Source organism: Nyctibius grandis, chromosome 8, assembly GCF_013368605.1.
Source record: "Nyctibius grandis isolate bNycGra1 chromosome 8, bNycGra1.pri, whole genome shotgun sequence".
Classification (NCBI taxonomy): domain Eukaryota; kingdom Metazoa; phylum Chordata; class Aves; order Nyctibiiformes; family Nyctibiidae; genus Nyctibius; species Nyctibius grandis.
Window position 1 is genome coordinate 18,368,088 of NC_090665.1, and position 144,179 is coordinate 18,512,266.

The 144,179-nt window shown below is 42.0% G+C and overlaps 1 protein-coding gene across 2 annotated transcripts; it reads left to right on the forward strand.

The window, feature by feature from the left end:
- The first annotated feature begins 5,321 nt into the window (after positions 1-5,321).
- On the forward strand, positions 5,322-62,036 carry IRS1 (insulin receptor substrate 1). Of its 2 annotated transcripts, XR_011048652.1 has the most exons (3): positions 5,322-10,065; positions 13,317-13,362; positions 60,981-62,036. XR_011048652.1 is itself a non-coding variant. In XM_068406484.1 (2 exons), the coding sequence occupies exon 1, from the start codon at positions 6,437-6,439 to the stop codon at positions 10,040-10,042; it is 3,606 nt and encodes a 1,201-aa protein (XP_068262585.1). In that variant the 5' UTR covers positions 5,322-6,436; the 3' UTR covers positions 10,043-10,065; positions 60,981-62,036. The 2 variants fall into 2 exon arrangements, 1 of the variants encoding a protein (XP_068262585.1); XM_068406484.1 differs by lacking the exon at positions 13,317-13,362.
- Positions 62,037-144,179: the final 82,143 nt, after the last annotated feature.

Sequence of the window (144,179 nt, forward strand, 5' to 3'; positions counted from 1 at the left end):
GTTAGTTTAGTGATACTTCAGTGGGATATCCATATTCCCCAACAGAAAGCATAGGAATTATATTTTATCTTTTCTGGCTTCTTTAGAGATGTACTAAGGTACATAGGGAGGCAGAAAAATATAAAAAAAAAATCTGTATGAATTAATAGTGTGGTTTTTAAGATGAAAGCTGGTTAATTGATCACTAGAACATAACTTAAATATTTCATGTAATTAATATATGTGCTGTGTCTAAATGCTGATATGAGTAAAACTGTTTTACACATGAACTGGAGAAGACACTGTAGAAAAAAATCCTAAGAAGTGAGGTATGGAAACAATGACTTAGACTCTTCTAGTTCTTGTTACTGTGATACAGTGCAATACAGCTGCTAACGATCAGCTATGCTTACTGTTTGTAATGTAATACATTTGAAGATTCTAATTAGTCATTCCATATGTGTCCTTGATTTGCCTCAAAGAGATGACAGTAGAAGTTGGGGATGTAAGATATGTTGTTTTGCATTTCCACTGTAATCATATTACTACCATTCCTTTAACAGAAAAATTAACAACTTGTTTACTTAAGTAATGATTTAACTAGTTTAGAGTCAACCAGACTATTTTCGAAGGAGAGGTTACGCAAGTTTCATCCTTACTGTTGAATGTAGAAGAGTAAATACTACAGAAGAGCTTAAACAAATACAATATGCAATCAAATCAACTTTGGAACAAGGACCAGAACATAACTGCGTCAATGTGATGGGAAGGACAGAGAGCCGGGCTCTTCTCTGTGGTGCCCAGTGTCAGGACAAAAGGCAATGGGCACAAACTGAAATACAGGGAATTCTGTTTCAACATAAGAAAAAAAACTTTCTTGCTGTGAGGGTGGTCAAACGCCAGAGCAAGTTGCCCAGAGAGGCTGAGGGATCTCCATCCTTGGAGATATTTAAAACCTAACTGGACAAGGACCTGAGCAACTTGCCGTACTTTACCCCGCTCAAAACAGGAGCGGGGGGTGGACTAGACAATCTCCAGAGGTCCCTCCCAACCTCACCTATTCTGTGATTCTGGTTTCTGTCACCGACTTGCCCTGCTCACCTTGTCTGGGTGCAATAGGAGTGGACTGCTATTGGGGAGGTCACTGCCCGTTGGCACCTGGCTCCCCTTCCCTTGTGCAGCAACTCATTTTTCTTGCTTCTGAACAACTTGATTCAGAAGGAAATCCTTCCTTTTCTTCAAAAGGAAATGGAAGAAAATAATGTTCAGAAAGTTTTGATTTCCTGACCTCTTATTTTTTGCTGAGGTTCTGCCCAGAACTAGAGGGGTTTTTATAACTGTTTTAACTGAAGAGTTGGATGTGGAAAATGAGATCAAGTGTTTAAGGAGTAGCTGGGAGTGGGGGTTACAGTAAGAAACTTAGTTGGGTCTGGAAGGTGAATTGGCGAAGCTGAAGAACAAGAGTCATGCTGCTTTTCTTACAGGCCTACAGTGATGTATCTTCAATTTTGGGGAATGTTTCTTTTGGTTTTCATCCTTGTGAGTGAGATTTTAAGTGGACCCTAAAAGTCTAGATGAAGGTAATAACAAGACTATAACACCCTTTTAACAGAACAGTCAGGTACATAGAGAAGTGAGCAAAGTGCATAGAGATGTGTCAGAGGAGAGAAAGGTTGGAAAAAAAGAGCAGTAAAAGCAGGTGACAGCAGAGGAAAAAGAGACTGATAGCCTATGACAGTCACCTGAAAAGATAAATGAAAAGTGGGTGTTTTTTCTTACTGCATTAGAGGTGCATGTTTAGTCTTAACTCCTACTTTTCCTCCATTTCTCATTCAAATGTAAAAAAAAAAAGCCACAAGGAGCTAGAAATATAATTTACCCAAACCCTCTTTTTTGCAGCTAGCTGAGAGTCTATATGTGAACAGGTAAAGGTGGCTTCAAGAGAAACTAGTCTTCATTGTAATTTAGAACAGCACTACATCTTTAATTACTTCTAGATGCTCCCAGTGGCCTTCCTGAGATGCCGTTCCACCAAGGCAGCATTACCAAAACAGAAGTTTTGATTATTTCATGGCCCATACCTATCTGCTCCGCCAAGTTCAGCAGTGACACAATAGTAACTAATTGTTTCAAGCACTTTATGCCTCGTGGGATTACCCTATGCTAAATTCATCTTCAACATCTTCATCTTACTAAGGCAGATAAAAAATGGGAACTTTGATCCTTTTCTGTTCTATTATATTCCTTTCCCTTCTCTACATCAAATAATTATATTGTCTCCAAAAGAATGGTTAGTTCCAATATATTCTGAGGTGTGTGATCTGAATGTGGGGTGAAGGGTGCAGCAGAAACTTGGTTATAAGGAAGTTAGGGTTTGGACATGGATACTAAAATAGCAACCTCTATTTCATTCATGTTTACTGAAGCTGAATTTCTCATATACAGACATAGCGATGTAGTGTGATAGCTGTGGGTATTTATACAGGGAATGAAATGTCTTGATTTTCTGCCAGGATATTGTAGTATGTGAACCCCTTTGCAATTAATTGCTTAGCCTGAATTCTCACTGTCAAAGCAGGGGGAGCATTTAAGTAGAAAAAGCAAGGGTACGTTCTTCTCTTCGGTGTGCTGGTGTTCACGCTTACATACCTTACAGAGAAGTGCAGTACTTCAGAGCTTTGGAACTCAAAGAGCAAGAAAACAATTTCAAGATGTGGTCTGGTATGATGCAAACTATCTCTAAAAAAAATAGTTTTCAAAATATGCTGCAAGTATTAGTTATTGCCTGTTACTTCTGCTGGACAAAGGATGTGAATCTGTATATAAAGTTTGAAAACACTTTTGGGACATTTACTGAATCCCCATGAAAACCATGTAAGAACAACCAAATTTCATTGGATCTGCAAAATCAGTTATTATTGAAGAGAATGTTCCCAAGATGAATGCAGCACATTTAAATACACTGCCCACATACAGTGGACAGGACACGGTATGAATGGAATGAAGCTGCATCAGGGGAAGTTCAGATTGGACATCAGGAAAAGATTCTTCACTAAGAGGGTAGCTGGTCACTGGAGCAGGCTCCCCAGGGAAGTAGTCACAACACCAAGCCTGTCAGAGTTCAAGGAGCATCTGGACAATGCTCTTAGTTATATGGTTAGTTTTAGGTAGTCTTGTGAGGAGCAGGTAGTTGGACTTGATGATCCTTATGAGTCTGTTCCAACTCGAGATATTCTGTGATTCTAGGACTATCTCCTGCTTTTACCATCAAATCCATGTTCCCTTGTGCAACACAATGTAAATCAGGTGGTGGTTATCCTACATCAAGGGATCATTCATTCACATTACATGTTCATATCAGTGTATCACTTGCCAAGGGAAAGAATGGGGCAGAACAAATACAAGTTATTATTTAATATTAACATATGTGCAAAATGTTTAATCAAGAAACAGTGCTACATATATTCTGTGCACAAATGTGCATTCCCATGCTTGTGGGGTGACAGGAGGCTTAGGAGCTATCCTCTTGCCACAGGACCCACTGCCTTTTTAGCACGTACAGTGCAACGTGTATGTATGGTGATGGTGCCCTCTGCCCACAAAACATACCTTGTCGTTAATGACAGCCACGATAGCTCATCCTAATATGCCTTGAAGCTGCAATTCTGTCCTGCAGCTCCGTGGCATGGGCTGGGGGAGCAATTTCCTGTCATTCTCCTTGTTGAAGATGGAAATAAGTTTGGTTTGTAGTAAGCTTTATCTCAAGGTATGTGTAACAGATTTATTTTCAATACAAATATTTTTTTTTGTCATGACGAACTACAGTGTGAAGTGGAGGAAAGAATGAGATGATGATATAGGTTATTGTTATAGCGTGAATTATTATTATCTTTCCTTTTCATTCCTCGTGTTTTACCAGCTAGACTCTGCTCCTACATTACAAATTGTCATCCCGTGTTTGCTAAACACCTTTAAACAATGCTGTGTTTTATGGTGTTATCTATAGGATAACGTGAGAGGGTGGCTTGCAGTATTGCCTGTTGCCTTCCCTGGGTTCTCCATGTTTTTCTGTAACAGTTTCAGGGGATTGTTTCACCAGCCCACTTCTTGTCTCAAACAATTGTACAACTGTGATCTCCCTGACAACAAACTTTGGAATGCAGATACATTAGAAAAGCCTCTAACTTATTTGTTCCATGTTTGGGCCTACATAAATCCAAACGAAGGTATTGTTTTGTATTGTATTTCAACCTTAAGAGTAGGTATGAGCATTGCTGTCACCTCTAACCAGCTGGGGCACAGCCTGCTGCGGCAGGGCAGTGCCAGCGAAGGGCGGGTTACAGATCCACTGCCCGGGGTGTCCAGAGTCACCTGTCACGGGAAACGGCGCCAGGGAAAAAAAAGCAAAAACCAGAAGATAAAACCTACAAGCAGGTCCTCTCTCCTGCATGCTGCAGAGGTGAACTGGGACCAGTTTGAACTGCCCTGGAGATGGCAGCATTGAGCAATTTATGTTTTAGGCTTGGCTTGCAACACTTGTTTCCTACTTAAAAGGTGTAAGTTACGTGTACGATACATTTCAGCCCTGTAAACTGCAGATCACGTTGAATACTCAGTTTAATTTAGCATATAACGATTCGGGGAAATACAGTTAACTGCTTGGCACTACACGGGCAAAACGCTTGGGGGGCCCTTTCCTCGGCCACGCCGCGGAGGCAGTGCCAGACCTCCCGCTCCTCCCCGGGTCTTTATTCGGGGAACGACCGCACGGGCAGCGCGGGGCGCGCGCCGCTTCGGGACACGTATTCGCCGGAAGCGGCTCCCGACGAGCGGAGCGAGCCGGGCGGGGAGGGCGCGCAGGGCCCGCCGCCTGCCACCGCGGGAACCACCCCAAGGCCGGCAGCCGCGGCTCCCCCGCTCCCCTCACGGCGGCCCGCTCCGGCGGCTGCCTCGCCCTGAGGGGCGACGGTTGACGGCGGCGGCTCTGCGGCGGGCCTGCCCCGCCGTGCGGGGCTGCGGGAAAGAAGGCGGAAGGAGGCGCTCCGCCTCCCCGGGCCCGCCACGGCGAACGCCGCCACACTGCAGAGGCCGCCGGCGGCGGTTATAAATAACACGCCGCTGAATGGCGTCTACGCCTCCTTACTACGCGCTGCGCCTCAGCCTGCCCGGGCCCCGCCCCCCCGCCGCCGCCGCCGCCGCCGCCGCCCTGACGGACAGGCGGCGGCACCAATGGGGGCGCGGCCCCGGGCGGGCGGTGCGGCGCGGGGCCGGGCCCGGCGGTGGCGGCCCCCGCGGCCGCGCTGAATGAGGGCAGGGAAGGAGGGCGGGGAGCGCCGGGGCGGGCCGCGGGGCCGCGGCGCTGGGCTGGCCGGGAGCCTGGCGGCGGCGGCTCCGGGGATGGTCCACGCACTGGCGCCGTCACGTGTTGTTCTCCTTGGAGTGAGCCTGAGCGGCGGCGGCGGCGGCGCGCGGAGGGGGCTGGACGGGCGAGCGCGGCCCCCGCCGCCTGTTTTGGTGCGGGGCGCCGGGAAACTCCGTGAAGAAGCCGGCGGGGAGGGAGTCGCCGCGGCGGTGCCCGCTCCCACGCCGGCCTGGGGCACGGGAGGGGGCCGCGCCGCCGGCCGCTGAGGCGCTGCCGACTGGAATGAAGAGGAGGAGGAAGAGGGGATGTTCCTTGGGCACTCGGGCCGCCTCCCCTCCCGCCGCTGCCGGGCTGCGCCGTGTGTGGAAACGGCACTTTCTCCGCCTAACGAGATGGGACTGAATGGGGTCGCCAGCCTCCTCCGCACGCACGAGCGGGAGAAGCAGCAGCAACCTCAGCGCTGATATTTGGGGAAGTGGGGGGGTTGTGTTGTGGGCGGCTTTTTTTTTTTTTGTTTTCTCTTTTTTTGGGGAAAGGGGGAGAGGGGGGGAAAGCAGCGTGTATTTTTGGGTGCAAACCCCGGACTTTGTAAAACAATCTCCGCCCCCAAGAGGATATTTAATCTGCAACAGAAATCGCTACTCGCGGAGGCAAACTTGAGACAGGGAAGAGGTGCGGGAGCGGAGGAAGGGGACCCCCGCCCCGCTGCCGGCCCCGGCGGAGCCCGACCCCTGCAAGGGAAGATGCGTTTCTCTTTCCCGGCGGCTGCTCTTGGGACGAGACTTTCGTCTGGACTGATCGGGACTGGACTCTTTAAGGACGCGCTCACCCATCTAAGGGCGATTTGGGCATAAACAGCAACGCAAACTCTGATTTGGTGTTGGAAGCTGCCTCTGCCACTGAACAGCTGCTCTCACCCTGCTTCTGTACCTCCCCCGTCCCATTCTAATCAGAGGATCCTAAGCTATTTTGCCTTTTTTTTTTTAATTGTTGTTGCATGAATTTTATTTTAAGTGGTTGTCTTTTCTGGCTGGCTTAGCTGTTTTGGGGTCTTGCGGACTGCTAGCTGCAGTAACAGCTCCACCGCCTCTCACCATGGCTAGCCCCACAGATAATAACGAGGGATTTTTCTCAGATGTCAGAAAGGTGGGTTACTTGCGCAAACCCAAGAGCATGCATAAACGCTTTTTCGTGCTGAGGGCAGCCAGCGAGTCTGGACCCGCCCGACTGGAGTATTACGAGAATGAGAAGAAATGGAGACACAAGTCAGGGGCCCCCAAGCGCTCCATCCCACTAGAAAGCTGCTTCAACATCAACAAACGGGCTGACTCCAAGAACAAGCACCTGGTGGCCCTCTACACCAAGGACGAGCACTTTGCCATTGCAGCTGACAGCGAGCCTGAACAGGAGAGCTGGTACCAAGCGCTGCTGCAGTTGCACAACAGGGCGAAGGGCCACCACCACCTCCATCACCATCACCACCACCACCACAGCGATGTCACCTTTGGAGGCAGCAATGCAGGACTGGGGGAAGCAGGTGAGGACACCTATGGTGAGATAGCTCCTGGCCCAGCTTTTAAGGAAGTTTGGCAAGTAATTCTGAAGCCTAAGGGCCTAGGCCAGACAAAGAACCTGATTGGCATCTACCGCCTGTGCCTGACTAACAAGACCATCAGCTTTGTGAAGCTGAATTCAGATGCGGCTGCTGTGGTGCTGCAGCTGCTCAATATTCGCCGCTGTGGTCACTCTGAGAACTTCTTCTTCATTGAGGTGGGGCGCTCGGCTGTCACTGGGCCCGGTGAGTTCTGGATGCAGGTGGATGACTCAGTGGTGGCACAGAACATGCATGAAACCATCCTGGAGGCCATGCGAGCCATGAGCGAGGAATTCCGGCCCCGCAGCAAGAGCCAGTCCTCCTCAAACTGTTCCAACCCCATCTCTGTGCCCCTTCGCAGCAGGCACCACGCCAACAACCCTCCACCCAGCCAAGTGGGGCTCAGTCGCCGGTCCAGGACTGAGAGCGTCACAGCCACCTCTCCTGCTGGTGGTGGGGGTGGAGGTACAGGTGGCAAACCCAGCTCTTTCCGGGTTCGAGCATCAAGCGACGGGGAAGGCACGATGTCGAGGCCTGCCTCTGTGGATGGTAGCCCAGTTAGTCCCAGTGCCAACCGGACCCATTCGCATAGACACCGTGGCAACTCCAGGCTCCATCCTCCGCTCAACCACAGCCGGTCCATCCCAATGCCTTCCTCGCGCTGCTCTCCTTCAGCCACCAGTCCAGTCAGCCTGTCATCCAGCAGCACTAGTGGCCATGGCTCCACCTCGGACTGCCTGTTTCCACGAAGGTCTAGTGCTTCGGTTTCTGGCTCCCCTAGTGATGGCGGATTTATTTCTTCTGATGAGTATGGTTCCAGCCCGTGTGACTTTCGCAGCTCTTTCCGCAGTGTGACCCCAGATTCATTGGGACACACCCCACCAGCTCGAGGTGATGAAGAGCTCAACTACATCTGCATGGGGGGGAAGACCACTTCCTCTTGCTGCAGCCTGGCAGCCCCCAATGGCCACTTCATCCCACGCGCCTGCCACCCGCAGCAGCAGCCTCGCTACCCTAGTACACCATGCTGTTCTCGAGGTGGTAGTGAAGAGGTTGCCGACTTGGAGAAGGCATTCAGGAAGCGGACTCACTCTGCAGGCACTTCGCCCACTATCTCCCACCAGAAGACACCCTCACAGTCTTCAGTGGCCTCCATTGAGGAGTACACAGAGATGCTGCCTTCTTACCCCTGTGGCAGCAGCCGGCTGCCCTCCTACCGGCACTCAGCCTTTGTGCCCACTCACTCCTACCCAGAGGAGTGTCTGGAGATGCACCACCTGGACAGCGGCCATCATCGGACCAACTCCGCCCCGCACATGGATGATGGCTACATGCCCATGTCACCTGGTGTAGCCCCTGTGCCCAGCGGTGGGGGGCCCCCCAAGGGTGGTGACTACATGCCCATGAGTCCTAAGAGTGTGTCGGCCCCACAGCAGATCATCAACCCTGGCAGGGGGGGCCGCCACCCTCCAGCCATGGTGGACTCCAACGGCTACATGATGATGTCGCCCAGTGGCAGCTACTCACCCGATAGCGGCTCTGCGGGCTATGGCAAGATCTGGACAAATGGTGCCGGTCACCACCCGAAACTCTCGGTGGAGAGCAACGAAGGGAAGCTCCCCTGTGGCGGCAACGACTACATCAACATGTCACCAGCCAGCGGCTCCACCACCAGCACCCCACCTGACTGCTACTTCGGGGGCACAGGGCAGCCGGGCGTTGAGGAGGCCACCACCGTGGCCCACCACAAACCCATCTACTCCTACTTCTCGCTGCCGCGCTCCTTCAAGCACGTGCACCGGCGGGGCGGCAGCGGGCTGGCGGTGGCGGGTGAGGATGGCAGCCCCCAGCCCCGCATTGCTCTCGGCTCCGGCCGCCTCCTCTACGCCGCCGAGGACTCATCTTCCTCCACCAGCAGCGACAGCCTGGGCAGCGGTGGCACCGAGGGGGGCCCCGCGCCTCAGGCGCAGCCCCCGCGGAAGGTGGACACGGCCGTGCAGACCAAGGGCCGCCTGGCGCGACCCACGCGGCTGTCGCTGGGCGGCCCCAAGGCCAGCACCCTGCCGCGGGCGCGGGAGCAGCCCCCGCTCCTCCTGCCCCCGGAGCCCAAGAGCCCCGGCGAGTACGTCAACATCGAGTTCATCGCCGGCGAGAAGCCGGCCTTCCCCTCGGCCGCCCTGGGGCTGGGCTTGCCGCCGCCGCCGGGCAGCGAGGGCGCCGAGGAGTACATGAACATGGAGCTGGGGCCGCCGCGGGCGCCCTGCCCCGCCGGCTTCGCCGCCGCGCGGGCGGCCCCCGCGGCCCGTCCCGGCCGAGGCGCGGCCCCCGGCGGCCGGGACTACGTGACGATGCAGCTGGGGGGCGCCGCCGGGGGCTCCTGCTCGGACTGCGCCGGCAGCCCTTCTCCCTGCTCGCCCGCCCGCCTGCTCAGCTACGCCGACGTGCGGGCGGGCCGCTCCGCCGCCGAGAAGCCCCCGCCGGCGGCGGCCACGACGACGACGGCTTCCCCGGAGCTGCCGCGGCCGCCGGCCGAGCTGTCGGCGGCGCCGCCGCGCTCCTCCTCCCTTCTCGGGGGCCCCGGCGCGGGCAGCGCCTTCACCCGCGTCAGCCTCAGCCCCGGCCGCAACCAGAGCGCCAAGGTGATCCGCGCCGACCCGCAGGGCGGCCGGCGGCGGCACAGCTCCGAGACCTTCTCGTCCACGCCGAGCGCTGCCCGCGGAGCGGCGGGCGGCGGTGCTGGCGGGCTCGGGGCGCCCTTGCCCTGCGGCGGCGCGGGGGGCGCCGAGGAGGTGAAGCGCCACAGCTCGGCCTCCTTCGAGAACGTCTGGCTGCGGCCCGCCGCGGGGGAGGCGGCCGGCGCCCCCGCTGCCCGCCGGGAGCCGGGCGCCGCGCCCGCCCTGGAGAACGGGCTCAACTACATTGACCTGGACTTGGTGAAGGACTTCAGTCACCGCCGGCACCACCTGCACCCCCCCGCCGAGGGCGCCGCTCTGCCGGGGGGGAAGCAGCCGCCGAAGCCCCCGGGCCAGCCTCGCGGGAGCGGCCACTCCAGCGACGACTTAAGCGCGTACGCCAGCATCAGCTTCCAGAAGCGGGAGGAGATGTAGGAGCCGAGCGTCTGCCGGGGAAGGTGAGCCGGGGGCGGAGCGGGGCGGGGGGAGCCGCGGCTCCGCTCAGGGAATTGAGGGGCCCTGGGCGTCTCTGTGAGGGGAGAGGGCCGAGGTGGGGCCGAGAGGCGGCGGCCCGGGGCTGCTCGTTGTCGTTTGTTCCCCTGGGGACTGCCGGAGCGCGGAGCGGCAGCGCGGGCCGGGGCGGGCGGCACCCTCCCCCGGGGACGCTTCGCGAGGTGCCGCAGCCTGAGCAGCGGTGGCCGTGACACGTTCGGTTGGTCCGTTGTGTGTTCGGGCCTCAGTATCTGCAGGATGTTTTAGTGGAAAAAGCATCCGGGAGCACAGCATCTCTGCGGGGGTCCCGGCTGCGGGCCCTCACCGGCGCGGCCCGGGGCCGGGTTGCTTCCAAAGCACGCTTGGATGCTCCTGTTCAGATGGGGATACGATACTGTGCTTACTGTGTTGCCACATTCCTTTACTTTTCGGAATTAGGTGTGCTTCAAAAGTGTGTGTAGGGGGGAAAAAAAGTGAGTTAGCTACAGCATAGGGCTGGAAACAGGAAACTCCCGCTGTAAGGCTAGTTTGGTCAGTAATCACTCTTGTGGCCAAGGGTAAAGCACTCAGCCGTGCCAGCTCTTGTTGTCCCATCTGCAAAACACGGCTGACGGCATCTACCTCACAGGGCTGTGATGAGTGTTAATTCAGTTTTGTTTGGAAGGTGCTTTGAATTTGAAAACAGACTTCAAAGCCTTAAGAGCATTATATCTGTCACTTGTGTTTCAGCTGATAGTAAGCGTGGCTGTCCCATCCTCGCAACAGTGTTACAAACTGCATAAGAAACTGGCCGTATGAACTGTGTCTTTGGCATTGACTGATGGGTTCTATTTTTTCCTTGAAGCTTTTCATTTTTAATTTGGGAAGAACTTCTGCCAGGCTGTTGCACGTGGATTACAGGTGTGTAAGTTGAGTGAGTAGGAGCATTGTTGAAAGCAATGTGATGTTTCTGCTACGTGGGAACTTCATGTAGCACATAACAAACCTCTTGTTTAGAGCTCGTGAGGTACAGCACACCTGTGTGAGTCCTTCCATGAAAGGGGAAGACGATTTTCATGCAGACAAGCACTAGTAGATAGCAACTCAGTTAATCTTGTTGCAACACTCGATTTTAGCAGTTTTCTACATACTTGAGCAGCCGGAATCACGGTAGTTTAAGTAGTTATCATGAACATGTGCAATGACATTAGGGGCTGAATCTTACACCAATGTTTACATCGTAAGTGTAATAAACTTACAATTTGTATTGCTTGTTCGCTCAGCTCAAGGGAACACTGAGGGCTGGTCTTGGTATGATGCCTGGGATCATATGCTCACCATTTTTATGTTTTCCATCCTTACAACCTGAACAAAAGCCAAGCAATCTCTTTGCATTTGCTACTTAGCACTTGCTGCTGTTGCCTGTTAGAGGAAGGCAATATTAGGTGTTTGTCGTAGTGACTTTTGGATACCAGGTTGGTTTCAAAAGTTCGAGGTAAGGTTTAAGAGCAGTGATATTGCTGGTCTGGTTCAAATGGTAACTGGTAGGAAATGATTATTTTTGTGGGTAACTGACAGGAGCGTGCTGGCTGTCATAAAATGTTGTCTGTGACCAGCCTTACACTGTCACATCCTTTCTCTGTTCTGGGATGTGCTTGCAAGAGCCTGTCTAGACTGTCTTCGAGATGCCTCTCTGTTGCTGTGGGAATCCATATCTGCCTAGGGCAGCGTTGGTGTTATGAACTCTTCAGGAGGGGATTTTTTCCAGAGGATGCAGCATATTGTGCTATAAGTCACGTTGCTAGGAGCATCACTTTCCCCCCACCCCCGCCCCGGTGTGTGCTAAGATTGGGGGAGCAAGTGTGAGAGAAAATCCTCTGTCAGCGTGTGGATAAATAATAAACGTGTGTGAGGATATGAGAATGCAGGTCTGAGGGGGAGCAGCGTCATAACGGTTTACTTACACAAATTTTTTCCAAATGCACAGTTTACTTTTGCTCTAGACAGTTTATTTCATTGATCCTGTCATCTTTAACGTAAAAACTGTGGCAGTGTTCTCCATCATGGTGGTAAGTAGATACCTGCTGTGATTATGCTGTTCAGTGGAGGATCGGGATGTGGAAGACCTGATATAAGAACATGCTGAAAAATAATACACAGATGTTTTTCAGAGCAGCATTGTGAAAGGTAGTGTCTGTTAGCGTAATTGCTGCTTGAGGTAGGTTCTTATTTCCCCAAATTAGGACTGGACTGAGCAAGCACAGCTTCTTCTGGGAGGCAGGGGAAGAAGAGTCAGGCTATAATTATAAGGGGAGTTTGTAGCCATGGCTGTTCCCTTTCCCTTCCCACTATAAAGCTGTGTTAGTTGCTTGTAGCTTTCTCAGATATTAACCCTTTGGACTCTTATTTCCCAGGCTAGATTTCTTGCCATCAGCTGAAACTTTCCTCGCAAAATTCAGTCTGACTAGCTCATCTCTTATTGAGTGTGTTAAGGAAAAAAACCCAATGTTTTGTCCATGTTAACCCATTTTTACAACTGTTTTCTGACACGTCCTCGTACCTTTTTTGCGTTGGAGGTGGAACTTAGATTTGGAAGGGAACTCGGCCCACATAGGTTATACCTTATGCCATTCTTGAGAAAATCTGCCTGGAGGGGAGTGATTTACAGGCCTGCAAACAGTCTGTACATGCCTGAAAAAGTTGTTGAGCACCTTCAGCTAAACCGTTCTGAAAACTCCATGTGCAGTGAGAGTGCTCCAGTTCCCCGAAGCTTTGCATGCCCTTCCCAGCAAGCAGGCGAGTGGACTGTGCTGCCTCAGCCTTGGCCAGCTTTCCCAGAGCTCCTCCTGTCAGGTGAGCCTGGCCAGGCTCTGGATGAGAGCAGGAAGGCCGAGGTCGTAATTTCTCCTGTTGATATCTGAGCAACGTGAAAGAGGAAGGAAAAGCTACTTGGTATGTTTGCAGGTGCAGCAGAGAGGAGATCACATCCAGACCTGGGAAGGGAGAGGTGAAGCTGCAGGTATCAGGACAAGGGATGGGGAAGACTGCATTAAGTACCCTTTCTTTGCTCTCCGTCTCTTTTGTGGGTTATTATTTACACTTTTAATCTCAGAAGTGCAAAGGGACTGCACGTGCTGGTTTTTTTTTTCCCCCTCCTCTCCATAGAGCAGCCTTCCACCCCACTCCAAAGGCCAAAACTCTCTGTGTAACTGTTGTTTTATCCATTCTGTTGTTCCAGACTACAAGACAAGGACCCCAAATGTTGTCCATTCATCCCCTAATGGGTAAAATGATTGTTGCTGCTGTGTTGCAAGCTAGCTAACTCCTCTCCTTGCTCCCCTGTCCTTCCCCCAGCTGCATTACATTCTGAAGTATTTTAACCTCTTTCAAGTGTACTTATTTCTCCTAACATTAAAGATACTGGCTGAAATAATCACATCGTTTTCCAAATTTAATTAAAAAAACACTTCTCTCGCACCCACAGCATTCCTCTGCACTCTCCAATCCCATTGCCTTCCCTGTCTTATATTCTTGGCTGTTTCCTAACAGCTGGCCCTGCCCTGGCCTTTCTAGCTCTCTTCTCTCACCCAGTTAAAAGTGCAGCAGTTTCAATGCAGTCCTGCATGCTCCCCTGCCCAAATGCTTCCCTTTGCTTCAGAGAATTGGGTACTGTTGTGTGTGCCCAGCCTAGCCGGTGACTCTTTGGTGCTTGGATCCTCTGACTTTTATGCTGTAGCTTGGAAGGCCACGTTGCTGCAGTAGCCAAAACATGCTGGGAAATACCACCCTATGACATGGACAAAGTGAGGTGAGAGCTAGGGAGGGGGGAGAGCAGTGTTGCTGTAAGGCATCTTCCTCCTGCTTAGTTTTGCATGCACAGATGAGCGGATGTTGTAGATATGCTGTGGATCCTGCTTTTGGGATTGCTGTGAGAAGAGAAGGCTCCTGGAATGAGCAGGGGTTTTGAAGATGAACCGCTGATAGCTTGTGTTCTGAGTATGTAGTCAAAAAATATTCCAAAAAGGAAACCATTAAGACGTTGGCTCTGGAGAAACAGGAAAGGCTGTAGTAGGATAGTAGCATGAATCCAGGTATGTGGCTTTGATCTCCAAAGCTTCAAAGCAAAGCCATTATTCCCCTGCCTCATTTCCATTTCGTTGGTGAGTCTGAGAACTTGTGAAAGTGAGTGCTAATGACACCGAATAGAATATGTGTAGTGTGAGCAAGTGGTAACTTGGCTCACTTGCAGCTTTAATGATGCCTGTTTTACCCAGCGCATGGGTGGTTTGGGTTTTTTGGTGGTGTAAGAAAACAGAATACAGTACAATGGGAGTACAGGACAATGGCCTCTCTACGGTTGTTGTGCCTTTTGTCTGGTTCCAGTTAAAGCAAAGCACTAAGGGGAAGAGCTAAACATTTGTTTGGGTCTCATGAAAATACACAATGGTAAACAGAAAATGACTCATGTAATTCTTGTATAATATACCTGTTTGTTTTTTTTTTGTTGTGACATTGCTTGCTTATTTATTTTACTTCTTTAATAGTTTTCAGTAGTTGTTTCACCTTAAGTTTTTAACTTGAGGAAACAAACCCAACTGAAATGCAGCAAATGCCAAAACAAGATGTTCACAATTAAATTAAGCTTTTGGGGGGAGGTTGTTTCCAGAACTGAAAGAACAGAAGTTTCTGTAGTTTTGGGTCAGCACCAAGGTAAATACCAGTAAGTTATGAAAATTTTCCTTGCTTTATGGGTATTACTCTAGACAAAACAGTGCATTTCTTACTGTATGCACACACCAGTTTTTCCCCATACCTAACTATTTGCCAAAATTGAACCTGTCTCCACATACTTGTGTATTTTCAGTTCTCCTGTTTAACAAGACCACAAGCTTATAATTAATGTCTTTAGGTTTTTTGAGGATTTTTTTTTTTGTAATTTAGACAATAGATCAGTTCCTTTAATCTAGCTACATTAAATTGTAGTATTGATTATTTCCCCACCCCCACCTTGATTTTAATGACAAGTTTCTTGGGACTTTCCTTTTTTGTTTTCCTGGCTTAAAAATTGGAACTGTATGATTTATAAACCAGTTCAGTCAATTATGAAGTACTATTTGGACTTCTTTAGCATATAGGTTTCATATTTAGTTGATTTTTAAGCTGGTTTCTGAATGTGGTTTAAATTTGAAAATGAAACAGGACGTTGCAGGGCAAGGATGATGCTCATTTTTAACTAGCAACTGTGGAGAGATCGTATGTTTCCTTAGATAACACTCATAGAATTGCAACTCTTAAATAAGATGCAGCAAGCAGCTGTGGAGTGGGAATGTTATTTGACCAATATCTTCAGTATGTTGCATTGTTTCAGGAATGCTTTGTAGGAGCTGAAATGTTGATATTCATTAGGACTATACAGCTTTCATGACACTATGAATACATGAGTGCAAGTACTGAAAGTGAAATGTACTTGAATATTCTTTTGAACAAGATAATCTTTTCCAAATAGATAATTTTTTCCAAAACTAATTTGATAGTAGATTTAACCTCTGTGCCAAGCTTTACTGAAAAGTAATTTTTGCGTTTGATTGACAGAGTTATGAAATACAGTACTCTTAGGAGGAAGAAGAGGGAAATGCTGTTCATGGGACCCGTGCTGTGGCTAGAAGAGAGACTATGGGATGCTGACATAAGATAATGGGAAATTAGAGGTACAGGCTGGGGAATTGTTGTAGAAAATGGTATGGGAGGGAGATGAAAATGAGAGAGAGAAATTACTTAGGGGACACAGAAACTGTGGTATGATGACGTGGGTGGAGAGAATTGCAAGGTGTTTTGTGATCTGAAGGGAACTGGGATGGTGGTATGTGAAAGTTTGAGGATGAGTATAGAGAAATGCAGAGAGCCTGGCAGTGTTCAAGGCCAGGTTGAATGGGGCTTTGAGCAACCTGGTCTGGTGGAAGGTGTCCCTGCCCATGGCAGGGGACTTGGCACTAGATGATCTTTAAGGTCCCTTCCAACCCAAACCATTCTGTGATTCTATGATATACAGAGAGTTTATTCTAGAGGCACTCATTTTGCATGGTACTGCAGTTCTCTGAAGGTGTTTTTACTCCTGTATTTTTCTTTTGATCTTTGTTACTGGGATAGACACTCTGTTTAGAAAGAGCATGTGTTCCTTACTTGTGATTAGATTATTTTTTTTTAAAATATTATTTGGATATTCTGCTGACCTTAACAGGATGATGTGCGTAGTAAGGTAAGCAGAATTTGCCTCTGGCTCTTCTTTCCTGAATTCTTTGTCTTGTAGCATGCCTGTCACAACCACAGCAGTATATCACAGGTAGGAATCTGCATTAAGTACAAGATAAATAAGAATGAGTGAATTTTAACATTTAGAAACTTTGTGTTTATAAAATACGTATAATGAAAGGACAACTATATTCACACAGTTTTTTTAACTGGGGTGTTTTGTTCTTTACATTCTACTACTTGGACAGTTATAAATCTGATTAAAAATGAGGTTCATTAATTTCATAATTTGTCTTATGTATTAGTAAGTACAGATTCCCTTTAAATTCTTTAATTTAAAGAATATCTTATAAAAGAAAATTTCAAATGGCAAAATTGTTGTGGCTTGTTATAGCAGATCTTATGTTTTTCATTTTGGGGTAAGAGCTACAACACAAATATTAATATCAACAATTACATATGAATTCCCAATTTGTCAGAATGCTAAAAGCTGGCTTTTGGTCATCTGTACGTAATCTGATATGTTAGAGTACCTATTCATAAAAGTGAATAGCATTATTCTATTTTTATGTCATTCTGGCTTTTTGATAAATGGTGATCATGATGATTATTTTTTTGAATACATGAGATAGAGGTGGTAAAGGAGAGACATCAGTAACTTAAAGTTTCTCAAGTTTTACAGCTTTACTCTCCACTTACAGAAATGATGGGAAATATAACAAAAGCCAAGGTGTGAACAGATAAAGGAGATTTAAATAAGCCTGGCACTCTTAACTAACTAAAAGATGTCTTGATATATATCTCTCTGATCATGTTTGACATATCTAGGTCGTGTTCTCTGAAGACTATTATTAGAGATTTAACCTTGTGTAATTGCAAAGTGTATTTTCTTCGGAGTAGTTTTTGATCAGGTAGGTGAGACAGTGAAAGTTTGTGTGTGTTCAACTGCCTGTAATAATTTGTGAGTCTAGTTAGAAGATCTGGTGTCAGCCACCTGAGCTGTAAGGTGAAACGTACCGTTCCCGTGGTGTATCACAGAAGATTGGCCTGTGTACATTTTATCAACTGTTGTAAAATTCTTTTTTTTTTTTTTGGAAGCTGGGGATGTGGAAGAAATGACCTGTTAAATTCTCAAGTAAGATACGCTTCAGGAAGAATGGAATTACATTGTACACTTTACTGCTAGTAGAGCTGTTGAAGTGTACATTTGAACTGTCTGATGATACATGTTGTAAAATGCAGGAAGGTAGCAGTGTGGGAACATCTACAGCTTTAATTGACTGTGTTTCTTCTCCCCCCACCCCGGTCTGTGTAGGTCGGATATTTGTAACCAACTAGGGCACCTAAGCCTTGGACAAGCTTTCTTTGAAACACAGAATCTGTGTGAATAGAAAAAATGTGAATTATCTACCAGCCTTGGTTCTTCTCCAGTTTCGGCAGTCTGGCTTTCAGTGTGGTGCACAAATATTTGTTAAGACATAACTATGGGTCAGGAACTCTATAAGCTGGCTTTGCCAGTCAGTAAAGTGCATAACTCGTCTGTGCATGGGAGCTTTCCTTCAATGGCACAGTTCCCTGATGGAGTAAAAAGCTCAGACATGTGGAGTGTGGGAGACTAAGGCAGTGATTGCATGTGTTCCTTCTGCCCTTACTTCACTGAATCGTAGGCTTAAAGAAAAAACCCAAACCCAACTCAAGACCCCGTTTCATTCTCCTCACAAGATACTGAGCATCTGTACGTCACTAGTAACATCCATGTTTGAATGCTGTGCTCAGAGCTGTGGAGAAGACATGTGTCTTGATCGAGAGAGTAAAAGAACCTCAGGAAGTGTGGATGGGAGGTAGAAGATTGAGTGCGTTGCTCCTCTTACAGCGTATCTCAGCTGGGGTCTCGCTGTTTATCTGTTTGCAAGTGACAGCAGAGGAGTGGGAGGGAGGTGGGGAGCTCGAAATGCCATGGCTGAAGCTGTGACTTGCTTGCTTCAGTTCTGACTCGAGCTTCCTGTGCTCTGCGCTGTGTACGAGAGATGCAAAAAGACATCTATAGCGACAGCTGATGTGCATCAGTGAGGGAATCTTTTAGATTAAAACACTGGATGGTAATTCATCTTCAGCATAGCTGGCCTTCATTTTGAAGAGAAGATTGCTGTGTTAGAAAAGGAAGCTTTAACCCCTAGAGAACAGGGAACATGCATCAGGACAGACCTCGGCTTCAGAGCAAACTGAGGGCTTTGGAAGTCCTCTGCGCGCTGCACACCAGCGGACTGCTGGTGCCTGAGCATCAGTAACGTTTAGTCACTTTGCTGAAATACTTTGAAAATTATTAGAGCAAGGAAGCTGTGGTCTTCCAGTAACTTCCCAGTTTAGTTTGATGATTCCTGTGCAAGTGATCGACAAGGTGTTCGGGAGTCAGTGTCAGCAGTGATACATGTGGTATGCAAGAGCCTTCATACCGATATTAAATAAAGGTTCTCTCTTTCCTGGAGAAGATCCAGGTGCAACACAATGTCTTTTGCTGTGCCTGCGCCTACCATGTAATAGGGCTGGTAAAGTCTGCCGCCTTCCCTGGCATGGTACAATGTGCTTTTTCGTGGTACTTGTTCTCTAATGATGATACTCAGAGAAATAAAGTTTGGGCACTTCTGCTGAAATGATGGCTGTCGGTCTGTTTCTGACTCTTGTAGGCACTGTAGGTAAATGATGGAGACATTGGCTGAATGGTCTCTGAAGGATGGGATTAATTTTCATTTCCTCAGAAAAGTTTGTGCTGTCATAATTACTGATTCCTCTCCCATAATTCCTGATCACAAATTCTGAATTAGTTGTTATTTCAAAATACCAAAATGTAGCATTTATGGAGCAGAATGTTATGGAATAACGAGGAAATAAACTAACAAGTTGTTTAGTCACTTGAGGCTAAGACAATGTTCTCTTATTTTTTTTTTCTACTTTGGAATATATCCTTGAGGGTTTTCCTTTCATAGTACAGTTGTATTTCATGGAAGTGACCAACAGCAGGTAGCCCAGCTGCATAGTCCTTGAAAGAGGTAGGACAGCTCAGCTTGCCCGAAGGGTTTGAAATGACTCACGGTTGTCAGTAAGGTAACGTATGGCTTGTTTTGGTGGGAACGAAGATGTGTACGATGGCTGCATGAAGGGAAAAATGAGCAATACTCACCTTTTTTCAGTGATGGTAAATTAAAACTGAATGATTTTCATCGTGTGAAAACGAAAGCGACTGATTGAAATCCTTAGGAGGATTAAAATATATTTTGGACAGGAACTGCTTTGTTAGAAGTGAAAAAATGGCCTCTCTTTAACCTGCTACATTTACCCTAGTTCTCTTTTTGACGACTTTGTTTGCAAAGCGCAGGCACAGTGTACCAGCCCGTCATGCTTTGCTGTGCTATGGTAGTTTTAGCACTTGGTCCACTTTTGATTTTCTATATTGCAAAACACAGTTGATTGTTTAATATTTTTTTTTTTGACTAGTGGCAGCTAAAGTGCAGAATAATAAATAGCTGTTGCCCTTTGAAAAACAAAGAGAAGTGCACGAGTACTAAATAGTTAATTGCTTGATGACATACATAAAATGAAATACAGGTAAGGAAACCTTAGCAGTTCTAAAGCTTAGGTGTGCTGAAAACCATTACAAACAAAGGAAACTTGCTATCTACTGTATGTCATTCAGGAATCTCAAAAAGCAGGCTGGCTGGCAGGCACATCTGGGGTGTGGTCCTGCGAGGTGTTTGGGCAGATTTAAACAGCTAGCTTTACTGAAAGGGTGGTCTGGCCTCCGCTGCTTTTACTCACATCTGTGTGCTCCCACTGTTTCTCTGCTGGTTCCATACAAGTAAATGGCAACTATAGTTAGGCTCACGTATTATTTGGTAGCTGTTTATATGTCCTCATTTTGCACATAATGGCATTCAGATTTCTGAGAAACAGCAAAATAAAATGTAGAAAGAGGAATTTAGTTTGCTTAGGAAGCTGTAGGTTGAAAACCGTAAATATTTTTCTCATTGAAAGTTAATATTTGTACTAGTGTCAGTATTTTGGAAATAATCTTGTATTTTGTTGACTTTATCATCATCTGGTGAACATGATGCAGAATGTTCTTGAATTTCTTGGATATCTTGATATGGGTGGCTAGCCATGTGTGATTTACATCTATGTTACCAGTTTGAGATGAAAACAGAGGCAGATGAAACTAAATAGAAGAGCAGTGATGGAAACCAAACAGCTCCAAATAATCCCTTTTCCTTTTCCAACTGCTGTGCGCACTCCTTCCTCCCACGGCTGCTTCTTGGGAGCAAAAGTTAAAGAACTGATATCTGCTAGCATTGGTGCATTGTATGAACGCTGTCGTTTAAACATGTAAATGGTGAAACTTTATTCTTAAATGGGTTAACATAGCTGATCAATTTATATGCAAGACAGTCGTGAATGCTTTAAACAATTTAAGGGTTCTTAAAAATGAAACAAAACTCTCAAATACATTTAATTATTTTCTGTATGAAACTTCTTTCCGTAGCAAGATCTGATACAAGGGAAAAGCCCTTCTGAAGGTGTGCAGGCATGTAGCTAGGGCATGTTTTTTCAGGCCTTTGAACTAGGTTAGGAATGTGTCTCAAGATGGAAGAATGAATAGTTACTTGGTGCTTTTAGCCTCCGGGCTTGAAACTCGCAAGAGGAATGTTATTGTGTCTTCAAAGCCTGTTTCACACAAGCCTTTGTTGAGCAGGAACTTGGAGAGTCTTTGTATTATCATGCACATGACAAAAACAGCCAGCCACCCAGTTTGATCTAATTGGGCGGTGGTGGTGAGATGTTTCTTCAATAGGAAGGCTCTGGAAAATGGGGTACATATTTTTAATTAGGAAATACTCTTCAGAGTGAAGGGATTGCCTACGCAGACATTTACCAGCTTGATAAAGCCCTCTAATTATACAGATGCAATTCCCCATATGCCCATCCCCTCTTTTCCCCTCCTCTCTATGTAGTGCTTTCCCAGGAAGAGAGCAAATATTTACATTTCTTTTAAATTCTGTTTTGACCCTGAGGTGGTGGTAGCACATCCCTGGAGAAGGCAAGCTGAGCTTGAGAAAGTGGGGTGGTTCAAGTTGAAGTAATTTTTGTAATGCTTTCTCAAAAGTAAACCTGTATTCGGGATGAAATATGCTGTAATATACTAATATTACCTAAATTAAGACAGATGTTTCAATCAACATAACTATCAAGTGTTTAGAGGATATCAAACCATTGCTCTAGTGAACATGGTTGGTGAAGTATCCAGAATCGGGGTCTGAAGTGCTAAAAACTCATTTTTGAGAACAGTAGTTGTTTCAGTAGATATCCAGAGGAATTTATTTTCATTTTAGTATATGACTAGCCTAATTATGTGAGTAGTTTATTCAAAGTTGACTGAGATCAACTGAAACTGAAAAGATAAGAAAATGGGTTTCCTTTCTAAAGCTTTTTAGTTAAAAAAACCCCATGAACTCTACTAAATCCGAAATGTTGAAGTCCATAGTAGCCAAGCCCACTCAATTTCACCTACTAAATAAAGAGGCGGCTTTAAAAAAAAAAAAAGAATTGTCTTTAAATGCAAGGTTTATTTTGTTAAGCAAGTTCCTTATGTGTTCAGTTAACTGATAACTAAATACAGAGCATACTATTTTACTGTTTCATCCCAATTTTCATTCAAACACAGCTTGAAAAGTCATAAATATAAAATTTAACCAGCTAGTAAATAGTGATCTGTATTAGTCATTAATTTGATGTCAAGAATCTGTATAAATATACACTAATGGTATTGTGTAACTAGGGACTATACCAAATGCTGAATTGAAAGGTTATTTGCAGATCAGCATGATTTAGTGGTTATCATGCTTTGAGACTGGCCATTAAGAACATAAAAAGATACGTTTCCTCATTTGCTAATCTAAATTTGATTATTTTAATCACTTTAATTTGAACTAATTCACTGTGAAGCCAAGTGTCAGTACATACGTGGTAATTAAATGTATTTGATCTGAAACGATTGTGCAGAAATAAAGTGTAGGCACTGAAAAGACCTAGTTACAGGACCTCGTCTGATCCAGAGGAGGAGCAGACAATACATGAAATGGTAGGAGGTTGGGAGGAGAAATAGTGGTTAAATGTATTGAAGGATGAGAGTGACAGGCAGGCTGTGTAAATTGGCTGGCCAGTTAGTGGGTCTTCTGTAAGAGAAGTTTCACAGGGTTAGAGAAGGCAAAATTGTGCAGGAAGGGGTACAGGGGCCGAGTGAGCAGAAGGAGAAATTGGAGTGATGCTGGGAAGCTCAGATTTCAGTTGGTGTAATTGGGCTTTAATGGCTTGAATGATTCATAATCTCTTAGCTTGATAGGCTGTTATAAAATTTTAAACGTAGGTATGAATAAAGTTACTTACGCTGATAATGTTGTGGGATTGCAGTGGTGGAAAGCATTGATGTGCCAAGAATTGTTAAAGGAAAAAAAATTGTATAAGATGTTGGTAACATTTGTGTAAACATTTTGGAAGAAGGTTTGAATGATGATCCTTCTGCATGAGTGTGCTATGAAGTATTTCCCTTCTTGGCAGGGAAGGGGAGGAATCTTCAGTTGATGTAAATTGCTGTATCTACTTGAAGTCGATGGCACTAGGGCAACGTGCCTCATTTTAGAATGTGTCCCTTTAACTTTTTTCCTTTTTTTTTTCTGTAAGCTGTTACTACACTGTTCTGTTTGAATTAATAGCAAGCCTCCATTAATTTTAATTAGTTATAGTAATGAGTTAGTTCTAAAGTGCTACAAAATGATCTGTAATTCAATGTCTGATTTATCTCCTACCTTTGGTATTTCATCTTTTCCAAAAATTCTTCTCCTGAAGATTGGTGCGATGTTTGATCTGTCTTGATTCAAGCTTGTTTACTTCTGTGTTTGTTAAAGTAGCTCAGCAGCTTTTATTCCTTTGTCAAATAACTCCTGTGATGTTGATTGTGCTTTATGGATTTCGGTCACATTTCAGCATTTGCATTTAGGTTGAAGGAACAGGTAAAAGCAAAGGATTATTAGCAGCACTGCTGTATGCTTAGAATAAACAGGACTACGGAACACTTAATGATAGCCTTTGCGTTACAGGACTCCTGTTGTTTCTAGAGCTTTACAACCTGTTTGTGTTTTTAACTGATACACTCTTATAGTAGCTTCTTACTGATCTTCACTGTAACTTTTTGAAGGTTTTTGTTTTGTTTTTGTGAAGTCAAGAGAGATACAAATCACTATCTGGAATCTGTTTTCACATCTCTCTCTCTCTGCATATCCTATAGTCATACTTACAACTTCTACCATTGTTGTGACTTTCTCTGCTCTGAGTCTTGAGGCTCGGTTCATGCAGATACGTATGACAGATTTAAGGCCAGAAAGAGCTGTGGTAAGTATGGGTAATCGTCCCAATTTAGAAGCAGAATGCAGGGCACAGCTTTGCCATCAGCTTTAAGCAGTTGAAGGCCACCCTGTTGTTGCTGTCTCCTTGACCAGGTATTCCTCCGGAGAGTTGGGTTTGGCATCACCTGTGGTTGCTCACAGGTGATGGTGCAGGGGAGCACTTGGAAATGTATTGAGGAGGGAATGCTAGACCATTTCTCTAGGCAGCAGTTTGCTCCTAGTTTGGTTAAAACCAAGTGTGAAACCTCATCTGTGGTATTCTTTCAGGCGGCGTTTAAACTTATAACCACCAGTTCCTCAGCCCCAGAAGCCTTCGCAGGTGGGCTGGGTTAGAATGAGGGAGGTTTTATCAAAATAGGTTTGCTTCTTCACTCGCCCTGGAGGTACTACTTTTGAATGTGAATGCAGTATAGGTGTATTTATGCTGTTGAAAAAAACACTTCTCCACTCTGGTTTGTTTGGTTCAGTTAAAAAATAGTAAACCGTACCTGAGAAAAGACATCTTTTACTGGCAAACCTGCACCTGCTGCTTTAGTATTCATACTAGTTTAGCTGTCTATCTTCTCAAACAAACCTTTACCACCAAAATGCACACTGACAAATTAGCCTTTCTAGTTTAGAGAAGGTCATACGTACGTGGAAAACATTTTCAGGTGAAAATGAAAAATATATGTAATGGCTTCAAACAGCTGTCTTTCGGGCCTTCTGATATAGTTACTCAATACGTCATATGAGAAACGGGCAGGGTTCCCACCTTTCTGCCCCCAGTTCTCGTTCAAATTTAGTGAATACATGAGGATTCAATAAGTAACTGACTCTGACAGAAGGAACCATCAGTTTCCCTGAAACATGACCTACTGATCTCGTAGCAACTCATCTGAGTCTGTGGAAGAAAATTTTTGTTCTTTTATTAAAAAATCTTTTGCATGTTGTCCCCTGTGGTGTGATACAAAACTGAATGTGTGTTGTCCAGCAGATGCATGATTGTAAGAACAAAACTTGCTTTTAACTATTTGTTGAACTTCTAACATTATGATCTACAATAGGAAGTAACCTCTTAAAGATTGCTCTGCCTTTCTGCTGCTCCGTGCAATGTTTCCAGATGTATTTGAGTACAGTTGGAGGATTAAAATGCCCTGAGAGCTACTACAGTAATCTGTAGCTTGGCATTTTTTTTTCTTTGCCTCAATTTTCTGTAGCTTTCTGTTTTAAGCCTTATTTATTAAGAAGTGTTAACAGCATTCTGCTTGTTTTTTCAAACTACCATGTCAATTTATTTGGCAGGAGAAGGGGGAAGGTTAAAGTTCCTCCTTACCTCCTCCCCCTCTCTCCAGTGAAATTTTTGATTGTTCTGTTTAATGAGTCATTTTCTCTACAGCTGAAGCTAATTTAGTGGCTCATCCAAACAATGAGTATTTTCTGAGCAAAGTAGTGAGGGAATTTTATTCTTTCCCGCTTTTTTAATATAAAGGTGTGTCTTGGGTGTTTCAAAAAAAACATGGAAGAGAACACAGACACAGGTTTCTTACATCTTTGGAAAAAGAACCTTAAATTTTGTGTTGCATGAGCTTGACATACTGTGTTCAGGTTATGTTTCTCCTTTCCATAGACTCATGGAAATCCACCAATCCACATGGATGAGGAGTTTTCTTCCACCTTAAGTAGCTCTGGCAGTGCAAATATTTGGCATCTTCTAGTGGATATGTTTATCTGTCAATGACAGGATCCCCCCAAGTTAATTCTGCTTCAGCAACTGAAGGTCACACAACACACTCTCTTCAGTTGCCATGTGGAAGTGTTTTATTAGCAATGGTATGGAAACCAGAAATAAGGAAAGTTGGACCAAAACTTTCAATGTATTGTTTCAGATGTTTCGTGCAAGCACAATTCACCTATGCTGTGTGGTGGTGGCACCTCCTTTCCAAGGGCCATCCAGCCCAGACATTTGGCACTAGAAGCAGCTTCACCTTTTGCTTGAGACACAACTCCTCAGGATTTCTTCTTGTGGCCGTAGTTGCCTTTGGATCTGTTGGCAGTTTGAATTGCAGTGCCTTAGAAAAATAGGCTTAGTTTTGATTTCTCTGTATCACAGTTCAATTTTTAAGCCAGGTGGTCCTTTGTACCATTATCCTGAAGGCGGCAGGAAGACATGACTTTGCTAATGTATTTGCACACTGTTGGAGGTATTTTATCATTTAAGAATTGATAACAAAATGTCCATTGATTTCACTGGAGCAGAGTTTCCTCAGTAGTATAGACAGAGTAGAAGGAAGTAAGTAGAGTTTGCAATGCTGTAGTGCTGCTGTATGTTCAGAAATGCTCTTTTCCAAGGGTTCTTTATCACTATTTAAAAGCTGACAGTGAATGCCATTGAACTCTTTATTTTCTCTAGTTCTTTCTTTCCTGCAGAAGTGTATGTGTGCATTAGAGTGAGAGTTGTGTGCATTGTGCTGTTCAAGCCAGTCTACCCAAGAGCATTGTTTTCCAGAGAAAAGGGGTAATCAAAGATTGGAAATTAAAATCACTTGTGAAATATTTCTGTCATGTATGTCATGGATTTGTAAAATCTGTTTTATACTTCTGTGTTGAACAAGGGTGTTCTGATTTGGCTGAGTAATACCAAGTTATTGTGCGTCAGTGTCCTCACACACAAGGCTTTGATTAAGCAAGAAAAAAAATGCTACGATATTAAAGGCTGGCCTATGTACAAAGTTGCACAGAGGAACAAAAAATGTGAGTTAAGGAAGTTAGCATTTTAATACAAGTGTTTTAATACCATGCGTGATAGTGACTGGTCTGGGCAACAGAAAATGATGGCATAAAGTGAAAGATTCATTTAGACCTTTGGGGAAGACACAGAGACATCTCATAGATCAGGGTGGTTTTGTTGTGTGTGTTTGGTTTTTTTTGGTTTGTGTTTTTTTTTTTTTTTACAACTGGGTATAATTTTAACCAGGGTAAGTTCAGTGACTTTGTTTACTTGTGTGGACCTCAGGTATGAACAGCTATTCAAGGTTCAGCCATCAGCTCAAGTTCCATTTGACTAAACCAGATTTCCGCCCCTCCCCATAAGCCCTTCACGGTTTTGATCACAGCGCATGACATTATGTTCCTGTGTTGAATCAGGCTGCTGAGCTGAACATGCTGTCTTAGACCTCCTCTTTCCCAGGAAAAAGAAAGGGTTCCTGTAGCAGGTGCGGTTACAGCCGTGTCTCTGAACAGCCCTTGGACAAGGGAGAGTTTGTGCCCTCTCAGTTCAGAGCATGGATGGGACTTGTACACGAGTACATGCGCGAGGCTTCGGGCGTGCTTCTACACCATCCTTTTGCTGCTACTTCTTAGACTGTCATGTTGAAGAAGTATTCTTACTTCTGCTCCTGTGCTGCCACCTCCTTTGTCCGAGTACAAGCGTTCCTGTAGCTGAGCAGGCAGCGACATCAGGGACCTAATCCAGGCTAAAAGTAACCTGGCTTGGGGAGGGGAGAAATCAATTTTTAATTCGGATCCAATTCATCATGCTGCTACACAGTCTCTTGTGCCTGGACAAAGGAGGGGATGCTGTGGGTGGGGGCTATCTAAAGTAGGTGGGAACACTTAAGGCAACAGCAGAACAGGCTTATACTGGCTTCAGGTGATCATCTTCTCATTGCAACGTTTTTATTCATTTTTTAGAGTGCTTATTTCACTGGGGCAGGACGATAACTGTGCCTTGAAGCATTGTACTGATGGTGTGAACCAGAAGGGGCTTAGTCTTTTCCTGTGTTAGAATCATAGAAGCTTTCTAAGTCTAATGGCTGGAAGTGAGCCTTATGCACAAAGGTTCTTTTGTTTTGTTTTTTTTATAAACCCGCTTGATGTTAAGCAGCCAAATCTCATCCTTTATGGTTAGTCTAGTGCATTTTTTAGGAGCTCCTGGGCTTCCTGTTTAGCTTTCAGCCTTTGCTTCAGAAGGGTATGCATCTCCTTACATGGTCCTGTCCCATACCTGCTAGGTCAGGGATACTGAAATGGCACTGGGCACCTCTGGTTAGAAAGAGGAATTTCTGCTTAGGAGTGTTAACTCCTCTATAGTGATTTTTTGGTCTTTCGTATATGGGGAGTTTTGTGGAGATTTTTTAAGAAGAATTCCAGTTATTAATAGAAACGGGAGTGATTGTGCTGAATCATGTAGTGAGATGAGAGGTTTGTTGTTGTTTTGGTTTGTTTTCTCTTGAATAGCTATCCTGAAAGGATATCTGTTTTCTCTGTGCTTGTGGAAGCATGCGATCTCTTGCTCTTTGGGTGACGTGTCACACTAAACTCTTAACAGTTAGCTAGCAGAACAAACACAATGTAAGCCTGTAATTATCAACAAGTGAACTGTAGTTTACCTTGCCCAACATATGACTTTGACATGGGGGGAATAGATCAGTAATTTCCTTTGCTGTTAAGCACTAGAAGGGGACGCGCTTTTTTGGGCCACAAGGCAGATTCTAGGTTTAGTTTCTCAGATCTACGAGCAGGTATTTTGATTTGGACTTTTTACCATCTTACAACTTATTTCAGAGTTAGGAATGGATGTGTGCTTAATTGTTTTTGTAACGAGGATTAAATGATTAAAACTCGAGGCAGGCTTTCAAAGAAGGAGAAATAAAGATTTTTTCCTCATGTTTTAGGACTAGACAGATAGAGGAGGGGAAAAATAATTAACTTAGAAGAAAAACCTTCTGGATCTTTTCAGGAAATGCCAAATAAAAAGCAGGTCCCAAAGACCAAAATTAGTTAATGAAATTTTTACTTAAAAAGGAAAAACCTAGAAATTCATGTATGGGATACCTGATGGGAGACCTCTGCAGTGGGCTCAGTGGGCTGAGTTTGGAAGCAATAACCACATCATCTAAGGCCTCTGGCCATGAAGGAATTAATAGAAGCCACGCCACTGTAACCTGTTGGTCACCTTCTGACTATCCAAATGCTAATCTGGTGCATCATAATAATGAGGATGTGTTCCTAAAGCTTTAGATGATGGTAACTTTGAAGAGAAGAGGCGGAATGAAAACGCCCAAGCCCAACTCCAAGCATTCTGTCTTTTAATGTTGTGTGTCCTGCACTAGTGTGCTAAGCATAGTTAAAGGTAAGAAGCCTCACTGTTCGGAGGGAAGTTCTCTGATGTGGATGTAGGAAGGTTGTTGAATAGTTACACAGTTGCAACTGTATGTTCATTAATTAATGAGAAATAGCCTGGCTGTGGCCTTTGGTAAGTTGTATATTCGGCTCACGACACATTGAGAAATACTATGCTGTTATTTTCCTGTGCTCTGATGTATCTACTTGTCTCTTTTTTCTTTCCCTATAGGTCTGTTGGGGCAGGGACTGTCATTTCACTTGTTTGTTCAGCGGCCAGTAAAGTGAGGCCTTCAGCTGTGGCCGAGGCTTTTGGGTGCTATTGCCGTGCAAACAATGCGAATAATCGTTATCACTTCAGTTCCTGTACGGCGCTGGCTGGGTGTTGTCCAAATACGTAACATTCTGCCACTGCCGAGATTCAAAGCCTTCATAAACCCCAAATCACAGAATCACAGAATGTTAGGGATTGGAAGGGACCTCGAAAGATCATCTAGTCCAATCCCCCTGCCGGGGCAGGATTGCCTAGACCATATCACACAGGAACGCGTCCAGACGGGTTTTGAATGTCTCCAGAGAAGGAGACTCCACAACCTCTCTGGGCAGCCTGTTCCAGTGTTCAGTCACCCTCACCGTAAAGAAGTTTTTCCTCAAATTTAAGTGGAACCTCCTGTGTTCCAGCTTGCACCCATTGCCCCTTGTCCTGTCAAGGGATGTCACTGAGAAGAGCCTGGCTCCATCCTCTTGACACCTGCCCTTTACATATTTATAAACATTAATGAGCTCACCCCTCAGTCTCCTCTTCTCTAAGCTAAAGAGACCCAGCTCCCTCAGCCTCTCCTCATAAGGGAGATGTTCCACTCCCTTAATCATCTTCGTGGCTCTGCGCTGGACTCTCTCTAGCAGTTCCCTGTCCTTCTTGAACTGAGGAGCCCAGAACTGGACACAATACTCCAGATGCGGCCTCACCAGGGCAGAGTAGAGGGGGAGGAGAACCTCTCTCGACCTGCTGACCACACCCCTTCTAATACACCCCAGGATGCCATTGGCCTTCTTGGCCACAAGGGCACACTGCTGGCTCATGGTCATCCTGTTGTCCACTAGGACCCCCAGGTCCCTTTCCCCTACGCTGGTCTCCAACAGCTCTGTCCCCAACTTGTACTGGTACATGGGGTTGTTCTTGCCCAGATGCAGGACTCTACACTTGCCCTTGTTATATTTCATTAAATTTCTCCCCGCCCAACTCTCCAGCCTGTCCAGGTCTCTCTGAATGGCTGCGCAGCCTTCCGGCATCTCAGCCACTCCTCCCAGTTTTGTGTCATCAGCGAACTTGCTGACACCGCACTCTATTCCCTCATCCAAGTCATTAATGAATATATTGAATAGAACTGGTCCCAGTACCGACCCTTGCGGGACTCCGCTAGACACAGACCTCCAACTGGACTCTGTCCCACTGACCACTACTCTCTGGCTTCTTTCCTTCAGCCAAATCCATAACCCTCACCTTGTTCACAAAACTCAGGTTGTCAAGCATCCTCCCCCTCCTCCATCCTGGTAGCTGTTACTGCCGAAACTTGTCCAGAGGTGTTGGCGGTGGGATTTGTTTCATCATAAAGGTTGTAACCAGGAATATTATGTCTATACCAGCTTCCTTACCACTGTGTTTAACTTTGAATCGCGTGTGTGATTGCTTCTATTGCCTGTAATCTGTTGTGCTGTCTCTACTTGCTGATTAGTATTTAAGAGTAACAGTGGTCTTCTAAAAAGGCACATCTTCCACTACTTAATAAGAATTGTATCCTTTTTGATGTCAAGTGAGTGATACTTTGTTCAAAAGCAAGGGACAGACGATCTTGTGCAGAGCTTGTGTAGTGTGCTCAGTGTACCTTGTGGGAGCTACGCAGGCAGCTGCTTCTCAGTGCAGCAGAGCTGCGACAGCCATGGTCGTTCCCTGTTAAAACAATCTGGAACCGTAGCGTTTTGAAGAGGGGGAAAGAGCTTCTAAGTTTTTAATTTTATGACTGCAGTCATCTAAATTTAAATCTTCAATGATTTCAAGGATGATGAAAGCAGACAGCTTGGGAGGTTCCTCTTTGGGGAGCACTTGGGAGAGAGCACCAGCCAGACAACTGGTACAGGCAGGCAGGAGGCATCGAAACGCGCAGCGCGATCCTCGAGCCGTGCAGGAGGGAGAGCTATATTTAACAGATACAAGTGCTAATAATGAGACTTCAAAGAGAGCACACCCTTTCCTTCCACAGCTGTGTTCTGCCATGCAGAGGAGACAGGGTAGTTTTCCAGTGGAAAGCGTGCTTCGTGTCTTTGCCGTGGGGAAGAAGTTCAGAGAGCTCTGAAATTAGCTTACAATTTCAGAAAGGCGAAAGGGAGAGAGAAGATACGAGGGTAATTACGAATTTTGATGCCAAACCCATCATTCTGAAACAGAAGGTTTTTTTTTATTCCATCTTGTACTTCAGGGGATAAAAAGGTTTGGGTTTTTTTTTCCTTCCCTCTGTGTTTCCTTTTACTTTGAATTTTTACTCTCTTTTTTTACCCACTGCTGGTAACAGATCCCCTCTGTTTCTTGCTGAAAGCTGTTTGCTTAGCTTTGTTGAAGCACAAATAGACAGTTGGGGTATTTTTTTGGACAAAACATTCACAGTCCTTTTATAACTGAAGTCTTTTCCATAAGGTAGGGTATAGCTTTGATTCTGTTTATTTTCGAGTGGTTTCTCCCCTCGCATATGAAGCCATAAACTGTAAAGGGAACTTGATATACTTGTACTGTATTTGCAGTTTAGATTGTAGAGAGTGTTTTGGAGTGCACGCGTTTGGCTGCCACTGAAACCACTGGCTGTGAGTCAGAAGGCATCGAACGTTGTTTTCAAAAGTGACCTTAAGAATGAGGTCACGTAAATGATGGAAAAATATTTCAGAGTGTTCTGAGAGGCAGTAGAAGGCTATTTTGTACCTTGTGAGGAGGTGACCTGCAGGGCTGGAGGGTACGTGTCAGCTTTCCTTACCTATATCATTCTGATAAACCATTTTAGAGGAACTAAAGGGGAACCTAAGCGTTACATTTGTGTGGGGCAGTTTAAGGCTGGGAATTGATGGACACTCAGTTTTCTATGCAGCTTTCCTTTTTCTTTCACTTCAGCTGTGGTTCCATTTCTTGCCTTTCTGAGTTAATTTAAAAATATTTCTAGATCAACCTTTTAACTTTTTTTCGTGGTTTAGAAACCATCAAATATTTACTTTTAGATATATTTTGTTGTTGTGGCGTTAAACACTTAAAAATGCATCAAGTCAAGAACTGTAGGGTCACAGACACCGTAGGAAGCACAGGAAAGCTGTTAAATGAGGTTTATTTGCTGCCCAGCTTTGCTTTTCCTTCACGGATGTGTTTAATGAAAGCACTATGGTGGCTCGCTGAGAGGCAGAACAAAAATCCTCTTTTTAGTGCTACGTACTCCGCTGGTTTGGATCCTAAGCTGGAAACATGTCACTTACAAGCATTAAACGTGACGAAAATACGCCGCTGCCTGTGAGGGCCGGGGCCGCCTTGTTGCGTCCCTCGCCCGAAGCCGCGGTACGTGAGCGCGGTGGAAGGGGCAGAGTTCAGTTCCCGGCGCGGAGCTCTGCGCCTGCCTCCTCCTGACAAACGCGATCCAGCTGCCGCCTCCGCAGAGCTGGGTCGCGATTTCTGCTCCTGAGCCTGCTCAGGAAGGTGTATGCTGTTAATATTCTAAGTTGTTATTTTAAAAAACATTATTGCACACTAAAGCTGGCTGCCAGGACAACTGACAGCTTTGGTTTTGCTGCTGCTGGAGAGGCCAGAAAGAGTTTTGAGCAAGTAGGAGCAATCAGCTGTTGGAGGAAAACCTGTTCCATGGATAAATGGGGGATTGCATTCTCCTGAGTCAGCAGAGACTTGAGTGAACTCGGTGCTCATAAGCACTAAATTAACTTTTCTTTTTAAAAGTGCATGTGCAATATTTTTTTTAATTATCGCTGGCAATATATATACTGTTTCTTTTGCAACTTGGCAATTTGCTTTACATAGTAATTCCTTTTTCTTCAGACTTGTTAATTAGTACTAGAATTCCTATCCCATGCTACGAAATGCCACTTCCTTAGACCATAAAATCTTGTATTTGTTTTGTGCAAATCACATGGCTTATATTTCACTAGAGCAAGCGACAGGGTTATCTGTAGTAGGCAACTTAAGTGCTCCACCGCTGTGAGCATAACTCATGACAGGGGCTGTGCCACTTGCATGTGTAGTCCAAGCTACGCCTGTAATGCTAAGGGTTTGTGTTGTTTCAGTTGAAATAGTGTCTTTTCGGCAACATGTATTGGCACATCTCTTATTATGCAGTCTCCCTAAATGTTTTATAGGTTTGCTGAGGCTTGATAACTAGGATATACTGATCTACCAGCAAAACTCATTATCATTTACCTAAGAGATGCTCTTAAAGGATTGACAGAATAGTGTAGTTTGATCTTGCTGAAAATTGTTGGATGAAACTGTTTTAAGTTTACTCCTCTATGCTGTGTCCATTACCTTGTAGTCAAGCATGACCAATTCATAAAAGATGTAGGATAACAGATAATCATCTTAGATGCACTAACCTGTCATCATGATGTGCCTCATCTCCCTTAATAACTTAATGCCTTAATAGGTGAAAGTCCCAGTCCAGGGAACCTCAAGTGAATAATTGGCTCAAATGGAATAGAACAGATAATAAGTGAAAACATGTAAACACTACTAGTCAGCTGAGGGTAAATACATCTTCTGTTCTGATGTTCAGTCTGTGATTTGGGACTAGACTGACCACTGAAAAGTGACCTCTGAAGATGGTCCGGATGGACTGTGTTCAGCTCAAACGTTCCTGGGGCAGCCTTTCAGAGCCTTTGAAATGACTGTGTATGTTTCTTTGCCACTGTGGGTAGAACTATGAAACAAGAAGTATTGAAGTAGTAAGCACAGCTTTAAGGCAGTATCTTAATTTCATCTGTCATCTCCTCAGTTTTCTCTTACTGAGTACTGTATGTTTTAAAGGGAGTTTAAATCTAATGTTTATAATGGCAAATGCAGATTAGAGAAACCAAAAGATTTGATCTAACGAATAGAGCAGAGAATTGGAAAGAGAGAGATGACCTGTAATGTCTGACACATAGCCTTTGCCTGTCTTAAACAGATTATAAATGATGTTATTTATTGCCTCTGATTTACGTGGGGCGGATTGCTTTTTAGGGGAGGACTAGATACACGTGCCAAGGTAAATGTGATAGTAGTAGTCTTTTTCTGCTTTACTAAGTTAAACAGACTCAGGTTGTGCAGGGTGAAGAACCAAAAACCTGAGTTAGCATGTGCTAGTATCACAAATGTGTCTATACTGGCAACTTACTCGCTAACAAGTTGTTGTTGCATATACAGGTTTCAAAATGTTTTGAAAATAGTTTCTCCGTGAGGAAAATAAAACTTGAAGAACTGAAATAGAAGCTCTGTTAAGGTTTCAAAGTAAGAGGCTTGTTTCTTAAGACTTAAACTGTTCATAAAGAAATGACAGCAGACATAATGTGAAGTTAGCAGTGGAATTTTAGTGTTTTCTTCAGTTTATGAAAGTTTATGAAGGTTTTCTGATGTCTTGCGTGATCAAAGTGCGCAGAACATCTGGAGTTGGACAAGGTAGGAAAGAATTTGTAGGATGAAGGGAACAGTGTTTGAGAATGACTTCGTTTTAGTGAACTATTTGCACCTGTTGTTTAAAAATGAAAACAGACTTGTTCTGAGTGCAAACCTCATTTAAATTAGACAGAAAATGGAAGATAGAAATTCATCTAAGGTAGGAATGTTTGGGTTTTTCCCCAAGAGAACTGTATCCTTTAATAATGTTAAAAATTGTTTTTACTTAAGTGTTGAGGCAAACACTGTTCCCTGTTAGAATTGGAAAATAAAAGCACATTATGTGAAAAAACAGTGATCATAGAATGGTTTTCGGTTGGTGATGCAGCTGAATTGCTCTTTGCCGATACTCACCAGTGGAATTTGGAGCTGCTGATTCTATAGTCAAGATCGAGAGGCTGCACCACGTAGCACCATGCAGCTTAATGCTTCAAGCTATTCTTCCTTAAGTAAGCACTGCAACAGCATTAAAATCTACTTTGTAAAATTCTTGATTACACAAATCCTTCCTTTTTTTTCTTCTTCTCTAAACTTACTGATGCTTTCCATGTTTGATAGCCTTTAATTTGCTCCTGTTCTGAACTCTCCCGTGCCTTCCACAGGCTGGTTTGCCTTTTTCATCTGCTTGGGAAACTGAAAGGCAGCTCTGACTCCTTCAGAAAAACCCTCTGGCCACTAATGCTGGTGAAGGAAGAGGAGAGAAGCTGAAACCTAACTCCCACTTCAGCTTTCGGGCAGTAAAGAGATTTCTTTCTTGTTCTGTGGAAGTGGGTTACTAATAGCAAAGACACTTAATACTTTTATTTCCATTTAAGAGTGGAAGCGTTTTTTGGTTTTGTTTGTTTCTTCTGGAGTGTTTTTTGGCTTCCAGCTATTTGGTGACAGATACATGGAGAATATGCTGGTAGTTTATTCAGCAGAGCAGCAGGTGCCTGATTGAGAAGAGCAGAGAAGAGGAGTGACGTGGCTTTGCATAGCTGTATGCGTGCTCACAACTTCCATACTCTGCACTGGACAGTCTTGGTGTTGAATGGAGGCCTTGCTGTGGTCATTGCTAACCAGGTTCAGAAGCTTATGTGCATTTAGCGTGACTTTGCCGTACCCATTATTGGGCATGTTTTGTTACTTCTGACTGGCTGACTTGTAGGAAAACAAAATAAAAAACTTCTATTTAAGAGTGCACAAGAGTTTACAAGGTTTTTTATTTGAGAACCTAAAGTAGGTTTTATTCTTTTATAGGTTTTCTCTATTTTTTATTCATTATGTCCTACTTTACATTCATACTGCGAAAACAGAGTTAAGATGATGGAAACTACTCTAGAGGACAAGTGGCAGACTAGGTTTCAGCAGCCTTGACCAAAGTTCCGTGCTTTCAGCTGCAGAAGATAACACCCCATTGGTACCAGGTACTCCAGAAGCACTTGTTCTGGGCTGCTACAAGGTTTCTTAGCATTCAGAATTTCAAGAAAAGAAAAGCAGTACCTATCCATCACCTGATCCCAAATGGAAGATTCTTAGAGAATAGGGGTTTCCGAAAACAGATCTGCTGAGCAAAACATTCAAAAAATCCCAACACACACATTAGGGGGAAGAGGGAAAAAGTAGATTTCAGACCTAAATCTGTTGGAATCAGAAATTCACTTGCACTCTGGGATCTGGAAGTTAGTGGGATTCTTTTGTTTGGCTGGGGCGGGGGGGGTAGGGCATTTTTTCACTAAGTACAGTATATGCTAATTGTTACGTGCAATGTATAAGCATCCTTGAAGACAAAAAAAACCCAAAATGAATGCGATATTTATATTTGTTAGGAAGCAATCTGTGCCAACAAACCTGAAACAGGCTCCCAGGTCTACTAGGTATGGCTCAAAAACCAGCTTTGTCTTGTAAAATTACTGTTTAGTCGAGAAAATCTGATCAAAATAATTTTTTAAATTGGGGATTTTTTTGTCTGAAATTATTTGGATCTCGAGAGAACAGCCATAAAATTGTCTTTTAGTCCCTTGGGTGAGAAGAGAGGGAATGCAATTTTGATAGTTAATTTAAATTAACTTTTGAGTCTGAATGAAGGTGTTGTGGGTTTTTTTTTCTTTCACAGAGCAAACCGCAGTCATATCCAGAAGTGGAAATTACCAGTACTTTTTTAACTTTAGAGCTGCTACTTCTACCACATGATGTTTCTGTGATAACGGTTTAGGGGACAGCCCTTGGCAATGCTGTACATGATAGGTGATAATTCCTATGGTGGTAGGTATGACAGTGCTCAGGATGCAGTTGAGCCAAAATGCTGACTTTCTTAAGATCTTACGTTAGTCACAGAAGTTCTTAAGGCTTTTGTTTACAGTTGCTGGTTAATTTTCTTGTGTGATAAGCTATTGTGGCCCTCTTAATTTGCGGACATTTTTGTTTAATTTCTGTTAGTGTTGTGGTGATTCAGCTTTGCCCAAATACAGAATTATTTCGCAGAAGAATCCTGCTTCAGCCTTCACCGTGATTTTTAATTAGAATAATTTTTTTATTCTCCAATGTTACTTGGATTTTTCCATTAACTTTTTAAAAGGTAGTTTTGAAGATCTCCTTGACAGTCATTCTTCATTGTAAGGTAAAAGTGAGGACTGATAGCTGACAGATACAAAACGACATTAGGAACCCTGCTGTCTGGCTGTCATGCTAGAGAATCACCAGAGCTGATGTTACAAGAGATCTAATTTCCTCTGTAATAGTGGTCAAATAGCTATATCCATGAACAGTCTACAATTCTATGAACAATCCATTGCAGATTTTGTACTGTTCTCCATCATCAGTCATGGAGGTGTGATGTGTGTGAGGGGTTTTTTTGTTTTGGTTAAATTTTGCACCTGATTTCTGTCCTGCTTAATAAATCTCCTGTCTCTGGTAATTTTCCCACAATGATAAAACTGGCTCTAGTGGTCTTGATTGATCTTGGTTGACTTCCCTGTGGCTTCTAGGCATTGCTCAAACCAACAGCTCGATTTGTTAACTTGCAGCAGCCTCAAAATACTTCCAGTTCTGATGAAAAATGGTATTACTGTTACTTCTGGGCACTTAGATGCTGTGTCAGTGCTGAGGAATTCCAGAAGGCCATCACGTAACTAAGTGGGCAAAAGCGCGGTAGACAAATGTCAGCATAGGTAAACATAGGTTTTTAAACATAAGTTTTTTCCAGTAAGGAAAAAATTATACTAAACCGTGCTTGTGTGATGCTGACCTCCGAACTGAGGGCTGCAACTTGGAAAAGAGGCCTTGTGGTTGTTGGGAGTTCTCCAGAGTCATTGTCTGCAATGTGGAGCAGCAGTAGCCAAAAAAAAGCCAGAAAGCCATGGGCAGTGCCTTTTGGCATCATCAGAAAAAGGTACTGAGGACAAGAAAAAAGTGTCGTTTTGTTGGTATTTAAAACACTGGTGTGCCCACCACATTTGGAGCGCTGGGCTCAGTTTTTGTGTCCACATCTTAAGGAGGTACAGTTAGTACCCTTAGTTTAGGGAAGGTACAGAGCAGGGCAGCCCTCAATCCAAGGGGATGGTATCACTGCTTTGTGTGGAGTTGTGCCATTTAAAAGGCTTGATTTAGAAGATGAGAGGCTGAGAGGGGCAATATGATCAAGGTTTACGAAATCATGAAGTTGGTGGGTAAGGTGAACGCAGAACTCTTGTTGACAGAAATCCTGCAGTACCAGAATTACAGGACTCTTGATGAAACTGGTTGGGAATCAGTTTAAGACAGATTAAAGAAAGTCTTTGTTTACACAGCAGGTAGTGAATTTATGCAATGTGTAGCCAGAGGATGTTTTGAAAACAGGCTGTGTAGGCAGGTTCAAAACAGGGTTAGGAGAGTTTGTGGTCAGCAGGTAGAGTGTGAGAGGAGTAGGAGTGGACCACAGAACATGCGGTTTATGGGTTCTCTCTAAATAGCGCCTTTTCTGCACTGTTGGAGACATGTTCTGGACTAGATGAACCATCGGTCTGGCCTAGCTGGGCATTCCTGAGCTCTCAGGCTTAGTGGGATCTTTTTGTCATTCACTCAAAATTATATTCTCATTCACGGCAGGGTTAGATGGGAGGCATGAAGCTTCTCTCTTTTTTCCCGTGTTCAGTAAGCTGCACCTCCAAGGGAGACTCTTGGATCTACTTGCTTAAATTCATCGGTACTGCAGGCTGAGATGGTGATTGCTTCATAGTAAGCTGGAAAAAATTTCCTCCTTTCTAGCCAGGAAAAAAATACTGGGAAGTCCATCTGGGAATGTGATTCATCTGGGTCACACTCATAATTTTCCTTTCAGATTACAAGGAGAGTTTTGGGATAGTGCTCAGCTACTAGTGATAAGATTTTATTTAGGCTTAGCTGCCTTCACTTTGTGGTGGTAAGCAGGCACACTGCTGTTTATGCAACAAGACTCCAAACACACTTTTCAATCACTTCATCAGTGTGACATATTCCTTGGTATTCGGTTGTGTCCCAGTGTGCTGTGAGAAATGTGAGTTCTTCATCCCCTGCCTCAGCTCAAAGTTACCAACGCTGCATATTGATGCAAATGAGTGGGTGGACCTTGCTTGTGAGCGAGAGTAAAACCCACAGCTAGGAGGCATTGAGTTATAGTCTGAAGAATGTGAGTAGTTCTTTTGTTAGGGTCTAGGATAATACATTACACTATTTTCAAGTAAATGTGTTTTTTTTAAAATCCTCACAAAGTTAAGTTCAGTGTAGCAGTGGCTTGTAGGGTGGTAACCACTGGTAACTGGAAGACAGGGAGCCTAGTGCTGTTAGTGGTTTTCTTTGTTATATTTTTAGAATTAATTTGGGTGGAAGTCATCTAAAAGACAGATTAATAAAGTGAACTTGGAGTTTTTGCATAATTTTAAGACTGGGGAGACTGCAAGGCTGAAAAATAGCAATTTGAACAAATGCTAAAAATGGCATAATAAGAAAAATAGAAAAAATGGTGAGGGCATTCCTTTCAAAAGTGGTGGGGTTTTTGGCTTTTTTTTAACTTCAGTTTCTTACAACAGAGAAATAAATGTCCCATTTTTAATGTAATATTCTACAACATATTTTATCCTGCAGGAAAACTTCATTAATGAAAAGAGCTAGGTTATATCTAAATCTGGCCACAATCGAGCTTCATCTTAGTCTAGTGTCAAGCTGCTCTCACTAAGAAGGCTATGCTAGCAATAGTTATTATTCATGTGGATGTATCTATCTGAATTTTTCTTGCTTGGGCATAGTTGTCTTAGAAGACCACTGAGTATGAGCCCTGTGAGAGCTTGTCCTGCTTTCTTCCTGCCTTCCCTGTCCTCTCTTTCTCTTTCCGTAACTCTGCAGTGAAATTTGATAGCTCTAAGTGAAAATTAATCCTAAGTTATATGAAAGTCTTTCCTTGAAAGAGACCATAAATCTCAGCAATACACTTCTACTTAGAATACAGAAGAAGAGCCTCTGTTTGGGGAAGAGGGGGTGGGATGGGTTGATTTTTTTTTTTTTTATTTTTTTTTTTAAATACTGAAGAGAAGTGTATGAAGTAAAGCTTGCTCAATAACTTCAGAACCATCCAACCAAAAAAAGAGGAAAAAAAAAACCCCTAGCTTTTCTTCTTTGGCCAAGAGAATACTTTCTTATTAAATTATGAAATACTTACATCAAAAATGTCAGAATTTACTATTCTGTGAACAGTCTTTAATATTTACTGTTTGAGCAACTTCTGTACCTTTTTTCATTCATTTTTGAGAGTGTCTAGTGTTTCCACCCAATGCAATGAAAATACTCTTAAATGTCAGTACTGTATTTGGTGATCAAAATAATATTTTAATTTGCATTTAACAAGTTTGATGAGGTGATCTAAAAGCTGTTCTTGATGGGTGGAAAAAAAAGCACTAGAAGAATACAAACAGAGTGGTTAGTACCACGATGAGCACTGACACTGGTGATGTGAGCTTAGAAGTATTAGGATTTTGGTTGGTTTGGTTCCAGTCACGTCATGCAACAGAGAAAAACAAATGTATCAAGAAAACCTCCTTTGCTTTTTGTCCCTTTGTAGTATGCACCTGCCTGAGCCACTCTGGAGAAATTGACTTTCCCCACTCACTTACCATGTTATTGCTCTAGTGATGGGGAAGGAGGATGGTGGTGATATAGATTGTTTTGTGACTTCTTTTGCTCTCTAGCAATTATCAGCTGTAAAGAGTGAAGGAAGGGGAGGGGAATGAAGTCTTCCTCAAACCTGTTTGTTTTTTTGTGAAAGGCCACAGTATAAAGCTCCTTAAATTGCTTTGCTGGTCCATCGGTAGCCCTACCACTCCTTGAAATACTATATTGCTACAGTTTGGTCTACACAGGGACAGGGTCCTGGTGATGGCTGGTCACCCTCTGAGGGTAATTTGGAGCCCACCTCTGTGGCACAGGGCAGTGTGCAGAGGCCCACCTGATCCTGTGTATCGCATACAAGTGCTCAGGGATAAGTGTCAACACCTTTTGATCAAGGGAAGCTGAAAGTACGTGTCTGAGTATGCTGAGAGAGCATTTAATAAATGCAGCGTAAGCAGAGGTGCAAGATGCTGAGATGCTCTGTGTGGCTGAGTAAAGCTGTAAACTGCGTACCAGCAGTGGTGAATTCAGTGCTCTCAATATCCAGTCAAGTGGCCTTGCTACTTAAAGCGTTGGTATTACTCTTCTGTGGATGGATGCTTACAGATAATGCTACAGCCTGATCACTACTGAAGGAAGAGAGCTAGAGCTCACAGCCTAGAAAACTGTAGCAACTGTGTTCAGTTTCTCTGTTTCTATGGAAGTTGCTGGTTTTTGCAACTGTATTTGTAGAGCAGAAACTGAAATCCAGCTTCCTAATATATATGTATTCCTGTTGGCAGCTGGATTTGAAGCTTTGCTTGGTTATTTAGCTGTGAGAGGTTGGCAAAAGCTGTCCAAAATACTCTGCTCTAATAATGAGGTACCTGACCGTAACGTAGCATGTCGGGAAGGCTTCTTGGGCATCTAGAAGCATAGGAGAGGCAGTGGAAAACCTGCAGCTCCAAACCAGGCAGAAAGAGGGGATGGACAGATCTACCGTCCCCAGCTGCTGCTGCGGGCTACAGTACGTTACCACGGACAGAAAAGATGGAGCTTGGTTGTATAGAATGTAGAAGCAGCCTGTTAGAAAGGGAGAAAACCATCTGATAAGCTGTCAAATAAGCTATATTCTGAGTTCTGGCTGGTGTGGGGATGGCAGCCTATCTGTTGCATTTGAGGTTAGAGTGGAGGAATTATTTTAATAAAAAGCTGAAGTGCTGAAGGCTACAAGCCTCTGTCTGCAGGCTGGATCCCTGTCCTCTCCCTGTTGCAGCTTCCTGGTGCTGCAGAACGTCAAACATCGTGGTATTCCCATGGCAGCCTTCCTAATCAGCTGCCACAGTTAGGAGTGACCGTAGCCCGGTCACATGCAGAGATTACTGAAGCGACAAGCTAAAGTCTTGCCGTTGATATTTTGCACAGTCAAGCTCTCATCCCCAAAGTTCTGTGAGCAGAAAATTCCTTCTGTTACTCTTGGAGAAATATGTGAAGTATCCACATAATCTCTTCAGCCTCTCTGTTCCCACGAATCATAGGGTGTTCTGGCGAGCATGGTTGTCCTTTGCTGGGTGCTCTGCAATGATGTATTCATTATGAGAAGGCTGAAGTCTTGTTGTATAGTTTCAAAGTTAACTTTAACACCTCCTTGGAAGTTATCTCAGACTGTGAGATTTGTGGCTTTTTATATTTAGCTCAAATTGTCTGCTATAATTGGCATTTAGAGTAGTTACAGAAAGGTAGCTGGCTCCCTGTGAAATGTGCTTGTATTTCACGTTACTTTAAAATGTGCATCTGTCTTTTTGTCATCTCAAAATCTGCTTTGCAGGGTAAGATTCATTGGTGTAACTCTTTAATTTACCTCCATTATTTCCTTACTTGAGTGAGAACAAGATCAGGCTCCCCCTGCATATTCTTACTTGGCTACACGCTTGTCTTGACACCCCTCCCCACCCCGATGGTGCTCAGCTTGGCTTGTAACTTTAGTTTCACGTAAACAGCCAGCAGTGGAACCTAGAGGTATTGGTTTTCATCAAAGCTCTGCTGAAAGAGGCACACACAGCTGCGCTGCAGAGTACACCCTTACGCTGTGCTGTGGCGGCATGTTGACTTGATGTAGTCTTTTCCCCAACATACTGTATCTTCTAATTATAGAAGAAAGCAATGTAATTACATAGTTGCTTGACTTTTTAAGAAAAATGAAAATACCCATATGGCAATGATGTTTTATATTGATAGCTTTTCTCCATACCTTGTTAGGGCCTTTGAGTGATAGGGAAAGAAAAATTAAGTTGAATTCCTTCAAAATATTCTGTGAATGGTGTGAAAACAAAATACAGTGAAAGTCAGAAGTTACCATCTTTTTTTCCCCCAACAAACGTTTTTTATTAACTTGCAGTTAAGTTGCACTAGCTCAAAGTTAGTTGTAGTCTTTCCAAAATTACAGAAATAGATACATCTAGAATGATGGTTTCCAACTGATGTGCAGGGACATGCAGAAGAGCCAGCAGGCTGTTAGATATGCTTTGAAATCTGAAGTAATTGTAGCTGTCTCTCTGAAGTTTGCATTCAGTTTATAAGCACGCTTATGGAAGGATACTGGCAAATGCGTGTAGGTATATCATGGAACAGTTAATGAACAGTTAATGGATGGAGGAGAATGCTGGGAAGAATCATAGAATTGCGTTGGTTGGAGAGTAAAGAAGCACTGCTCAGGAAAGTTAAGATACATGGGTGTCAGGTACTTGCCTGATGTGAAGCTTATTTGATGCTTTGTTTTCTAGTGATGTGAACTCATGTTGTTTTTTCTTAGGATAACTTAGAGTTCTTATCTTACTTCATGCAAATGTTTGCATGTTTGTGGTAACTAGAAAAATTGCAGCATAATGATCATATTAGTGACATGTACGATACTCTTGCTTGTTCTTTATTATATGTGGTTACTATAAATATCTTGCGTACATGAAACAAAGCTAACACAATCTTTTCGCTTTTTAAAAAAAAACTCCCTCGTTTGATGATTATGCACCATATTAGAAAACCCAGCGCTATGGGTTTCTAGTATTAATGTAATTGTTCCTTTGGAAGAGCTATCTGGCTTAGTTACACTCTGTTCATATGGTCTTTGTTCAGTTGTAGTGTAGAAATAACTGTTAGTGCATACCAAAACATATCGGAGGTGCAGCAGGGTTTCTGGATGTGATTTGCCCCAGCTGCTGTGCAGCGGTTGATCTGTCGGGATGTTTACCAGCTGCTGAAGTGTGCACGCAGGCACATGCGCACACGCACCCCAGTTTCACTTGGTATTGCAGCCTGGGGCTTGGTGCTTGTCTTGTGGTTTGAACCCGAGTATCTGCTTTTTCCAAAAGAAACGTATACATGAAATGATGGAAGAAAAATGTGAAGCGGAGGACTTGTTAGAGTAGTTGTTCTGCGCTGTGAATAGAACATGTTTAGTAATGGCTGTTCAAAATTATAATCCGCATTTTTCACAAATGATAATGTAATTAAAAACTAAGTAATCCATTCCAATATTTTTTACTTCCCGCCACCCAGCTGATAAGTTTAAAACTAAAGTAGCTGCTGCACAAGGGGCTGCGCGTCGTGGAGCAGCTAGTACAGTTAGTTTCCTGAGCTGGAAAGGGGCCAAGTCCACTGAAGGTGCAGAGGGGCTGACGGGGCCTCTCTGCTGTAACTTTAGCTGAAGAACAGATAAATTCTTTTTGAAGTCAAAGCAAGTAATGAGTTCCCTCCTGTATACCAGTGTTATACCAGTTTATAAATAGCTGCTGTTTTCATGTCATCTTTACAGCCTGTAACATGGAGGAGCTTAATTTTTTTTTTTCACGTGTGTAGACACTAGATTAATTTTTTGTATTTTATTTTATGCTGGCATATATGGGTACTAACACTTTATTTGGTCTTCAGAGAAGCAATCACCACCAACTGCAGAGAATGGTTAAAAACTATCGGAGGGCCAAATAACATAACAGAGTTTGATTTTAGTATTGTTTGTACCGGGGCCTCTTTAAGCTTTTTTTTGTGATAAAGGTTAAAATAATGGAAAGTAAAAGTCAAGTTATTTTCTCACAAGAGACCTGAGCCTCTACAGAAGCTATCTTTTTATTAAATTAAAATAAAAACTATGCTGAGTAATTAAAATCGACAAAACTACTAGAAACATTGTTTGCAAGTGAGCTGCCAACTCAATTAGTTGCTAGCAGCAGCTTATTTTGTAAGGTAGTAGCTGAGATACCATTTGGCAACTACAGGTAATTTTGGGATACATGGGAAAGAAAAATCATCAATTCCTGTTGACTTCAGGTAGGCTTGCAAACAGTGAATGGATATTATTTATGAAATGTCTGAAATCCCAGCTGCAAGGTCTGTGTGGATTTATTTATGAGTGTCTGCAGATGTACAGAAGATGGTATCTGTGGGTTTGTAACCACGTCTGCTTTCCCCTTTTGGGGAAACCTAGCTTCTTGCCTAACCTGGCTGCTTTTGGATACTGCTATAGTGCAGGTTATGGAATTATATTTGAACACTTTTATGGCAGATGAAGGCAAAAGGTCAGCTAGCTCAAAGTGCTTAATACATTTTGAAGCACTGTTGATCACACAAAGACTGTCCCTCAACTGTTAAGTGATTTTAGTGTTTCTGTTTTATCTCTCAAAAGGTTAGCCTGTAAGCTGCTTTGGGACAAGAGTGATGAGAGCTTTGAAAGCTTCTGGATTATCTGTTTTGAGTGCATTATTTTCTAATGATTGCTAAATCTGTGCACATAATTTTTACCTGTAGTTGGTACTGAGTTGGAAGATGGCATGTACTGTAGGTGTTTGAAGGAAATGCTGAAATAAATCTTGCTTTATGCTAACCTATATCAACAAAGTAAGAGTGCTTGGATATGTTGAGTTGTGTGTGTATATGTATATACTTATATGTATCAGTCTGTGTGTGTGTGTGTGTGTGTGTGCGTACCTATGTGTGTATAGAGAGAGTGGGAGAGAGATTAAAACAGTTTTGTGGCAAATGAAGGCAAAAAGTGGGCTAGCTCACATAAACCCACACATGTATAAATGATTGCAATATCAAGGTTGCTTGGGTGGTGGTATGGGTAATCTGTGCAGTAGAGTGAAGCATCCCTTTTGCTCCCTGCCGCCTGTCAGCAGTAACCTTTCTCATTGCTACACCCTTTGAAGTAGCCTGTCTACTCAGACTGAAGTTTAATTTGCATAATATTGCTGGAAATGCAATATTTAATTTATTTAATAATACTGTTATTGTTTTGTCCTTCAGTCAGGCACAACATGTTTTGGTTTGTATGGAGAATATTGTAAAGAGTGGATGCTTTAGAAATAGAAACAGTTGGAAAAGGAAAATGCAGCTGTTTTCTATTACTGTTTAATATTATGCTCATCTGTGGCCTCTAAGTAATGGGTACTTGTTTACATATTACAGAATATGGATTATAATTTTATAAACATATTGTTTATAGTTGCATGTTGGTTTCCTAAGTAAAAGAAAGAAAAGCAATATTGGCTTATAGAAATACTTGCACTAAGACAGTCATTGAGGTCAGAAGCAGCAGCTGGTGTACAAGGGCGGGAGCAGGAGGAGTCTGTGCTTTACGTACTGCCCTTCCCGTAGCGTGGGTACCGGCTCTCTTCATGCTCAAATCTGTTTGTTACTACTAATGGCTTTTGCTTAATAAATTTAGGATTTGTTGTAAATGGAGACTGCAACATTGTTTTCCTGTAACTGAATATGATTTGTAAACACTTAAGGGGAAAGTCTTCTTTAAGCCTTTTAAAGCAAAATGTCAGTAGACATCTGCATCCTTCCCTGGTTTAATCGCTACATCTAAAATTGCAACTGTGGGATGTTTCCAAAACTCTGTTCTCCTTTCTTATATTTCTGTTACTTTTGTGATCTCACTTTCAATGAAGCATGGCTTTGTTTAGTGAAGTGGGTTAATATTTTCTATATTTCACATACATTGTATAACTGAAGTGGCCAGTTCAACATTTAAAATATACAGCTTTTAAATCTTACATGGTCTCAATATATTACTGCTTTTTGTTGTCATGAGATTGCTCTGACTGAAAGAACAGTGCAGAAGAAATTTGATTGTTTACTCCTCTCTTGAATGTTTAAGCTGAGAAATAATATAGCAGCACCAAGGAGGCATCTGAGCACAGAAGAGGAAATAAGAGTATGGAAGCATGTGTGGACGTATTCTTAAGCCCATCTGGAAGATACTTGGCAAGTAAAAATAGTAGCCAAAGAGGGGATTTTGTGTTTTTTTTTTTAATTAAAAGCTGTGTTTACAATTATGCAAAGATTGTGCTAGCAAAAATCTGATTGTCTAAGATGAGCTAGCTTTAAAAAAATCCTTATGTTGTGCCCTATAAGGAAGTTTAGGGTATTTTAGCTGAGTTACTTATTCTTTTGAAAATGTATATTACAAGAAGATTTTCTCTTAAAAAGTCATGTGAATGTCTTATGTATTGTTTATATTTTGCATGGTAAAATAGCAGAAGGTTTAGTTTGCTCATATTTTTGACAACTTTCAGTGCTTAAGGCTGGAATTTCCCATGCTTGTTACCAGTTCCCTCCAGTCAAAATTCGTTGGAAAGCTCTAAAAGAATTTAACCATCCTCAGTGAGATGAGAACGCTGTTCCTTTTTCATCCCTTCCAACCAATACTTCGGACAGCTCTGATGTTCTGCAGATTTTGAAGTGACCTTGAAGTTTGGAAGGAAGTAATTGCTACATTTCAGGTGGTGTATTTTTTTGAAAGCCATGCTTGGTTATGGCAGTGCTGTTAGTAACTGAAAAATGCCAAGTTGCATTTACAATAGGACTTAATACACCTTTCAGTTATTATTTCTACAAGCTGTGGCTCCCACTGTGCTTCCACAGACCCTGATGCATCTTTTCCTAGGAACTAGAACTTGTGGGTAGAAGAGAATCATAGACAAAAAGGAAAGTTTGAAAGGGTGTTTCATGTTACTGAAATACCAGGACTCTGATTTATAGAAAGAAAAGGTTCCTGTGTTTGTATTTCATCATATTGTCTCTGCAGAACAAGATACCAACAGATGCTGCAGAAACTCTCACTTCTAATTGTCAAGATTCTTAATTAAAATTCAACATTGCATTAAGCATTATGCATAGTTGGTAACTAGAAATGAAGTAAGTTTGAAAAGTTGAAAGGAATATTTTTAAAGAGAGATGAGTGTATGCAGTTATTGAGACTGGAGAAAATATAATAGAAGACAATCATTACCAATATAGGATGTGTTTGTTTGTAGAAGATGAGTGTTCTTTGTTTTTCCCTTCTTTTCCTTCCAAGATGATTCTTATTTCTAAGAGTCCTCAGAACTGGAACTTGGAATCATAAATTGTTTCTGACAATATGGTGGTTTCAAGGTGGGTGTTTATTTGTTTTTGTTTTAAGTGAGGCAGGGAGCTGTCCTGATTTTGGAGTTTTTTGCTTTTTTCAGTAATGCAATTGAACTTTTTATTTTCATGCTACTATAGCCTACTTTAGCTCCTTTTTGTATATATGCATACTTAGAGGCAGTGGTGTTTTACGTTTTGTACAATGCATGTGATAAGTAGAAAACTCATGTTGCAGAAAAGTGTGATAAGCAATATACCTTCTGACAAAATTTTAAATTGCAAGATATATATATCCAGTATGTCAACATAGTTGCAAAGTTGTTTTCTTTTGTTCCTTATGTGATTTAAAATGACGAAATGTACCTTCAAAAAAACTTTTTAATGATATGAAAAATCTGCTGTTATTGGAAAACAGATGGACAAAATAACGTAGACTGAGACCTCTTTGGTTGCCATGCTGTGTACATTTTTTTTTCCAGCAAAAGGCCATGGAAATGGAAATTTTATAGCAAAAACACTAGCTTTATCTTAGTTAAAGCCTTCATTTAAGAGAACGGGACCTAAAATTAGACTTAAGAGTATTTTTGGCTCTGGCACAAAGATATGGATGGAAAGTAGAAGTCAAGATACTTTCTGTCATTCTTCATATGTTCTCCTTACTGTAGCAAGGATGTTCAGAGTCCCTACCACTGGAGCTGCAGGGATTTTCCAAACATATACAAGAAGTCAAAAAACAAATGCAATATTCTGTTGGATAAGGGGAGGGATACAGGGAGAATTTCATATAGATAGCTTCTGAAAGCAGAAAAGGTTTTAAAAGGGACCGTGCTGTAGAACTTCCTTACTGTGGAGCGTTGGCTTTGGAAGTAGCTTAGTAGTAGGTGTCATCCATGGCATAGCTGCTTGGTTGCAGTCTTACTGTGGTTTGGGTTACCTTTGTAACAAAGATCAGAATGACGAGAACTTTCTTGAAAATTGCACTGTTGCTTATCACAACCACTGATTTTTTTTTTTTTTTAAATTTTATTTTATTATTTCCCTCTGCTTTTCAAGCTGCCTCCTCCCATCTCAGGCATGTTTGATTGCACTTGAAGTATAGTGCAGGCTTCTGTTTTTTAAGTTATGTCTGTAAGGCTGAATGGAACATTACCCTCCTTATTTGACCTCCCGCACATGACACACAATCCATTAAATCTCATGTAACATTTAAGAATTTAATACATTCTTTGCCTAACACAACAGTAATAGTACTGACAAAACACACTGCTCCAAGCAAAGTTGCTTATACAAACAGATGATCTGTGAGCAGTGGAACTAATGAAGCCCTGTTTTCTATAGATTTGTCTTACATATATGAACTGTCCCTCTTGTGCCCACAGCACACCCTCTGCCACTCTTCCTCTTGAGCATCTGCCGGGCAGTGCTGGGGCTGTTGAGGAGCTGGGTGCGGAGGGCTGATGGTGGGTGCTGACCAGCCTGATCTCCGCTCTTTGTGGAACACGCAGGTTAAAACTGTGACTCGGAAAAGGAATCCTTTACTCAGCCGTGGATTTTTACAAAAAGTATGGCAGCTTAGTGTATCTGAAACTTTATGTCTTTGCCAAACTTAAGCTGAATTTTACATCCTGTCAGAAGGTCTGCTCTCTGTTCTACCAATTACATAAGCTCCATTTCTTCAGGAAACCAAACCAAAGAAACAGCACAAGCTAAGGTTTCTTGAGTATGGCATGATGTATTTTGTCTTCTTGGTGACAGTGTTACTTGTGCCAGCTGTACCCTCCTTTCCTCTCCCGTCACTTCATTGTCTTTGGGTTTTGTGCTGACTGTATTTCTACTTTGTACCAGATGAATGTCTTTGCCCCTTGACTGGCTTATGTTTAGCTGCCAGTTGGGGAATCCACTGAGCAGTCACTCTGAAGGAAAAGAAAATGTTTATGTGCCTAGAATAGTTATTTTCAGGGTATTTTAGTCAATGGCTTTTCTGTGGTATGGCTGAACTATAACATAGACTTCAGTAGTGAGATACACAGTTGTCAAAGACCTGATGGTGAGAGGAAGCAGAAGGTAGTGTCTGTCTCAGTAATTTGTCTTGAGGACCTTTACTTCTGTATGCCATCGCTCATCCTTTTTCCTAATCCTGCTTGCTTTTCCTTCTAGCATGTTTTAGTTTTTGAACTGCTTAATGCCAAAAATATGCCTTGTTTTGGATGCCAAGGAAACTACACTCCACCATCAACTCTAATTTACACAGTTACTGTAGTCAGTAAGGCTAGCAGTTTCCATAACTACTTGTCAGATACTATTTTGTCAAACCATTTCTAAAACCATTACTGGTGCTTAACTAGTATAATATTAAACTTCTTTGTGTTTCAGGAAGTGACTTTGTTCTGTGTAATGTGTATTTTGAGTAGCTTTTTGAATTAAGTTGATATTAAAGGATGATTAATGTAATTTATTTTAGGGAGAGGTTTAAATGTAGCATCAATTACTTTTGTAATCACTGAGACTATCAGGAGTCCAAGATAGTTAAAAATTCTTCTTTTGATTTTAGAAGATTGGGTGGCTGATGGTACAAGTTCATGTCGGAGGCTGTGAGAACGTGGAGAACTTTCCATTTTATGAGATTATATAGTGCGGTCGTACAGTGTAATAAGGCTGAATTTTTATGTATTTTGTCAAGGTTAATGTTTAGTGGATGTTTTCAATCATTGATTAACCAAGACATCTTAATGAGATGTGATATCATGTACAGATCCTTTTGTGTGCATGCTAAGCCTTTAATCTCTATTACTCTATGCTTTTAATTTTCAATTGACTTACACTAATAGCTTCTAAAGGGTTATCCTTAATACTAGATTTGACAATTGATGGAAGATTTATGTGTCACAATAATACAGTATCTATCACCTAGTGAGATTCTTACTGATACTGTTGTGAACAACTTCCATTATATGGGAAAAATTTCCACTTGGCATGGTTTTTTTTTAAAACAATTTAAGTAAGAATTATTGAATTAAAATGTCTAACTACAAATTCTGAGATGAGAAAAACTTTTACCTACTTTGACTTTTGCTTGTGTAATTACACAGTTTCATAATGCTAGATTGGTGTTAAAATTATATCAGATAATTAATGTGACTGTTGATTAGTTTCCCGTTTGAAATTTTGGCAACTGAACAAGCGAAGATTAGTCCATTTAAGCTGTTAGTAACTTTAAAATATAATATTGGCAGTTATTCAGGCTTTTAGGATTTCACTGAATGAAACTCTAAAGAAACAGCTGTAAAAGACTTGGTTTGTCTGATTGGTCTTTATAATTTGGATTTAATTCACAGCTGTATCCAAACAGGGCTCCCTGCTCCTCAACAGCTTGCCAGGTGCTGCTTCCTCTGTCTGTACACTTCAAACTTGAGATAGCTCCATTGTTCTGAACCAGAGTTACATTTCTTTTGTGCCCTTTCATCGCCCTTTATTTACTATTTTCTTGTTACTCTGGTTTCTGGAAAGAAATTGGATGAAAATAGTTTTGAAAACCTAATCTATATACAAACAAGTATTTCAGTGTTTGAATGGTACAATGAATACTTTAGCCATGAACTACCTCAGAGGTCATTAAAGGGCTCAACATTGTTTTTGAGGTTAATCCCATCGCAGTCCAGAGTATCTTGATTGCTAAATCAGTGGGAGTAGAAGGGTAGAGCTCTTGCTCTACCAGTAAAGGCTTATTTTCTTATGTTGGAATTGTTTCTTTTTCCAGCTAAAAATTCTGTTTGCATAAAGAGTTTATTTAATTTTATAAATCTGTTTTAATGTGGAATAATGCTTGGCAATATATACAGCCACAAAATTCTCAAATGTTCTTTATTTTCTTGAGCATTGATACTTTTGCCCCCAGCCTCATGCATATGCATTCTTGTGGTTTAAGACCATGTGGTAAGAAACTAATATTTCCCACAAATAACATATTCTTCTTCAGTTTGTAGGCAGTGTTCAGGGAATGAAGCATTTTTTCAGTTCTTTTTATTCTCATCAGTGTATATCTGGCCTGATGTTTTATTTATAGCACCTTGTCCAGATGCTGCCCTGCATCTGTCGTCATGTGGGCACTGTCAAGACACTTACCACCCTGCTGTCTGGCCCCTGGCACAGTCTGAACTCTTCTGTCAGGTAGCGGTTCTCATCTCACAGTCAAGACACTGACATAACGGGAAGATTAAGGCACGAGCCTAATTCCCTAAGTCCTATACTGACTGCATGTGTTTGAGACACCATGACTTCTTCCTCCTCACAAGAAAATTTCATGTGGAAAATAGATGGATTAGATGTTTTATGTTTTACGTGACACCAAGACAAAGTAACTTGAGTAAAACTACATAGCAAATCAAACCAAGAAGCAGAATTAGATTTCAGGTCTTTCCGCATCCAGTTGTGTGCTTGCCCACCTGCCTCTCGGTTGTATACCCCAACCACAGCACTTCATTGCTGAAGAGCTTCTGATCATGGCTGATGCTTTGCATTTCAGTTGTCAGCTTACCTGTCAAAGGATTCTGAACATCAGGGTTGAAGTGCTGGGAAGAGGAAAATGCCACGCAGTTCCACCTAGAGAAGTTTTGCAATTTACGGCAGAGAGAGAGAAGGTAAAAAAAGTCAGGTCAAATAAGTGCAAATTACGAGAAACTAGAAATAAATCGTGAATGTATGTGGATGTACATGAAAATACATTCTTACTGAAACAAATTTGTGTCAGATGTTGTAGACTTGTAAGATTTGTTATCTTCCTTCTTGGTCTACAAAGGAGAAAACAACAGGTCAAAGCAGTTAATGTAATTCATTTGATGGCAGACTGATGGTGGTATCTTGGTGAAAAGCTAAATCTGTGGGTAAATAATTGTTTTCTAGTCCGGCTTCAAGTTGTAACACGCTTTACTGTTGCTTTTTGCCGTTTACGAAAGGCTGCCTCCTGGTACTTTATTAAAGCACTACCTCTAATTTGTTTTCAGCTGTTATTTCTGCTGTACTGTGCAGTTTTTGTATTAAGGCATAGCAAACAGTGTCAAAATAATGGATGCTTTGCTTCTACCTTGGCTTTCCAAACTTTGTGTTACAATTTTGTCAGCTTTATGACATTTCGTTTGTTCTTATCCCCTCCTCTGTTCTCTTGGCGTGTTTTTCAGAATGTGTTTTCCAGCACCTCCTTATTATCCTTTTTTGATATTTAATGCGCTGTTGTTGGGAATTGAGGAAGTGTTTCATCCAAAATCACTGCACAACTTCCTTCCCACGCTGCTGCCAGAAGTGCTGCAGACTAGCTACTTAATTTGCACTGGCAAAATTTCAAAGGGTAGGTCAGCTGGCCAGGTTATCCCCCTGCGGGGCTTCTGTATGTCTTCCTTTTGAATGCCATTTTTCTTCTGTCTGTTCTGCTTTTTCCCCTTACTTGTCCGTTGGGAGGAAAATTACTCCAGCTAAGCCGAATGGTGTGAATCCTTGCTTTAAGGTGGAACTCTCACAATTTAGCATGTATCACTAGAATAGTTTCAAGGTAGTTCAGACTATTTATGTAGGGTTTTTTAACATGTTGTCAGAGGAGAGTAAATCTGGCAGAAAAGGAGCATTACAAAGTTGGGTCAGAAAAGCACAGGAGAAAGTGTCAATGTTTGGCTGCAGGAGTGGGGAACCAGACCACAATGCCAGAAAGGTATGTGAAATACATTCACAGAAGGATAATGAAAATGAAAATTCAGCAGCTGAGATCTGTTCTGATTATGTGGTAAGTACAGCGGGTGTTATGAATTGCTGAGCTCCACTGCTGATGTAATTTAGTTGATATAATATGAGCACAGCTTCAGGGTACTCAAGTTTGGTCAAATTTAATTGTGTTTGTTTAAATTGCCAACAAGCTGAGGGTGTGTGAGTGCATCTAAAGGCACGCAGGTCATCTGCTTCCGCATAGGGAGAGCAGTTGTAATGATTCCCAGTATTGGTGAGTTTTATTGAATTCCAAACTACCGTAAAAGTAATTTTAAAAAAATTGTGCTGAGAAAACTCCTTTGAGAAACAAATTGCATAATGAAGTTGTGTTTCTGGATTCCCCTTATTAATATGTTTGATATATGTTTGATAAAGATCAGTTCTGAGCAGTGTTTTCCTCTTTCAAGGATACAGCCATACAAAGTGCACTTCACCATTGCTTTCTTGTACTGGGAGTGGGTTATTGGGTCATCAGGGGACGTGTGAATGCCCCAAATTCTTCAGGGTTAGACTCTGAAAACTCAGTGAACCGGACAGTACAAATTCCAAAATAATAAATGACCCTGATTGTTGAATTTGCATGTTTCTTTAAATCTTAAAAACAGAAGCAATGTTGTCCTGTGAAGGCTGAAGCTATTAACTAGGTGATACACATTTAGGTTTTGATATCCCTTCTCATTACTGCAGTCTGAGGGAGGGGAGAAGACCCTGGGCCAGCAGTGAGTTTATCTGAGGGACATCAAACACAAACGGTGATGCCAAGAGTATTAGAGAAGCATTATGGAAGATTTGGCATGAACTTGGAGTATTGATCTCGTGAGATCCTGCATTCCCTGGCTTCATAGTAACATCATTATTTTCAGTCCTGAAACAAAGGGAATTTCTCTTCACGTAAGTTGGACTCAACCTTTAGCTGATTACTCAGCTGGACTATTAGTAAAGGCAGGGGAAAGAACTAGACCTTCAGTCCTTACAAAATTTGAAGAAACAAACATGAGAATCCCACTTATAATGTTGCACTTTTTAATGAGATATACTCTTCCCATATTTTCCATTTCATAAAAAAAAAAAAAAAAAACCAAACAAAAATCTACAGGCTGCATCTTGGTTTTTTGTAACTTGCAACTGTTGGACAGTTGCTTTGCTTTATTGCTTAGCTGTATTCCTGCAAGAAAAGTTGTAGAATTTCTTTACAAACAGACTATTGAATTTAAGGTCTTTCTTTCTAGACTTAGTCATATCTCGTTTATTTTAGTCTTCAAGAAAAACAAAAACTCAGTATTTTTTTCCAAAATGGAAAAGGTGAAATATTTATTCAGAAATTCAGTATTTGGGTCAAGTCAGTTTTGTTAAACCCCTAACTGCTGCTGATTTTGTGTAATAGAGCAGGAGAACCCTTAAATATTTTTTTTCTACATGCAAACTTGGTGAATTCCTTTTTCCAGTATCTTTATGTGGCAGTGTGGAGAGCTGGCTCAGAGAGCTGGCTTGTTTCCTCCTCTTTACAGGTGGCAAATCTGACCTCCAGCAGCATCACTCTCCTGTGCCTAGCTGCTTGGGACAGGCAGCCCTTGGCTCCCTGGCTGTGGCAGCAGCATTTCTTGCTGACCTCAGTGATGGATTTAGTTTTGTCTTGAGTGGGTTTAAATCAGGTTGACGTGCTGTGAAGCTGAAATCAAACATATGAATTCTTTGCTGGGCAGAAGCTCATCCAAAGAATGCGTGTGGTTTAGTTTGTGTTTTCCCACTGTACTTACACCCCAGGAAGCGGGCTCTTAAATATAAGAACCTGGTTCTGCTCATCATCTTATTTTAAAAGTCTCTTATTTTTTTTTGTTTTTCCCACATTCTCTTTCTGGAGAAAAGAGGAAAATCTTCCTCTGTGGTGAGGATGACTTTTTTTCGGTACTATACATGAAGGGAGTGAATTTTGTCTGAACTTGTTGCAGAAAGACTGTACCATCTATTACTGATCCTTAGGTTCCTCCATCAATGAATGATTACCTGTATGAAGAAGAAAAAGGGGATGAAAGCACCAAATCCAGTTGCTCAGCCTGATAGGAAAGGACTTGGTGAAATGGAATTGTCAGTAATTCCCCACTTAGGACAGTCACAAGAAAGCTGAAATAGGCATTTTGGGGTACAATGAAGAAAAGCTTATCTAGGCTTATTAAATGTAGATTATAGCCTGTCAATTTAAATAGCAATGTTGTAATTACTTTGTTTAGTTCTATTTTGAATTCCTTTTGTTAGTACTCAGGCTGCAATTAACATACTAGAGCAGCCATTGTTTTTTCTTGCATTCCTTTACTCTCTCACTGGTCCATGTGAGATTGGGGGAACTGTACCACGTATTTGCATCTCTTTGAAAAGAAGTTATTTGAGCTAATTTAGATTTTGGTTTATGTTTGTAATTTATCCAAATGGGATACTTCCCATATCTGTGCGCACATTAGTAATGCCAAGAAAAATGTAAACAGACGCTGCTTATGATCATCGGTATGGTGAACACAAAAAAGTGTGGATAAATTCAGCTTTTAAGCAGGTGTGCACCGTTTCATTATAATTAGGTGGTGACTCATGCAAATGTCACCAAGACAAGAGATGTGAATGAGCTTTTCAGGACTACTTAATGTGTTTACTTTGTGTCAGATTTCTAAAGACACTTGGTTATACCTGCCCAGACAAAGGGTGCCCAGGCTGCACGCAGACCTTGACTTGTGAAATTCTGCGCGAGTCCGCTGGTGTATTTTCGTAACGGCTATCTTTTTATTTTGAGCTTTTGTTCATGAGCTTTTTATTTTTTACTAGGTAGGTGTGTTCATTATGCAGTAAATCACTGTGTAGTCTACAGAGAATAAGATACTCTGTATGATCCTAAAGTAAACAACAAATGCATTTACTTTTAAAACCTTTTATTTATAACTAGTAACTTTGACAGAGAGTCTTCAACCAGTCCTTGTTGTTCATTGTTTCAAAAGAGGCGCTGAGGGATAGGTACGGTTTCAGAGAATATGTTTGGTTTAGCAAGGTTGATGGCAGAGTTGGGAAATGATCCTCCTTTGGTAGATCTGGAAAATCTGCATTTTCTTCAGTCAGGAGTCTATCTTTTCATTGACCTGGCTCTGTTACCTGTAGAGTTGTACCTACACAAACATCCAGCTAACACTGGAAAGGTGTCACAGTGTACTAAGTAGGTCTGATGTTTGGGAGCTGTGTTTTGCCCTGGCATATTCATCAGTGACAAAGTAGTTGCATTTATTTGCTGAAATGGTTGCAGACCTTCAACAGCAATTCCACATTATTTTACTTGTTTTGAATTGAAACGACCCTTTGGAAGGGCATTTCTATTGATGTTTTTGGAACAAGACACATTATTGGCCCTTAATAGCAAATAGAAGTTTAAATTGGCTACTGGAAAGTCTTTTGCTTGAAAATCGCTTGAGTTTTCACTTCCGTTTCTTTTGATATATTTGTTCCTCCTTGGTTACTTTTGAAAGAGAATGGATTGTAAGGAAGGAGTAAGGATTACACTTTAAGTGTATTTTAACAACACATCTATTTTATGTATGAAAGTTCTGTTAACGTCAGGAAAGATAGATTATTAAATTGTCTAGACGCTCTGCTCTTAGAGAGTTCAAATTTTAAGTACTTGTCTCCTTCTCCAGCTCCCAGATAATGGAAATAAAATGAAGTATCAACTTATTTTTAGTTACTGGATTTAAGAATGGGACTTCAGCTGTAATAGGAACTACAGCTAGCTGTGTCGTAGCCAGCCTGGACTAATAGATTTGAGAAGAAAGCATTGCCAGCTGGAATGTGCGTGAGTGTTATCTCCGTGTGTGTTGTAACAGATGTTGAGCAGAGACTACTTGTCAAAGGTACCTTGTAGTAACTTTTAAAGATGCTTGTTTGTTTCAGTACATTTTTCTTACATCACTAATTCTTTCCATAAAGTCAACCACAAACTGCATTACTGGGGACTCCAGATGAAACTTGTGGTGAATAGGAAATAGATTAAACACAGGTTTTCCCTTTTCTCTGGTTGCCAGCAGTGATGTCAGTAGTTTTAATGATCCTTACCTCAGCTCGCTGCAGTCCTAGTACTGTCTATTAAAACATTTACCTTCTGCACTGTTTTTATGTGTTGTTAAGGAAATGCTGATGGCTGTTGATAAGAAACAATGAGGTATCCAGCCGAATTCCAAGTAAGGTACTTCCACCTTGAAACATACTGTGATAACTCACTGAGGAGAGAGGAGATTCAGATTGTATTGTCAAAAATTTAAGAAATGTTCTTTTAAGTCCAGCAAAGAGCATTTATATGCTAAAATTGAGAATGGGGCTTTTGGCTGTAAGTTACACACAAACAAGAATTCCCTGGATCCAAGGCCTTGTAGATTGACTGTATTTCCAGTGACCTTGGAGAGGTGTGAGCTTTGCTCTCAAAATGGCAGTTTCTTAGGCATCTTTGTGCGTTCAGAGAGAACAGGCACCGCTATCTTGTAACAGTAGCACGGGTTGTCATTCTCAGTTACGCCATTTTTGTTTTGTGGAAAGAGATTTGTCAGAGGAATTGGGGATGTGAAAATTGCAATCAATAATTTCAGACAGTCTGTAGCAAAGAGTCTAAATTTTTTTTCCTTCGCCAAATTACAAGAAAACAAAAGCTACTGATATATTTTTATCAAAGGGCGACAGATAGATTTCGATGTTGTACTGCTGAAGATCCTGACGGGTTATTACAAGCTTGAAAGTGCTCCATGCTCCTGCGTCCTGTCATACCTGCAGCTGAAGTTTGTATGAAATTCAGCGTCTACCAGTTCGTGTCCTACGTGGTCCTGGCTCTTCATCCCAAGTCTCAAACTCTCGGATGTTTCAGCCTGCTGTGTTCTTTCACTCTTTTTACACATGTGCAGGACTGTAATGTGTGAGTGTCTGGGTTTCTGTAACTGTGGGTTTCCTCAGTATTGTTTCCTTAGTGAATTCCTCTAGGAAGTGTTTTGTTTTTCAAATAGACTTCTTACTCTCTTTCTTCCTTTGCTCTTCTGACTTCTGAATCCAGGAATGAATGCCCGCTAGTGGTTGCAATGACTTCTTGGCGACACTGGTTGAATTGGTGAGGAATTGGATTGGACAGGCCATTTTGTTCAATACATGGTGTATTCGAGTTTAGATGCCCTGAATACTAGTGAAGAGGTGTAATACTTGGTCCTGGTACTGCAAAGTATTATTTGTGTACTTAAAATCTCTTAGCAGAATAAGGTCTGGCGACGTAGAGAAGCTGTTACTTGCTTTCCTCCCACTTGCCCTGTACGTGCAGGGCAGGTCGGGCTGTGGGGCCCTGCTGCTGGGCACCCAACTGTTCCTCTGGTCCTGCTGGACAGGAGCTGGGTGTGAAACACCCACCTCAGATATGCAGCATGCAAATCATGCACGCTTTGCTCCTCTGTTTAAATGAAGCCATTTCTCCTTTGTCGCTCATCTTTATTAATAAAGTATGGCATTAATGACTAATTTTAGGTCCAACGTAGTTGAAAGCTGCAAAGCTATGTGAAGCTGTGTGTAGATATTTGGGTAGGAACATTCCAGTAGATCGCAATGTGAGTGCAGAAGAAAGTTGAAAGTAAATAAGAGATCTGTGAGATAATTCTCCGGGGAGTTTTCACAGCATACCACACATCATTTGCAGGGATAGGCTTTCCTTTCACTTGAAGGACCACACAAAGTAAATTCTGTTTCTTGGGCAATTAAAGAATATAGGACAGGAGGTCTTTTCAGTTTGTTTTATTTCAACGTGTCTATGGGAAGCCTTTATTTGTACTGAGGAAAATGCACTGTTTACCTATCTTTTCAGGAGCATAGTTAATATAGAATGTAGAAATAGACACACTTTTATGTAAAATCTAAGTCTTGCTTCATCAGATTTTAGGTGAAACTCCTGAAATGTAAATGATGGTAGTCCTCTAACCCCAGTTAAAACAAAAATAGTATTCATTTCACTGCTGCGTTTTTCAGTCCCAGTGGGTATGGCTTCATGCAACTGTAGCGCGAAGAGAGAAGGACGGGGCTGTGGTCTGGGGTGGCTCGGGGATCGCCTGCTTGTGCGGCCGCCCCGCGGGCAGTGGGGCTGACACCGGCGGCTGGTGGGAGGCACGGGCTGTGCGTGCGGCCAGCCGTTGCAGCAGGGCCTTGGGTGCAGCGGGGAGGCACCCCGTGGCACCCCGTGGCACCCCGGTGTGCGACCTCAACCCTGCCTCCTCCAGCAGGGACGTGGGGCGCCGGGGCATCTGCCGTGGGATTGCCGGCAGGACACAGGGCAGATCGGCACCAAGAGCACCCGCTGTGCACTGCGTCGCTTGTGATCAGAGCCCTTGTACTGGTGACCCCCCTGTGTAAAACCAACTGAAAAGCAGAGCTGAGAGGACCTGGTGACAGAGGCAGTTGCACTGTGTGCTAGATGAGGGAGGCTGGAGCCAAGAGATGAGGAGGACTGGTGGGACAGGGTCAAAGGCAGCTTCTGACATTCATTCCCCAGTAAACCTGTGCTGTGCATTATTAGGGTTGCAGGACCTTATTATTCACCCAGTCCTCTCTCAGAGAGAGAGAAGCAGAATGTAGATAAATTTATGGACTTCAGAAGGATTTTCTGGATACAGTTCTTTTTTCTAACTTGTGTGTCAATAGGGAATGGTAATGCTGCACCCCTAATGCTCCATTCCTTGGCCACCCTTCTCATGCAAGCCATGCCATTTGCAGGTGGCCAGGAAGCCCTACAAAGAGGCCTGATACCAAATGAATCTTTCTTATAATGGGTAGAAATGCCAACAGCAGGCTAATGGTTTGAGCTTTTCTTTCTCTTGTCACAGAAGCTTGTCAGAGTTAATCAGTATGGACACTTAAATTGTTTCTGCTTAGGTGAATCTCTTGCAAGTTTTAAATGTATTTCTGACTGCTTTGAATTTTATTTCCAACATCTGTTTTAAATGCTTTTGAGATTCAGATGTTTGAGTACAGTTCAACTGTGTATGCTATAATTTTTCAAGGTGCTAACATTTTCAGTTTGGATGATAACTCTTTTTTTTTTTAAAAAAAAAAAAAGGAGGGGGAGGGAAATAATTAAAGAAAAGCTTTTAAAGTGCCCACGATGCTAATTTTCTTTCTCTTTCAATTTCAGAATGATGACCTATACAACCTCAGCAAATCCTTCTTTTAACTCATGGGTATCAAGACTATAAATGTTTCATGCTATCACAACTAGGACCTCACCTTCTCCTCCTCCTCCTCCTCTTCCTCTGTAAATGGGTACGATGCATCCAGTTCAGTTTGTTTACTTTACACAAACCTCAGGAGTTAGTTGACTGAGCTGCACATCCTGTGTTGTGCCAAGCAGAAGCACTGTGACACCTGGACAATGAGTCTCTCTTACTTCATCCTCTACCATAAGGACTTAGCTGGCCACAATGAACTGATGTGCCCACCACTATGTCATGGTGAGAATGGGTGTTTTACTAGCACATTTACACAACTTCATTTGCTGCTGAAAACCTGTATGACAAATCATCATTGTAAATTATTACATACAAAACTTAATGTTGGTTGAAGAGTATTAAATATTTAACATAGGTTTTGATTTATACATGTACTTTTTTAATTAAATTGTAACTTTTCCTACAGCACATCTTTTTTGATGTGGAACTGAGGTATACTATATTCTGTTGTAAACAGAGTGGGAAACCTGCTTAAAACAAGGCTTCTAAGAATAGAGTAGGGTACTATTCTTGTTTTAAGATTGTAATTCAGAAAATAATATAATATGAGTCATTGGTCCCTGGGCCTTGATTGTACAGTCATATTTACTGATACTATCAGTTGTAAGATAACCCTGATGTTGAGTTGAGTTCTTTCCAAAAGAAAAATAATTTTGTACTCCTTGTAAAATAATAGTCTGTATTAACTACAATGAAGACAAACATTATTGTACATGGTATTTACAAGTGTCAACTTAAATTCATCAATTGCACAGGAACTGAGAAAAAAAATCAGAAAAAAGAAATCAAAAGTCTTCCATTGTATATATTGTAAAGAAAAACAACCAACAGAAAACCACAAAACAAAACAAAAACAAAAAAGGGTGAACTTTTCAAATTGACTCTTTCCCTGGAATGAAAATGTGGGTGTTTGTAAATTCTGGAAATCTCTTTCTATATGTAATAAACTAGATACTGTTTTATCTGCTGTAGTGTTTTTTTGGGGTTGTTTGTTTTCTTGGTAAGCTGTCTCAAATTTTCCCACCAGGTTTCTTTGATGTTTCCATTGTGTGTAATTGAGAATGGCTGTGGATCACCATAGCATAAGAATAAAGTCAAGTGTAATTAGGCGTAGTAAGGAATATGCTTCCTTGAATTATTTCACTAAAGCTCTTGTTTCAGTTTTCTGGAGAATCTTCAGGATACAGCCCTCCTTCCACTTAAGTCGGTGGAAGAGTTTGCAGCAAGTGAAATCACTGGAAGCCATAGCAAGACTTCAGCATAAAATTTAAAAAGAACGGCCCAGGTGGTTGTCTGGAAAACGGTGCAAGAAGGAGGATGAAGAATTCTTCTGCCAACCTCCTGTGCTCCACTCTGGTTCTATGTAGATGGAAGTTCTTTTGTGCACAGCATTTTCAGAGCCTTAATTCTTTTTGCGACTGAAAAAATACTGAGATCATGGATTTCCAAGTAAAACGCCGTTGAAGTGATAATTGAACTTGAAGCCATGTCAGGTCCCTGTTGGTCCCTCCTCCTGCTTCTGTGACGCAACTCCATGGACCACTGCACATTCGACAGCATTCTTGTTATCAGGAAAAGGCAGGCACTCAAAGCACCAGCTCTCCTTGCAGGAAGGCTGTCAAACCCTCAGAGAAGGGGTTTCTTTCCCTGAGATGTTCATGGTGTCTGGGGTTAGGCTGTGGTTAATGCAATGTCCTCTTCTGACTGCAGTATAGATGAAGGGGCCATTGCACAGCTATTTTTTTACCTCTCCTTTTGCTGGAGGCTTACCGTTCCCTTAGATCTGCTGGCATTATTGCACATATATAACCACTTTGACGCTGTCAAGTTAAAATACTCACTTAAGACAGGACTTGCAGCTTAAGAACACTTAAATCATTCCAGATCACTGGGAACAATTGCATGAGTGGTGATGCTGGCAGATTTGAGGATGTTGCATGGTGAGGCTGCAGCCTCAGAAGGACCTGTGACTGCCCGGGGTGCTGCCCTTAGAAATGTGGGCCTTTGCCGACAGAGCAGTCTCCTCCCGAAGAGGCTGGTACCAATGAGCAAAAGGCACAAGGCTTTGCTGCTTTTTTATGTAGGAAGGACCAAGTCGACCCACAGTAGCTTGCCTGTTACTCTTGATGAGCGTTGGTGTGTATTTTTCCAAAGAACCATTAATACCTAAGGCTGCAGCACTTGCTTTAAAAAGAAAGCCATATGCATCAGACCAGTATTTAAATTTGTAAGTTACCCATTTTCATTTTATCTTGAGAACCATTTTTTTTTTTTTTTTTTTAATGGGGTTTAGTTGAATACTTGCATATGTTCTGAAGTAAAAACATAAAAACAACTCACTCCCAACCCCTTTGCCCACAGCTTTCTCTGGCTTAATGAATTAACATAAATGTTCACTGTGTTGATTTGGCTGCTAAATATTCGCCTGTGTTGATGTTGAAATGCCTTGGATAGAACAGTATTTTATGGCCATTGTGCTTTGCATTGTCTCAGATAATTTGCATGCTCTAGCAATTACTGAAATAATGGGTTTGTAGGTACTGGAAGCTACTGTTAAGTTTTAAAAGGCTTTAGTGAGTACATTTAATCCTGGTAGAAGTATTTCACAGGGCTACATCTATGAGCAAATTTTTTTCATAAAATATGAATTTTAAAAAATGGTAGGAATTGGCAATGGTCATTACGGAAGGGAATGATGGGAGGAGGATAGTGCTGATGTGGTGGGTTTCCATTCATGTTAATAGTAACGTATGGCCAGAGAAACAGCTTGTTAATGATGTTAACATGCATTTTTTTTATGTTAATAGTTATTTTTTTCCTAGTAAAATTAAACATGTCTGTTTAGAAAATGTTTTGAAAAGGCTTTTGAAGCAAAAAGCATTCATAACCAAACCTGAAATCTTGATTCTTTTCTTGCCTAGATTTTTATTCTTATAAATTGCAAACTTTAATAAATAGACGATTATGAATCGAACCCTTTTAAATTAAAGCATAAATGCCTCAAAAGTATGGTACTATACTATCTTATCCTTTTACGAATTCTTTTGTTCTGTCTGCAGCAGAACAGATTATCGTTTCTTTATGTTTGAAAATGAGCAAATGGGATAGTCCTATATCAGCTAGTAAAACTCAGATGCTCAGGAGTTTATTTAGCTTTGAATTTTTTTCAAGTGGAAGTTTCTGGTTATTTTTTTGAGTTCCTTTCTGGCTCCATTACTGGGACAGCTTCAGTTTTCGAAAACTCTGTACTGAATGCATTTATTAGTGCTACTGGTTGAAAATGAATGAGATTGGAGAAACTGTGTGGAGCAATCTCCAGGAGCACGAGCAACGCTTACACACTTGGGTTTTTGCAAGGATTGCTGTGGTCAAGCTCAATTTGATGCTGAGTTGACATGTATGTTGTAGAACTCTAAATAAATTTTCATCCTTCTAGTCTTTGATATTAACCTCTTTAATTAGTATTTAAAATGTCATGTGTCTCCTATAATATTTATTAATTTTTTTTTCCAGCGAAAGTACAAATTCAGAAAGCAAAAAGGAAACTCGGGCCACGTTTGTAAGCATATTCTAGTGCTGTAGCCATACTTTCTGCATATTTAAGAACTAAGCATCCGTGTCCATCTTGCTACCAGCTGACTTTTAGCTGAAGCTATTATTCGTGCCCTCTATTACACTCAAGGGCTGTGTAATGAGTAGTATGTGCTTAAATGGGTCCTATCAACTTAGCGTGTGCCGTATTTCTGTTACATAACTCTACTCTGCAGCAGCAGATTGATGCAGCAATACGAACGGCCTTCACATTTGCTTTTGAAATGATTAGCTGAAGCTAGTACTTGGTAGCAGCTTAAGTGCATGTCAACTGTTAATTGAATCAATCTGGATAGATGTTTGAGTGCTTTGTTCTGCAACTTAATTCACCTAAGCTACTTTAGTGTAAAGAAGCAATACTGAAAATAATGATGTTAGGGTGAATCTTTTGCCCATCTCTTATGTGACCTCCAACCCATCTTTGGGTGCACTTGATGGTTTTTGGTTTTTTTTTTTCAACCTGCAAGCCTTGGGGCTATTTCACTGGTGTAAAGTGACGATATTCACCCTTGTCCAGTTCACCTTGTATTTACCTGCTTACTAGTTATTTCATTAAGCTGTGACTTTGAAGATAGCATAAATAAGTTGTTCGTGAACTTATTGGATGCCTGTATGAAATTCTTCAGGCTGTATGATGGAGAATGGAAAAAAGTGGAGGTGGAAAAAAGATCAGGACTTGCAGTTTGTACAAAAGCTCTTTCTTTTTTGTCTTTGTACCTCTAAGGTGATACTGTTCTCAAAAAAGATGAAATGAGGAATCTGAGATGGGGAGGACCATGATCTGTCATACTCGCTTCTTTCCAAATGTATGTTCTGAAAGACCGTTCATATATAAGAGGAAAAGGTAGAGGCTAATCAATGACTACTTGGGAAAGCACGTGTTATTCTAACTTCTGTATTTAAATACTTTCAGGTTGGAAGTTTTGTATTCTACATTTGGACTAGCAATAATGGGATAATCAAATGTTAGTTTACGCCTGCAGTGGGCAGGCTCGGATGTTAGAGAACAGCAGCCCAAGAACTCTGCATCTGTACTGTAAGAGTAAAGCAAGGCCTCTCGGAGGGAGGGAGGGGGATCTCGAACACCTTGTGCCTCGTGAAGCTCACTGAGACCAGTTTTCTGTAAAAGGTTCTGTGCCATTCTGAACTCCTGATCTGAGTTGGTAGATGGTTTGAAAATTAGTACTTTGCATTACCCAAGGGCATGGAAAAGTAAATGCTGGGAAATCTCCCTAACACTGCACAACCTGTAGAAAGGCTCTGTCTGGTGGGTATCCCTCTGGCTGCGAGGATCCCCAAAACTCCCATTTCTGCTGTATTAGGATACTTGACAGTTATATTTGGAGATGGACAGTGAGAGAATAAAACCTATATGCCTTCTGTAGATTAAACCAATTGAATACATCTCAGAGAAATCAAGTTATCTGTAGGCAGATAAACTATATTGAAATAGAACGACAGGAAGAGGAGTTACTGTGTCATGTCTTGAAAAAGATGGTTACGCTTTTTCAGCTACTCTTAGGCCCTGCTTCTATCTATAGAAATTGAAGCACTGGTTAGTTAGAAGGAAAGAGAGCTGACTGGGGAACTCACCTACTACGTTCATAGAGGGTAAAATGTTGCAAGGAAAAACCATTAAAGCAGCAATGCTGCTACAGAATTGATAAAAAATTTAAAATACCAGATAATGTCTTTGATACTTTTGCCAGTAAATTTTGAAAAGGAAAAGTTCTGCCTTAAGCTCTGTTCCTGTCTGGCTATCCGAAGGCTTGTGGCATTACAGGGTATGTATGTATGAATAAAACGTCAGTTATGCCATGAATTATTTATTGTCGATAAAATACAATAAAGGTGAAACATCAGGGGTTTTCTTCTCAGTTTGTTGTGGTCAGTGGTACTGCCCTGTTAGGTTTGCTCACCGCAGTGGTAGTGCTGGTTTTCCACTTTTTTGAACATTAACTGAAAGAAGAAATGATAATTATAACCATTTATCAATTTACTCTTTTACCTTCAGCTGGTGAATTTAAAACAGCATTTCATTTTTCTTTAAACTGTTGTTTGGAAATTTGATTAAGGCAGGAGTTTGAGAACAACAACAACATTTCTCACATACCCTGATTCTCTCTGCAGTCAGCTGAGGTGGGTGCAAGGCAAACTTGTAATTGGTTTTTTCCTCAGGGCGTATCTTCTGAAATCAACAACAGGTGGTTGGCTTTTGTTTTTAAAAGGCTGATGGAAATAAGGTGACTGAGCAGTCCCTGTGGTCGCAGTCTCAATCCAGAATATGTATTGAGCCCATGAAGGGCCAAAAAGTGGTTATTTGTCCTTTAAATACGGATATGACATAACTTCAGAGAAAAAAGGGTGTCCTCTAACAACCTTTAGATACTCCGGCGGTTTCAATAACTACAACTTTATTATCTTTTCTTCAGAGCACCCTGAAGGCCCAGTGCACTGAATCTGCGTGCTTTTACCTCCTCAGAGGAGGAGGTCATTGCTGTCCTCCCCAGCCTGCCATTTTACCACAACATCTGGCTTTCCTCAGCTACATGGCAGAGTAATCTAGCTCATACTCTCAGTGTGCCTTTATCAGTAGCATATTTTTCATTAATTTCAGCTTCTTCACAGTGTGTCTGTAACTGCCGTAAATGCAGCCTGCTGGTGGAGTTCTTGCCAGCTTCCCTTAGTCATGCAGTCCATCTCCTTCAACCACACCATCGGTGCCACCTCAGCAGGATCCCACAGGAAAAGGTAAGCTGAAATTCTCTTTTCTAAATCTGCCAGGAAACAATTTGCCTGGGCTTTCTCTGTGTGAAGTGGCCTGGTAATCTGTTGGCTCATCACCAGTCTCCCAGTCATGTGGCTAACCCTGAGGGTTGTCATCTGACGTGAAAGACAAAGAGAAGGGTCTGAACATGACACACGTATGTGAAAGATCAAGAGACTTCTGCCTGCTGTGTTATTTTTAAAATTACAGATAACAATGAGACATGAGTGAGCTGTTTGTTCTTACCTCTTCGAAAACATTGTGTGAATGTGGATAAATCATTTAATATTATTGCCTTAGTTTTGTGTATGCAAAATGAGAATGATTTTTACCTTCTTCACTGAGTTGTTAAGAGGATTAAGTAAAGAATAAGAAGGACTCAACTCCTGCAATGTTTGGCAACATAGAAATGCTTGTAATGAAGCTATGTAAACTTTATTGTTGCAGAACAGTAGTACTATCGAAGCCCTTCTTATCTCTCCAGATCTCAGCGTCCACCTCAATGCTTCCTCTGTTCTTTTTAATGTCATCTTGTTCAGTCAGAAAACTTGATTGCTGGATGATTTTGTTCTGTGTTTAGTCCAGCAGTCCCTTCCTCTCTTGAGTTCCATTATAACTATTGCACAATCAAGGTGTTCTCACCAGAAGATAAGTGTTTTTAGCCTGGTCTGCAGTTCTCAAAAAACTTTTTGTAATCTATTAATGGAAGTCACACTTGACCCTGACTCAGTAGACCGCTGCTACAGGACTATGGCTGCTGAAGATTCATTAAAGTGATCTTGACTAAACAAAGACTATAAAGTAGATACAAAAGCTTAAAGCAAGTATACCCTTAAATTCAGAATGACTCTGTACACCTGTGTAAGTGCTCTGGGGCGCCTTTCCAGCAGTTTCACTGTGAGAGCTAGGAGCTCTATGAAATGAAGATCTTCAAAGCTTGCTTGAAGATACGATGCTTTTCTCCACTGTCTTGACTTTGTGCCCTGTCAGAACAGAAGCCTCTTTTAGTCACAGTGAGCTAGTCGTCTTCCTCCTCTTAATACCTCTTCCTATGGACGCTTCAAGGAGGGAGCTTCTTATTGTTGAACTCCTCCTCTCTTCACCTTAGTGGTGAGCTCCTAATGCCTTCCTGAAACCTCTTTTCTTTGCTTTCCTCTTTTCTGTGAATACTTTTAGCACCTGAATGTTCTTTGGCTGCTGTATGTATGCTGACTTTGAGGACAGTGCTGGCTTAGTGAAACCTTGCCCTCTGCACAGCAGCTGCTATTGCACTACCACGCCAGCAAAACTTTCTGGAGACGTACTGTGAGCAGTATCACTGAATTGACTTGGACTTAAACGACCCAAGAATAGGGGAAAGTGTGAAATCCTTGACTTGAAATTGCCACTGAAGGCAGTGGATCCTGAAAATACAGCCTCTCCAATTTTACTGGGTAGATGAACTTGTAGCATTAAATTTTTGGGGGAAATAAGGCTGGTTTTCCACGTTATTTCCGAATTATTTTGGTTTTAAAAGGCTCTGTCCTCTCTGATGTCTTCAGCTGGAAATGATGGCCTGATTACTGGGTGGTTTTACCTGATTGAGTAATTTTGTTCCTGACTAGATATGTGAAGTGATTTCACTTGAAATGAGACCTCCAAAATAAAAAGTGAACTTGCTTTTTTTTTTTTTTAAAAAAACATCATTTAATAAATACAATTTAGAACACGATTACACAGGTAACAACACTACTCAAAAGGCGGAACCTTGCAGCATGAGACATAGCCACCTACTAAACTTATTCTGGCTTTAGAAGAAGAGAAGCAAGAAACTAGAAGACTAATGTCTCAGAGAACATGCTGCTTTCTTTTTGATGGGATCCAAAATGAACTTAGTGTTTGGATCAGAGTCTCTTTCGCACGGTGTGTATGTTACACACCTTGCTGGCTGGCAGTGCAGTGAAATTATTCCCTAATGAAGCTTCCATCACTGCAAAATAATTTCACATCCTTGCTAAGCAACTAACATTGTCATAACTGTGATGTGGGTTTGTCAGTCCATTTTCTTAATGGTGTTGTTATTTAAGCAGAATGTTTGTCATATATAACAGTAATATTAATTGACGCTGAATAGATTAGATCTTTTAAGGAGAGCTGTGATCAACATCTCTAAGAATTTAATGGCTTTTTGGGGTGTCTTTATTTGTTTGCTTGGGGTTTTTTTTGCTGCTTATTATGTTTGTGTGCCTGCAGAGTAGAAACCGCTTTTAGAGGGTTGTCAGTGAAGAATCAATGATTGATCATATCGCAATAGACATTCAGGTAGGTGCTCTCTAATAAATTCATATTTGATCTTTGTGTAGACACTTCAAGTGTCGCTTCTCAGCAGTCAACAGCTCTTCTAGCTCCAGTAGTCACCAGAAGTTATTTTGGGAAATTACAGGAAGTACATGCTTAGTGTGAAAATAGTTAAGGCCAATTCTTAAAAAGAGGAGTTAAGCCATGAAAGACTTAACAATTCACATAGATAACTGTCATTATGTTATAATACTTCCCTAAAAAATATTTCAATAGCTATACTGAGAAGGAAACAAGAAATGAAACGCAAAGGAAATAAATTACAAGGCCAATGTGCTCAAATTCTCCCTTTGTCATCTTTGCATATTTTGTTGTTTTCAGTATTTCTGTATATTCTTTTTCAAAGCAAACTTTACCCAGCAAACAAGAGTCAGATTTCTCATGCCTGTCATTTGCATTCATTGGTTTATTCTCTGCTGTTTTCTAAGGTTGACAAAGATAAATTTAGATTGATTTTCTTTGATGTAACAGCCTTAGTGTTCTAGTCTAATTCCACCTTTAGTATACTTATTTGGTGCTATTGCAGTAGTGTGGTCTCTCTAAGTGTAACACTGTATGCATTTTCATTTATTATGAAGGAAAATAATTCAAAACCAAAATTGTGAGAACTCTTAAGGCTGTGCCTTCAGAAACAGGTTTTACCTCCTGTGTTCCTTCATGGGAAATGAAAGGTCAGGAGAGTTACAACAGGAGTGCTGATTTTGCTGCAGTAAAAGACTATGCTTCTGTATGATCATAATTTTAAATTACTTCAAGTTTGTCACTGACAAAATTAATCAGGGTGATGTATGGCAGAGTGAACTGAAATACACAAGCACAATAAGGTATCCTGACTTCCAAAGACAGGAAGAAAAAAGCATTAATTTCTGAGAGAGCTGAATTAACAGAAGATAATTCTCTACTATATGAAGTAGGACATAAGATATTAGTGTGTTGTTTAGTGTTGCATTTTGTTTAAATAGCGAGGCTTAAAATGAAGCTGCTTAAGGGAAGAGGGAGTTCAATGTCATAAGGATTCTTTGTTTGGGGGTGAGGGGAAAAAATCATGGTTCCCTGCCAGTTTTTTTTTTATATGATAATGGAATCTGTACACGGGTTGGTGTGGGAGTATGCTGTGCACAGACTTCCACAAACCAACGTCATGAGACACACAGCAAATAAAGACATTCCAGATTATAATTACAGTTTAGTTGATCCAGTGTTTTAGAGCCAGTTTAGAGAGCAGCGAATAGAGGTAACCCTTCCTCACACCAGCAAAATTTGAAGGAGCCGAAAGCTAGGTGACGGGCTCAAGCTTGGACAAGTGTTTATGCAGGGAAGCAGTGGGTTAAAAACCACAGCCAACACAGACTGGAAAAAGCCTAACAAAATCCACAATTGTGATCTTTGCCTGGCATGATCACAGTGGAGCTTGGATGCTGAACTTAACCCTGCTCACACCAGAGGGATGATCCTCTCCTGACTGGCCTTACGTGATCTCCCTTCAGCAGAAGTGACCTCAGGAGCCAGGTGCCCCACGGCATCAGAGGGCTCAGCCGGCGGTCACTGCCACCTGTGACCGTGCCGTTGGCCCTCCCCGTGGAGCATGCGTGCTTGCAAGAGTGATGTGATGGGTCTGCTGCCCAGGCCCAGGCTGTGCCTCACCCAGCCCTGCTCTGGTGGGAAACCATGTGAGTGCTATTAATCACTCATCCCTGACGCATGGAGTTAGGGGCCACTGCTCAGGTGTACAGTGGTAACGTATCTGATTAAAACAAATGGGAATTTGGCTGCAAGCTTCTGGATGCCTGCCTCGGTCACAGTAGCAGGCGGAACACGTCATGACTTAAGTAAATTCCTGCAGCCCACAGTCAAAGTGGTCCTCTTTCAGTTTTATAATTTATGAATATATTGCTGGGAATAAACATCGGGCTTGTGTGCTCCAGGCAGTGTTTAAAGCTCTGTCTTGCTCTTGTTTCACTGCATAACAAAATCCCTGTCACAGATGGTAGCCAGGCCAGAGACAAAGCTTACAATGAATTGATGTTAATATTTTTTTTTAACACATACAGTTAGACGTTTGTAAACATTTCTTTGTTCCTACTTTCTTGTGTATAGAGTATCCCCACGTCCTCTGCACCTGCGTGGAAACTCTGCCACGGATCTTAGAGTGACGTGACCTAGATTTTAAAACAAAAACTGAACCCAAGACGTTTTCAGCTGTAGGCTTACATTTTCACTGGAGCTGAACTCTCCCAGAAGTACATTGGCCTTGATCAATTTCTGGAACGGGTGAGTTGAAAAGGGAATTCTTGCAACTCAACCCTGGCTTTCAGATCCAGCTAGCATAATTATAGTTTAGCTACTAGCCAATAGTGCTGCTCTGGATAGCATCAAAGCATTCTTGTAAAACATTTTGAACTACTCCCAATGACCACTTCTGTGGTCGGTATATAGTAACTTCTGAGCACATACTCAACTGTGCCTTGTCCAGAGTTATGCAGTTTCTATGTACAGACACCAGCACAGATCTGTGTGAATTAGCCATCTACCAAAGAGCTCAGTTGTAAAGACCAGATAATTTGACTACCCGGGCATTGTGGTATCCATTGCATAACTGTACTTCAAACGCCGTCTGGCGTCTGTGGCAGCTTCCCAGGCAGGATCTGTCGTATCGGCTAATGCATCCGGAATGGGCTGTATCAAAAGGTTTAGCAAATCAATGCCTACAGAAACATCATTTGACTTTAATCAATTTTATTGTTAGAGAAAAAGAGGAAAACATAGATAAAAGCTTTAAGAGTACAGAAAGGAAAAATTTAATTTGTAGGAAGCTAATTAATTAGTTTTTAAGATGCGTTTTTTCAGTCCTTTGGCGGAGTGTGGCTTGTTTAAAGAAACTGACTTGCTGGAAGGGAAAGACAGTGTCTTTAGCAGTGTTGTTTCTCTATGCAGAGGTTAGTGTAGATTATTTGTATTTATATTCTTCTTTCCCTAAGGACCTCAAATACACTAAGGTTATTCAAAGGAAAATAAAAAGAAGGAAGAGGGGAATTAGGTGGAACTGTAGAAGAGAAGGAAAGAGGAAACAGGAAAAGCATCAGGGAGTGACTGTGTCTAACGAAGTCTGTGTGCGTGCATGAATGTGTGTGTAAAACCAACAAATGCTCCAACAGCACTGACTGCAAGCTAACCAAAAGTCAGAAATCACCCTTGTCTGTTTTTATCCCAGAACAGCCTTAACATCTGTATTTAGTAGGCATTTATTCATTAGTGAATTACATGAAGTGATGTTTTTTGTGTGGGGTTCAAGTTATGGTTTGCTTTCTGTTGTAGTCGTGATGCACATGTTCTATGAGATGTATTTAAAGATGCATACTGTTGGAGGAGTGATGGATTATTTGTATTTCAGAGTATGTTAAATAGTCATGAAGGACTCAGTTTCAGTAACAGAGCTGTTTCTGTGAGGTGGGGTACAGTTCCGCAGTTTCTGTTGAACCAAGGTAAGTTTGGAGTTATTTTCATGCAGGTGAAAGCCATCCTGGATCTCCATCAGTGTAAAAGAGGTCAGTATATGATTCTTGCTTCTCTAGCAGGCTGCTTAGTAAATGAGACAATCCTCTTCTACTGCTGTTTGATTTGAGGGATATCTATTCTGGAAAAGACAAATACAGATAAACCTGCCTCTACCCATTTAGATGATATCTGAAGAATGTCTATGAAATTAAGAGGCCAAATATTTACATTTAACTGTAGTCATTGCATATTAATTCCTGTTCATATTTATACTACCATGTGCAATGAAAGAAACTAAATAATGAAATTTCCTATAGAAGTATGTAAGATTATCATAGCTGTCAGTCAGCCTATTCTGATAACACTGTGAATCTGAGCATTAATTTTCAAATGCTCTCGTTTTCCTAGTTTTGTATCAGCTTGCTGCTGCTATTCTTAACTCCTGAGCAGTCAGCATTTGGGTTGGAGGAAGATGAAAAGTAGGTATTTCACGTCTGTGTTTCTTATTGAGGACAGCTTAAAAGCCAGAGAGGTGCATCTGAACATCTGTGGGAAAAACGATGTGAATACAAATAAGAACTAATCACTATGAATTTTTCATTTATTGTTTTTAAAACAGGTGAGGTTTTTATGAAGTAATGAGGAATTACTTTAATGTGACAGACATAGAAAGTATCTTTATTTTTTATTTCCAGCTTTTAGAATTGGCCTGATTTCCAAGGCAATGACAGATGCTGTCTTTTGCATTGGGCTCTGAGGTTATGGCACATTTCTGAGAACCAAGCCATTTGCTCCTGCTTCTGCAGTCCTGAAACTAACTTCTTAAGGTGTTTAGGACTATAGAAAGTGATTTGCATAATTCCTGGATATTGTGAATTATTTCCAAAAGCCTTGTATTTTCAGGAAAAATACTGCAATTCTTAAAGCATCATGAAAGAGCAACAGACCTAAAAAAAAAAACCAAAACCAACATGTTTGCTTGAGCTATCATGCATCATTTGGGGTTTTAAGTCTTTCTTCTTTTTATTTTATTATGATCTGCAGTGCTTTTTCTGTTTTGTTCTGTTGAAAGAAGATAGTGCTGATAAAGAAAGGGTGCTCTCCTCTTCCTGCTTGGTATGAACTCTTGCCTTTTAGTTAATAATCCACATACTTAAAAGTGTGCGTCTGTGCACATGCATGTACATGCACATAAATAACAATTTTTTAAAAGAGCGAGGGGAACGCTGTGAGAACCACCTCAATAACTTTATGAACTTAAGTGCTGACTGCTCTTAAGAGTTATGATCCTTCTGTCCTATGGTGAGCATTGCTGTAGGGTGATATTACTATTCTTTGTGCTGTATATATTTCCTTGCCTTCTTGCAATAAAAAGAACCTCTGCTTTTATTGTAAGCATTTCCAATTTGTAACAGATCAGCAACCCAGTGTTCTTTCTTTGGCAGGGTGAGGCCATCAAGACCTCTTTTATGGGACTTTACTGGTGATTTACTAGCTGTGACTGTCCCTTCATATCACACTTCAAGTTTCATCAAAATAATTTGGAATGTACTGGGACCAAATAAACGGCATAGGGTGAAGTATCTGTTTGCCAAGATAACCACACTAAAACTTGCCAAACCAAACATTATCATTAGAAACATGGTCTCTACCATAATGCCTGTCTCTGAACTGGAGTAGGAATGGTTTCATGGGGAAAAGTTTGCTCAGCAATATACAGGCTCATAGACCCTACATTTGGAGAAGAGACAGCATACCTGATTTAAGTAAGTTTAAACTGCAGCGAGTGCTGTGGTTTGTGGCTGATCTTTATTACCTGCTGTCTTTTTATTTTTTAAATGTTATCTCAAGGTAATTCCCTTTTATCTTTTTTTTTAAAACATTTATTTCCCCCATTGCTGTTTTTGAGGACTTATTAGAGAAAGCAAACTATATTTCCATCAAAGATTCTTCTTCCATTTTGCCTTTGAATTTTGTGACTCTAGAATGCCTCACAGAACATACAGGTGATTCTCGACCTTGCAGTGTTTGGGGAGTTTAGCTTGAAGCATCACTGCAGCATTTGAAGTTAGGAAAAAATAAAGGTTACGTGATGAGATTAGTGGAGAGGAAGGGGGAAGAAATGGACTGGATGTTGGGCTTATCAGCTTTGCATTCAGTACTGGAGTCAGATTCCCAAATTTAGTAGCATCATCTAAGAACAGCTCATACCTTTAAGTGGCTTAAAGGCTGAGGCTCTGAGAGGCAGTTTCCACACTTTTCATAAATACCTGAAGTTTGTTGGTCATGGGTGGGAATGACAGAGCAGAGTAGGTTCCTCAGCATCCAAACCTTGCCCAGCCCCACAGAGGAAAACCAGCAGAAGTTGATAAATCCAGCTGCTAATTTAGTAGAAAAGTCTTTTAGCTTCATTTTTGTGAATGAAACGCTCAGGTGAGACAAGTGCTGTGAGAAGGGCAGTGGCAGCGGGAAAGCCACGTGAACAGTTTGTCACGCAGGGGCTGGACTGCAGTAGTGCAGATGCAAAGCACCAGATCAACAGGATAAAAGGGGATTAAGAAACCAGGGTAAGTTCCCTTTATTGATAAACTCTGTGGAAACTTCACTCTTGTTTCCCCTTGTTCTTTAGCAAGGAGAGCTATGATTAAAGAGCAATGCTGAGATTGTTTCTCCCCTGTATGGAGTTTGTTCCAGTAGATTCTGAAAAAGGAGAGGGAGTGATGAAGCATTAGACTGCCATGCTCTCAGCTGGCCTTGCCTTTCCCTTTCACTTAAGCTTTTCTATCAAGGATCATCCAAATATGTGCCATCTCGCCACATGAATGTGTCTAGTGTTTCATTTTGTCCTTGGTTCAAATTCTCAAGTGGTTTGTGGTTTTGGTTTTTTTTTCCTCCCAAGCATCAATGCAGCTCATGTTTTGTTCTTCCCATAGTTTCCATTGCACTTTGACAAACTTTGACTATCCTTTCACCAGCTTTAGTGTCACTTGTCTCTGTATTCCTGTTTCTCAGCTTGTCATTTAATAACTGAAATACTAGGACATATAAGAACATGGGAAATGACATATATCACCTAGTTGTCATATTTGGAATTGTAGCAGCTCTGTTGCACATGATACAGTTGTAAATTAAAATTTTCCACTGACCTGGAGCTTAGAAGGGTATTCTCAGTACAGTATTTGCTTAGTCAGTTTTGCTGCTCTTGATATATTTATATCTGTTTTTTTTTTATATTCCTATTTCTTAGTTCATTTTGCTATTCTTAGTAAAAATCCATTTCTCTGGCATGCCTTTGCCTTTATGGGAGGTGGCATTTGCAACCATTCTTGAGATTGGGTGAAAGGTTTTGATTGTAAACTGATTGGCAAAAAATGTACAAAATCCGGTGTGTTTTAGCTGTGCAGGAAGCTATGAAAGTTGACTTTCCTTAATATCAAAGGAGAAAGGAGAAAATGATTACTTTTAAAAATGGCTGTATCTGAAATAATTCAGGATAGGAAGGTTTTATGGGACCTGTCTTTATGAATTCTGGGAGTGATGTATTTGTCTCTTTAAAATTTAACTACAGTCAAGAGAAAAATTAAAGATTATCTGGTTTTGATAATGTAATACAAAGCTATTTTTATTAACTAAAAAAGCTTGTCAAAAGCACTTGCTTTCCACCAGGACTAGCACATTGAAGCAAATATGGGATTTGAATCGAACCCGGTTTTGAGTTGTGACATGCCCAAGATCTCTTTAAAAATTTTGAGATCTCAAACACTTTCTCATTTGCTTCAGACTTTACAGGTAAGTTCTGCCTTGGCATAAGGTCGTGACATTTCAGACATGGTGTTACTTGGCTGAAGCTGTGACTGTATGTGTCAAAATCAGCTTTTAAAGGGAAGGACTGTTTCAGCCTTCACTTCGGAGAGGCTATTGTCTCTGCAGAATAAAGTAAGAGATATTTCAGAAGTGCTTTGAAGCTGTGCCATCCTCCTCACAGAGCTGGGAAATCTGATAGCTCCGCTTTAAGCTGTTTGTGAGAGTACAAACTGTAGTACTTGTGGAATTCATTCACTGACTTCCAAACTGGAGCCTGGCCTGGGAACGGGAAGAAAGAGTTTAAGAAAAAGAGGGGAAAAAAGACTTCAGTAGTATGTGGCAGTTAACTGTCAACTTTGGCATCTTTTCAGATTTGCGGCTTCATGCTTTCTAGAGATAAACTGTGACTTTTCCCTAAGGATTGGCAGCTTTTATTTTCTTTTCCACTGAAGCTCTTAGGATTGTACGACTGTAGGAGCTAAGTGAAGTGCAGAACTACCAGCAAGACGCCTGCCATGCTCTTAGATAGTTAATTTAATGTTGCAGAACATTTCTTGCAACTTGTTCCTATTTACATTAGTTTCTCAATATTTTTCATTTGCAAAACAGATAAATAGGATCCCTCTGTCCATGTTACCATGTTTTGTCCTGTTGCATCTGGGTTTGCCTGAAACCTTTTGTCTCATTAACAGGTGAATTGAAGGTTTTCTGTGGGCTCAGAGCATTCCTGTGCACCCTGTGTGACAGAGGATCTTGTGTAAAAGCAGAGAAGGAGCAAACCTGGGAGCAACTGAATTTTGAAAGAGTCAAACTTTCTTATCCTTTTTGTTCCCATTAGAGCTCAAATATGAGCGGGCAGCGAGGCCACTGTTTCTACTTTGCAGCCTGATGCTTTTCTTTTATTTCAACAGAGTTGAAGGAGAGTATCCACTTAGGTCTCTTCGTAGTGCTCTCTGGGCTTGTCTTGACCAAGCAGTACGTTTGAGTCATAACTCTACTTTCACCCCAGCTCAAAGTAGAAGTAGAAGGAATCGCAGGAAATCATCTAGTCCATATCCCATCTCTGAGGCACAATCAAGTGCCATATATCTACACTGTTTTTGAAAGACTCCAGCAGCAGTCATCATGACCTCCCTGGGCAGTTATAGATTTCATGGACATGTAGGGAATAGTTAGAAAGATCAGGCTAAAACTGAATTGCAACTACCAAGGAAGGAAGAATAGCAAGGAAATACTTGAGTAATCAAGGTGGAGGAAAGTAGAAGTTTATTACTTAATGTGGAAAAGAGCAAGTAATAGGTGATTTATTTGGTGTCTTTCTCCTTTCAACCAGCACAGAAAAGGTGAATTATGACCAGATGCTTAAAACAGTTAATTTTAATAAAAATAGGACTGAAAAGGAACAGGTCAGGTGTACTTGACAGATAAGAGAGATTATGCAAGTCAGCAGGACTTGATACAATAGCTTATAATATGAAAAATTTGCAAATGCTAAGCTATCTGCCATTCTCTTTAAGAAAAGTAGAGTCTCCTGATGATGTCAAGAAGGCAAATGCATTACCTATGTTTTGAAATGCAAGGGCAGCTAAGGGGAAGGAAGCCATGGAGAATTTAGAGAAAGCTAATGCTTATTCAGTATTGAAAATGAATAATGGCATAAATCATTAGATGATACTTTAAAAATCTTTCTTGTCCTTAGAAATATGATAACTATCATGGTGCCACTATGTACTGGTGCTGCTGGTCTAGTAGATTTGGTGGAACCTTTTTTCAGGGGCAAGCTAGGACACAGTCCCACATGACATTCTGGTAAGCAAATTAGAGTGGTTTTATCTATTGTGAAAACATGGTAAGGTGGGCACACAACTGACTGAGACATCCTGGGATGAATGGGCAAATGGGGATTTAGAATTTCTGATCTGAAGACTGCCCAGGGAGGTCATGATGACTGCTGCTGGAGTCTTTCAAAAACAGTGTAGATATATGGCACTTGATTGTGCCTCAGAGGTGGGATATGGACTAGATGATTTCCTGCGATTCCTTCTACTTCTCTGTTCCTGTGACTCTGTGACATGAGGCAAACTGGGGAGATATTAACTAAAGTGCAAATACCTCAGGTTAACTGTGCACTGAAGACACAACCCTCAGCTTAATAGAGGTCATTTTAAAACCTGGCTGGAAAAACGTGGTTTCATATGCGACTATCCAAAGCAGGGATAGCGATGCACTGGAAAAGATTGCTCAGATGATTGTGAAGTCTATGTATGATGATCTTAAAGAGCAGGTTAGAGAAATACCTCTCATTAAAGGACATGGAGATAGTTGTTCCTACTTTGGGACCTGGGATGGACTGGATGTCCTTTCAATATCCCTATCTGATTTCTTTTTCAAAGATCTTTTTTCTTCTGAGGAGGAACGCTTTGCCTTGCTACTTGAGGTACTTGGGGATTAAATTTCTTCATTTACTTTTCAAAGTAGAATTGTTACTGTCTGTTCCTACCAAAATTGTCTGCCTAGAGAGCAGGGAAAGTAGCCAGGACTGTAGCTAAGGTTTTCACCTTTCTGTTCCCCGTTTGTCTGTGACGAGGAATATGTGGAAGCTAATCTGTCCTCCACCCCATTGCAGCCAGCATTGCAGCTTGTGTATGGGAAGCAAGAGATGCTGTTTCTTTGCATGGGATACTATGAGCTGTGAACAGGTAGGCCATCTTGAATATCCAGACATTGCAAATGAAACTGTTTTATGCAGTTGTTGTGTATGTGGATTCCTAATTAGCATCTGCAATAGTTCTTCAAATAACACCTAGACTTGCGTTAATTGCACTTATTTCGATTCTGTGGCAAGTAAAATCCTCCCATAGCTAGAGCTTGTGTCTAAATTTTCTTTGTCTTTTGGGTACTAAGCTGTTGGAGAATGTCATGTAAATCAAAAAAAAACAAACCTGGAGGTAAAATGTAGCTTATATTCAGGCAATGCCAGACAAGTTTTCTGAGGCTAGATCTGTTAAAAACTACAAAATGATCTGTCATTTCTGTTTGGAAGTTCAGAAGGAAGCAGACAGTTTGGATCAGGCAACAGTCTGCAGTGATATGTCCAAAACAAGAGCTTTTGTTCCAAACTGGGCTGATGCATGCCACCAAATATGCAAAGAATGCAGGGCGGTTTGTGGTGCTACTGCAGATACCATCACTGGAAAGCTAAGCACCCAAATTCCTGTTGAAATAACATTGCAGTTAAGATGAAGGCAACCAAAATAAGACAAATCCAAAGCAGAAGGATGCCATTGCCTGCAAGTACACTAATGTTTGGTATAAAATTATCTGTTTTAATTTGAAATCCATCATTTGCAGACCTCTCCCTCAAGCCAGTGCATTGGCTCAGGCAATTAGCTGTGAAGCCTTTCAGGGTTGAAGGGTTGATGTTAGTCACAAGAAGGGGTTTAAGAATTTTTGAATCAGCTAGTGTGATTTCAGTGAAAAATCTATGAAGGCTGCATCCTTTGTGTCAGGAAATGATGTTTTTCCGGTTGACATAATTTCTAAAATCAAACATAACCATATATGTGAAAGCTCTGTGTGTAAATATGTATGAATTGGACGAGGTGTTGCACTGGCTTGTGAAAAGGCTCTACCAATTGCTCTGGGAAATTTTCATACCCATTTTTTAACAATTAAGAGTTACGATTGCATTCATACTTTAAAGTAAAGTGGGGTTTATTTCTTGTTGTTAGGTGTGAAAATAGTGATTGAACATAACCAAAATAAACGCTGTTCTTAGGGAAAAAAATTATCTTTCTGGAAAATTGTATGGATATGTATTCATTCCTTTGGGAATTTAAAGAAGTTAAGAGTAAGTTTCTTTAAGTTTTACAACTGCTGTGTGACACACCAACTGTCAGGACATTTTAGTGCTTGAAGCGTTAGGCAGGTGTAGATTGGAATCCGCTCCAATAGGCTGACTACCTTGAAAATAACTTAAATGAGCAAAATTTCTAACATGACGCTTCATTAGTAGTAGCTAAAGAATTAAAAAAACCCCAAACCCACAGAGCACCAAATCTGCCAAATGGCACATCTGAACTCTGACGCTTGGCAGCGTTGGAGTTAGCTCCTTTGAACAGTTGGTAGAGTTCATCTTCAGTAAAGAAATATTCTGCAGAAGCAAGTTTATCTTTTACCCCGGAATCTGGGGCACAATAAGGAGCTGCGTTTCACAGGACCATGACTCAGGAGGTTGCTAGGAGTCAGGATCACTATCTGCTGATGTTTGTCAGTGTGCTGTAGGGGAGGTATTTTCATCACCCACAGGGGTGAGCTAAAGTACGTATCTTCACCTTGCTGTGGGTAATCTTTGAGAGCTAATGAGCGCATCTGGAGAATAGGTGTTTGTAGCTATTAAACACCATAGTCTTGGCTGGTTACAGGCTTTCCTCCTCCTGGAGGGAGGCTAGAGGGGCCCTTGGCCTGACCCAGGCTGGCACTTCTGATGCTGGAAATCAGAGCGTTAGAAGTCTGTGTGCCTGAAGGTTACCTAAATGGGTGTCACAGCAAAAATGGCCTGGAAAATACTGATTAATATGTAAAAATAGGTGGCTATTGCAGCAGCAGGGGCTGGCACCAGTGATGAAATGGGAAGCAAAGCAGATTAAGCTCCCTCTGGAAAGATCAGTTGGTAAAGGTGATGATTTGGATCCCAACCTCCCTATTAACCCATCTGGAGGAGTCACTGCAGAGGATTCCTCTGGCCTCTGTTTTGATGAAGTAGTTAAGTGGTGTAAAATCACAAATTCAACACAACTGGTATTTTACTGTTTTTCATTCAAACCATTTTTCAATTAAGCTTCTTTTTCTTAAGCTCTTAATACATGTATCAGATTAACAGATTTTCCTGCCTTTTTAGAAGGAAACTGTGTGCTGATACTAAGCAAAAAATTTAGGGAAGAGGGACAATTTATTTCCAATGTCTTTATCTTCCATCAATGACAAGATGGATAGTAAAATCTTCTCTCTCTTTGCAGAACTGAGTTTGTGTTTTAATGGATAGCTCTAGTCAGAGCTAAAAGGAAATTTCACAATATATTTTTTGTAGAGAAGACTCCCAATACTAATGAGCAGCCGAATCTGTCTTGGGGAAACAGTTTGTTACTAAAAATAAATTGCAGCCTAACTGTAACTAAAATCAGATTGCAGAAACGAAGCTACTCTGATTCCTGGTATCTACTGTAGAAGGAGATGAATCTATTACAAACAGCTCTGATTATTACATATTTTAAAATGTGCCAACTGAGCCCTGTTTTGAAATTAATCCACTTGTGAGCTTCTATCAAATAAGCTTACAGCATTCTCTGGAGATTTTCTTCAGACTGCCCAAAGCCAGTGAGGAACCAGTTCATAGTTATGAGGCCTAAAGGAAAAACAGTGAGCTATTTATAGAATATGAAGCAAAACAGTGTGATAAAGGGCAAATGAAAGCTTTCAACGAGAGGCTTCTTTTCATTCCCAGTCACGTGGTCTTTTACATGCAATTTATTTTTTACTGTACAATTTAGCAGGGAAATTAAATCACTTGACAACAGCCTTTTTCTGGTTAGAAAAGAACCTTTCAGTGTTTCTTTACCGTTCATAATATGCTCACTGGCGGTTGTCACGGTTTGAGAGGTTTTGTTTGCAGAAGTTTCTGCAGGGGCCAGTACTTTTCTGGCAGGTGCTGGCAGAAGTGGTGACCAGAGGTTGCCCCAGGGAGTGTTCGGTGTTCGGCATTGAAAACCACTCTGCTGCCCAGGACAAAATGCTGAGTTCTTACTCATGAGCCCCCCAGATATTTGGGACAACAGAACAAGGATCTATCTGCTCTGAAACATTGACATTTAAAGGCAGTAGCAGAAGCAAGTAAAGGGGAAGCCAACTTTTCTAATTGCTGTTGTGTGCCATCACTCACTGAATGTAAATGTCCTTGTTCCCTATTATATCCCTTTTGTTCTCAAAGCAAAGAGCAGAGGACATATCTGTCCTGGGAGTTTATCAACCAAGCCTCATCCAGTTATATTTTGAATATATTTATTTTTATCCTAGTTACTTCAAGTCAAGTATTTGTACTTCATCTCCAGGGGCCCCCTTTGAGCAATTCTGACCTCGAAAAAACAACTTGACCTGGGTGCTAATTTGTGGCTTAGCCCCAACATCGTATTCAACTCTTTTAGAAATGTAGGAGTTGGCAGTTTTTTGACACTCACTTTCATGAGATGCTTTACTACCTAAATGTGATGTTTCCAAGAAGGGGAATGGTGCTGAGGAGAAGTTGCTGAACTATGTCTTGGAGGTCCAGGAAGATAAAAATAAGTGGCTTTTCAGATCGATTTCTTTTTGTTATCTTTCCTTTTTATTTGTGATAAAGTTTGAGGGAGGCTGAAGAAACTGGTTAGTTCATCTCCCAAATATAGAGAATGATGATGTCATTTCAGAGTATCTTCACAGACAAGGTGATTTATGGCAGCAGCCTTTCTTTCTTGGACATTAGCAGCACATTTGTGGGTTCACAGTGTGTGTGCTACCTGAGCTCTCACCACTTCAGTAGATCGGACCATCACCCAAGCTGTCATGTCTCACCTTTGCCAGATTTCTTTTCAGTCCTGGGAGCTCATGTGTTTGCTTAAAAATATTAACACTTCACAGACTCATTCTGCATTGTGACAAGTGAAAGAGTGGGTAAAATATCAAGGCTTTAACACCCAGTGATGCTGTATGGGAGCTAGACGCTGCAGCTAGGAAGCTGGGTAGCAAGGATCAATGAATGTGATGCATCTATCTGTATTCCCATATGTCAGTCTCTCAGAAAACTTCACAGATTTGTTAATGGGAACAAGGCTTTTCAGTAAAGCTTCTTGAGGGCCCTTACAGAGATGTGAATGTACTCCAGAACCTTGATGAGTGATAAGAGGAAACACTGAAAGACAAATTTCCACTGCTGCTTCTCAGACACATGACCTCCTTCATAAGTCAGGAGTCACTCTGAGTTTAAAGAAATCAATGCTGGCTTCCTCCCAGGACACGAACTCTTAAGAACTCTGTTTTATGTGTGTGTATACGTATGTATATACATATATAATGTTATTTTCAAATACCCAGTGGAAATTTAATGGAGTTGCAGGAACAGAAGAGTGGAGAACTAATTCTATATCCAGCGCATAACCCAAACACTGCTGCTGAGTTGATCCCCAAGAGGAAAGCAGGGCAGTAACACAAAACCAGAGTGGAGAGGTTGGACGCTGCCTTACAGAGCTTGGTCCAGTCTAACGGTTAGTAAAAATCTCCACCTTCTCTGCAGCATTCTTACTGCACACTAGAACTGACTTAGTCCAAAAAAAAAACCCCAAAACTGGAAGAAAAAAGAAAATTGAAAGCGTGAAGGAAAGAGAGAACGAGTTAATTTCAGCAATGTATTCTATAGAAGACTTACTTTACTGGGCAAAAATTAAAATGGTGATTTTGAACTTCAGAGGTATGCCACGATGGCTCCTTGTAGTTGTTCAGATACATCGTGCTCCACACGTTGGACTTCCCAGAAGACTAACAACATCTCTGGTGGGACATTGCCTTTCCATCCAATAGCCGCACAGAGACGAAGCAGAGGAGTGAGTAGCTGCTTTTGCGGATGGTTGCAGAGCATGCTCAGCTCTGTTGTGTGAGGTAGGAAGATGTTCCTGCTCCATCGTGCCCCATGCAAGAGCAGCAGGCCCTGGGCACCCTGTCCGTGAGAGGTGGTGGCAGGTGTGCAGAGCGTGGGTCTCTGGAGCTGCCTGAGCTTGGCTTTGCTTCCCTCAGACAGGTGTTTCTGAGCATGTGATGAAGTCTCAGCTCATCTGTTTCTGTCCACTGTGGCATTGCTGATATTTTTTCACTTGTAGTTATTTGTGCATGAAGCCAGTGCAGCTCTCCTCCTAAGTTAGGCTATGACCAGAGCTACAGCCAGTAGGTTATAGGCGGAAAACAAAAACAAACCCCCACATGCTAGTTCCCTTAGCAACAACCTGGAGCAAGGGTGAGCCCAAGAGAAGGGCTTTAAAGCTGTGGTGTTGGAGCACAACTGGACACATATCTGCCTCACCGCACTGCCTGTCTCAGCCCAAGACTCGCCTCTTGCTAGCGTGGAACAGGCTGATCCCATTCATTACTGTCACCTTCAAATATAAACCTGCTGGAACAGATAGCTCTTCACAAAGCCATCCCGTACTCCCACTGTGTGCTAACAAACAAGACTGTGCTTGTAAGAGCACACCATAAAGTGGCAGTGTTGTTTGTTGTGTTTTTTTTTTTTAAAAAAAGATGATCCAAGAGGGACAAGAGACACAGGAGACTGGCTTAAGGATATTCAGATCACAAGATTTTTGATGAAGAGAACGTGCAGCTGACTGCCTATGCTATTCCAGAAAAGTAAACGCCACTTGTAAATATCTCGCCCTCTTGCCATCTCTGAAGAATTTCTGCCAGCTGATGTAGGTATCTGAGGAAGAGTTTGGAAAGCTGTCACCCCTAGGCTGCCACCCTTGTGTGTTGGCAGGACGAAACAGAGCAGCCTGCAAAATCTGGGGCAGGGGAGGATAAGCAGAGGGGACTGTCCTGCTCCCGGTTCTGCTGGATCATGTGTTGTGAGTCACGCGTCCTACTGAAGTACACACAAGAAGTGTATGCACAGGCACACAATTTACTGTAAAGACTTAAAGGATGAACCTTAATGGGCACAGACCTGTTTTAAGAGGTTGCTGAAATTATCTCTTGAATTACGGGACTACATCTCATGCTCTTGTGTGCTCTCAGCTGTCTAAAACTGGCTTTTGTCCTGACACCCCAGATGCAGGGTAATCCTTTGGCACAGAAGGGGATCCCCGGCATAGCCGAGGGGGGCTGAGTACCTGGCAGAGCAGGGGGCTGCCTGGAAGGGCACCCAGTGCACAGATATTTAGCTGAGCTTTCAGCCCTAGGAACTCTGTGGACTTGCTATGAAGTAAAGCAGCCTTTACTCAGACTTCTCTGGCACAAAGGCAGCACTAGGACTGGTAGACTGCCACATCTGCAAGTTTTACTGTTAATAGACATGTTTTGAAGCAAGGATTGATTTGTAAAGTATTATGTAAAGTGATAGGTCTCTTTCCTGAAGAGTGGCTGAGGCTTCAGAACAAAGCATTGTGCCTCTTCTGTATTTCTTTTTCCCTTGCTGTTACCGTTATAAAGACTACTCCAAGAAGAGTTTTAGTTTTGCTGTAAGAATTCATTTACTTCTACCCCTCATTCCTCATCTGAAGTCAGTTAAGTGAAAGTTCAGGTAGTTATCCAGGTGTGCTTACCCAATTTCAGGTCCAAGAATTTCCAAAATATACCAGGATTGCTGGCTTTGGACTCCAGCCCACAGACACATGTGATTCCGACACAATATGTCTGATTCTCTGCCTTGTTACATCCTTCTTCAGTGCTTTGCTTATACTGCAATAAGGTTGAATTAAGCTTAACTATATCATGAGTCATACGTGAGCACACATGCAGGTCTCTATGTACATAGAAACAAGGAGATAGGAAATACACTATGATACTTATAGTGCTTAATATCTATATATTTGCATAAGAAAATCCAGCCTATTCTGTTTCCATTGTTACACAGACTTGTCTGATTACTTAAGCGAAAGCCTCATTCTATGCTCAGTTACTGCCGAGGTGAGCCAGCAGGCAGGAGGTGAGCTGAGTTGTGTTTGGTTAGTCCCCATGGAAGTTGTTCTTTCCTTCTTTTCTTCCTCTGCTCTGCTGTTTGCTTGCTCTTCTTTCTTTTTTTCTGATAGTTTTTTTTTTTGGTCATTTTAGATTATGAGCTTCTTGGGTCAGGAGGTTCTTCACCTACGTATTTACATTGTACCTAGTAGTATTGGGCTCTGATCCCAAATTTGGGCCTGTGTGCTACTGCAATATAAATAGTAATAATAAGCTTTGCTGCTTTGGCTTGCAGTCAGGTTGGAATCACTGCAGCTCTGCTATGCTTGTGGGCACTACCCATTGCAAGAGTGTTTTCTTCATTTTTGCCTGAAAGTTACACTGTGTACAGTACAAATAACCCCCAGCACAGCAAAATAACAAACAGCAACAGCATAGCAAAAGCTTTCAGCTGTGCCAATGGTGAAAGCATTTCCTTGCAAGAGTGCAAATGTGCTGTAAGCACTTCTTGGTTTCTTAGACATCTTGGTATGTAAATATAACTAATCCCATCTAGGTTATCATAAAGGGAGTTTATTGGTGAGTCCGAGGTCAGAAACCCCCTAAGGCTCAAAGGATAAGAGAAACAGGTGCTTTCTCGGAGCCTTAGAAGTTATGCTACAATTAGTTTCTTCCTTTTCTTTGGCCTTAATAATATACTAAAGTTGGTATATTATAGCTATGGTAACATTTATAATAAGAAAATATGCAAATACAGCAGCAACATAATTTTTCCAAGCTGCTTAGCAAGTAAATGGTTGTGTACAGAGTGGCCTTCAATCCTATGAATATCTTTCTGTCAGAGACGGCTCCTGTTATTTACAACAACAATAAAACAACTGATTATTATTGGACAAATTTCTCAGACATGAAAAAAAAACTTCAGACATTTTACTTTAAAATCTTTCAGTATGTAACAAAAGGTTTGGGATTTCAGAAATTTACTCCCTGAGGATAAACAAATAAAGTTGTAAAGAGCACACCTTGCTAATATGATTGCTCCTTATTAGAATAATAGTTTTCAAATAAACAACCTGCTAATATCTCTAATAAGCAATTACTCTATGATGAAAACTGCAAATGGAGCCCACTGGTGGGTAACAGATAACGGTAAAATCTGTCAATAAAACAAATATTGTTCTGCCTGAACAGCTCTGTTCTTTACTCCAAGAGAAGAACAGAGCTGCCTAGGTATTTTTATAGGCTGATATTTGACAGCCAGACATGTTACAGCACTGCTCTTCCGATACGTTGCTCTCATGTTATGTGGAGTCTTTACTCTTTACAACGTTAGTGTTATAACAAAATAAGACAGAGATCTTTACTTAGTTGGAAGCTACCTACTTTGAGTACTTGAGTCAAATGAAACCACAGTAGGATGAGCATTTGCCCAAGAATAGTGATTTGCCAGATTATTAGGGTTTTCTTTCTTTCATAAACTGAAGATGATAATTGGATCTTTGGAGTCCATCCTATCTCTGAAACATGCAAATGAATGGAAATGGTGTCTCAGCATTCTTTTCTTCTTGCTATTCTAAAACATAAAATATCATTTACAGTGGCAAAAAAGTGTTAAATGTATGCAACAATCTCACTTTCCCAAACATTGAAAAGTGTGAAAAAAATCCATAATTTTTCAAGTATAGTTGACAAATTATTTTCAAAACATTTGCAGATGTAGTTTGCATACTTGCCTGGTTGTTTTACCATCGATTAGAAAGCAGCGTTGTGCTTGCTTTGGTCTCTGTAGTTCTGCAGTCATTTTTCCAAAATCATTTTGCATATGTTCTCTCAGTTTTCAGGAAATAAGGATATGAAATATGAGAGGGCCACAAATCCCCAAATCTGGTCCTTTCTGAATTCCATCGTGAGTATTAGGTTTTTATTTTATATATAGCTTTGGAGAAAAGGGATCATTTGAAGGAAAATCTTGAGCCATTCTTATCTTTGTTCCACTTCTGGACTGACATCATGGTACAAAAATGCAAGGAATGTACAGTAAAGCCTGGTGTGGGAAGAAGATCTTGGCAGAGGGATGATTAATGGTGTCTAAAAGAGGGAAAACAGTTATGTAATGAATACAGCCCATGAGATTCAAACTGAAGAAACCATCACAGGTGCAGACTGTAAACAGGCCCCGGAGGAAAGAATATTGCTCTTTTAAAGGTGGACTCTGTAAACAAACAGATGAGGCATAGGAAATATCCTCTCATATAAATTTTTATGGTACAAATTATCAGTACATGGAGTGCATAAGCACCATAAGTGTTTATAAACTCAAAGAACATCCACTGCAGTAAAGCAGTACAAATAGTGCCACGGTGTAAATTTATATAGCATGGGGAGGATGTGTGGTCTGATGGCTCAGTTTGTTTTTTTGACTTTCACAAATGACATGATTTCTGCCTCTCTGGTTTTGTTTTGTTCCATTTAGCTGCTCTCAGCTACATAATTGTTCTTTTAGCTTGTAAATATTATGGTCAACCTCCAGCAAAGTTTAGATGAGGCCAATCCAATGTAAACAAGTGTGTCTGCGCCAATGATGTGAGTAAGCAAAGCCATCTCTTGTGATATTTCCTCCCCCTTTTCCTAACTCCCCTGGGACTGCAAGAGCTTTGCAGAGCCTGCTGTGGTAGCACGCAGCCTGGAGTTCTGTTCAACTGCCTGTCTGGGATTTTTTCTTTTTTTTTTTTTTTTTTTTCCAGTATTTGATGTAGGAATTATCCAGTGAAATGAGAACAATGGACCAGAATAACTTTTGGGGAGTGTCCTTGCGTCTGTCTGTGCTCCTGTCCCTGGTCCAGAGATCACTGTCTGCGAACGCAGCACAAAGTACAGGTGTAACATGCAGTGCCGAGGGGTCCAGAGGGGTTGAGGATGAGCAGCGACTCCTGATTAGCCGTGGCCTTACGCAATGTTGCAATGCTGTGGCACGACACGGTGGTGTTGCAATGATGCTGTGTGACGACCTCGGCCCCTCTGCTTGGCCATGCTGGGACTGCAGCCTTCCAGCGGGGCTCTTGCACCCTGTGTTGCTCAGCACTGCGGCAGGTAGGGAGGCCGGCAGCACCGCGGGTCCTGTGGCTCCACAGCACGCAGAGCTGTTGCGGTGCGAGGGTCGCAAGTGCCCTTAGACTGGAGTCACAGAACCCACTGCTTGAAAGCCTTGGAATTGAAAAGGTTTACATGGCATACTTCTTACCCTTGAATATTAGCTTTGAGTAAAGGGGTTTCACTCCACGGTCCTCTACTGTTTCAGCCCAAATTCAGCCACCCAGATTTAGCAGCACACTAATCCACTGTCACTCTGTACAGCCCCCAACCTATACTACATACTGTCAATACAGTAAATTAATCCCGTAGACTTTCTGCTGTGTAAATGCAAACACAAGCATGCAGGTAGGTTTTCCCTGCATGTGAGCTCCTGCCTGGTGCTTCGGAGGCTGTTGCTGTTGTGCCCTGAACACAGGCACTGCCTGCTCCCCTGCACCCAGACTTTCCCCATCTCCTGGCCTTGCCTTCCTGCCCCGTCTTGGAGTCTTCCAAGTGCCTGGATCCTGCTGCTTTTTGCAGCCGTAGCAGTTCGACACTAGTGGCAACCATATGTCCCACGCCTCATCCTCCCATGAGCAGTGAGCTGTATTTGGTGGCTCTTGGGTCACGATTTGCGATTAGACATAAGCTAACCTTTAAGGAAAAACCCCACCAAAGTAATCATTGCAATGCTATTGATCTCCTGGGAACGGAGGCTGGGAGGTGCCTGACGCTTTGCATTATTATCTATGGGAGAGGAAGGAGCTGGGCTGTTTTTTCCCACAAGAAATGTATCTATTTTTGAGTGCAAAGTACGTTCTTTGCCATGGGACCCAAAACAGTTTTCATTCACTGACTCACGGTCTCTTGAGGCTTTTTCCCTGAGCTCAGGAGGCAAATGCTTTAGTGATTTGCAGCTGGAAAAGTGACAGCCCAATTAGCTAAAACTGTTAATTTAAAGGTAAAGATGTTACCTGTTATCTTGGCTTTGAAGAACCAAACAGTTTCCACCAGCCATGTTCCTCTGTGTTTACATATGGAGTTCCTGTAGATTTGATCATAATAGCTATTGGGTGAGAATCCAAAAGCAATGTATCAACAGCATATGATTTATTCTGTAGTTCTTGTGCAGAAAGCCAAAATATGATTTCATGCTTTCCTGTTTCTCTTTAGGGTGCTTTGTCTTTTTTTTTTTCTTTCTTTTTTTTTCCCCCGTCATCTTGTGGTATAAAAATCATTCAGGAGCTATTTGCTATTTTATTAAACTTGTCCAATAGCCTATTTACTTGATTATGGATAAATGCTTATCGATTAATCTTTCCTTCCCAAGAGACAATCTCGCCACGGTCCAGGCAGAAACTACAGAAAATGTATTTGGAGAGTGTTCAAGTTGCATCTTTCATTGCGGTGTATGGCAGAGCCAGTATGGGTCAGTTTGGCAGCTCATGGCCTTAGATTGATCCATAGGATGCTTTCATGCGCTTTGCCTTTTTTTTTTTGGAAAGATGAGGAATGTCTATAGTCAGCTGAAAACTCTTTTCTGCATCTGTGGAGGTTGGATCCCAGTCTGCCTTGTCCACATGGAAGGAAAGGACTAGGTGGCAAATGTACTCAGGGAGCTGCCAGTGTCCGTGCAGCCTGGGAGTAGTGGCAGGTGTGGGACACTGGCAGTTGGGACCAGACATCTAAGCATGCTTTTCTGTTTCATTCATAGATTACGTGGGGACTGTTTAACCTTTAGACAAAGCCTTTCCAAATAAAATGTTTTAGCAAAGGAACAAAGTACCAAGGAATGGGATATAACAATATTTAGAATTCCTCCGCATTGCAAAATCTGTGCAATAAACTTTGGATGAGTCATTACCAAATGTGCACAGTAGCACTTCTTCATATTTGGAGTTATTCTTAAATCTATATACCTAATCAGTTCTTTAAACTATGCTCCAGGCATAGTGAAGTGGAAAGAAATATTTTAAAAATGCCTGCAGAGATCAAGTCTCTTGGTATTTTTGGTAAATGCACTGCTTTTGCTCTTGTTGGGGGCTTTCATTAGTTTGAATTGTTTGTCTTAATGCAGCTTATTATGCAGTAAAGGAGATCCCAAAATAGCATGTTACTATGGAATATTTTTACTGTTAATACATAATAAAGAGGTAACCCTCATTAATCCAGAAGTCAAAATGCAATTTCAGATTTCTTATTTCGGAGGTGATATCTTAATTGAGCTCCACTTGGGAGGCGACTGCGTAAAGTTCATGTGATGTTTTTGCACAAGGTGTGGCTGTCAGGTTCAGCTGGTTGTTTTGAGGAACATAGCAAAGAGTTTCAGTGCAGTGAAACCATTTTTTCTGCTTGTTCACCAAAGACCAAGTTTTCTGTTGGCTTTCTAGAGCTTGGCTTGACAGAGGCTTTTTGCCACCGCATGGCAGAGGGTCCATGAGCTTATGTACCTCTAGGCACACAGGCAAGCAGATGCACAGGACAGTACACTGGAGTGAGGTCCTAGCTGTAGGTTGTAGTGGATGTTATCAGTCAACTGAGAGCTCCTTGTACCACCTTTTTTATACTGGTGGGCAGGGTATGGGCACACAGTGGTCTGAAACGCTAAGTGTGGACAGAACTGGCAGAGGCAGTACCTTGTGTCTTTAGTGACGGAGCATCTTTGATCCCAGTCTGTTTGTGAAGTAATTACTGTATGCAAAGGACCTAATGTGGCTGATTATGTGTTTTTCTCTCCTATTCTTTTGAATCAGCCTCATGTGCAGAATCTTTGCTCAAAGTCCTTCTTACTGATGTTTCACGCTTTCTGCTTTCAATTATTTGCCAGTTACTGAAAGGAGGTCTCATAACCGATGCAGCATTAAGAGTAGATCTTAGAACAATCAGTAGTTTTAGCAACTCTTTCTATTCTCCCTGCTTTTGTAGCTTATTATAAAAGTGTCAATCTCTCACTGCTATCTAACAAACAAACTTCTGCCCTGGATCCATTTCCTCTTGGGCAGTCTGCCAGGCATAACAAATTTAACTTCAGCTTAAGAAGTTTCACTTCACTGAGTAGAGTTCAAGTACAGTCTATTACCCTAAGTGATAGAGGAGTTCTTTGATGTTTGCTTCTTGAGTGGCTTATACAAGCCAGGGTTTCCTGTAGGAAAAAGAAATGCAGCTGAAGGAAATACTTGATTGATCAGGTAACTTCTTCCTCTCACTCTTATTTGAGAGGGCCTGAGTGCCTAATGACAGAATTATGCAGAGATATAAAGAGAGACTCGGTGTGTGCTCCACCAGCAGAAGTCACGTAAGGTTTGATGATGTTGCTCAGTTTGTCAAGTGAGAGGGAGCAATCCTGCTCTTTCCACCTTCTTGTCCCCCACTGCATTCTCCCGCTGCTTTCCCTGCATCAGCTCTGGTGAACCACCATGACTCAGCGTGCTTAGTTTTTAAGACTTAGCAACTGAAGTTAAGTTTTCTGCCATGCTGATGAGCTGAACTCCACAGAAGGGGATGGGCTGCACAGGTAGCACCTGGAGTGGGAGGTACAGGGGAGAGGGGAATAAGAGCATGGGGGAACAGAAGTCCTCCATCTGCAGCAGCCAGCCAGCAGGTCCGCCTGGCTGCATCACTGACGCATGGACTGGGGAGTGTCCTCGAGAGCCCTTTGACCTTTGTCTGGGTCCCGCTCTGAACTCTTGTTGAAGATACTGGTTTTCTCCTATGATCATCAGGGGCTAAGTTCACTTTATCACATAAACTGTTGCAGTACCATGTTTTGTCTTTCTTTAACAAGGCATAGTGATGCTTCATTCCCAGTGATTCTGATGTGGAAATTGGAGAAAGATGTAGAAGTTGGCTAGAGTATATAGAGGAAAAATTGGGAGTGTGCATTAAAAAGGTGATCAGAGCATAGGGATGGGCTAGGAACAGGGAGAAAAGGGAAGAGGTATCAGCAAAACTTGCATTATGTAAGTTGCTTCAAGATACCTACTGTTCTTTGGTCAATGGTCATGAACTGCTCTGCCTGATCTCCGAGCTTGTGTATTTAAAAGCTCCCTGTGTTAGCTTGTCACTCACAGATGATTGTTTTTTCTGGGCCAATGTATGTTCATGACAACTTTGCCTCACCCCAATCTCTGTAACTGTGGCCACAATGCATGTGGTGAGTGCAGCATTGCTTTCCTGTCCGTGCTGGAGCTCGCGGGCACAACACTGAATCGCAAAACTCTCTCCTTTAACCAAGGGGACAGCTGAGCAGTTTGTGAGTAGCACTGCAGTGTCAGAAGCAGCTGTGCCAATAGCTCAGTATTACTGTCAGGAGAGGTCTTACTCCCCTTAGCTCCTGGCCTTGCAGTTCTGCTGTTTCCCTTGAGTTGGATGTGTTGGGCGCCTGTCAGATGATTACTGAGCTGATTCAACTCACTAACCCAAAAGAAAACTATCCACATGTAACATTGTCACTGTTGGCTGAAAGGAGAGCATGAGGAGGTTTGGAGGAAAACAGCCTTTATTTTGCAATTAGATGTTGCAATACCTGTGGATATTGCGTGTTCCACAGTGTTGCAAGAGAGTCCCTTGGGCAGAACTCATTGAATTTGGTTTGTAAAAGCTCTTAAGTATGGGTATTGGAAGTTGTGAAATTACCCATTATTCAGTGCATGCAAAGTAACAAGATATTTCCTAAACTACTTTATTACAACTTATTCTGGATTGTGTAAAAGTGGCTTTTCCTTCAGCCATATCCATGTCCAAGTTCTGGAATAATTTTAATCCTGAATACTCTGGCTCTCCTGAGCTCCTTTGTTGTATAGTTAAACACTTTAATAAGGTTTAATTATCTGTAGAAATGCACGTGTTGGAGACTTCAGTGTTTTCTCCCTTTGCAGCTCTGATGTAGCAGGCAGTTTCAGAGTACCCTCAGGATGACTGAATAAACCGGGGAATTGTCTTTTTTCCCCAAGTGATCTGCTGTTGAGATCCTGCTTTGAAGATCTAGATTCCCCCCCCCAGAGAACTTCTGAAACCTTTTGCAGTTAGCTCCAAGAGTGTCCCCTGCATAGTGGATACTGACATTTTCCAATCAGCAATGTCATTTTTAAGCTCTGCCATGTCATCAGCTAGTCATGTATCTCATTGCTTTACAGACCTTGTGGCCTGCTTCTGCCTGCAGACAAGGCTAGCCCAGGCTAGGGGGAGGGTAATTCCTCCTTTTCTGCAGGCCCCTTCACCTCTTACATCCCACAGGTCTATTTCTAGCAGGGAATGGGGGCTGATTTTGAAAAGGCAGGTGACTATATATGACCATGCCTTCTTGAATCCAGACATGTCTGCTGGGTCCCTTCCTCTATTACCTGTCTTCTCTGAATCTCTCCTGTAACCCATGGTGCTGCTTCTTCCCCCAGTGGGACTTTCAGTTCTAAAAGTGCTGTCATTTTTCTTGGGCATTATTTCAAACGGAATTATGATTTTCCTGTTGTACACCCAACAGGTGCTTCTTTGAAAACCCCATGCACTATGCATGTGGGCTGCAGAGGTAATTTTTTTGCACTTTGGTACACTTCTACCTTCCCATAGAAATGCTGCTCATCAGCTAGTTCAACATTAGTGCGTTCCTTTTCTTGTCCTAGAGCTAAATGCTACTCGTTTCTCAGTCTGAGGATGGACAAAGTGATGGTCCCTCACTAAATGGAAACATATTTTTCCCCTCAAGAGATTTGCTTTTACCCAACTTGTTTCTTGAAGAAAGACAAAAATGCCAGAAAGAGAGATGTGAGCTGAAGCAATTTGTTTATCTGACTGCAGGCTCTCCCTTACTTCAAAGTACAGTATGGTTGTGTGGTCATGCTGTCAGGTGCATGTCCTGAGTGTGAGGAAATGAAGTTTACAATGACTGCAAATGGATAAGCTTTTAAAAAAGTTGAATTGGCCAAGTCTCAATCATGTTTCTCTTGGCTCCCCTCTTTAAATACGTGTTCTTACTTTCTCATGAACCCTCTTCTGGACGAAACGTTAGAATGAATTCCATTATTCTCATGCTATGCAGGTAACAAATATTGCAGGACCAGTTTCTGACTTGAGGAAGTTTTGGAACAAGGTATTTCAAGTTAACAGTATTTTCTATGGATAAATTCTGACAATTTAAAATGTCTAATACTTCATACTGCTGGTTAATTGGATTTGTTGTGCAAATGAACCAGAGTCTGTCCCAGCTGCCTGGAAACCATGTATTTTCCCTGGGTATGCTCAGGGAGACACAAGAGCAGGCACCTCAGCATCCCCTCTGGAAAGTCACCTCTGCACAGGCACATGGTATCACCCCTTGCAGCTGCAAGGCTGAAAGTGTAGCTTTTGTGGCTGGCTGCAGCTCTGATGGTAAATGTAAAATATACTGACTATTCACACTGAGAAGGAAAGCAGCCCTACAGCAACAGGACACTGAACTGCCAGCATTTCTTAGCTGCTGATTTACTTCTGTAGTAACTGGGATAAGGCCTTAGGGGAAAAAACATGACCAGGAACATAGCAAAATATGAAGCCCATTTTCTTTGGTAGCAACTGCTCTCTTCCTACAGTTGGCAGCGAGGGAGCAGAAGTGAAGAGAGCCTGCAGCTTCTTTGTACCCAATGTATAGCTTGGTGATGGATCTCCTCCACTAGCAAAGGACGTGTAAGAAATTCCTGTCCCAAAGGTTTTAGCTGGCATCATGTCACACAGCCAGCACACACGCTGCCACACAGGCAGTTGTATCCCTCTCAGTATCCCTGTGTCCCTGGCATGGCGAGCTGCAGCGTTGTGGCTGCTGGCGGTGTAGCCACGAGGGAAGATGCACATGCACAGCACATCTTGGGCAGGCAACATAGCCCAAGGGCACGTAGCTTTCCTGTCCATTGGCCAAGTAGCACCGCATGTCCTGTGTTGCTCTTGTTCATTGATCTCACAGGTGATCGCAGTCAGTGTGCTGAAGGGTTGGATGTTTTTCTTTAATGAGAAGAAAGAAGACTGTGATAGAATCACTTGATTAAAAAAGCCCCATATGCAAGAAAGGACAGAGGGAGGGGAAGTACAGCCCTGACAACTCTCTACCAAGAATGAAAGAGGAAAATGATAGGTCCTTCTTAGGAAGGCAGCTTTTTAAGAAAGCTTTGCTGCTTTCTTATGAGTCACTCGTACTCAGCTGGAGGGCCTCATGTTGTCTTTTGCCCAGCACAGGAGGAAATAAAAGCATCTATGACAGAAATTGTAGGCCTCACCAGGCGATGTCCATTGAGTTCAGCTTTGTGAACTTCACGTTTGTTGTGCCAGAGGCTCAGTGTGCCTCTCTCTATACATGCTGCTGGTGAAGGCATTACTTGTGAATTCATTGTGAGACTTTCTGGCTTTTTGGTTTTCACTTTTGTGGAAAAACACCCCTCCTAAAACTTTGGAGGGAAGATGTGAGAGAGGGAAAACTGAATTAATGCAATAGACATTTTTACATCGTTATTGAACTGTTCAGATAAGAGAATCCTGAAAGTTGTCTGATGATTTGAAACATTTTTATTTCTTTGGAAAAGCCCTTGCAGAAGTGGGTTCTGTTTTTTTGGCTGGCGCTCCCCAGCAGCTGTTGCCAGCTTTCTTACAGGTCTGGTAGAAAGCACATAGACTCTGGTGTGCTGCAGGACTGTGTGTTCCTTGACGTGTTTTGTCTCTGTGACAGTCCCCAGTCCTTGTTTCAAGTTTTAAAAGTCGGCACAAAGGTGAAGGCTTGGGCATCACACTGCACAAGTGCAAATGAAAACTACCTTGTTGGACCCCCTAATGCCCACAGTCTTTGCTAATAACGATTCACTGTGTAACTCCCCATTAAAAGTGGCAGTTGCAGGCTAGGTAGAAAATCAGTTATCCAATGTTTGAAATAGCCGTTTAGCTGCTGGGAGCCACCGTTTGATCTTGAGCAGGATATGTAGATGTGTTCATTTTTAAGTGTCAGGTAGCTGGATGACTTCACTCAGCATTTGTGTTTTATGGGGGTACACGTAACCTGAAGAACAAAAGGGAACCTTGCTATTTCCTGTAAACATTTTTATATAAAAATGTCACATGAAAGGCTGTTGGATGAAAAAAATAGTGTATTGTTGAGTGCCTGGAAAAAATCACTTAGGCATTATTTTAATCCTTGGCAGTAACTGTTCCAATGTATACTGTTTGTTTAAGAAATCTAGAACACTGTTTCTGAAATTACTTTCTTAGGACTCTGTTTACAGAGCCAAGTACAGGGAATCTGTGTATGGATGAGTAGACAGAGGCTCTCCCCTTCGGGAGAGTAAGACCATGTAAGGGTGCAGAAGGATTCTGACCATTTTACCTGGAATTTAATTCGGACCATGTTTGGGTTAGCAGTGGCATAAGCCTGTAACCAAAGCAAGTAAGCCTAAAGGTCGGCAGTCACTGGGTGATTTTCCTTATACTGCAACAATAGGCATTGACAGAGAATTCTCTCTCCTCATCTTGTCAAGCTCTTTCGATTGGTTGAAAGGTGTTAAACATACCACTTCTCTAGGGCTTTCATCTTTATGGGAACAGTGTTCTGCTGCTCTCCTTGTGTAATTATGGTTATGTCTGGGGGAAAAAAGAAAAGCAGAGAAAGAAAGAACTGGAAAAGCCTGAAGACACCCAAATGAGACAAGATAAAACACATTCTGGGGGGACGAGGTGTAAATCAAAGATCTTGGAAATATTCAACAGCAAATTTTGTCCTTTCAGGTGGCAAAAGGATTTTGGTCATTAATTTTGTGTTTAATCTTGTATCCCAACACAGCAATAAAAGTTGAAAGAGTGATCTCTTGCCTGACAACAGAAACAGGTTGAGAATTTTGAGCCTTGATATGTCCCTAGCAGAAAATAAGTGCCAGTAAGAAACAACACATCCCTTTAATAAGGAAATTGGTGGCACAGGTCATCCTCTATTTTGACAAGTCTTTTTTTCTTGTGTCATTCGTTGTTTTTGCTGTTATCTGTAGGGATGATCAAGGAGGCTGGTACGTCATTGGAGAGCAGGAGAGGTCGCACATGAAGCATGTCTTCTGTACAGCCTTTAATTGAACCTTCCCTGCTGCTTTTCCAGGCTGGTGGCTTTTCTGCACAGAATTAGCTGTAGGCAGCGCCTTCAGAGAAGCCAGGTTAGCATGACAGCTTGGCTAGAGCAAAAGTCTTGAAAGAAGGCAGAAGAACTGAAAACATTGATGGGGGAAGAATTTTTGATAATGGTGGATGGAAAACAGATACATGTAAATAGAGGAAGGCAGCCATAAAAGGTCAGTAAAATGCATCATGGAGGAAGACAGGACACAGTCTTTCAATGTTTAAAGGACCTGCTTTATACATGTGACAGTTCTGGACACATGAGCTGGTCTCATGCAGCTAGATACTTTTCCCAGGAAACCTTTAAACTATTAAAATGTCCTATTTTTATTTTTGTGGTGCTTTTTACAGCTGCTTATTTAAAGATCTCAGGCCGCCTGCAAGTGATGGTATTAAGGAAATATGAAATGGCTGACAAAACGGCCAAACAGCATGACTGTATTGTGTTTATTGAGACATACCTGTCCCAGTCTGTTTTTAGTTCAAGAATATTTAGTTACCAGTTGCTATAGTGAAGACATACAGGTCTGAGGAGGAATCAGCATCTTTCCTACCTTCTGATGCCATTATCCCCAAGGGAGGAGGGTGAGAATACAGAGCCCCTTATTTCAAATATCCCTCTCCTGTGGCAGTCTTCCCCAAGTTAAACCATTTTTAAACCCATCTCATTTATCTCTATAACCCTGGTTTCACCTTTTCCTTGAATCCTCACTGAATAATGATGGCTAATCCTTATTTACTATTTCTAATTTGTAGCTCTCTATGTGCTTTTCAGTGAATGTCAGGATGGATCTTCTTATTTTACAGTAGGGAAGGTGAGGTCCAAAGAGGCAGAATAGCCTTGACCCTGTGATCGTATTCATTCTGCCCCCTCTGCTGTACCTGAATGGGGGTTTCTGCTAGGAAGTCTTCAGAGGCTGTTTGCCCCTCATACCAGAGGAGTTGGGGAGAAAGGTCTCTCACCCCTTCTCTCCTGCTCATCAGCAGTAGCCACCTGACATGTTGCAAACTGTGGTCTCTTTGGAGGCAGGTCAGGTTGCATGTTGTCCTCATAAATTTTCAGATAAAAGAGATGCTGAAAAAGGTGAACATGTTTAAGAGGGCAATTGGCCACCTGGGGACACTTCCTCTGCCATACTTTTCTTAAATGCTGTTACAGTGAAATGCCATGGGACACTTATTTCTGTGTATGGGAGAAGTTATATGACTTGAAGTTGTATAATATTGAATTGTCTGGGCTAAATAACATCCAGTGACTTAAAGCCTTCTCTTTGGTCTCTGCATATTTCCAGCATTTAAAATTTCTTCCTTACTTCTTTTTTTTTTTGTCGTCTTTTATTTTTTGTGATTTTGCTTGCTTTCCTTGTGTGCCCCTGAGCCTTCAGGGGGGATAAAAAGCAGTGCCATCTTCAGACCTTTATTGATAGCCAGAAGTAGCAAACCAGAAGTGTTAACTATCCAGTGAAGAATAATTCCTGTGTTTGCAATTTATTTTTATATAACCTGGACAAGAAAGAGCTGTTAAAAGCCATGTAAAAGATAAATATAGAAGGTGCATTAAATCATCAGTACAGTACTGAAGTCAGATCTGTGGCTGGGTTGTCAGAAGCTTGAGTGGCTGTTGTGTGCTCTTACAGGGGACAACTTGCTCAATGGAAGCCTGATCTGAGCCCTGTCCTAACCCCCATGCTTTGCTGCAGTGACTATATCTAAATTGCCGTTCCTCCCTCGTAATTGCAGAACTGTCCTTTCTGGGCTTTCTTCCTGATGCAGGAGTATCATGTCCTGCTGGCTGTGGCCCACTGCCCTGGGAACCTTTGTGCCCTGTGTTCAGTGCTGGGCCAAGGCAAGGCTGTGATACGCCCTTGTCAATCCCTCACCTGAGAAAGTAAAGGAGGAACTATTAGTCCTGGCCATAGGAAAAGCCACAGAGATTTTAGGCCAGTTTTTTTATTCTTCTGGCGTTGCATTTTGTGCTGTACCATTCAGGACAGAGCCAAAGTCATACAGCCAGGCAGGTGAAAGCAGTTCTAAGCTTTTCCCTGTCACAACAACTTGTCAGGGAATCTCTAATAGCTATTTTTATTCTCGCATTGCTTGAGTCAAATCCATTCCATTCAAAATTACTGCCCTGACATTTGAACCTTTCAGGCAGACTGCCAGTGGCAGCACCTTATTTTTCTGTTGGAAAAGGAGAAAAAAAAAAATCGTTGACATGTAATTAATGGAACCAGATAGAATTTGAAATCTGAATGACACCCATTATTGAATAATGAGCTTCAAATCCTTTGTTACAAATCACTTTAACATAACAATAGTATGGGAGAATTCAGAGAGGATAGTAACCTGTTTTGCTTGAGCACTGATCTTGTACGTAGACAAATGCTCATGAGAGTTGTTCCGTTAAAGACATACCTCTACAGAGAAGACAAAATCTTAGACCAACATGGCAAAACGGAGCGGGTAGGAGTGAGCCTGTGCAGCAGTAAGACAAGAAACACATCACGTGAAATCAGAGCAAACGCTTAAAAATCCCATATTTCTGTTTGCTTGCGCTGCGCTGGGCCCTGTGCAGAAGCTGCCCATACGGGGACCCAGGCACAGGAAATCCCGTGCACCCGGGGTGCTGGGCAGGCTGCGTGCGTGGAAGGTGAGTGTGGAGCAATACGCTGTGCATCCTGCGTGTTGCACTTATGCCAGCCTTATGGATGTCGGATAGATAACCTGTGGGAAGTGTGGGGTCTGTGCCTCATGGGCTGCGCCTCATCACACCAGTGGAAGGAGGGGGAGAAGGAGATGAAATTATCTTACTTTGCCTTCTTCAACTTGCTGAATCCCTGCCTGGATGTCTGTGTATAATTTTTTTTAGAATCAGGACTGTAGAGTTCTAAACAGGTGAACTCTGACTTGCATCTACTTTCATGAAGCATCCATCCACAAATGTGTTTCTGTCTGTATAACCGTTGCCTCTCAGAATACAAAATATTACTGATACATAGCTTCTAACTGAATACTAAGCTATAATTAATTGTTATTTTCAATTAAGGGGGAGCTTCGATGCCCTAAAATCTTAGAATGTTGGAAGTAATTAATTGTAGATTAAATTAGAAGCCAAATTAGGCTTAACAGAAAATTCAAATTTGAGAAAATGGTTTATGCTGTAAGGGGTAAGCTTTACACGGCATAAATGGTTATAATTATAATTTGAATTATCTTTTTATCAGTCCCAAAATACCAGGTTTCTCTGTGACATGAAACCTAGATAAGTTTTGAAGGCATTTTATGTAGTACTGTGGGGTTCAGAGGAGATAGGTAGGGGGTGTCAGACTGACACTGGATAGAAACAAATGCAGGTTACCTGAAATTCTAGGGCAGCTCAGAGATGTTTTAAGAAAGTGTGATTCTATAATGTTTTTAAGATGAGAGAGGGAAAGCAAACAAACGTTTGCCTGTTTTAATAAGACAGTCTGCAAAGATTTTGACATCAGTTTTTAGTGGTAACTGAAAGCTGAAGGGTTTTGGGAAATTGCTGTTAGAGAGCTGTCTCTGTGGGTAGAGTCAGAGGAATGTTCTTTAATGCCACATCCCAGGATCTGAGCTGACAAAGCTGGTTTCTGTGCAAAATGCATAAGACACAATCTTTTTTATGCCTTTTGTGAAAAATGACTGGACCTCTGGTAAACTGATTGTGATGCTCCAAAAGTTCAAAGATTTGCTCCAGTTAGACCCCCTGCAACCCCTGCAATTCAGAAACCTATTGAAATTTTTCTTTCTTATCTCTGGACAAATCCCCTTGGCCTGAATGCAAGCCCACCCCATGCTCTCTTGCTTTGACTCATTCCTGATCTGAATCAGTTCCCACTCAAGCTTCTGTATTGCTTGAAGGATCTCTCTGTCTTGCCTGACAGGCTGCTGCCACGTATCAGGCACGCTCAGGGACTTCCCTCAGCATTAGCAAGGTACAAGATCTATTCGGTGCCTCTGCCTGTGAGGAAGCCTGTCAGCAAGCAAGATTTGGAGATGACCCAGCTAAGCATTACTGAGTCTGCTGAGACACAACTGTGTGTTTCACAGATTATCAGCAAAGGGATCCCCCCGCACCTTTTGGAAAAGATATATGATTATATGTATCCAGGTGGACCTGTCTCTGGAAAGTGTGATTTGATTTACGGTGTTCAGAAAAGTCATGCTCCAAGATAGTTCCGTCAGTGTACTCATAACTCTATGATAAGCGCCACCCCTGACGTAACCTACCTACTCTCTTTCTTGGATCTTATTTTTGCAGGTACATTGGAGACCAAGAAATTAGAGCCTAACTCAACAAACTGAGACACAGCACAATGCAGTGAGCTAGTGTCACAGAATATTTTAATATCCCACATGTCCTGGGGACAGATCAGTACAAAGCTCATTAGAGAAGTCCTTATGCACCTCAACTGTTGCAGTTTGTGTCAACTCATTGTCCTGGTTTGGCCCAAACCAGGCCAATTAGTCTTAGAGAAACCAAGGTCACTGCTAAATTCCTCACTGCTTATGAGTGAAGAGCCGAAGGGGGGTCGCAGCTGCAGGGGGGAGCAGACAGGGCAGGTGACCCAAGATTGACCAACGAGGTATTCCATCCCATACACGTCATTCTCACTTTCCTGTTTATCACTAACCCACTGCCTCCTGGAGGTGGGGCCCAGGCGGGAGGGGCCCTCCTGTCTTCCACTGATTGGTACCAGCTTTGCCAATTCTCCAGTTAAAAGCCTGCAGGTGTGATGGCAGGGGGAGCTACTGCATTTTCCCCTCTGCCTGTGCTGGGGGGAGCAACTCTGCCTGAGGAGGATTTCCAAGCTCTTGATCTTGGTTTTGTACATATTTGTATATATTTGGTTATTTCTATTATTATTGTTATTATATTCTTTTTCATTATTATAGTTTATTAAAACTATTTTAACTTTCCAACCCGTAAGTCTCTCTCCCTTTTCCCTTTCCCTTTCCTTTGGGGGTGGGGGGAGAGGGTTAACAGAGAGCATCTGCCACCTGGTTAATAGCTGGCCCAGCTTTAAACCGTGACACTCATGCAAGAGGCAAAAGAAGGCAGCTAAAATGTAAAAGAATTAATTCACTCGTAGGAACAATTTCTGGAAGAGTCAAATCGTAAGAACTTTTACTACAGTCTTGCTTTAATACCTGACATGTTAAGTTAAAAATGTACCTTGCTTTACACATCTTTTTAATATGGGTATGTAACTTCCAATTGAAATGGTTTTATATCTCCTGAAACCTCTTAATGGGAACGGTTTTCTTCTAAAAAGAGAGCAGGGTAAAAAAAAGTCTAAAATAGGGCCTTTATTAGTGCTTCATCACTTAAAATAATGATACAGTAGCTCCATGTGCTTCGTGCAATTGCATATGACGTGCCTATGCTAATACTTCAAATGTCTGGTGTAGTATAGAAATACTACTGATCTTTAAGAAACGTGTCACCAATGAAGACATTATTGGTGTACATTAGACAGCTGTGTTGTGTTCTTACAATAAGCTATTTCAGTTTAATTTTTTTATCTGGTCAGTTGTGGTATTCTGATGGGACTGGAGAAAATAAGGTTACAGGAAGAGGCTGATATGAGAAAACCTTATGTGCTACATTAGATTGAGTGGGTCAAATGCATGGCATTGTATATAGATAAAGAAGTCTCTTCTTGTTTGTTAGCAGTTGCTTTTATTATGGAGCAGAGGAAAAGATAGTGCTTCTTCATCCCTGTTTCAATCCAGTAGAAGTCCATTCCTCATCTAAGCTTTAGTGATTGTTTATTCAATCTGACATGATGTCTTTGGGAAGAATGACATAAACGAAATATCTGGAGAGGAAAATGCCACTTGACCTCACAGGCTTGTCTACCCTTAAATTTCTATTAACCCTCAGTTTTCTGTTTTGTCACTATATCCTTTAATCCCTTCTCTCTCCATAAAAGTGCCAAGATGTCTCCAAGCCACTTAGACTGCAGTGCTTGTTTCCATGTTCTTACTTGGCGACTAATTTAATGAGTTCATTATTCTGACCCTGAGTGAAATAGTTTGAATTTCCGGTATACACAATTATTTTGGGTTATGACTTCTGACTTTTGAACCCCTTACCAGAACGCACCATTTAAATCTCTTCATCAGCTCTGAGTACTGTTACCGGGTCAACTCAGTGTCAATCTTCCTCTAACAGCATTGTGCTAGTCAGAATTTCTTCCTACGTCTTCTCTTGGAACAACTGCAGCAAAATCTCGGATCTCCTGTTCAGAGGGCATGATCCTTCCACTATTATTCATGTTCTTCAGGAGTCATGGGATTGTTTACAGCATATGAGACAGTTAGGTGCTTTATGAAAAGTGAAACTGGACTCAGTAACTAATAGTCCTTGTGTATTCCATGCTCTCCGCAACTGGGCTGAACTGCATTCTGATCTCATCTGCGGCAATACACATAGTAAGTAGCACAAGCAATTTTAGTACGTGATCTGTGTGCAAAAAGAGGTATAACTTGAGAAAGCATTCAGCACTCTAGTATTCCCAGTCTGAACTCATTCCTCTGTGTAGTAAAAAATATTCTATATGCATTGTTTTCAGTGTTTTAAACATCTACAATAAATTTGAGAAAAAAAGATAGCAGATATTAAATATCCAGTCACTGCACATGGAAATAGATCATCTGATGTATTTTATTCTTTCTTTCACATATCCTGCTCTGTAGCTGTAGGAAGTAATATTATATTAAAGAGTGATTTTCCTTCCTGTCGCTTCATCCATTTATTGTATTGATATTGTCAAGTACTCCTGTAAAATAAAGTAGCAGCCCAGACCCACTTTGTTCAGCCAAACATTAGTCTACCAGTATATACCTTTAGTGAAGACCGATTTGGCGGAAGGGAGTTTGAGGGTGCAAAATGAACATACGGATGGATTCCCAGCTGGAACTGTTTTGAAGTTTGTGTAAAAGCCGATAACAATCTCCTAAAATGCATTCTCAGCCAAAAAAGAGCAGAAAAGGGCTTACACCACTGAAGTGGTATTTACTATTTTTTATTTCCTTCCTTAGCTTACTATCAGCCATGGGAATTTACAAGCTTTCCAACAAGGCTGAAGAAATCCAGGAAACCACAATGACAGATCCACTTGAAAAGACCATTTCATGAGAGTGAGTTAGAAAATACAAAATATTTTTTATCAGTGGCTGAAGATGTCTATTAGAAACATCACTAATAATACGAAGTTCAGTGTAATAAAAGGAGTGTTTCTCATGCACAGCTGGCAGACATTTGTTTGCATCAATATTTTTTTTTTCACATGAAAGCCACTGTAAGCAATCCAGTTCTCTCAGAAATGAGTGTAAGATTACAAATTTTGGGCATATTCTTTAAATAAGCAATTTGTTTTTCTCTTTTAATATGAACCTATAAAAAAAGAGATCTGCTAAGAAAAGTGTCTATGTTTTTGTGAGGGTTTTTTGACTATGCAAGTATCGATAAATGTGTAAAAAGTTTGATTGTGTGAACAACATAAAGTGTTGATCAGTATAAGAAAAAACCTCTTGTTCTGAATTTGTTGGGCTTGAAAATTCTTGTTTCTATTTTGGCCAGAAATAAGAGGTAGGATGGGGAAGGAAGCCTTTCTAGAAGTATGCTAGTAGCCATCCGCCAGAACCAGAAAGTGCAGAGGCACACAAAAATGAACAGGAAAAAAAAATTGTAAGAAATTCCTTGCAGACCTCAAAGAAACAAGTACAAAATAAAATAAAAACCCTTGGCTTGAGGTTAGGGTACGGATTTGCTGCTATTCCTCTTTATTGTTCCAACTTTTGAGGAAGACTTTTATGCGCAGAAGTTCTTTTTCTTCCCTACTCAGATGATTTTGAGAGAACTTCTCACTGATACATTCAAAGGGAGCAGAAGACTTAGCCCCACGGTACTTTGTATTTGAAATATATGGCCACCCAGAGGAGCCAGCGTTTGCCTGTGTTGTGCCCCTCTGTGTGTGGCATTTATTACATCTCCCACTAGTTTGAAGGAATTTTTACTATTGTGTTAAGTTGTGCTTCTCCTCTAAATGATAATCCAATATATCTCATCTTTGTATTGTCAACTTGTTGGTTTTCATGACGGTGACATTTCTATTGCTTATTAATTCTATAGCAACTGTTCAGAGCCTGGCTTCGAGAAAGAGTGTGGTATTCAGTGCCATTTTATGCAACTTCCACAGAACTGTACACAGAGTTTCACCCAGTTACACAAGTGTTGGCCTGAGATTGCTTGGGTGTTACTGAGAGCAGAACATAAGGTGCTGAGGCACTTGACTGCCACGTTTCTGATGCGATGTGGTATGCTGGGAAGAGAGAATCAGACATGGTGTGTGAAGGGGCTTTGCAGTGATGCATGAGAGATTTAGCTGGACAGTCTTGTGCATGTGCTCCCATCACCTAACCAGATGGTTGGTTAGAAGTGCCTCAGCAGAAACTGCCCATGCTGATCTCCAACTTTTTCTGCTCCAGAGACCTCCCTATCCCCACCTCCCACTATTCCTCCATCTGCACCAGAAACTCAAAGCTCTTCTTGGTCGCTTTCCCACTGTTCATCTTCCCACAACACTTCTCATCTTGGTGGGCTGGAGATAGAGTGGAGTACACTGTGTTACTCCTCTGCCTTGGACTCAGAGCCAGTTCAGAAGAACAATTTGTGCATGTATCAAGACTGGGCAGTAGAGGAGTTCTAGGCAAGCAAAATCATCTCCCTTCCATTTCTAGACAAAATTCTGAGGCAGAAAACCTGGCAGTATGGTAGTCCAGTGCAGAGATGTAATCAGTGTCTTTATTTGTCCCAAAACCTATTATTATGAGTTGAGATGGAGAAAGAAATTAGCCAGAGCAATTCTCAGATGCCAAGCTGACCTTCCAAAGCAAGCAAAATAAAATAAACTGAGCACAATTTATGTGGAAATCAGTAAGATACAAACAGTATGGAATCTCAAGTGTAATAGTAGTGGGAATAGCCAAACTATTGTAGTCAGTGAGGTGCTGCTGTGTATCTGAGCATGTGGATTTTAGATTGCTTCTGGAAAATGCTCTTTGTTAGCTACGCTATACTTCTTTTTTTGTGCCTTGCTAACTCCTCTGCTTAGACTACTTTAGTCTCATGAATAGAAGTTTCCTTGACTGCTGCCTGCAGGTGATAACAGTATCACATGGAAAAATCGTATGGGCAGTGATGCCTATCCCAAGTACTTTTTTTTTGGAGTAGAGCTTCATTTAGAACAAGGTTTTGGCACAAATGAAGGCATGTGGGCCCACACTCTCCAAACTATTAGCTGGCTTTTTCTAGAGACTTCTTTTGCTGGATTCCACAGCATGGTTTCTAGTACGTTCAACACCAAGAGGTATTAATTTAATAGCATTGAGATTGTTTCCCATAACACAGTGCTCCACTACTTCCTTGTAAAAAATAATCATGTGGGTTTTTTGTAGGTTACATGCAGTTCTCAGGATTTTGTCATTTCATTGGAAGATGCCTACAATTATCAACTAACTTCAGGCTTAACTAGCATATTAGCTTGTCTTGTAACTCTGCCTGCCCTTTAAAGTTTCAGCTGTTTTCCAAATGTTGCCCAGAGTGTCATTTTGTACTTATTTCAATTTTGTGGGTGCTTGGTGATGAATTCTTCTTGGTTTTGAATCTAATTTAAATAACTATGCCTATATGGGACCTAGTTTGCTCTGTATAAGATATTGTACTGGCACCAATGTAAACAGAGCTGAAATGGGTAGCAGTCCACAGCATAATAAATCAGAATGATTAGTCATCCTTCTGGGACACAGATGAGTCAGCTCAGGTCAAGACACTTCTGGGAAAACTAGATAGCTGGTAAATGTATTACCAGCTCAAAGTCCCTGTGCCATACCAGGAAATATCCCTGACATGGGCAATTCTTCCCTTCCTGCAATGACAGAAGCAAACCAACTGCTTAACAACTCATTCTCCTTCCTTCTATTCCTTTCTACCAGTTTTGGCAAGCCAAACAAATTGTTTCTCCATGACATTCTCTGTATTTGTGGGCTAACAACAAAGCTTTTTATTACATAAAATACTATCTGCAATGTAACATGCAGCCTTTGTTTTCTTCTAGTAGACAAGAGGCAGGGTTACCTCATGATCTTTTAAAATTTATTCCTTTAATCATGTTTTACTGTCTTCTCAAATGAGGTCCAGATTGCCACTTCAGAATAAAGCAGGATCATTTTCTTTTACTGCACCGCATTCTACCATGATGTGCAGAATTAAAGCCTGTGTTTCCACCTGAGTAAAGATTACATAGGTTGCTCCATTATTGGGATGTGAAACCAAAAAACCATCTGTTCTCATCAATATCTCTTCCTTTTCATACTGGTAGTTAAGGGGAGACTTGAAATGCCCTGTTGGGGCTAAGCACTGATGCCTCAAGGTAAAGATGTTTCTTAATCTGAGCTGGAAACATCCACAGCTCCTTTTTATTTTGATAGGCAGAGCTGATACGCAGATCCACAAGGTCCTTTGCCTATTTATTTTGTTTTTATAAGTAACTACTCTCCAAATAGAACATAAACTCCTTCTATCTTAGCCTTTTTTCATATCATCTTATTTTAGATGCCTCTAGGTATGCCACAAACAGGAATGGCCTTGGTGATTTTGTTCATGACCTCACCAAGGATGAATTTACTAGGGAGTCTGTTAGTTCCATCTTCTCCCTCCCTTTCATCTGCCTGTGCCTATTAGCACTTCTGAGAATGTGTCAGCCAGGACCTGTTGAACATCATGGCTGGATTCAGGTCTGATCTAATCATTTGCCTCCATCATTCACGCCACTGAAGCTTTGGGCCATAACTTCATTCCAACGTGCTCTCTTTATCTTGTGTGTACCTGTGTGTCAGAGGTGTAAGTACCATCCAGAGATTTGGGACGAACAGAGCTGATGGGAGTGGAACTGTCTGGAAATGTTCCAGTGACGCCAAGGTCTACAAACACAGATCTGTTGAGGCTGAAATGTTTGGAATTACATACATTTTTGCTGAATTGCTGCAGCTTTGCTAAAGAATATAATCTGGCATCTTGGGATATGGCTATCTTGGGAACATGATCTCAGTGCCTCTTGGAGCCTCAGATCTCAGGCTGACTGATAGTGACCTGCCCTGCATCAGGAGGCTTTGGGAACTCAGCAGAGGAGCAGCCCATCTAGGGGATGTGCTGTGGAAGGTGGGTTCCTTGTGTTTGGTGCTGTTTCCAGCTTCGGAGCTGTGGATCTTGGAGGTTCCAGATACTCAGCCTCACATGCTGAGTATATTCTTTGGTGAAGCCATGTACAGTGCCAAAACAGGGAACTGAACACATTTCTATTCCTACAGTGTGTGAGCTTCCTTGTATTTGCATCTTCAAATTCCACCAGGACAGACATTTATATAAAGAGTAACTGTGACTCAGAATTTTACCAGTGAATATATATATTTCAGAATTTCTGTTCCGTGAGCCGTATCAGTCTTAAAATTTGCTTTTGAATGAAAGGCTCATTTAACTTACCAACACAATGTGAGTGTGCACCCATCCTCTCTTGCAGTGAAGAAGGTGCAGCTGAAGACACATATCTGACATTCATTTTGATTTTTTGCTCTTTAAGATGTAGACCTATATGGTCTTTCATGATACATCTGAGAATTTTGCAATGTGTGGACAACTTGCAGACATGGAAAAAAATCGTCAAATGATTTAGTTAGATCCAGTCTGTACATGCTAGTGGTGTTCAGGTAATCAATAACTTTGTGCAAATAGATAAAATTATCTACAATGCAATATATTTGTATACATAGCCCCTCATTGCTGTTTTGGTCACTTATCTACCTTGGCCAGAACTGCACTTTCTAAACCTATGAAAAACTTGGATTAGTTTCAGAAGAGAAAAAAAGTTTTGTCACAAAAGAGTTTGATTATTCCACTCTGGTAGACATCATGAAGGATTTAATATTGCTGGATTAGATAAGTGTGATTCTTAGGTTTTTGTGAGTGATCTTTTTGAAGCTCAATATTTAGAGAGTTTGGCGATGGGCACTTTACAAACCTTTAAGTAAGATATATGTCCTGTGGCCTGTCCAAGGCTCCGAATCCTGGATGGGATTCCAAGTCTTCAGACAGATAAATCATGTATATGGCTCCTGGGAGATTCAGATGTTAAACTGATCCTCTCCTGATGATAAAGCTCAGTTAACTATCCCTTTAAGATTTTAAAATGTAGGCCTCAGTCCTACAGTATAAGGCACATCAATTCACTGGCTTCAGCTAAGGATTTACTTGAAAACAAGTGTCCTCTAGCACATAACACATGGCAGGATTGAACAGATTCTCCCTTATTTTGGTTTCTGTGAAGCTCTTACCTGAGAACAGGGAAAACCGGTGTTTACAGCCATATGGGTACTGTTCTCAATGGCATAAAAATCCTAGTAGTCTACAGAAATTGAATCTGACTGGTACTTTTGTCTGACTGAGCAGATCTAGTTATCACCTACCGTTACTGTTTTTTTCTATTGCTGCAGTTGTGAATGGAACTTTAGAAATATAGGCAATAATGTCAATGCCACAGAGTATATGTCTGAAATTTGAATGCTATCTTGGTCCCTTGGATTTTAATTTGAAACATGGATCTTAACTCTATTAAAAATCCAGGTAGAAGTATGCTTCTGGCTTCACACATCTCTTTTGGGCTCAGTTCTTGCAAACAGAACTGCTCTATTAGAAGCCCCTTCCACAGAGAACTCTTTGTAGGATTAGGACTGTAAGCAAGCTGTGACAGAAATGCCAGCTGTGACACAGGATTGTATGTCAGTGCTGTGGGAAGATGGGGAAAGAGCCTAGTTCCTGCGAAGCACTTCTCATTCATAGATTTTGAGGACTTCAGTGTCATTTTACAATGATATCCCAAGGTTACTCAGCAGATAAGTGACACAGCTAGGAATGAAGTCCAGGTGTCCTGAGCCTCACTCTACTGCTCCATCCATCCTGCCTCCAAAGAAGCAATGTTTGCAAAGAGCTGTAGGAAATGCCCGATTTGCCTGTGTTTCACCCCGGGAATGGAATGCTAGGTCAGCAGTATTTATTTTCTTATCTTGATCCCCCTAATTTTTACTTTTTAAAGAGCTCTTTCTGTGACGGAGCCTCTTGCAAACTCAAAATATGTTGCTAGTAGAGCTTGGAAAATTTCTTGCAAGTTATTAATGCTTGTAAAATGGTGATTCCCAAACTGTGCCTGTGGAGCTTGGAAAATGGTGATGGGAGGAACTGATCTCCTGGCAGCATGTCAACTGCGGTCCTATGTGCTGCTCTGATCCCACCATTGACTGGTTTTGAGAGTAAAGCACGACTGGTCCTGCCTCTGCCCTGTGCTGGATTTCACCCCATTGCCCTTGCTCTGAAGTTAATGGGTTTAGAGATACGAACTCACTGTGTGTTTCTCGGTCTGGAGCTAAACAGATTGCCACACTTAAAAGCCCCACCACCCATTGCTACAAATCTATTAAACATCTCCAGTTAGCCATACAACCTCCTGCTTCAGCAGCTGAGCACGTAAATTCCTGTGACCAAATAACTGCACAGTTAACTGCTTTCACATGTGCTCCCAGTGTGCCCATCTCAAAAGGTGAAATCCTAGCCTGGCCTTGCCCCATGGGCAGCCGGCTGGTGACCAGGACACGGCTGTTTTGGGCATCAGATGCGGCACCCTGGAGCCTTACTCTTTTTGACTCTGTGGGAGTGAGTGGGGCAGAAGGTGAGTGGGCAGAGGCAGCCCAGGTGACGGTGGGACCTCTGGCTTGCCCTCGTCCTCCGCATCCCCTAGCACTAAGATCCAGTGGCTGCTGTTGGAGGCCACACTTGCTGCCAGGCTTTCCCAGGACCTGATCCTGCTGGAGCTGGGCGATAGGGTTATGGTGGCTCCCCAGGCATGGCTCAGTGTGCCCTCCCATGGGGTTGCTCCCTCCCATAGCCCCACCGCATATAGGGGAGGGGAAACTGCTTTTATTTTTCTACCTCCCAGGCTGTGGGGAAGTTTTTGTTCAAAGTGAAACAGCTTTGAGGCAGGCAGAAAGCACTGTGTCAGCCCTGAGGGGCAAATAGTTTCCCCCATCTGCTTCGTGCCCCGGCTGGTTGCTGTGGCCCTGCCGCCCTGGGGCTGTGCTCTGCACGCCCACCCTCGAGCATAGCACGGAGGGGCAGCAGGGCCAGGTCCAGCCCAGCACAGAGGCCCGGCGGTGGGTGCCGGGGCAGCCAAGGTGTGCCGGCAGAAGTGCTGTAACTAACTGGCCGCGTTAGAATCAAAAGGGCCGCGTCCCCCCCAGCCTGGAAGCCGGGGCCGGGAGCCCTCTGAAAGGCAGCGGTTAATTTGAAACACAGACGAAAATCGTGGCGGCGCTGGGAGCGTGTTTGCCTTGGCTGCTCCGAGCCCCATGCCGCAGCACCGAGCAAGCCCCTGGCTGCCGGCCAGGCTGTAATATTTCCTTTCGCTGTTGTTCATAAAGGCATTCAGGAAAACAATTGAGTGCGATGAGGGCCTTCCCGTTCCGGCGGCCTGCGTGCCTGGGGCCTGGGGGCAGCGGCGAGGCCTGAGGGGCCTGGGGCCGCACTCGGCCCACAGCCTGCCTGGCTCTGAGGGAGCTGCCTCATGAAAGCTGTTTCTCCCACCCCTCAAGGCACAAAGGGATTTCTCCTGGCAAACAAAAGGAAATGTCAGGGCTGTATTTTGGTGTGGGGATACGGGTGTGCAGTTTAACAGGATTCATCGACACAAGAGCTGTGGCTTTTTAAAGTGCCCAGATAGCAGGGGCTGCATAGCAGCAACTCCGTGAAGATGATGGCGTGGTTTTCCTCTGTGGAAGGAGGAATACGTTCCAGTGCTACAAGGTACCTTCGTAGCTGGGTCTGTCTCAGAGGCAGAGCTGAATGAATTGCTTTAAAATAAAAAAGCCACTCACCTCACACTGTTAGTTATATGGGTACAAAGTCTGCGCATGAAGCAGGCCTCAGGCTACCCAAGATGTCAGCTATACAAAGGAAAGCATATGGAACATAAAATAATAAGGACAGAAATGCTCAAATTACATGCCGTTTGCATTACCTGGGGCATGGCACCAATAAACATGAACACAAGGGAAGCTTGGCAAGTCTCTCCCTCCTTGTATGTGTACAACTGCACCAATTGTAAGGGAGCCAGCCAGGTGCTGGGAATGCGCCTTCACAGCTCAGGGAAGCTCTGAGACTGCCTGAGACCTTGCAGGATCCTGGCCCTTAGTATCCAGCACTTGCTGAAGTGTTAAAACACCACTGACTTAGGGAGAGCAGCTTGACATCTTTATATAAATTGGGACAACCCTATTAAGGCCATGTTTATGCTTGTTAATAGCCCTAGTTCACTGCTGGAGAGTAGTCCTTGGTGTATCTGTGACAGGACAAATCTTAATGCACAGAGAGCACCTGGTGGTCTTGTGCTGATGGACTTAATGGAAAATAAGGTCAGCAAAGCCTGGATGGATGACAGGATCTAAGTGTCTGATGTTTCACATCTTGGATGGCCAGCTAGTGGTCCAGTAATTGAACCAGGCCATAGAGTGTTTTTTTTATGGCTCTTGGGAACACTGGCCAGTTCATATGAATGCTTCAAGGGGCTCAGGAGATGTGTTGTGTTCTACCTCTTTTTAAAGACAATCAAGCTGGGAGCATGATGGTTTTCATCTACTGTAGTGTAGCCCAAACATGTCCTCTGGTGTTCTTGCCTGCTGACTCTAGCTGGACACAGAAGTTCTCCCTGTCATCCATGTTTTAGATGATGGGAGGAGTCTGTAGGGCAGAGGACTAGAGAGCTTTGTGATCACCTCTGGGAAGCTTGTTCAACTAAACTTTTTGGTGTCCCAACTCTACAGAGCATTTTTATTCCAGTGACCTTACCTTTATGTTTTTTTCCAGGTCATATGGGCCTTGTCTAGACCCATGCCTTTCAAAACAAACTTCAAAAACAGAATCAATACCTCAGGTGGCAGAGTTCATGCAGTTCAGAGCCTCAGGTGAGTAAGATGAATTGTGTTTTAACACATGTGAATTTGTTGAGGAGAATGCTACTGAGGAGTCACTGAGATTTTTATCCTGGACTGTAGGAGGAGCTGAGATATGTCTGTCCTAAGCTTCCTTGCAGATCTGAGCTTGTGGGCCAAATCAGGCACAAACATGCTACAACATGTTCCTGATGCCAAGGTAATTCCATGGGGGCCAGGAGAGGCTCCAGAGGGTTCATCAGCCCCTGCTAATATCACCGGGAGGGGTGCCCACCTTGACTCAGTACAGCCCAGAGAAGCTGGCAGCCAGGAAAGCAGCAGCTGCCTGGGCTTGTCTATAATGGTAAAAACTGGAGTCGTAAACCTTGGCTATAGCATGTTTTCTGGCCTCTTTCTAGCTACCCCCACCATAGCTAGTGCTTGCTATCCTGCTCTAGGGAAATAACTGCTTGTTGGGTGAAGCTTTGCACGTGCTGATGTGGCACTTTCACTGTTGTTGCAGCTCGAGTTCTTTAGTTTAGGGATCAAATTTAAAGGTGTTTCCTTGTTCAGGAGGCCGGAATGCTAAAACTGTAACTTTGGATTGTTAAGTGGTGTCTCTCATCAGAAGCCTGTTAGGATTGGGTAGTGCACAAATGACCATTCTGAATAGAATAAGCTTTTCTTTTGGCTAATGCTCACCTGATATCTTATTACAGGAATTTGTATTGGAAGGACCATAGCCTCAAGGGCAGGTGCACGGGTTATACAGGAGAGCATCCATTTTTCCAGTGTAGTTGACAAGGCCTTTGGGATATTGCAGCCTAAATAAATTTTTACTTTTATTTTAATGACATTTGAAAAGCACTTGAACTATTTTGAACTGACTTTCTTTCTAAATGCACTCTAAATGTTTTTTTCTTTTTTAAGTACACCCCAAATTCAGCTGATCATTTTAACATTAAAAGTTTGTGCGAGACCTTTGGGCTGTTCCCAGTGTCTGCAAAATTAGTATTGGTTGCTTTTTTCTTTAATGCCAGCAATTGAATTATACTGTTTTGTGTTAAGACTATTCTGGCAGGGGAGGGGCTTGAAAATTTACCTGGAAGAGTCATCAACAAGTAGTCCCAAGAGCACAAGCTGCAATTTTCAGGTGCATTTTTCTTCTTCCACATCAGAGGCAAGTGGCAGCTCTATGCTACCTCAAGCAAAAAAAAATGCACTGTTCTCGTTGCTGTTCGGACTGGAGAGGAGCGCACTGCATGTTTCTTTTTTGGGCAGAGCAGTTGTATCTCGCATCTAGCAGTAAAACAGGGAGTTTTAAAAAGCTGTCTCTCCTGAGTGTCACGCCTTATCATATTTGAAGAAACACTAGCAACTGTGTTTCAGTTACAGTGAGTTTGTAACGTTCCTTTATCTCTATGAAGTCTTACGTTTCCCTAGAAGTTTTGTCAGCCCGTGAAATGGACTTCGTTTTGGAGTTATAAACTCTTGAATTCAAATTTTATCACTTCTTGGAGCTTAACAGAGCACTAGGTTTGCGATTCTATTCACAAAGCTATGGATCATTGCAAATTGCTTCCTACTATTTGACAGCTTCCTTTTTAGAAATTTCAACACTCCAGCTATCTGCCTTCAGCAGAGCATGATTCTAATCACTGCTATGATTTCATAATCCCCCTTTAATTCATCAAACATTCCAGATTATCAACATAAGAGATTTGTATTTTGGGAGAGCACAGTGCAGCAAAATTTTCCTGTTGTCAGGCTTTTAGGTTTTGTAGCTGAAAAGTGCGTATTGTTAACCAGTGGTAATTCCTTAGGTATAGTTTATAAATACATGTAACTATTTCGGGTCGTAGAGATGACATTCCCTTCAATGAATGTAAGAAGTAAAGCTGCAGAGTTTAAAGCCAAATTCAGCAGGAAGAAAGAAAATTACTTCCATATATCTTCTGTATATCATTAAATGGAAAATGAGATAATTCTTCTGTACATCTGAAAACTAAATAAAGAGGTCTATTCTCCTCTCATTTTCTGTGGATAACTTCAGCTAATTTTTGTGGCAGTTATGCACATTGATGGGAGAAAAGATGCCTCAAGTAGGATGATACGGTATACATATATTACTAAATAAAATGCTCATTTTACTTAGGATAATCCATTTTTGTTCCAGATATATGTATGCATTCTTCTTACAGCAAGTATTTCAGTTGTCAGGATGACTTAATACATTTGTTCTTTGATGTCAAATTCAGTTGCATCACTGTGGAATGGTTGCTACAGAAACCCCAGCCCAGTTTTTTAATGTATTGAGTTCACTCCTTTTTACTTAGAGAAGCTGAATTTTATTTCTTTCCTGTAAAGAAGTTCATAGTAAAATGGGTGAAACCTCTAAAACTGCAGCAATAAGCATGGCAGAAATACCCTGATAGTGAGATCAGAGACAATAAGGAAAAAAGCAATTTAAAGTCCAACAAAGTCTATCTCTTGATAAAATGCTCCCCGTTGTAATCGAAACCAGAGCTAAATTAGATCAATACCAAAATATTAAAGTGTGCCAAACCTGTTTTCTGTAGGCTTTGCTATAATTGGATTCTGATGCGAGAGATAGCTTAAGTAGGCAAAGTCTGTTTACTCAAGACCATGATTATTCATAGAAAAAGAGCTTCCTGCTAAGGCATACAGTACTTTTATCCAGCGTTTCTTGAAGAATTAATACATTTCTATCCTTCCCTTCCATGCTGATGCATTAGAAGTCTGTATCTTGCCCACAGTAAATCTCTGTCTTGCTTAACAAGAAACTATTTCACTGTATAAGCGAGGCATATTGACAACAGATTTAACCCAGACAACTCAGCTTTATTCAATCAGAAGAATGCTGGCCTGGTTTCAGGTTTCTGGGATACAGGCACAAATGGACATGCCCCAAGTAGAATCCATTTGTTTTCCCATGAATGCACCTAGTAGGAGGTCAAATAAAAATAAATATTTTGGCTGTTCAGAACAAGATAGATTACTGGAGTATTTGTGATTCAGACTGGAAATGTGATTACAACAAGCAGAGGTAGCATCAGAAATATGTTCTGTTGAGAGTGAAAAAACACTGTTTTCTCTCTTTCTCTGTGTTTTAAACTGTGGTTATTTCTTGTCTTCACTAATTAGATTTATGAGAATAACTACATATATCTTAGTGCCCCTCACCTCTTTGTAGGAGTCATTCTGTTCAGGAGTTAAGGAAAAATAGCCATTTGTGTAGCCTGTTAGTTTTTTTTTAATGTAGGTATAACTTATGCAAAGGAGTAGTTTATGGACTTCCCCTGTGATAGTAAGAATAAATCAATTTAGATCCAGTATACCAGGGGCCCCAGATTCTCTGTGGAGTTCCACCAAACAATGGAATAAATTGTGCAAGGGCAATTTGTCCCTAATGTCTTTGGCTATTTGATTTTGTCGAGGTTTTACTGGTATTATTTAGATATTCACTGTAATTTACACTGCAGTGTAAAAAAATCCTGCATATTTGCCTGCAGGGGAGTGAGTGCTCACTGAAACAATCCTTTGAACATAATAAAAATGAAATCCCCAGGTAATAAAAAAAAAATCTCCGGCTTTTATGAATAATGCATTTGTGGAGCAGGGCGGGAGGAAGTGCTTTGTAGATTTATTCCCCCCTCTGCCACCCACTCAACCTGTTGGCAGAAATAAACTGTAGGTTGGGAACGGGTTCCTACATTGTGAATGTGTTCTCAGGCTTTTTTTTTAAGGTCCTGGCCTAAATGCTGCAACACAACCAGACTCTAAATACTGGTAATTCTGATTTATTTGTTTGTTTGTTTGTTTGTTTTTAAAGTCTGTGGGTGTCTTCCCCTGTGTATTGACCATCTGGTTGTGGGTTAGACTGTTTGGGATATGCCTGGCATGCTGAAAAGCAGCACAAAATTGCAAAGTGGTTGGAGGCCCATTGATGATGGTTTGTTTGGGGTCCTCAGTGAGCTTTGACAGAGAGCAGGTGTTGTGATGATAAATTCAGGATGGGGTTGAGTATTTCTCTCTTCAGCTGGTAAATGTGTGGGAAATGCTGGAGGCGCACTGTAAAAATAAATGGTACTTATTCAGGAGATACTGAAATGGAAACACTTTTGTGTCACAGTCTCAATGGAAGAGCTGTTTGAGGATTTTAATGGACTTCATTCACCCCATAGCAGTGGTTTGGGTTCAGTGTAGGAGGATCCAGACTCAGAGATGAATTATGGCTGTTGAGCCTAAGTGAGACTTAAAAATGGAGTTTCAGTACAGCTCCCATGAACAAGTGTCCCAGTCATGAAAACTGCCACAATACCTATTGCTGTACCTTTGTTTTTTGGCAGTGCAGAGCCTGTGCTCTACAGCCATCGCAGAAATCCCATAGCTTCTCCATAATTTCATCAAGTGACTTGGACAAGCTATTGGTTTCCAGTTCTCTCTCTCATGGAGATAATTGCTTTGTAGGGTAGAAGAAAAGCAAAAAGCTGACAGTTTCCAAACAGGATACTAGAGGAAATTTCAGCAATATGTGTGAGGGGTGTACATCAGGCAGCAAAGAATCAGTTCTCTCAGGGTTCAATTACTAAGAGTCTCAGCGGATGTGGCGCTCTTACAGCTATTTAAACTTTGAATAATCCTTTCAGGAATAAAATATATTTTCTGTGACTATGATGATGCCAAATCATTTTAGGTTGCCAAAAAGCTGCTTTGGAAGGACTTGAGGAAACCACAGCTGGGAATTGTGTCACAGATATAAAATGAGATTTATTTACTCTTCTACATCCAACACTGAAATAATAAGGAAGACAGGAACAGATGAAAGAAACATTTGCTTTTTACAGATTTTCTTTATTTTTTTTTTTTAATTTAATTTACTTTTTATAGAGTTTCTGTAGCAAATCTGCATTTTCAACAGGGACTTAACGCTCTTCGCACTGAGGTCATTGGCCAAATGAGTTGAGTCTAGTGATGCATTTTATGTTTTGGGAGTAGGGAGGAGAGTGCATGTGCTTTACAACTCAGCAGCATCTTGAGGATTTCAAAGCACCATGTTCAGTTTGCAGAGCCTGTTTCCAGGCCCATGTTCACTGATGCCCTTCTCTGCATGCTTGTTCTGCCTGTAGGCTCTACTCATCTTCTTGTCCAATATCAGAATTCAAATGGTGCCCAGGGACTGACTTATACTTCCACAAATAATGAATTTATCACTGTGATTTTTAAATGCTATAAAATGCTTATGTATTTTATAGGTTTCAAGGATCCTTGTTTGTGCTAAGAGTGTTTGTGGACTGCCTGTATTTCAGCCTTCTCTCTTGGATAGTCCTTTGGAACTGTAGCTATATAGAAAACTTACAGGTTTTGCTTGGACATATATACACCATATAAATGCACTCCTGCGGTTCTGCTCCATGGATCCTATTTTTTTTTCAGGGTAAATTAAAAAGAAACAGAACCACAGATGATACTTTTTCATAAGTCTTTACGTTTTGGCGTTACTTGTATTTGCATAACTGACCAAATTACAGAGTGAGGAGTGTATGGTATGCTCTCTTCTGCTTTTCCTTATCTAATTTACCAAGAGGTACATTAGCAAGAAATCTCTCTTCTGTCCTGGTGCAGGCAGGAACTTTCATAGATCAGAGATGATAAGGAATACTGTAATAATGGGAATCTGAAAATACAATACAGTACATGTGTGTGCACATACATCCTATCTCATTGTATTCGTGTTTCTAAAAGTATTAGGCCAATAAATTTTGTGTTCTGTTAATATGAATTATTTATTAAAATACTCTTACTTTGCATCCAGTGAAACATATTAGGATGCAATGAATTTTTTCCTCAAATGAATGCCCATTAAAAAATAGCACTTAATTTATTTTTCAGTAACTGATTTTAGCATTGGAGAGGTATCAAAGACTTTCAGTTCCTTGGAAATGATGGCATACACTTGTGCTTTGAACTAAATGAAAACATATAGTAGTGTAATATACAGTGACAGAAAATTAAAGACATCTTAAATACACGGATTTAAAATTAACAGAAGGCCAATGGCACCCTGGCCTCTATTAGGAATAGTGTAGCCAGCCGGTCTAGGGAAGTGATCATCCCTCTGTACTTGGCACTGGTGAGGCCACATCTTGAGTACTGTGTCCAGTTCTGGGCCCCACACTTCAAGAAAGATGTTGAGGTGTTGGAGCGAGTCCAGAGGAGGGTGACCAAGCTGGTGAAGGGTCTGGAGGGTCTGTCCTACGAGGAACGGCTGAGGGAGCTGGGGTTGTTTAGCCTGGAGAAGAGGAGGCTCAGAGGTGACCTTATTGCAGTCCACAACTACCTGAAGGAAGGTTGTAGTGAAGTGGGAGTTGGCCTCTTCTCCCGGGCAACTAGCGATAGGACAAGAGGACACAGCCTCAAGCTTCGCCAGGGGAGGTTCAGGTTGGACATTAGGAAGAATTTCTTTACAGAAAGGGTTATTAGACATTGGAACGGGCTGCCCAGGGAGGTGGTGGAGTCACCATCTCTGGATGTGTTTAAGAAAAGACTGGGCATGGCAGTTAGTGCCATGGTCTAGTTGACATGGTGGTGTCAAGGCAACAGTTGGACTCGATGATCCCTGAGGTCTCTTCCAACCTGGGTGATTCTGTGGTTCTATAAGCAGCACTGGCAGGGGAGAAAAAATTGAGGCAGAGCAGAGACAAGCAGAAACTGCTAATTGTTATAGGTTCCACACCACTGGAAAAGGAATATAGAGAGGAGTTTTCTACTGGAATGTAAAGACAGCAGTAGCATGGTAAAGAAACTGGAATATGAGGAAAGATATTTTAAGCAATGAAGACATTTTAAAGGACTCCTTAAGAAGCAGTAGAATTCTTGAAGTGTACAGCATGGAATCCTTTGTAGGATTGAGGCCTTAGGATTGTATAGTTTCAAACATTGTGACTGGGATTTGAGGAACACACTTCTTACCAAAAGGCTTGCTTATATTCTACAGTTACTAGAAAATGCCTAAATTTGGCAAATTTGAGAGAAAGGAGCCAAAATTGGGCAGGGGAATATTGGCATGGTTGAAATTAAATGATCTAGTTCGTCTTGTATCTTTACAACCCTTTCAGATGTTTATGGTAGGATTTGTGTGAGCAAATGTATAATCCCTGAGGCAATCAGTTCTGTAACCGCTGTGTAAGATGCACTCGCCACCATTTCAGTAAATTTCCATCTGCTTCTGCTGGGGGTGATCTTGTCCTGTTTTATGGACAGCTATTCCAACAGTTCTGAATGAGCTTATTGGGAATGTAGGTGGTGTTATCAACACTTGTGTTGAACATTTTTAAGAAAAAAATATTTCACTGAGCAATGTTTCCACATTACCATGCTGCAGACTGACATGCGCTAAAGGCTAGATCGTCCAGTCCGTCTTCCTGGAATGAGTGCATGTTTACTACAGTTCAGCTAATCTTTTCACATGGCAAAGGTGTGTATGTAGCCTCAACAATAAAAAACCAAATTAATCTGTGGTTTTAGCTCGTACTGCATATGCAGCATCTTTAGGCACTGCAGGCTTTGGGACTCTCACTGAGTATTTCCACTGAGTGCAATTGGTTCAACTTTTCCTCAGGTTTTGCACAACTGTAGCTCTGAGTGAAATTGAGTGCCTCAGTATTGTTACGAGGTGGATTAAGCACTTTCTATCAAAGTTGTTTTTTCAACTAAATATTGTGTCTTAGAATATTTATTGGTTTTTTTAAGCACCTGGTCCTCACGGACAGTTTGGGGCTTCTCTTCCTTGTTTTAGCTTTGGAAAACAGAACATTAGAACAGAGACTAAACTGTCATGATGCTCTTCTGGGAAACAGAGACAGTGTTTCCTAAGAAGGTTTACTATAAGGCCAGGTTTTGTTGTTTGCAATCCCTGCCTTGTACCCACTGCAAATGTTAAGAGATGCCTCATATTCTCTTTGAGAGAGATGAGGGTTAAAGGAGACTTGAACTATTTTATTGCTACTTTGGCAATCTCAGTAGACCCAGTGTGATACTTTGCTATTTATCACATGCTTGCAGCGGAGGTGTTTAGCTGGTTTTTAAGCCACATAATAGATTTTCTTCTTGTGATTTTGTAAATTGTGTTTTCAGTAAAGTTCTGAACTTTATTGTATTCATGACTTTACTAGATGCCAAAGAGAGCAATCCTCCAAATTGAGGCTTTAGATGTAAAATACTAACAAATTCCTTGCTGGACCTAATACATCTCCTGACAGAGAACTCCATGTTCTTATTCCTTATGGCACTGAGTTAAAAGATCTTGGAAAAATAACTTGTCTGCTGTTCTCACATTTTAAATTAACTCCTTGTTAGTATAATCAACAGCAGCTCCTCCTGTAGTTTTGGAGCCTTTTCTTGCTACCACTTATCATTGGCTTCTGTATGACTTAAAACTCCCTTGGAAAATGCTTGTTTCTGTGATGCTGTTTACTTTCGTGTAACTGAACAGATCTGTGAATAGTCCAATGAATACTGTGTGTTGTAATTGGCCTTTTTCTTGGGTTGGTGATAGGAATCAGTTGCCTTTGCTTGCTTGTCATTTGCTTTTCTATTCTTTGAATCCTTCAGGCTTAGTGCAGTTACAGCATGCTAGGTCTTTTATATTTCAATATCTCCTGAAAAATAATAGCCTTCTAGTTCTGTTGTACTAACTGTTGGCATCCTAGGAAATGCTGGAATTGCCACTCAGACTCAGATACTGAAGTAGATTTCCTACTAGGTTTGTACAACTTCTGTGAATACAATTCAGAGGAAAAGCTTATTTTCTTTTGCAGTGCTATTGATATTTGTGGGTGAGATATTATTAATGTTTTGAAATGCTATGTAACAAATCTCTTTCATACACGCAAAAAGTGTGAAAAATAAAAACAAAACCCACCATACCCAAGACTAAATACTTGACATTTTTTAATTTTTGGAATAAAACAAATTTTGTTGCTAAGAAAGCATGCCAAAAAAGACTTTGAAACTACTGACTCCCACTCTTTATTTGAAGTATCTGTATTATAAATCAGTGGTATTTGGCAATTTTTAGAAGAAGACATTTGCATCTACACTAGCAATTTTATGTAATGCTTCAGCTGAGTATGTTTAAATGGTGAACTAATAAAGTGGTTTTAAATGGAAATTGAAATTATGTCTTTAAAGAAAATTATAGTGATTATCTCTAATATTTTGATAAGTTAAATCAATATATTGATTATATCAATATTGATTATATCAATAAATTAATATTTGCTTAGGGAAGTATGTACAGGATGGAAGAATTTTCTAAACAGTTTCAGAAATACCTGTCTGTCTTGCAACATATTCAGAGACTTGGATTGTTTCAGATTGAGCCTTGCCCAGAGGACCAAAACAGGTCAGTGTCCCAAAAGTTAACATTGTCGAGGAATGAGTAACAGTCCTTCTGATGATCTCAAGAGAGACTGTCTTGGAGGGTGAAAAAACTGGCAGAAGAATTGCCGTTTCTAATCTCTGTAAGCTTGATTATTCTAGAGTTACTTGCAAAGGAAATTCTGTCATTTAAAAACAAAGAAATCCCAATGGATCTTAATTTGACATTTTGTAAATCAACTGTACAACTGTGTTTATGAAAACACAGAGACTGTGCAATGCTCTGATGTTCTATTATTTCGTAAGGATAAGAGATCATGGCTAGCAGTTTTCAGGGGTTTTCCTCTACAGCCATAGCGTCTGTTTGCTTGAAGGGTAGGAAAGCACACAGAAAAGACTGCAAGCCTCTTCAAAAAACATCTAATCAAACTTCTTGTTTGTTTGTTATAAAAACAAACTGCACACTGCTCCTCCTGTATCCTTTCTTCCTTGTTACCTCTGGAGGTGCTATCTTCAGTTTGCAGTAGCAGCTTCTATCAAGGTCTGCGTTGGTGTAAAGTCTGTGTGGAATAGCAGTTCTTAGTGGTCAAAGGGTACTTTCAACCCCACTTACCAGCATGTAGCGAGTATGACATTGAAATGAGGTAGCCAGCAGAATGGTGAAGGATCACAAAGGGTGGGATGTGTCAGTTCTGAAATTGCAGTTCACAGCATATTTTCTCTGAGGGAATATGCCAGAGGTGCGGAGGCCTTTGCCCTGGGGGGGGAAGCTGTTCCCCACCTCTATACTGCTGACAAGGAGCATTTCTCACCATTCTCATGCTGCAACAATATAGTGCCTTTTCACGGGAAGCTGTGCTGAAGCGTTGGTGATTTTTTTGGCTTTCTTTGCAAAACTTATGTGACTTGCATAATTTTGACTGAAGTAAAATCCTGGTTATAAATGGCCACTATGGCCTGAGGAGGCTCTTGACCGAGAGGAAGGTTAGGGCAGAACCACAACTAGCAATCACTGTCTCACAAGTGTCCTAAAGCTGTGTTGACCTGCCTCATAGGCTTTCAGGGAAAGTGAATATGAAAGCTTGTCTGACATATGACAGCCCAATAAGGGGTTAGCCAGTGTCCCAAGTGAACAAAGCTGTGTACAGATTAACACAGGGATGTTTTAGATAGAAAAGTTGTGGATGGAGAAACTTTTTCCTTCATAAGGTAGCAGAAGTCAAACGGTACATAATCTCAAAGGAGCGTACCTGTGTCTGGTGTAGTTAGTGGGACAGGGAAACCCAGAGCTTGGGTACTCTGGGATAGAAAAGGAGCAGTGCTATGTCTCAGGGATGAGAGAGACTTCTGGATGGAGGAGCAGGGAGACACAGGAACAGGGAGGTGGTAAATGAAGATCGGTAAGAAAGGGATTCTGAAAGTATTCGGTGTGGGAGGGCTCAGGAGAAGCATGTAAAAGAATAGAGAAGGAAACCACAATATAATGAGGAAGAGGTGCATGCACAACTGTTTGTATTGATTATAACTTCAGCACATACTTTCAATCATTCAGCTTTGTTTCTTTGAATTAAAAACTGTGGCCTGATCACTGGCCTGTTCTGCAACTTTTTCTTGCAAACAAGGGAGAAATTACAGATGTGACTGCAGCATGCTATGGAAATATTTGAGCTTCCTAAATGCTGGCTAACTCAAGTACTGGAAGCAATCTTTCCACAAGAGTTTGGAGATCAACACAGTAAAATTTAATTAGCAGGCAGGTTGTTAGTGTTTTGCAGCCTATGTAGGGCTTCACGCTGCTGCAATCAGTCTGCTAAACTATGTGGCTTGGACTTAACTCTGTAACAGTCATGGCCTTTGCAGAAGTATCTTGAATGGAATGTCTTGTCCAGAGCCGGCTTCTACTTGAGGGCATGAGGACCTACTCTGGCAGTGAGACTGCAGAAGTCAAGGAGCAGAGGAGTCAGACTTCCAAAAATACCTCTGGGGTTGAACAGATTTCAGGAATCTTCTTGGCCAACATTGACAAATTGTGGCAACCCTGAGTCTAAAGCAGGAACATTCTCATTCTCTGGTTTGGTACAATGTCTAGCACCAAGAGCTTTATATTTGGTTGAGCCTTAAGCATCAGCTTAAGAAACATTGTGATGATTTGTAGCTTAAGATTCAGTCGTGCCTGTTCAAGGCTACCAGCTGTTGTTTATAGAATAAGTAAGTGTGATGGGTGTGTTGGTCAATACCTGCCCTGTTTGGGCAGCAGGGTGAGAAGGTGGAATATTCCTTTCCCCTGCCACCCCTGAGAAGGCTCAAGTATAAAAAGAATCCTTGGGAAAGTCTGCAGTGGCAGAAGGGAATTATAAACCAGGAGAAACTGAAGTCGTGCTGGGGAACACTTCTGCCCCCTCAGCAGAGGTTTCTGGTGGGAGGACACTACGCTTGAGCAGCCTGCCCAACACTCTGTGCTGCCCCCGCCGCCTCTGCCGGGGTGGGCAGGGCCCTGCCGGGCACGCTGTGGGGGACTCGGTTCTGGGCGGGGGGCTGGATGCTCTGTACTGTTCGGCACAGGCGTGTGAGCGTGTCTATATGTGGTTAGAGCTTGGAATGGAAGAGGCCCATCTTCTCTGTATTCCTTCTCCCTTGTGTGCGTGAGTGTAGAGCCTATTAATTCTTACACCTGATAGAACTCTGCAGAGATTTATATGCAAGGGTTGAGATCAGCTGATCATGGTTGCAGACACATGGAATTTATAATGAATAATGAGCGTATTTAACCAAGCAGGAAACAACTGGCTCACAAGAGAGTGTGCAGCACACTGATTATAGGAGAGCTGGAAAATCCTGGTTGTGGAAAACCTGCATAATTCCAAATAAATAGGGAGACTGGTGAAGTCCTGTACTCTTTCAGAACCTAGGGTCTACAGAAAATTTGGAGCTGAAGGTTTCCACTTACTTTTGCATCTAATTGACCTGTCTGATCTTCTTGCTTACTCTCCCTCCATTGTGCAGCTGCTAATGTGGCTCCCAGCTCCCAGAAGAGTGCGCAAAGGGCACTTCTTTTTTGTACACTCAGCTTTCCGGACACATGCTTTACAACAGGAACACCTGTGTATGGCCGAGTGCTGGCTTCCCTCTCCAGCAAGCACAGATGTCACGCTCAGAAAGTGCACTTGCCGAGTTTGTGCTGCAGGGTAGCATGGAACCAAATTAAGGCAGCTTTTGGAAAGCTTGACGCAAGAGTATCTCCCTGCAACTCTGACATGCTTGGAAAGTGGATGGAGTTGTTTACCTGATTACTTAGAGCCCATTGTGCCCAGCTAGCTGAAATCAGTGGCAGGTTTTTGCTGGACTTACTGGACTGGATGTCTCTTTTCCTCCCATCTCTTGCTTTGGTCTCCCTCTAATTGAGGGGAGATAGCCAAGGTCCTATGTGTAATATAATGTGAGCACCTGTTGCAGCTGCTCTGTTTGCCAACACTGTGTCTCTTCACCACCTATCAGAACTCCATGAAACAGATAACAGAAAACTGCTCCTAAACATCCAGGACATATCTTCTTCCTAGTGGGAGTGCAAGGAAAGGCCTTGCTCTTCTAGAGTGTCACTTATCTGCCCATTAGAAATAGGAAGTGTTTATTTCTCAGACCTCTGCTTTTCTGGCAAAGTTGGTTAAAATTGGCCAATGGCTTCAGAAGTTAGTGGGGGAGAGGGAATTTATAATCAGACACAGACAAACTGGCTTTATGGACTGTGTGAGCCTCATTTCTTTAGGAAACCATGGTAAAATATGTGGATAAAGTTGCAGTAATATTAAGGTTAGAGTTCATGCTGGCCTGTGTTTTTCTCTCAGTTTTTCTAGCGTGATGGTGTTAGTCAGCCTGGAGCTTTTTGAAACTTTTTATTCCATATGCAGAAATTTTTCAAACCTAGCTTCTCTATCTTCCCTGTATTTTCCTTGCTGAGCTTAAGCATTAGGTGGGAAAGTGAACACTTTAAAAATAGAGGAGCCTGTGTGGAAATGTTACTGGCTAGATGGTTTTTTTTTGTAAAAAACTTAATATTGGCAGAAATTTCTGATTCATTGTGGTCCTAAAACAGCATTAAAGTTTTCTGGCTAGATACATTCCTTCATGGCTTGCCAGGACTCCCAGTTGCCATGATGATGTTACTTGAGAAAGGAAACATGCTTTACATCTGGGAGCAGGGCTGTGTCCTGTATCAAGCACAGTCAGGGAGAGTGTTAACTGTGTTCTCTCAATCTTATTTTTTCATTTAAACCCAGTCTGTTGAACTATAAGGTAGCTATAAGGACTATAAAGACTTAAGCAACGTGGACAGATCCATAAGGAAAAGAGATGGAAGTATTTCAAGGGGGTGAAAAAAAGCACTGCCTGACATCTGTGGATCTTGTTTGCAAGGTTGGAAGTAGGTAGAAGTGCCCACATGGGAATCAATTCCCAACTTTGCCACAGCATATCAAATAGGTAAAGAAGGGATGAATGGAGAGGTACCTTGCTGGTCACGGTTTCCTCATCAGGTTCAGTGTATATGGGAAAAGACAGTCCTTTTGTGTGAAGTGTAACCTTTAGCAGGCTTTGGCCCTGTATATTGAATAATGGGATGACAGCAGACGTGGCAGGAGACATTCAGGCTTATTTGCTCCTACAAATGAAACAGCTTTAACGGGAAAAAAAAAAAAAGCCTTACCAGAATTAGCTAAAAAAAATGTGTTAGACAAAATTGTGCTTTGAATGCATTATAAGAGCTTACTGTTTTGCAGTGAGAAAAGACAGTCAGGTGTTGATAGCATGTAGGAGGCAAGAACTGTTATTAGTGAGTGGGAAGAAACACATTGAGTGTGGTGTGGGAGTAGGGCAGATGGGAATGAATCTAGAGTCTCTTTTGGAATTACTCATATTCTGAATCATATTCTTACAAACTTACTCTCAAAGCCTCCAGTGCAGAACACCATCACCCTCCAAGGTCCCACAATACTGCCATGCTGAGCATGACATTGAGAGGGATGTTGAGTCAGCTCTGTGTGCAATAGTAATCTGAGATGTTCAGTGAGGAGTTTAAGTAACTACTTCAGCCAAGTATGTTGTGACTACAATACACAGGTGGGATGCATATCCATTAGTTCAAGCCCTCTATGGAATGAAAAAATGGTAGTATATTGTGATTAAGGTAGTTCAGAGTGTCCGTGCAGAGCCATTAACAGAACAATTCCACACTCATCCACTTGTGAATGCAAGGGCTTTGTTGCCAAGAGTCTAGCTGTGCATAATACCTGGAGGGAGCCATAAAAACATGTCTGAATGGCCTAAGATGTGCCTGGAAATGTCTAATGAGAGAGCTCTTCCTTGGACTTGACATACACACTGTGTGCTCTGACTGGAGACATATGGTGATGGTGTTATAAATCTGGTCCTGGCCCTGCAGACTGTGGTTTTGCCTACACCATCTTTTGAGAGGCACTGCAGGCTGTCTGTCCAGGCTCCAAACAGCTGCAAAGTGAAGGAGGCAACAACAGATGGACTCAATCCGGCGAGTTTGGTACGGGAGGTGTAGGTGTACCCGGACTTACACAAACGGGAGCATGCCACAGTCTGGGAGTGAGCCGTGTGGAAAGCAGCAGAGCTGCTAAACAAAGGGCTTGTGCCTCTGACCATTTGGTGACAATGTGAAACCCCAGCAGCTTGGAAAAAACAGAAGCAGCAGGACTTCCCCAGGACTCCTTGACCTCTAGGGCTGTACTGGGTGCTTGTATGCTGAAGGCTTCTGATGGTTTATCACTAAGGCACAAGGTCCTGGCTTGTGGTGAGGACCTCTTGAATTGCCTCTCTGGCAGTATCTTTTACCAATTGCCACCTTAACCTGGCACCACACAATAGGAAAGTTTCAGGAGGAAACTTGTTTAGAGACAGGTTTGTAGAGCAAGTTTATGACTTTCACCAAGTATACTGTGCTTTTTATGCTCAGCTGTGTCTTAAAACATGCTTGGCAATCTGGAGAAAACTTTTCCTGGCCTCTTCAGGAAGAGCACTAATAGTCGCTGGGTTAATGCCTGACTTCTGCCACCACATTAGGGCTGCACTGGGCCAGCTACAGAGTCTCCCTTTAGATGCTAAAGGCAGGCACATTCTTGGTGAACAGAAAATACCAACAGAAGCAGAGTGATAGAGTGCCTAACACAATGAAGCCTGTTCTCTGGGCTTGTCACAAATCCATTAACTTCTCCACTAATGGATTCTAATTCTGAACTTTTTTTATCATATTCTAAAGGAAAAGAATATATAATTTTACCAGACTCTTGCTTGCAACTATACACCTTCCTGTTTGTTGTCTTTATTTGTTGATGACTGCACTTGTAGCTATATTTTTACTTCTGCTGCTTTTGTCTGCTAATCTAGTTTACCCCCAAAGGACTAAAGAAGATTTATTTTACAAATTTACACTTGAACTTCCTAGCACAAAGCAATGGTTTTGCTCGCAGGTTTCAGGAGTGGTAATGGAAGGTGTTTCCCACAACACTTGTGAAATTTAAATGAAAATGAGTCTTTGCATTAAATTTTTATTGCACTTCATAGTAGTATTGCATATATTGGATATTCTTTCTGAGGTGTATTATGGTGGGATTGTTTGATATTTCCTGACCTTTGTCATTAGTTCTGACTCAGATACACACATATATGTAAAGTTTATTTGTATACATGGATGGGTAGCTAGCTCACTAAATAGTAATATATTTATAGTTTGTTACTGGGCAATTGTTGTCCTATCTGAATAGTAATGGAAAAAAAGAAAAAGAAAGATAACAGCAAAATATATTTTCATTTCAAAACTATCAGATGGCTGAAGATTGGGAACAGGAGAGAGGAGGCAGCAAGGAAGGAAGAAAGGAATCAATGAATAGTCATAACGGAGAGGTGAAAACACACGTCTTTAAAAAAGACAGTAAAAGCTGTAGATTCCTTCTGTGTTTTTCTGAAGCCCTGAAACAATATCAAATATGAAAAACTTAGGCTAATTGAGAGCACTATATTGATTGGCCCCAATTTTGTTTCTGTCTTTTTTTTCAATCCAGCCTCTCTCATTATAACCTCTTAAAATAAATAAATAAAAACTCTCTGTCTATAAATATCTGAGAAAGTCATTCTTATATAATAGCCCTTTCTTGCAGCAAAATTTATCATTATAACAATACTGTAGTAGTTTTGCTGGCAGAATCACAGCCAATCAAAGCTATTACAATGATGGAACATTTCATGGTTTTGGAAATTAAATGTGTAACCATGGCACTGAAATGTCTCTTAAATCATATTTGGAGATGTATTTTTCACCAAATGATTTGCACATTATCTCATTCCATCTGAATTTTATTTTCATCAAAATTACACCATCAATTTTTTTCCTTTTTTGTTTCTGCAGCAATTTTGCAATAGAACTTCCCATCTGCTTTCACTTTTTGTAAGTTTGATCATATTTGTTCAAGAAGCAGATCTAAACCATATTTTATCATGAGGCATAATTTCACAGCTGACTAATGGTCAAACTGTAAATTATGCTGTAAATGACTAGCATGCTAAGTTGCAGGGGTGAGTAATACTGTTATCAAAATTAGTAGCTGTACTAGTTCTAATACCTGGGAAAGTGTCTAATGCAGTCAATGTTCCAAGACCTGGGATCAGCTCAGGGCACGTGAATCCTCAGGAATTTTACCTGTTGAAGAATCATGGGAGCCAGGCTATTTTGAGCAGGAAAGGGTAGAAATCTGGAGGTATTTGTTCTCTATACATACACTGAGTCTTTCCTGAGGTGTTTGCATGCACCTGCGAGACATTTTTGGTACTGAACTAACATGCAGTCTCATCTTTGCTATGAACTGTGTCTCTCTCCTGTTTAGGGAAACTTCATAAGGTTTGTTAGTAGAGCTCTCTGGACAATTGGAAAGAAAGATAAAATAGAAACTGGAAAACACAGAGAAAAAAAAATATGCAGAGAAGATAAAAATGTATCTGTGGTATGACCACAGACTGGATTCTAACTTGTAGAGCTCAGATGGAACATCTTTCCAATGGAGAACAGTTGTTAGTAAAATCAGTGCTTGCAAAGTGTTCACATGAATATATAGCTTTGAACAAAATGTTGAATGAGGAAATGAAGTAAAATCTCATCTTGGTTTTCTTGGTTTGTTCATAAGAAAATGTTTTTTTCAGCTTCATAACTTTAGTTTATATGAATTTTAATAAATTTTCTGTGGATAAGAGAATATATGAATGTAATTTACATTTTAGTAACATTCTCAAAATGAAGTGACAAAATTTAAACAAAACAATTAGTTATATCAAGATGCATGGATTTTTCCAGATGTATGTCCCACCCATGAGAACGCCTGTGGCTTGGGTGTAATTTGGGATCCATGCACACTCAGGGTAGTTCCTGCTGGAAGGTAGGTGCAGCGACACTAGACAGAGTTGGTGTGGGTTGGTTTTGTGACAGTGATCCAAGAACATCAGAAGAGCAGTAGGGTTTATTAAGTTTGGGTGCTGGTTCACTGAAATGAAGCTCTTCTGAGCTGGTGTATCCACAGGCTGCTGTGTGAAATCAGGTAGACTCACCGTCAAGGGTCACTGTTAGCTTGGGGATTTCCTCACCTTTGGTGTAGGGATTTGAATGCTACTCCAGGGCACTGGCCTCATGATGGGGTTGTTGGCTGCTCTTGGGGCATGATTTCTGTGATCAGAAATTCCATCTTGTACCCAAGAAAATGTTCCAAAGTTAGTGTGTATATTCCTGCCAAAAGCTTTGGTTTCAACTAATTGACATTTTCTTTTGAAAAATAACTTTGTCAGAAAATGACCAACCAGCTCTGGTTTCACACCCTCTGATCTGTCATCTTTGATCTGCTTAATGAAATCAGGGTTCCAGTAGTACTTGCTGCTGGGCTTTTAAAAAATCTTTTAAGCTGCCTTCTACTTTTGTCTAGATTTCTCTCTTACTCGACTCATCTGCAGCTGTTTTTCTGTCCTTAGAGAGAACCCTGATCCTGTTTCAGTCTCTTTCACAAAGGCTGCCTGCTGGTTTACTGGCTTTTCTCTCTTCTCTTTTTCACCAGAAGTGCCCATAACTAGAACGTAATGGGGAAAAAAATTATCCCAACCTATTTTCAAACAAATCAGGATTACGCTGAGATTCGGGAAAGGTTCAGATCATGATTTCTTATGAGATCTGGATCTGATTCCTGAATCCTCTGTCTGGTTGGTGGCTTGCAGTACTGTCTGCAAACCAGTACTCGCAGGTAATTCTAGCAACCAAGCCACTCACGTTATTCTGACTCATCCCAGGCTAGATTTTGCTCATTGTAATTCCTACCCTTTTTTTTTGGGAGGCTAACTTATCCTGGTTTTAAAATTAATAAAAAATTAGTATCTTTTATCCTGCTTGTCACAGCATCCTATTCCCCCAAACAACCAGATTCTTGTGTTCTAGACTTTGGTGTCAGAGATAACTTCTTTATATGGTATTTCATGTTAAAAAGGAATAAGTACACATTACGGGTAAGGGAAACATAGGGGTGGTTCTGGATGTGGTGTGCTTCAGTGAATAAAAGCATTTTCAGATCTACTTGCTTTGATATAGTACATTGCAAGAACACTTTACACATATCTTTTTCAATGTACCCATAAGTTACACAGGGAAAAAAAAACCTTTAACTAAAACTGGCAAGTGTTCAGAAACCACAACTATTCAGTGTATTGCCTGACCATTTTTAAAATGTATTTTGCACTTTTGGTAGATGTTGTAATGCATTCAGCACAGTGTGAAGTCTTGGCATAGTGCTGAGTTCTAAAATAAGATGAGCTCTGCCTTTTAAAAAAAATGTTTGCCTGTGAAATACCTTTGCTATTAAGGGTCTTTGGGGAGGGGGACAGGAAATAGGGGTGATGATGCTGCCAACAGTGAGAAAACAGATTTATTTTGAATTTTAACAAATAATCACATCAATGGACAAAGCCCTTCCCAGTGAACCTTGGTTGGGCAGAATTTTATCCTCTTTGTATGTTAGTCTTCTTCCCCAGATACCTCTTAACAGTCAAACGTGCTCTTGGTTTGTGTATATGAAGGTGGCATTTGATTTGGTAGAGTGGGCAGAGGTCTGCACCACAACATGCTGTGTTTCTGAGATTGGTTCCTCCTCTGTCAGCTGCACATCAGCAGCTCCCTTCATGGGGCCTGGGCTAGCCAGTGGCCAGGGGCAGCCTTCAGAAATGCTGATGGGTTGGCTGACTCTGTCAGACCCCTTTCAGAGAGCACAGATTCAGATAAAGGTGCAGAGCACCAGAGGCTCTGGCTGACAGCAGTGGGATTTGCTCACCTTTAGCAGGTCTGCAGCCTTGCTTTTGGAGTCAGGTGTGCAAATGTAATCAGCATGGTTGTCGTTGTATTGTTAACACATGAGAGGTGCCGTGCGATGTGCTTGGCTCCTGTCCTTAATGTCTGTTGCAAAATATAAAGGCTACAGATTCTAAACTTTTGGTAAAGGTGAGTAGGTATTAGGAAATAGAAAGGGAAAGGGGGGCTTAAGTACACCCATGCAAAACCTGTAACAAGCTCCATATAGGTGAAATCCATGCTGTGACAGTGTGAAGAAAATCTTTGAGCACAAATGAAACTCACTGAGCAATTTGCTGTCCAGACTTGGGAATTCTTTCCAGCTCATGTCAAGCTGGAGATCTATGGCTCCCTCCCAGGTTCTCCTGTGATGTGTTTTGTCCATTTGGTTTAGCTGTCCTTGAAAGAGCCTGTGGAACATCCCTGTCCTCTCTAGAGAAACGAGAAGTCAGACAAAGTAGAGCAGGGTCTTTATTCAAGCCCTGGGGTGGCTGCCCTCCAGACTCTGCCAGTGCTGCAGCTCAGGAGGAGCAGGCTGGAATTTTATAGCTGCGATGTGACGTACTGGTGCTTGCTGGTGCACACTGCAGTGGCTGTTATAGTATTGTTTCACACAAGAAAAAGAAAGTGTTAGCCCTGCTGTGTTTTAGATGTAAAATATAGTGCTCCTAGAGTACTCTCCTGAGAAAGAGAGAGAATCTGGAGAGTAGCTGTAACCTTTTCTGCAACAGAAGAGACCAGTTGCAGCAAGTAACTTGGCCTCAGCACTTCACTGTGCTGAGAATAACATGGTTAGTGAAATCAGTGCTAAAATAAGGGCAGAGTGACAGGGCATCTTTATTCTCTTATAGTCAGCACTGCCTCTGAGATTCTCTTTTTGGCTTAAAGTAGTCTCTCCATTACGTGCCATGAAAACAAAACAAAATGAGAAAGTATAGTCAATGACATAAAATATTGCAACCCTTTCTAGCTTTTTCTTAATCTTTCTCCATATTTTGGTTTCTTCTTACTGCACAGTCAAGTTGCAGTTGATTAGTGTAAGAAAGTTTTCTCATGCTGAGTGCTGATCATATTTGTACTTAGACCACACTGCTTCTAGCAGTCCTAAAGGGCCTCACAAGCTCTGAGATCTCGCTGCAGCATGCAGTGGGCCTGGCTGGCTGTGCGTGGGGAGCATATGTATCTCCTTAAAGTGGCATGTGATGTAGCTGTAATGACTGCTGTTCCTGTCCACTCTGGGCAGCATGATGTTTTGTTCACTCCTGCCAAGGGTGGTCCTTGTTGCTTTGCTTCAGGGTGGTCTCCTCATTAATATGATTTGACCCCCTTGACAGCCTGTGTTGTCCCCTTCCATGTATGTTCCCTCACATGTGCTCCATCATGATTGTGAGTGCAGGGCTAACTCTGGGAGCCAGTGAACTTTACAGTGCACCTTTGACACTGGAGTCAAGTTGTGGTGGGGAAGTGAGATGTTGCACCACTTGTGTATTGCGCTGAGTTCCTGTTTCTCCTGTCAGCCCTGCAGTGTGCTGCCTGTCAGCAGCTGCGTCACAGATCAGAATAAAGTCCTCTTGGCTTAGCTTGCTTTGTTTATTAGGGCTCCAGGGAGATGTTTTGCGGCCCTAGAAGCTTGTCTCATGTGTTTCCCTTGCAAGTGCTGTCCCTCTCTCACAGGGTATGCCTCTGAAGTCCTTCCAGCTGCTGGCTGCACCTTCTGAAGTCCTGCTGGGAACCTGCAACCCCATCCCTGGGTAGCATGGCAGGCAGCAGCCATTACTGCTTTGGGAGCTCAGGCATATTATCCTCCTTTGGCATATGCCCTGGGCCTCAGCTGTGGCTTGGTGTTTGTGCTTGGAGGCAGGACTGGCTCCAGATATCTAGCCAGATAACAGCTGCTTGCAGTATGGAAAGATGTCAGTGCTTCAAAGAGGATGAGTTATAGCCCTTGAATGTATTAAGTGTTGCAGTGAGGGTGGAGGTGCCCTGATGTGTGGCCGTACAATAGTGAGAACATTTGCTTCTGCTGCCATTCCTGTCTGTGGGTAAGTGAGAGCTGACAAGAGCCCGGCAGTCTGGCTGGGAGCACTCCCCAGGGCTGCCGGCCGGGCTGCCAGTGCTCCACGTGCTCCCCTGGGCACTGTGCTGAGGCTGGCCCCTGCCCAGGTGTGGTAGGGAGGGGACGAGGGCTCCATCTGGCCTCTTCTTTGTCTTGTGCACCCCTGGGAAAGGAAAGCATGATTTAGCTCCAAAGCATTAAACAAAAAACCCTGAAAGACTATCCCTCCAGAATTGTCTAACCCTTTATGGCTTAATATAAGCATGCCTGAGGACTGATGAGGAAAGGATGTTGCTCCTGTTGGTAATTACAAGTTTGCTCCATTCAGTGTTTTCTGTTCTGGTCTTTCCATTTCAGCATTTAAACTTTGTCTTAGGTGTGTGCAAATGCTTTCTGCTGTGTCAGGAGCTTTGCCTAGCATTCATGTGCTCAAACCCTTGGTAAGATACTTATCTTTTCAGGCAGATCAAAGACATATGTTTGGTCATTTGGAATACGTAAGCAGGAAGAAAGAAATCTCTTAAGAGTGATGACATAGTATAACTGCTAAGTAACAAATGCAGTTGTGTACATATATGTGCATGTCCCTCTAATAATCACTGTTGCCAATGACACAGAAATACATGACAAATGAAATCTTCTAGTTAATTGCAATGGCTGTCAGTCAACCTGTCTTGTCAATTAAATTTTTTCCATTTCAGTGATCAACTCCCTTCTATTCGAGAGGAGCTTCTGCCAACAGAGAGAGAATATAAAAGTTTTGTTTTAAGAAACAACGTTTTGACCTGGGTGATGAAAATAAAATGCAGAATTCTTCCCTCTCCACACAAAACTAAGGGCACAAGAGCTAACTGAGGATTACTGGGGTTCATTCAAAAGTCTGTATTTCAGGCACAATGTAAGCATTTGATGTATTCAGTATAGAATAGGAAATGTGGTGAGATGCAGGTGCTCTGTTTATTTGTAGATTGAAATGTGTAGATAGATAAATAAGTTTCAGTTTAGGAACAGAGATTTTTGCATACTGTAGTGCTTAGAATTCAGACAAAAATGTCATTGAAACAGCAGCGGGTCTGCAGGAGCAGGATTGTGATGTAGGGAACAGATAATATTCAGCAGTGCAGAGACAAGTTTACTCTTTGCAGTGTGGATCAAAGCAGTATAATGCAGAGCTAGCCTGGGCTCATTATCCTGGGCATAATGCCATGCTAATATATCTATACTACTCCCAGGACCCAAGCTAATGGCTCAGCATGGTGCTATGTTGGGTACTCACACCAGCTGGTGCAGGGATTTCTGCATTGTATAGTGTAGATGTGCCATAACGTTTTCACACCAGCTCTGTAAGCAAAGAAAAATGAATTAAGGGCAAGATATAGTCCAAGACTCTGAAAAGCAGGGGTGTTTAAATTTGGGTTCCCAAATCCTTGTTCATACTCTTCAGGAGGAGTCCAGTGTAAACGTTATGGAAGTCAAGGACAGCCTTCACATTGTCTGCCACAGGCTTTGGATCAAACTCAAGAACTCAAAAGTCCGAAGTACCTAGTAATTCCTACTGATGTGATTTTTTTCAACACGATTTGATTATATCTCTGGAAAACAGGCTTGTTGAGCTAGTCAGTCATCTGCTGTGCTGCCTTTTGAATTTATCAGGAATAAAAAATGACTCCCAAGCTTCTACCTTTGTTCAAGGAATGTTTATATACAACATAAAAATAATACCCTGTTCTTCCTCCCTCAAAAACAAGGAACAAGTGGTACATGAAGAAGAAGTAGATGGGCTAGCTGATATTATTTAATAATGATCTAACTGCCCATCTCTGGCTGAAGCTCTTTTTTTCTTTGGAAAACAGAAAAATGAGAGCTAATGTTTGAGTCATATTTTTATTGCTATTTTCACTGGCTTGATTATCTGCACCAACTTGATCTTACTAAGGCTGTAACTGTAGGTGCCAAAAAAACCAGAAATGAAACAGTTCAGAATATAATTGTGGCCTTGAGAAGTACTGGAAATTGCAGAACTGAACCTGCTGTCAATCAGTAGAGCCTTAGATTGCTCAGGGAAGAAGAGTTTAGGCCCAGCAGAGTCAGTGCACTATTAACTCCCAACACAGGAATTATTATCAGCCAACTGACATACATAGGAAATCACAGAATCACAGAATCAATCAGGTTGGAAGAGACCTCTGAGATCATAGAGTCCAACCATTGCCTTGACACCACCATGTCAACTAGACCATGGCACTAAGTGCCATGTCCAGTCTTTTCTTAAACACATCCAGAGACGGTGACTCCACCACCTCCCTGGGCAGCCCGTTCCAATGTCTAATAGCCCTTTCTGTAAAGAAATTCTTCCTAATGTCCAACCTGAACCTCCCCTGGCGAAGCTTGAGGCTGTGTCCTCTTGTCCTATTGCTAGTTGCCTGGGAGAAGAGGCCAACTCCCACTCCACTACAACCTCCCTTCAGGTAGTTGTAGACTGCACTAAGGTCACTTCTGAGCCTCCTCTTCTCCAGGCTAAACAACCCCAGCTCCCTCAGCCGTTCCTCATAGGTCATACCCTCCAGACCCTTCACCAGCTTGGTCACCCTCCTCTGGACTCGCTCCAACACCTCAACATCTTTCTTGAAGTGCAGGGCCCAGAACTGAACACAGTATTCAAGGTGCGGCCTCACCAGTGCCGAGTACAGAGGGACGATCACTTCCCTAGACCGGCTGGCTACACTATTCCTAATAGAGGCCAGGATGCCATTGGCCTTCTTGGCCACCTGGGCACACTGCTGGCTCATGTTTAGCCGGCTGTTGATCAGCACCCCCAGGTCTCTTTCAGCCAGGCCGCTTTCTAACCACTCTTCCCCCAGCCTGTAGAGCTGCATGGGGTTGTTGTGGCCGAAGTGTAAGACCCGGCACTTGTTCTTGTTGAACCTCATGCCGTTGGTCTCGGCCCATCTATCTAACCTGTCCAGATCCCTTTGTAGGGCCTTCCTACCCTCCAGCAGATCGACACTGTCACCCAGCTTGGTGTCATCTGCAAATTTGCTGAGGGTGTACTCAATCCCTATGTCTAGATCATCTATAAAGATATTGAACAGCACTGGCCCCAGAACTGAGCCCTGGGGAACACCGCTAGTGACCGGCCACCAGCTGGACTTTGCCCCATTCACCACCACTCTCTGGGCTCGGCCATCCAGCCAGTTTTTAACCAATCAAAGAGTCCACCCATCCAAGCCCCGGGCAGCCAGTTTGTCTAGGAGGATGCTGTGGGAGACAGTGTCAAATGCCTTCCTGAAGTCTAGATAGACTACATCCACAGCCCTGCCCTCATCTACTAAGCGGGTCACTTGGTCATAGAAGGAGATCAGGTTGGTCAAGCAGGACCTGCCTTTCATGAATCCATGTTGGCTGGCCCCGATGCCCCAATTGTCCTGCATGTGCCGTGTAATGGCACTCAGGATGATCTGTTCCATCACCTTGCCTGGCACCGAGGTCAGGCTGACAGGCCTATAGTTCCCTGGATCATCCTTCCGGCCCTTCTTGTAGATGGGCGTTACATTTGATAATTTCCAGTCAGCTGGAACTTCTCCAGTTAACCAGGACTGCCGGTAGACAATAGAGAGTGGTTTGGCAAGTTCATTTGCCAGTTCCTTCATTATCTGGGGTGAATCCCATCCGGGCCCATAGCCTTGTGGGTGTCCAGCTGGCACAGTAGGTCACTAACCGTCTCCTCCTGGATTACGGGGGGTTCACACAGCCCCCCATCCCTAACTTCAGGCTCTGGGGGCCGAGTCTCCTGAGGACAACCGGTCCTGACATTAAAGACCAAGGCAAAGAAGGCATTGAGCACCTCTGCCTTTTCCTCATCCCGACGCTACACTACCCTCCTCATTCAGCAAGTGGTGGAGGCTCTCCTTGACCCTCCTTTTGGTGTTGATGTATTTGTAGAAACTTTTTTTGTTATCTTTGACTGTAGCAGCCAAATCAAGCTCTAATTGAGCTTTGGCCCTTCTAATCTTCTCCCTACATGACCTGGCGACATCCCTATAGAAATGCAAAATCTTCCAGTGGGAGTTCTGTCCAAGAACTGCAAGTTCTGGCCTAAGAAGAGCAGGAGATGTTAGGGAGTTTACATCTGAAAAGCAGTTATATGAGATTTCAGAAAATGCCATACAAACAGTAGAACTCCAATACAAGAGATTATTGTCACTGGGTGACAATAATAAAAAGTTTATACGGTCCGTTGAAATATAAATTGTTCTAAAATGTGATGTGAAGGGATTGAAAGAATGAGTGAGGGGCCAGAAGTGTGAGGGTCAGAACTGGGTAGGGCTGTCTATCTGGGAGAGAGGCATTAGATACATTTTCTTTGCTAAAACTCATGGCATTTTATTTTTTTTTAACATTACTGAACACGCTCGGAGGTAGTTAAGAAATTAAATACGTATTATGTCAGTTTTACAGCTGAGGAAACTGAGGGAGAGGGATTGTAAGACTTTCCTTATAAGTCTAACCTGAAATTGTTGTGTATGTACTAACACCTCAGTACTGCTCTTCCCTGTCATCAAGGTCATTGATATTGCAGTGATAAAAACCCCACTAGAAATCAAGGCTGGTGTATTCCTGATTCCCACTCCTCTCACTCCAACAGTAGTATACTTGACTTTAATAGCTGCTTTTTGATTCCTTTAATGGTTTTCAGTTCCTTGGAAATGATGGCATACACTTGTGCTTTGAACTAACTGAAAACATATAGTAGTGTAATATACAGTGACAGAAAATTAAAGACATCTTAAATACATGGATTTAAAATTAACAGATGTATTTTCCAATAGCATTCCTATGATTTGGAAACACAGAAGGTAAATTTCTCTTAGAAAAGTCAGTTCTGTAACACTGTTCACGGCTGAAGCAGGATCTGTGGGAATAGTACCTGCTACAGAACTTCACGAGGCCCTAAGGTCAAATCCCTGTTGGGAAATGGTAATAAATTGTAGCTCAGCTGCTGTGTTCTAAAAATATTTGTCACATAAAACTGTTACCTACCCAACAAAGATTAGAGACTTCTGTGGCACAGAAGGGAGCATGCAAGTGTCTGATTTAACATGTGATTAAGTATGTGCCAGTACCCAGAAAACTGTAGTCTTAAAATGCAGATCATGCAGCATCAACAAAACTGTATTTGCAGTCTAAACAGAGAGCTATAAACTGTCATTGTAATAGCAGTAAATGCTAGTGCTCTAATGTACCCCGAAGACTGTTAGGGCATATGCTAAGGGACTGTAAAAAGAATTACAGAATATGGGAAGATGTTTTCATCACAATAGGATTCACGATAAATACTAATCTTCTGTGTGATCCTAAGCTACATTTCTGGTGTAACCTTGATGATGACTCTCTACTGCTTTGGAGCTCACAAAAAGTTGTTACTGAGCGTAATATTTTTTAAAGTACCTTTCTTCTTTCAAGGTATAAACTGGCTTGAGTGCTTCTGATTATTTCGGTTTTCACCCCAAAATACAGATTTGTTGGCACCAAGTACTTTTGGCAAACCTTTTGGCAAAACATTTTTGGAGGATTTTGAAAAAAATCTGCGGTCCATTGCACTTTCTGATTTTAGCAGTTTGTTTTCAGTTTTTCATTTCAACTTGAGCATTTTATCTTCGCTTTTCCCTTTCTTTTAATTTTCTTAATGCTTTATTTAGTTTCCCACTTGCAGAAATTTGTGGTGGGACTTGTGGGGAAAGGCCACTCCTGCCCCAATTTTCTTTCATAGGTTTGAACATCACTTGGTGTTGTTTCTCATGGGGCAGGAAAGCACTGGAATCACGTGATTAAAAGCAGCTTCTCTTTGCCACTGAGTTTGCCTGTTAGAAGGTGTGTCAAGGGCAGAGCAAAGCTGTCAGCTTCTTTGGAAAAAACAGTTTAAGGAATGAATTTACAGCTTTTCCAGTTTCAGCAGACAGTCTTGTGGTATCCTTTTTCTCAAATGTCCCTTACTTTTTTGTGTGTGCTGACTGATGACTCTGCTCTTTCCAAAGGCAAGAATGGATTGCAGAGTTCACCATGTGCCCAGGCAGTCTACAGTCTCTGAAGCCATTTTGTAACACGAAGTGGCATCTTGTCAAGCCACAGTTATAGCTGCAAAGAAACTGAGATGTTTCTGCTGCTGCTGCCCCTTCAAGCAGCAGCATAACCTTATTGCTCTCAGAGTCTGAATCTGAAGAGCTTTGACCAGCTGGCTGTGTGGCCATGCTGTGCTAAGGCTGGAAGGAGTGGTTGTGTTGTTCAAATGCATTAGGGAAAGCTGAGTCCCGTTTGGCAGTCCTGACACTGTGGACAGACCACTTAGGGTCAGTCCTTCAGTGTCCTGTAAGTGCACATGTCTTTTGACAAGTCACATGCAGTGGCCCTCTTTCATCTGAAGGGACAGTCTGCCCTACGATCTTCCTCTGCGTGACAATAGACCCAGCAGCAGGGAGCTGCTAGCGAAGGGCAGAAAGAGGAGGATCTGTTGCTGGGAAAGGGGGAATGGCATCTTTTTGCCTCGTGCTTCTACCTTTTAGCTTCACTAAGTATTATGTAAACGGTTACTTCTTTTGCTCTTTCATAGCTTTGTTTAATATCAAGAGTTTTGTTTACTGCTAACAGAAGATGTGTTGCTGGTACGACATGGGATAAGCAAGCACCTTTGGAAAGGACACATGCCTCCTTCCCTTTTGTTTGATTCTAAACAACATGGAGAAGAAAGAGGTTTTGCACTACATTTTGCTGACTCAGTGTGTTCACGGTCACAGAATTAACGTCACTGCTGTTTCTGCTTGTGACAAATTTGCTGAGGTTTGGGAGAAGGTAAGCAGGGGAATGGTTAGAACAGGAGATGCAAATATTTATCCTCCTTTTAATAATGGTTTTTCATTTAAAAAGTACTAAGCAGCAATTGGTTTGACGTTTCCTTTATTTTGCTTATTGGTACTCGAGTCTCAACAGTCACAGAACAATCTGATGAGAAGATTTTCTCTCATTTGGATCTTAGATGAGCTATACTGTATGGCTTACCCCACAGTGCAATAGAAGTTAGAGGTAATGGTTTTCATATGCTGTTTAGGTAACCAATTTAGAAATACAAAAAAAGACCATGTCTGAACCATTTTGACTCCAGAATGATTGATTTCAGAATGATTTTAGAAGCATAATAAGAGTGGTAAACAAGGGATCCCCTAGACAGCCCATCTAAAAAGCAGCAGTAAAGAAAGGAGATGCAAAACAAAACAAAGCAAAGCTGCTGGTGGTGTGAGGGGTGCCAGCAAGTCAGCCTGTGGCAGATGCAT

Bases quoted from the DNA above. Each gene is read 5' to 3' on its own strand.
- IRS1 (XM_068406484.1), top strand. From the start codon at position 6,437: ATGGCTAGCCCCACAGATAATAACGAGGGATTTTTCTCAGATGTCAGA.